A 119,017-nucleotide genomic window follows, 5' to 3' on the forward strand; every position below is an offset into this window, starting at 1 on the left:
TGTTCTATTCGTGACCAGGGCTTTATTTTGATTATGCTAAAGAGGTAGGTCCTCTTTAGCCAATAAATGGCAGAGAAAAATTATTTCAAAGCATATCAATCAAAGAGGACCTACCTCTTTACAATAATCAAAGTACTTTTGAAAATGCATCCAGTAAAAGAGAAAGACCTTGACTTGGGTTGGTTGACTGTTGACTCAGATATTTATTGCTATAAAATTGTCTTATCTTTTGTACACTCTTTCTTAAGTTTCTAATAAGTTTTGTCCTGTTTATACTAGCCAGCTAAAACCAGGCAAATCCTTCTTTTCTTTTTTTTCTGTATTTTACTAAATTACATATTTAATAAAAATTATCATATTTCCGGAATTTAGCTACATTGAGACTTGAGAGTGATCCGTCACAAAAATTCTCAATTAGTTGTTGAAACAGTGCAGCTGGCACTTGACACAAGCTATCCAAATTATTTATTTAGCAGGACTGGAGGGAGAGAAATTTTCAGAAATCATTAATGTATCTTTGACTATCCAACTTATTCAAACAAGACTTTGAAGATGTAAGGAAGAAGACCATTTACTGTTTTTTTCCAAATCAAAATTCTACCCCAATTACTATACGTTGTTTGAATGAAACACGGACTAGATTTTATATTTTATAATTAATATTGAAGCTTCCGTGATGGATGGGGACTCTAATTAATGAAAAATACGCTCAAAATATTTTCTTAAACATGACCAATTCAAAGTATATCTAATGTTTTTCACATGGTATAAATTTTCTAATTAATCATTTCAAGTTTGAGGTATTCAGGACTTGTTTGTTGTTCATGGATGATGATTGAACACTACTAGTGCTAGTCATAAAGAAAGAAAATGTTGCTTAAAGGTTTTTACTGCCATCAAATATTCAATTTGTGTCTATATAACATAGATGAATCTCTTCCTTAGTATTTGAAAGAAAAAACAAAACGAACATTATTTTGCATAAAAACATTGATGCTTGTAAAGAGGTAGGTCCTCTTTAGCCAATAAGTGGCAGAGATAAATTATCCTAAAGCATATCAATCAAAGAAGGCCTAGCTCTTTACAATAATCAAAATACTTTTGAAAATGCATCCAGTAAAAGACAAAGACCTTGACTTCGGATGGTTGACTCAGATATTTATTGCCATAAATTTGTCTAAGTCATTGTTTAAAATAAATAAATAAAAGTTAGAGGTGTTGGGTATTGCAAGATCACATTTTACAAATCAAGACTTTTGAGTAGAGATGGGAGTTTGCCCCGACCCGCGGGGATCCAGACTGACCTGGCCCAAATGGGGCGAAGAATCCCCGAAATATTTGGGGATAGGGCCGGGGATGGTCCTCAGAAAAATCCTCACACTCGGGGATGGGTCGGGGGAGAGGATAGTACAATCCCCGACCCGTCCCCATGAAGCCCCGCTCGCCCCGCCTTTTTTTTGAGAATTTTATGTTTTTTTTTTTTTTTTTTTTTTTGTTCCCTTTGCGAGATTGTATATAAAATTAGAGTCTAAATCATGGTTTTAAGTGATGTAAGTAAATTTATAATATTTAATTTTATAATACTTTCTAATGTTTGTATTAAATTTATAGAAAAATAATTTAAACCAAGGAGTCTAATAATTAAATATATGTATTATTACTTCTTGAATTTCACAAAATAATAATACATGACCCAAATTTTTTTTGATTAGATTATTATAATTTACCAAACCAATATATTATGAGGTTTATGTTGCAATAGATAATTTGAGTATATTATGAGGTTTATGTTGTAGCCTGAAGGATGTTTATATTTTATTGCTTTGAAATCCATGAGCATGTTTCAATTTTTGCCAAGAAATTGTTGTTATTCACCATATTCATATCAATTCTCAACAAAATTTTCTTTCAAATATTTATTTTATGAATTTTAGTAGATGAGACTATTTTAATGGAACATTACAATGCCTAAGCAACATAAAGCATCAGAATGTAGAATCTAAATTCTTCTATTTAATACTATATAGAAAATGTGTCACTAACTTAGTAACAATTAAATTAGTTTATGGTGGTAGTTATGTATTGCTTTTTAAATCTTAATTTAGATTTTACTAGAAATTGTTGATTTTATATTTTCTTACTTTAAATTTAGCTTTTTTAATGAATTAACTACTAAAATTAAGCAGTCAAATATAGTACCTACTAACGTACTAGTTTCTCACAATTAAAATAATTTAATATCATTGTCGTGAGAACATGCGGAAAGTTTTGATTTGCACAGGGAAAAATCCCCGTTCAGGGAAAAAATCCCCGGGGCCGGGGGGGATTCCCCGCGAAGCCCCGTTCATCAAGTCGGGCCGGGGCGGGGATGGGAGTGATTCCATCCCCACAGGCCGGAGACAGTCATGAGAAAAATCCCTACCCACAGGGACGGGCTGGGGACGGTCATGGGAGTGGGTAACGGGGATGGGGACGAGGAATGGGGTCCCCGACCTTGACCCGGCCCATGCCCATCCCTACTTTTGAGACAGAGTATTGGGCATCAAAGTCTCACTTGGTTTAATTCATAATTATGGTCATTGAGGAAATCTAACACGCTACTTTGAAAAGTGTCCTGGAGTATCATCTTCTTTTGAAACATTTCATGGAATTTTTTTAAATATACTGCAAAGACTTTTGCAAAGTCTTGATGACTGTTCTACATTTAATGGAATTTTTTTTATATATATCTGAGTTGTGAATTAGCTTTGGATCAAGTAGAAGTTGAATAAACAATGGCTTTATCAACCTTGGAGAGAGCAATCTCACTTGTCTGTATGATCTTGATTGTTGTGTTTCAACTTTCTCGCCATGTTGCTTCTAACTCTACCGAAGAAGCACAAGCTCTTCTGAAATGGAAAGCCAGCCTTCAAAACCAGAACTGTTCTCCCCTATCTTCATGGACTCTTTCTCCTGTAAAAGCCACCAATAATTCTACTCAACCTGAAAACAGAAAAAGCCCTTGTAGTTGGTCTAGAATTTCTTGCAACCTTGCTGGAAGAATCAATAGATTTAACATGTCAATTTCAGGTTTAAAAGGTACGCTCAATGAATTGTCGTTCTCATCATTTCCCGATCTTGAATATGTTGATTTTGGCATAAATGAACTCTTTGGTGTTATCCCGACACAAATAGGTAATCTCTCAAAACTGAAGTATCTTGACTTGTCAATGAATCAGTTTTATGGGAAAATTCCTGTTGAAATTACCCTCCTAGGAGAGCTAGAAACCCTCCACTTGGGTGATAATCAATTAAATGGCTCAATTCCACAAGAATTAGGCCAACTGAGTTCCCTTAATGAGCTTACCTTATCTGGTAACCATTTGGATGGTTCAATTCCTACTTGTTTGAGTAATTTGAGCTATTTGGGTATTTTGTATCTTTTCAATAACTCACTTTCTGGTTCAATTCCTCCAGAGATGGGAAACCTCTCCAATCTCATTGAACTTGATGTAGATACCAATAGCTTAACTGGTCGAACCCCTCAAGTTTTGGAAACTTGAAAACCTAACTATATTGTACATGTTCAAAAACCAACTTTTTGGTTCCATTCCTCTACATTATATCTCTTTCAGAATTAAGCCTTTACTCCAACAATCTTTCTTGTTCAATTCCAGCATTACTAGGTGGTTTGAAAAACATCATCCTTCTTCAGTTGTATAATAATCAACTTTCTGATCAATTCCCGATGACATAGGAAATTTGAAGTCTCTTATGTATTTAGAATTAAGCGAAAATCAGCTTAGTGGTCGTATTCCTCCTTCTTTTGGTAATTTAACCGATTTAAAAACTCTTTATCTTCGTAACAACACTCTTTCCGGTTCAATTCCTCAAGAAATTGGAAATCTCAAGAACTTGTCTATATTGCCACTTGATAACAACCACTTCACTAGTTTTTTTACCCCAAAATATTTGCCATAGTGGTTTACTTGAGAACTTCACAGTGAATGGCAACCATCTTTGAGGTCCAATCCCCAAAGGCTTGAGAAACTGCACAAGCCTAAAGAGACTCTGCTTGGAAAAAAATGAATTTGTTGGTGATATATCAAAAGATTTTGGCATCTATCCACACCTCGAGTACTTAGATCTCAGCCAAAATAATTTTCATGGTGAAATCTCGTCTAACTGGGCAAAGTGTCCAAAATTAGGCACCCTAAAGATTGCAGCCAATAAAATTAGTGGCAGCATTCTAGTTGAGCTTGGAAACTTAACAAAACTCAGTAGACTTGATCTTTCTTCAAATCTTCTAGCTGGAGAGATTCCAAAAGAACTTGAAAATTTGAGTCTACTAGAGGAGCTGATTTTGAATGGGAACAAACTTTCTGGTGGTATACCTCTGGAAATTGGATCCCTCTCAGACATCACTCGTCTTGACTTGTCCGCTAACAAGTTGACCAAATCAATACCTGAAAATTTAGGGAACTTGTTGAAAATCTATTCCTTAAATTTGAGCAACAACCAGTTTGCCCAAGAAATTCCACCTCATTTGGGAAAGCTAAGTCAACTTTCAGAGCTAGATTTGAGTTATAATTTACTCAGAGGAAAGATACCTTCTCAAATATGTGATTTGGAGGTTTTGCAAAAGCTAAATCTCTCCCACAATAACCTTTCTGGGTTCATTCCAGGAGGATTTCAAAATATGTTTGCCCTGTCTAGCATTGACATTTCCTACAATGAGTTGGAGGGACCAATTCCAAATTCCACAGCGTTTCGAAATGCTTCCATTGAAGCATTACAAGGGAACAAAGATTTGTGTGGTGATGTTGTCGGATTGCAACCTTGTAATTCTTCTAAAGCTTTCGAATCAGGCAAACATGGAGTGAGCAAAGGTTTGTTGATCTTCCTGGTAATATTGTTCCCTATTTTAGCAGTGCTTGTTTTTTCAGTTGTGATAATCTGAATTCTCAACAGTTCCTAGAGAAGGAAAGGGGACTCGCAAGAACTAGAAAGCCATGATAATGATGGAGACATCTTTTCAATTTCAATTTTTGAAGGAAAAAAGATGTATGAAGAAATTGTGAAAGGAACAACTGATTTTCATTCTGATTATTGCATTGGGATGGGTGGTCAAGGAAATGTTTAAAAAGCTGAACTATTAGGGTATACTATAGCAGTTAAGAAAATCCACTCTCTGTCTACTGATTATATAGCAAATCAAAAAGAGTTCTTAAGCGAAATATAAGTATTAACAGTGATAAGGCATCGAAATATCGTGAAATTTTTTGGCTTTTGTTCACATTCTTGACACTCATTCTTAGTCTACATGTATCTCGAAAGGGCTAGCTTAGCCTCAATCCTGAACAATGAAAAAGCAGCAATGGAACTAGATTGGAGTAAGAGAGTGAATCTCATAAAAGGAGTAGCTCATGCCTTGTCTTACCTGCACCACGATTGTTTCCCACCAATCGTTCATCGAGACATATCAAGCAAGAATATACTGCTAGATTTGGAATATGAAGCTCATGTGTCAAACTTTGGAACAGCTAAGCTTCTTAACCTAGACTCGTCCAATTGGACCGAACTTGCTGGCACATACGGATATGTTGCCCCAGGTATCCTTATATATAATCTCTTCACCATTACTTCTCTTAGTTAAATAGATCAAAACAAACAATTTCTTGTGATACATATATTTCATTTTTTGTAGAGCTTGCTTACACAATGAAGGTAACAGAGAAATGCGATGTCTATAGCTTTGGAGTGTTGGCAATGGAAGTAATCCAAGGGAAACATCCAAGAGACTTTCTCTCTCAAATTTCAGGTTCATCTGCCAACATGAACATGGAGCTTGGTGATATGTTGGATCCAAGGCTTCCGTTTCCCTCCCTGGAAGTTCAGAACAAACTGATTTCCATAAAGGAGGTGACCCTTTTATGCTTAGATATAAATCTAGGGACTAGACCCACCATGCATATTGTGGCTCAATTCCTGTAAAACTAAATCAATTCCTTTCTCAAGTCATCACACTACATTACTTTCTAGAAGATGAAGCCGATTACATATAGTTGTTGTTTTTTTTTTTTTTTTTTTTTTTTTTTTTTTTTTTTTTTTTGGTGTTTTTTTTTCTAAATTTCATGATGTAGCAAGTACTATCATTTGGAGATTAATATCATTGAGACTTGAGAGTGATATGTAAAAATTGCAAAAATTCTCCATTACTTAGCCATTAGGAAGGACCACAAAGTTCTTGATTTACATAATTGATTGACCACTAGAAATTACTTTGAGACTAAAAAAATTATTGTTCAACCCATTTGAAGAGATTTCTTTATTAATTTTATGAAAATTTTAAAAAAATTTATATACTTTATTATCAAAAAATTTATACTGAAAATGGTGTAAAAATTGATGGAAGAGAAAAGGAATGCAAAACAATAATACTATGCATACTAACGAATTTTACTAACTAGCGTACTAACCTAAATCATAGTACGGGTACCATACTCATAGTACGGGTACCATATGTAATTTTAACAAAAGTTAGTACGCTAATTAGTAAAATTAATTAGTACGCACAGCATTACCCAATGCAAAAATGTTGCATTTTTCTGGGTTTGGAAGTGACTCAAGCCTGAGTCACGTTCGCCCAGGGCCAGGCCCACCGACTGAAGCCCTTGGAACACTTGGGTTGGCCCAAACCGGTTTTTTTTTTATTTTTTTTTATTTTTGTGTGTGTGTGTTATTCAAACCGAATTTTAATATAATAATTAAAAATAAATTCAGCATTATAATTTCATTTAAAATTTTAAATGTATTTAATAATTATAATAGTACTAATTTATTTATTTTTTAAATAAATTTTCTTTTCTTTTCTTTAAATGATATTGAAAATGAATTTTACTACAATTGAAAATATTTAAGACAATATCAAATGTAACAAAAAATAATTATGTATTAATTCTCGTCACAAAATTTATATATATCTAAACGAAACCAAATGTTAAAAATGATTTTAAATGTGATGAATTCGAACTTAAAATTTTTACCTTCAATTACAAAATAGCCCTCACTCATATATTTTTTCTCTGTATTTCTTTTTGTTTGGCTACTAGGAAAATAGAAAGAAAATTTATTGATTTTTTCTTTCTTTTATGTTTCTTATTTTTCCTTTTTTCATTAAGTCATAGTAATGACTGATTCGCTTTTCTGTTGTATATTGCATGACTTACAATTAAATTTATGTTGATTTCTACTTATGATCATAAAAGAATGACCTATTATTGTTTTAATTATTTGGTTTCCCGATGCATTTAAACAAAATGAAGGAGTTTTTTCTTGTCTATTTTCCCAGTAACCAAACACTATATATGTTGCTCGGTAATGCAAAAAATGGTACTCCCTTTTTCTTGATGTTAATCTTTGAATGAGATACAAGATCATGATGTGTTATATAAATAAAACTTGGCTAAAGTAATTACTTTTTGTGTCCCAAATGTTACATCAAAATAGGTTAAGTAACAGTTTCCAATTATAATGAGATAGCTTCTTTATTGCTAAATAGAATCGTTTCATAGATACTCTATTGTGCTTTGTTAAATTTATGAACAAGCTCATATTATAAACAAAGAAGTTTCTATTTTGTGGAAAAGACCACTAAGGTCCGGTGGATAATGAAGGCCCATTGGGATTTGGATTCTGACTTTTAGACAGAATGGCAAGTAAAATTTTGAATAGGTGGGAGTCCATTCAAAACAAGAATAACTCTCAGATGATGAACGCCAATTTGTTTTGGGTTACCTTTTATTTCTCTTTAAAGTTGCAACATTTACATTGTTGCTGCACCAATGCATCAACCAATCATCCTGCACTCATTCAATAACATTCAAAATCCGGTAGATAAACCCTAAAGAAGAAGCTGCCATTCATATTCTATTTTATGATATAAATATATTCCAACCAGGTTGTAAGAAGAAACAAATTAATTCATCATCAAATGTCCCAAAAATTAAAATTCACATTTTAATCATCTATTCAAGCGTTTACATCCAAAACCCTAAACCAATCTTTAAAACAATTTTAATACAAAAATAAATAAAGCCGCAAAAACAAATCTACCTCATTTCAATGTGCTAACATTAAGCCACCAATAATAATCCAAACAATATTGATAATTGCCATGCCATCACCACCACCACCAGAATTCATATAAGGTACTGAAGCCGGAGCTGGAGCAGGAGGAACTTGTAAAGTCGTATGAGCTACAAGACTAGTCGTGAGCAAATCGCGAGATTTCACAACGAAGAAGTGCTTGAAATCGCAGCTCCCAGTTGCACTGCTGATGAAGTATCGTGTACCAGTTTGAGTCATCTCCATCTGGGTTAGACCATCCTCATAATTGCTAATTGGGTTTGTAGTATTGCAATTTATGTATCCACGGAAATTCACCTCTGTAAGGGTATAGCTCGGCTCGTAATTAAACACTGCTCCAACAAGTCATATGATAGCACATTCAAACCACTATGATCATGCAAATTCTTTGAATTTATTAATAAAACAAAGACACTTAGGGCTCTACTAAACTTCGTGGGGGATAATATTTTCTTTCAAAACTCTTTAACTGCACAATACCTGTTGGTGGTATCACAGCCTTAATAAAAATCCACACTAACTTCACAAAACAAGCCTTCTTTTTTCTTTCATTATCTATATAGCTAGAAGTATTCGTATGAAGAAAAATTGTGTCTCAATATTTGTGGGATTAATCGAAGATTCGAAGAAAGCTATCAAGAAGAAGGAGCTCATTTTTAAAGGTGCAAAAATTGTGAAAAAATTGCACTCAAAAGATGCATGGTAAAGTCTAAAAAAAGGAGTTTGAAGGATCTACCAAGCCATCTCCATTAATGTGCAATCACTGTAGAGGGACTTTGATCTTTTAGAAATCAAAGAGAGTGAAAGCATTCAACAATGTTCTATAGAGTATAAGAAAATCTCAACCAAATTACAATATTCGGTGACGAGATTCAAGAAGAAAGTTTAGTTGAAAAAATTCAAGTTTTACTCCAAAATGTGGACACATAGCTACCACAAATTAATGAAGAATCCAAGATCTGCAACTACATACTTTTCATCAACTAATGTTGGAGTCTCTAAAGGCACATAAGCAAAGAGTCAAGAGACACGTAACTTACCTTTAGCTCAAGCAATACTATTAAATACGAATTGATGCATAACAAGTCAAATGTTATGGATGTAATCTTTATCGTTAAAAGTATTATGTATGGATTTAAGATAGCTAACTAAGATGAAATGTTAATCTCTTCAATATTCCTAGCTATCAGTGACATAGAAGACAACACGAAAGGAAAAAGAGAGAGAAGCTAACCTATTCTGTCATTAACGTATATAGTGTTGTTCTTGTCCCATTCAAGAAAGTTGGTTTCCAGAGACCATGGGAGGTAATGAGTTGTTTGTCCGACAACATCTGTTATATATTGAGCAATAATCCATAGTATTAGGACTGTGATCTTCTTTCCCATTACAGAAGGCCTCACTGTCTTCATTCCCACCATCACCGAAACCAAAGAAAAATGCATTAGATGATGTCCAAGTCAATTACTAAGCAATATTTGCTTTCAATTTAGCCATGCACAGTTATGCTTTTCTGTTGTAACCCTTAAAGGTAGAAAGCTAGTTTATAGCAAAGACATTTCGAAACTTTGATATGTCAAAGGAGAAAAGCTCGTTAATAAAACCATTATAAAGAGCCTGTGTTATGTAACAGTTACATTACATAATCAAAACAATTCCAAATTTAAGAAATCAAACAATTTGGCAACAAAAGGGTGCAATTGAACAACAAAACCCGGGAAAAGAAAAGATATTATCCATGAGTACTATATATTAATAATCCACAAGATTCGGTAAAGATATAAAACCTTATAAACACTTCCCAGCAATCACGTTCCTCCCCTTCCTAAATCAAAAAACAAACAAAGCAGCAAGATTATTAGATCGTTCATAAATAATAAACAAAACTCAAATAGAAAGAGAAATAATAATAGGAATAGCCAACCAAAGATTCAACACTAACCCTAGTTTTAGAAAGAGGATTTGGGATCACAAGGAATAGCCAACCAAAGATTCAACACTAATCATAATCTTAACACAGATCATATAGAGAAAACAAATTACGTACCAATGATTCAAAGATAAAATTGGCGTGCTCTTTGATATCGAAAGATCTTATCGCCCACGAATTGATGTTATATGAGAAAAAGATCTTATATATAACTCTCCAAACGTAAACCCTAGTAAAGATTATTAAAATATTTTAATCTCCATGTTAGGGTTTTGACTGCAAAAAATCAAAAGGGGAAATTGCAGCTTTGTGAAAACGCAAAAGGGGGAAAAAAATTTCGACTTAGATTGTGAGTTATTCATTTTTTATTTCAGTGACGTCGAGTTATTTGAGTTGATAGTCACTTTTAACACCTCTAAATTGGATTGAAAATTGTAAAAACAGTTCAAGTAAAGAATTCTAGTTCATGCAGATGCAAGAAAGGGTAGTAAAAACCGAAAAAGAAACTGAGTAAATGTAATATTTTCAGTCTATCTCATATGATAAGGGTAATTCCACTTACGACCCTCAAAGTTTAGGAAATTAATTAAACAAGACCCCTGAAGTATGAAAAACCATCAATCATTAACTTCTCCTCAGATTTGAAAAAAAAAATTATCACTTACCTACCCTTGACCATGAAATTTAACGGTCAAACTTTAACTAACTAGGGGAGGAAATATATAATTTCTAATCCCTGTGAGGCTTTTCAGGGTTTTCTTAAACTCAAGGGAGGTAGGGTAATAACCGAGGAATTGAAAATCTCGTTGGAAACCTCACGTTTCTACATTATTCCAAATTACCCTTGGGCCCTGTTGCGCCGACGCTAATGCTGTTTACTTGGACCTAACCACTTACTGGGGAAAAAAAAAAAAAAAAAACACTTTTCTCAAGGTTTGTGGAATGATCATAAATTCGTAATACCCTTTTGGACATTTTTGCAAATGTTGTTTACCCAAAACTAACTGATAACGGGAGGGAAAAACGATTTTCCAAACATTGAAGAAATGACCATAGTATCCTTTTTAACCTATGTGATTTAGAATTATATAATTTTTAAAATTCATCTCAATTTCATAAAATTTCTTGTATATAAAACTGCCTTTCTAATTTCTTGAAAACTATATAGAATAAAAAATCAACGGTAACAAAGGTTATGAAAAATTATACAACTCTAACTTGACATAATTTTTCTTTTTTATTATTGCTTAACACTATTAGAAACTTTGTTTACACCGATGCGGTAACCGCGTCAACACACAGAAAAGCTGTGTTGAGCCAGCTCTTTCCCTAGCGCAAGGAAAAATATGCCAACAATAGGTTCGTCTATCGTCGTTGGGGATAATATCCCCTTATGCCAATCCACTCATCGGTGTACCGTGTACATTTCCTTAACACCGACATTCAAAACTCAGCCGTTTATAAACACGAGAAAATAAAAGGACAGAAGAGGCAAGTAAAAAACAAATACAAAAACTAAAAGCTTTCATACAACAATAATTTTCAGAAATCAACTTAGGTTAGATAAGAGAACATGAAGAGTTTAATTAACCATGATAGAGGGAAAGAAATTAACCTACATTTTAATATCCTATAATAAAGGAGCTGCAGCTGGAACGACAGAGAACGATCCCAAGTAGATGGATCATGACAAAATCAGTAGACGTTGTAATAGCAGAGAGATAGCTGAACAGAAGGAAGCCATTTCCATCGTTAAGATAACTGAGCTCACTCATCCTCTCCACAGGCTCCTCCATCTCGGTAGAGAACATATCGAAAAGATGAACAGCTACTGCTTTCTCTAAACTCAACTCAAAGAAGTGAAGCGACGTCATACTGTTGAGAAGGATACTCCCTTGGACAGTTGCCGACGTGAAATATTCCATGCAAAACTGTGGATTCGGAAAACTCACAATAGATATTCCTATATGGTTTCTCAATAAATTCACAATAGAAAGAAGAGCCTTTATGGGAAGCCGGTCGCTGATGTTACTGGATACAACTTTTTCGATTAGACAATTTTTCTTCGCTGTCATTAGCATTTGATTTATGCTTCTTGTACTGGAGCGCCGAGTTAACAATGTAAATTAATTTCATAGGTTCGTCTTGCGCAGTAGCTGTTGAACATATGATGTTCAAGTTAAAATATTACATAATACTCTATAATATATTTTATGAAAATTGTCATTCTCTTACGATTGTGTTATTTATGTATTAAATATTTAAATTGTTATCAAACTGAATATGCATAACATTAAACTGAATATCAATGTAAATCAACTAGGTTTGATTCAGATTTTGTTGAACTTATACCAAATTAAATACTGTCGAGTTGACGGGAAAAAAAACAAGTATATTTTAGAAACTCAAAATCAAACCAAACCGATTTGAATTGGTTAATTGGTTTAAATCGATTATTAAGTAAATTTACATCAAAAGTAGTACATATTTTGTTGAATGAAAATCTTCATTTTTGAACAGTAGCATATATACATATATATATATATATATATATATATATAAAATTAAGGCAGTAGAGTCTTAAGTTTATAATTGTTTGCTTGATTAACCCTTCACCCACCGTTGAGTCACCGTCGCTAAAATGTTAAATATCTAATGAACACTAGATGAGAAAGGAACCTTAATTTTAAAAGTTGGAATATAGAGAGTTTTTTATTTGTACACAGGAGGACTTGGTCGATGGATGATGTTAAAATAATAGAAAGTCATTGAACTACGACTTTGGAAATTTCGTGTTAGCAACAATGCAATATGTTAATACATTTGTCTGGATCAGTTAATTGACACCCCTAGTTTACTGAAAGAACATGCTCACCCACAAGTTTCAAAACTAACATTTGTACCCCTATATACCAGATTTCGTTGGTAAAAATGGCATTTGACTAAGAAATTGTGTTAAAAAATCTAAAATGCACTCAATTATAAAATCAATGCAAAACCAAACCTCGGTCTTCGAAACCCAAATAGGAGGACTTGAAACTTCAAAGAACATAAATCAAGAAAAGCCTGGGATTGATGCGTTCATGGTGTGGTGGGTCAATCGTGGCAACGTCGTGAGCCAATCTTCGCCCATCCTAGCTTGCGGTGTTGGACACTCATGTGGACTGCAAGAGACCACGTCGCAGCAACGATCGACACTCCAGGCTTTATCATCACCGGTTCCCTATGCCGTATGACGTTTCCAGTACACCGGACAAGACTTCGATCATCGTCAGTGATTATACAAAGTGATCATGCCATCCTCTTTCTTAATAGTGTGTAAAAAGTTTTTTTAGATTAGATTGATTTTTTAATTATTTTAGATTTATTTTATTACGTTTTTAGATTTGTTTGATTTATTAACCATCCAAGAAAATTATTCCATTAAAAGAACAATAAAACAACTATTATTAAAGATCTACAATACCATTATTTCTTCTTATTCATTTGAAGGAATGGAAGTGGTATAATATGTTGAAAACATTGTAATAATGACATTCCATATTATTTATGTAATCATACAACAACAACAAAATGTAAATTAGCTTCTTTTACTATCATAAAAGGTGTATTAAATATTAAAATATTAAATCATACAAGCTTTCTATAGATCGGTAATTTTTTCACAAAGTAATCAATTCGAATGATTGTGTTGTAGATTAGGGCATTGGTTTTGATCAAATTAATCAAAATTTATAAATATTTATAATATTAATCGTTAATATGTTTTTTTTTTTTAATTCGAAATTTGTAAATTTAAATTATAAAATGAATTAATATTCAATAAACACCTTTCACCATGGAAAGAAAGGTAAGTATGAAACTGTAAGATTTTGAATATATTAGGGTAAAGGGTACTTCAGCTAAACCTTTAGAACGAAAGTGTTATTCCCTGGAATCAGCTGGGTTATTGCTTGGACATTTTCCAAACAATGACAAATACAGAGTCGGTAGAACAACCTGATAAATATTGCGTTTTCTTTATTCTCAAGAGGTGTAAAGTTTTCCCTTTCCCATCACTTTCGTAGGTAAAGTATATTCAAAAAAAGTTATTAAACATTTCCACTAGGCTTCATTTAATAATTATTATTTTTGTTAGTCTTTTAATAAGATTTTTATAGTTTGAATAATATGTATTATATTTCCTAGTTGTTCCATTAAATAATTCATCAACGTCATCGTCACTTAACTTGTTTTCTTAGATCATTCAGTTCATGCAAAAACATATTTTCGATTTTCATCAGAAACAAGACCATCCTAGAGTTTGAGGTTGTTCATCGGAGAAGATATATAATTATATATTACAAACCTCTGCACTATGTAGCTAACATCAAACCCACGGAGAAGATCCAGCAAAAGATTGGTCAAGAGAAATATAATTCAGATTTGGGACGTGACATGATATTTGTATGATATCTTCGTGGTAATCTTAGAATTTTTCTCTCTAATTGATCCAGCAAAGGCAGGTTTTGTTTGAGGATGAATCTGACACCGGTATTAATGGTGACTTGCATATATCTGAACTAAAAAAACTCTACTGATTGTATGAAATGGGTTGCAATTGAGTCGAACCGAGCCAAGAGCTTGAGCTTGGTTCTGTTGGAATAGCGAACCTTGATCTGGAGCTCGACCATGACCGAGCTTCAATTGTCAAGCTCGATAAATATATGATAAGTCGAGCTCGACTCAATTACAACGAATCAAAATCGAGCTCGACTCAATTATAATTATTAATTATATATATATATATACACCGAGCTCAAGTAAGCTTACGAAGCTGCTTAAATCGAGTATTATACTATTATTAGGCTCGCTAGCGACTTGTCTCATTTGTAGGCCTGGTATGAATCTGAAGAAATAAAAAATATTTACTTTGAATTTGAATAAATATTTATTTTATAGTTGTTGATTAAATGTTCTATTCGCTGGTGGTTGTTGACGTTTACTGGTATTATTTTTTTCTCATATTGTAATTTTTTAATATTATAATGTCAAATGACATTTATACCCTTAAGCTCCTTTGGATTTATTATTTTTCTAGCATCCAAGAGAAAAAAGTTTTATCACTTTTATCCCTTTTATTTAAATTTTTTTTTTTAATTTTAAGTTGTTATATTTTTTATTCATGAATTTAAATTGTCTTCTTATTTCTCAAGATTTGTATAAGAAAGTTACTGTTTGATTCAATTTATTATTATTTTACCTCAAATAATAAATAATTATAGGGTAATACTATACTTATAAACCTTTTTTATTAACTTTTTTTTATAAACACGACATGACAGCTCGTAATTGGTCAAATCGCAATAAGTTTTACTTGTCCAATAATGAATCTCATCTGATTAATTGCGAGATGACCAATTATGAGTTGTCACTATAAGCTGTCATGTCGCGTTATGAGAGAAAGTTAGTAAGAATGGTCTACTAACCTATCTTTATTGATAATTATAAATGAATAATACTACACATATATCATTCACATATAATATTTTTCATACAACATTATGTGGCAATATGTGATTGGGTGAAAGTTTAATTTTAATTTTAAATTAACTAATCATATCATGCCACATAATGTTGTGTGAAAAATGTTGTATGAAAATAATGTATGTGTAGTATTACTCATTATAAATAGAATTAGTGAGAGTAAGGCACCAACAAGGCATCTCCTTCTGCAGTAGAATTCTACAACCTCTCATCCATAAACTTAGAAAGTTGATTGACAACTGTTTTAGTCTGGAATAGGGAGGAAATATGAATCGTCATTTCTTTTTTTCTTTTTTTTTAATGATCGGTATCTTAACTAATTCTTGGATTAGAAACTATCAACTATCAACTAGATAAAAGCTCTAATAATCACCTTTATTAACAACTGAGAGACTATATATTCTTATCTCCTCCTTTTTTTTTTTTTTTTTTTAAAAGGAAAATTGGAACTAATGATGTGTTGTCATTTACATGATATTTAAGAAAATAAAAATATATAAATGATGCTGTAATGTTATTTTTAGAGAATTTTCAAAATGATGTGTCAAACACTTGCATATACAAGTTTAACCTCAGGATGTGAGCATGCTGCTTCCACTTCCAGCCGTTGGATATATCAAATGTTGACATCTTTTAAATTATAAACTATTGAAAAGAAGAGAAGAAAAAGTCAATAGCCTAAACAAACCCCTGATGTTTTGGAAATCACTTTTAACCCTATACTATTTGTTGTAATTAAAAAACAGATATTAAAATGAGTAATACTATACATACAAATAAATCTTATAAAGATTTTTATACAAAATGATGTGACAAAAAATGAATAAATAAGTGAATATGATAAATTTGATTTTTTGTGTTTACTCTTCCATTCATTTTCTACCACATTACTTTATATAGAAATTTTTGTAAGATTTCTTTGTACGTGTAATATTATTCTTAAAATATATTATTAATTAAGGTACAAACATTTTAGATATTTTTGGAAATAATACTACATTTACAAACTTTTTACATAAACTTTCTCATACAAACTGATGTGACAAAAAATGATTAGGTGATTTTAAATCAAATAATACAAAACAAACATGTAAGGTTGTCACATTAATTTGTACTAAAGGTTTAGGGTTTAAGGTTTAGGGTTTAGGGTTTGTATAAAAAGTTTGTAATTTTTCATGAAAAGGCAGAAGCTACAAATCTTTTAATCAATGGACAATAAAGTAGCAAATCCTTCAATTAAGGTAAAATAACAAAGTATTGAAAGTCATAATTGACTTTATATAAGGATAAAATAGTAATAACACATATTTAAATTATTTTTTAAAATAAATTAAAATTACTAAAAAAATTGAAAAATAAAAAACAAAAAATAAAAGGCATGAAAAAGCTTTCTTTTTTTTAAGTCTTTTTATTTTTATTTTCTTGAAAAAAATTAGTCAGAGATGAAGAAGATAAACATGGGAGGAGGAGGCAGAGATGAGAAGAAGATGGGGTAGTTTTCCTTATATATATATATATGGGTAAAGTTACATAATTGTCCTTTGACTTTTTTTGAATTTACTATCCTATCATTTTCCAGTTAAAATTAACGAACAGATATTAACGAAAAATGAAACTTTTCAGTAGGCATGGCAATGTTCCCCAAGATTTCGGGGACCCGTCCCGCCCCACCCCATATGGGGCGGGGAAGCCTCGGTTTTTTCGGGGATAGGGGCGGGGGTGGGGGGTGTTTTAATCCCCGTCTCGTGGATTGGCGGGGTGGGTGATACCTTTCCCCCGGCCCTCGTATATATATAATTAAAAAAATGTATATATATTTACTTTTTACTAATATCCCTATATTTCATCTAATTACACAATTATCCTACCGATATAACATATATTATCCTAATTTCCTTCACCCTAAACAATTGAACAAGAAAACCCTGACCCAATTTAGTATAATTAATTATGTTTAAACGATTAATTTAAGTATTTGTCATGTGGACGAGAATTAACTATTGTGTTTAGTAATCCTCAAATTAATTTATGTTTATATAAATTAACGGGGCGGGGACGGGCTCCAACATTCCCTTTGGGCGGGAAAGGGGAATTCCTTTCACCCCGTAACGGGGATGAGGCGGGGTAGGGAATGATTTTGAGGGTGGGGATGGGTACGGTGAATGAGATCCCCACCCCCCGCCCGCCCCGCCCCATTGCCATGCCTACTTTTCAGATAGTAAATGTCTTTTGGAAAACTTCTAGAGAGTCTTCTCCATACAACAGTTACATATATATAACCAATCAACGTTAAATTCATTAAAATACTTCATTTTTTTTTTTTTTGGGAAACCTTCCTCGAAAGAATTTAAAAATAAGCCCATGCTATAATAACATTACTCCTTTTATTTTTTTGTTTTCTTATGAAAGGTCAACAACAACAGAAATAGATTTTCTTTTTCTTTTAATCTTTTGTAAAAGTAAAACCTCCATAGTGTGAAACAGGGCACATGAAGCAAAGAAAGTTAACGTACACTTTAAGTACTAAAACATCTTTAGTTTCGCTTTCATGTTTGAGTATTCTAATCTGAGAAAGAGAGAGAGAATGCTTCTCCGTGTAAAAGCACAGGGGAGGGTTACTCTTTGCAGTACTATGCAGCTCAATAGAATGAACTAAATTTGGCTGATTTTTTTTTTTTTTTTTTTTGGTTTGCCCACCTTCAATCCTAGATTTGACAGTTAAATGTGAAACTGTTGTCCATGTGGCCGTCAAAAATAGGAGTTTCGGGGCTCTTAACATCGATAAGGAAGAGATCCTGAGCTGCAAGGAAGATGGAAACAATGCGTTGCATACTGCAATTTCTGAAAATCAACTTAAGGTATAATTAAACCATCCATGTCTTTCATTATATGCACTTTTTGGCAAATTTAGTTTAGTTTCTAACTTGTCCTTCCCTCCTCAATAATGAAGGTGGTAAATCTGTTGATTAAAATATAGGAAAGTGAATAGAAAGAACGGTAGAGGTTTGACAGCTCTGGACATCTTCTACGATCGCCAACATTCGCTGAATCCAGAGGCTGGGAAAATTCTACATGGTGCTAATGCTAAAAGAGCTTCTCAATTTAACCCTCGGTTTGAAAACTTCAAAACACCAGTTAAAGTAAGAACTAAATTTAGTTAATAAAAAGAAGAAGAAAAAAAGTCAAGGGCATCTAAGTCTTTTCATCATTTCCTTTTAAGTTAATGGTAACTCGGGGTTAGATTGCCCGTAATTGAAGAATTTGTAACTTCTGTCTTCTCGTTGAAAGTTTTAAAAAACTTTATACCTTAATTATAATACAATAAAACTATTTGTACAAATAGAATTTGTATAAACTGACGTGACACACCATGTGACATGTTGAATCACATAACACTAACGTGGCATTAAGTATTGTGGCCAATAAGCTTTACTCATACTACATTTACAAAGGATTATACAAAAGTCTTTCATATAAAATGATTATTAAAATATGAATGGATGAATTAATATAAAAATCAACCTAATAAATGCATATTAAATGATAATGAATGATTTTTTTATTAATTTATCTAATCATATAATATAACATGTCACTTTATATGCAAGACTTTACATTGAATCTTTGTAAGACTAGTGTTTTAAAGCTTCAAATATAACTGGTAAACGCTTCACATAATTTCCATGAGATTGAGTTGAGATCCCGTGTGATGGTAAAAAATTAAACAATTTTATTAAGAAAATTCAAAGGTTAAAAACAATGCTGATTCTAATAGCATGCACGACATAAACAATATAAATTCACCCAATATTATTACCCTTGACTTCATCTTCGAAGCTACCCAAGCGTAGTTTCTTCCCCCGGCCACACCGCGTAAGCTTATTTACTTCTAACAGATAAAATTCGTATGGATAATATAATGCAATAGATACAGTTACAAACATTAAAGAAATATAGATCCACCATACAGCTTAATTATATGGGTACGGAAAGGTTTCAATAACTGCAAAATTAAATGAAAATACGATCAAATATGTCGATGCGATGGTGAATTTGGGGAAAGGAAGCGCAGTTGTAAGAATCAAAATTGAGCACACAGACGCGTAGAAAGCCGCAAAATTAAATAGCAAAAAGAATAAATGCATCAAAGACCCCTGAATCATATGCCCTGCACGTTGTTCTGATGGCTCTTCACCACCGAGGATGGAAGAGGTGTATGTGTCTCTATTAATAACAGTGTTGTTTGCTGGCAGATTCCCATCATCCTGCCAATATCCTCCAGGGGGGCTGAGTGCAGCTTGATAGGTGGTTGTGGTAATCAATATAGCCACCACAAGTAGTACGTTTCGGACTTCAAGAGGTTATTTATGCTATGGTCAACAAGCCCCAAGCTTTTCAGAAAGCTTTTCGCAAATGATAATTTTTCAGAAAAGTATCTGACTCGTGAATTTTCAACACCCAATAGTTTTGCAAGTGTAGAGATTAACAAATGAATGGCGGCTAATTCAGAAGCTCTTTTAGCTTTAGCACCACGTAGAATTTCCCCAACCTCTGGATTCAGCGAATCTTGGCGATCGTAGAAGATGTCCAGAGCTGTCAAACCTTCGCCGTTCATTTTATTTACTTCCATATATTTGATCAACAGCTTCACCGCCTTTGTTATTGATGAGATAAGGACAAGTTAGACACTTGATCGATAAATCAATCCACCCCTTCTAGAAGCCAGGTTCATATAAATAAAGGATATTGCCAAAAAGAGCGTGCAGTTAAGATAGAACGATAAATATCTATCGTATGCTTACCTCAATTTGGTTTTCAGAAATTGCAGTATGTAACGCATTGTTTCCTTGTTCGTCCTCCCACAATAGGATCTTTTCTTTGTTGAAGTTTCTAAGACATCCCAACAATACTTTCAAAGCTCTACAACTCCCCTTTTTGATGGCCACATGGACGACAGTTTCCCGTTTAACTGTCAAATCTTGGATAGATGATGGGCAAACATACAAAAAATCAGCCAAATTGGAATAATCGTTTATTTGAGTCGGCGCTAGTGCAAAGGAGTAACCAACCCTTTGCTTTCACGGACAAGCTCACTGTCAAATTTTATGAGCCATGTTACCAGTTCTGGTACGTCCCTGCAAATCCACACCGGGGTTTCCCACTTCCAGCATGTGCTTCCCCTCCAAAGACAAATAAGGGGGCTACGCCCAAGGTGGTCTCGCTTCTTAGCAAATGAAGCTTCAGGTTTAGTATTTCCTTAGCGAAATGGATCGTTCCTTCTCTTGCAGCTGTTAGTAAGGGAGTGGTAATAAATGGTATCCATCAATACGCTCCAAAACAATCTCATCGACATCACATCTGCAGCTGATTTCTGCAACCTTGCAACATCTCCTCCATACTATAGGTGGCTGTTGACACTTCGTTTACAATTTTGCTTCCGATTTGGAAGTAACAAAAGCGCCATTAATAATATATAATAGATACTGCTCTGTTTTATCATCAAAGATTTGACTTTTCCCGGTTAAAAAATGTGAAAATTTGTTTCAACCATTATTGATGGAAATTACAACAAATCTGACGTGAGAGCTGAGAAGAATCAATGGCTTCTAAAATATAGGTATCGATTATTAATTAGAGAACCCATAACTTTTAAATCAACTGTCTTAGATTTCAACAAATTACCGGGGAAGTGTTCAACTCTTCTTGTCATAACTCTATTTCAAAAAAAAAAAAAAAAAAAAAAAAAAATTGCAATTTCTAGTAGAGAAAAAAAAAACACCTATTAGAGATAATACATTAGACCATGAGGGTTAAAACTGGAAAAAAAATTGTTTATATATACATAATATAAGTGGTCAATATTCATGTGAAGTTCTTAATATAGTTGATAGTTTAATAAACGTAACAAGAGTTATTGGATAGTCTTTTTATTAGAGTTGGAATGATATTATATTATTATTGCACATAAGAATTGAATGAAAACAACTATATTCGTTGAAGTTCATGATCAGTTAGGAAGATTGTCAATAAGAAAAAGGTTGAACGATCAAGATATATGGAAGATCATCAAAGTCAATTTGTTCTGTACCGATGAAAAGTCGATGGATTAGGGCAAATTCTTGTCCAATTCGAATATGGATTTTCAAATTTTAAGTGGAACAAGAAGTCTCAGTTGTATTATATTTTTTCTGCAAATCTTTTGTTTGGCTACCGGGAAATAGAAAGAAAGCAGGAGGCTCGGTCTGGTGACTTTCATGACCTGGTTTTGTTTATGGTGCTGTTGTTGGCTTCTACGAAAATAGAAAGAAAATGTGGGATTCGTTTTTTTTATTAGTAAGACACTTCACTAGTAACATCTAATAGATTAAGGAATAGAATCTAAGCTTATACTTTATAAACTCAAGGGCTGATATATAAAAAAGGAAGAAAATTTATGCTAAAGCAATATTATATTTCTATATCAAAATAGCTTAGAGTATGTAACATCTTGTAAATATTATCTTGCTTAGTTTAATTTATGGATAAACTCATCTTTCCTATATTACATTAGTATCACAAATCATTTAGGATCTAAAATTGGGATCTCACTTTCTATTGTAGTTTCCCTCTATTTAAAATATAGACTAACCTATGTAAATACCTTTATGGTATGATTTAATGTTAAATCAACCGAATCTTGACCCGGTAAAAATTCGGTTCAAATTGACGGATCACGATCGACCGGTGGCCGGACTGATGTCATTAAAAATTTAATTTATAAAAAAAACCATCTTTTCGTCTTCTTCTTCTCTCTCCTTAATTAATTTGTCCTCACTCAATTTCGAATCTCCTGCAAATCTCTGCATCTCTATCTCATTATAAATAAATAAAACACTTTCTTCTTCTCTTTCTCCTTTCCCCACCACTCTTCTTCTTCTCTCTCATTAATTATTTTATCTTCTCTCTTCTTCTTCTCCACCATTCTCCAGAAGTTTCATTCCTCTCTCTCCCTCTCTCTTTTTTTCTTCATGAATATTTGTTCACACTTCCCAGACGTCCTTCTCCTCTTCCCAACCACGATCCTAGCCTTTAGTTCCCATGCCATCACCGAATGCACCCTGAAAACCGTTGTCTTATTGACAAAGATCATGGTGAAAATGATGTAAGGTAAGAGAGATGAAGAATGAAGAGATGTGAGGCAAGAGAAAATGAAGATTTCTTACACGGGAGAGAGCATTCACGGCCGGCCGCGGACGGGGAGAAGATTGCGATTGAAGATGAACAAAGAAGAACCGAAGATGAAATGAGAGAAGAATCGAAGACAAACTTGAAAGAAAAACAGAAGGTTAACGACAGCAAAAATTTCAGACGAAAAAAATCGCAAATCAATGGAAATGAGGGAGAAAGGGTTTAATTTAAGGTTATTTTAGTTGGACCGGTTTAGGTGGTCGCGTTGGAACGCCGATCTGATACTATTCAAGAGGTTTATTTCGGTTTTAAATGGTCTGACTGTTAAAAGCGGTTTTTGTTAGTATGAACGTCTTTCTCTGAAACCCGGTTCGGATCGGCTCGATCCGATTTTCAAGACATTGGTGGGATTATAATTTATAAAGCATATGAATTAGTGTCTTCAACTAAGTCAAAATTAAGTTTAGTAATAATCTTTAGGATATTTACACTGATTCCTATGGATTTTCAATTTAATTTGACTCCGATTATCTATTAGATCATTATTAAATACCTTCATTATATTTTAAAATTTCTCTTTAAAACCCCATTAATATCAAATAAAGCCCTACTTAATTAGGTTTAATGAAGGTTTTATTGCATCTCTTTTTCCCAATTTCAAACTTAAATAGGGTTTTTTTATTTAAACCATTTCCCCCTAATTTCAAACTTAATAAGAGTTTTGTTTTCCACAATTTTCTCTAATTTTTAATTAGGTTTTTGTTATTCCTTTTTTTTTTCCAATTTCCAATTTAGTTTTTCTTCTTTAGAGTCAAATTTATCACATTGTGTGATCACTTTATCATATGGGAGTAATATATTTTCATCAAACAAATAATGTTTGAAATAAACAAAAAAAAGTTTCTACAATTTAGAAGATTAAAGTTAGGGTTTATGATTATAAATAATGGTTAAGAATTAAAACAATATATAAAATAGAGTATGAGTGTATTTAAAATATCGTGGGTGAATTTAATTTCATTAAGATAAAAATTATTAAAATATATATAAAATTTTTAATGGGAGCTAAAGAAATGAGTACTAAGCCACTGAAATATATATATATTTTCTGAATTTCATTCTTTGCAAATTCTAGAAAGAATGAAGTCCCAAAAAGGCAAATAAAATTTGATTAGTTGGAGGTGGATTTAAAGAGAGTGGTGTTATAAATAGATCCCTTGTTAAAAATTTAAATTCGATTGGAATGTAAATAAAAAATAACTTAAATTTTAAATAAATTAAAAGTAAAACATCTGTATTGGTAAATTGTAGCTGTAATTAATTAAAATATCCGCCTTCATAAATTATGCAAGTTCGATTTATTTAAACTAAGATTTGATTAGCTGGAAATAAATTTTATATATATACACACAAAATATATTTGTATTGTTAAAAAAGAAATATGAGAAAATTCTATCACCTCCCTTGAGAACTCATAGTCCCTCCCCTCCTCCGAATTCCGATCACCTCTCAAACTGATCTTATTTGAAGCAAAATCTCATATGATACCCAAAACAAACCCACCAAAATCTGTATGCTTAATCAAATAATATAAATGAATTGAGGATGCTTTAATATAGTATGATGTTTAAACTACTTTTTTTTCAAATTAATGGTCACCCGTGTTTTTCCACTCTTGTAAATTTAATAACAAAGACCATTTTAGAGTTGATAGATGTCAAAGCCATCTTTTTTCTTTTTTTTAGGTTTTAATATTAAAACACCAATCAACAGCAATGGACATGAGGTACATGATCATTTCACCAGCACCACTGCACCACAAACACTCACGAGGGTCAAGGACCCTCATTGGCCTCTTGCACTGGATTTCTCATATTTACTAGCCACTTGAGGCCGTCTCTGCAAAGATTAGCATGTTCATTGATTATAAAGGGTGTTTGTGTATCAGTCAATGGAATCACCTTCCTTAGACATGAATTTCTTTAAGAAGACAATAGATAAGGTTTTTACTCTCTCCTCATAAGAGTCTCAAGATTCGGGTCTCTCATTATCTTGGAGGTGCCAAGTGCCCTATCAACAGCTTCAAAATTGTCTCTTACAAAGGGTGAAAGAAGCATGGCGGGATAGTCAAAAAAAAGAAAAAGAAACTTCAGTTGGAAGAAGATGGTTGTTTCTTTACAGTCAATTTCCAGATCGAATGGATTTTGAGGAGCGGAGATGAAGTCGACTACTAAACAATACCAGGTTTACCTCAAATCTGCAATTTTTTATACAGGATTTGTCCATAGCGCATATAAACAGACTTGTCATGTACCAAACGTAAGATAAAAATTAAATATATGGAAGAATAAAATCAAGTCCTAAAGCTCATTTAAGATAAAACATTTCTCATTCATAAACTAACATCAGGTCTATTTACATAAAATTAACTGAAATTAGCCTTATATGCTCCAAATTCCCTTGAAAATCTTATGCTTTGAAGTCTTCTTGCACATCTCAACATAATCATAAATTAATACATTATTAATCACAAACCTAGGAAATAGACCCAACTAACAAAACTCACAAATAAATTAATTATTCAAAGAAAGACAACGCCACCAAACAAAAAAAAATCCATCATAAACAGAAGCGAATCTCAAGAAAAGTTATAAAAATGAAGAAATTAATTGTTTTCTATAATTTTCATGGAGTCAGGGTCATTACTATAAAATTATACGGTCTATTATGTGAGTAAACATTACACATGTAGCGCAACATTGAAGGATAAAGAAACAGCTCCTCCAGATAAAAATTATTAGAGTACAGTATCCTCTCCATGTCAAAATTTTCATAAAACTTCGAAAAAAAAAAAAAAAAAGTAAATGTCACATTAAAGTGAATAAACAACATATAAAACTGGAAAGGATAGAAAATAAAATTCAAAGAACTGAATTCCATAAATACACAGTAAATTACATTGATCAGAATCCATCCATAGCCAACGGGTTAATGGGAATTCAAACACTTTATCATTACGAGAAACAACAATCTTTTTTTGCCATTAGCTTGATGAACATTTTAATTCTAAGGTTTCAAAGATGCATCCGCCACAACAATTTCTTTGGTGTTGTGCTTCCGAACCCAGATGAGAAAGTTCTGGCCTTGTGATCAGCTGCTGCTTGGCCGAAACTGAGTGGATTTCGCTGCTTTGCTTGTAGGCACTACAACAAAAATGCTCTACAGTAACATGCAAAAAATGTCATCGTAGGTTAATCGTAGCATTTATAAGGATGCTAGATAGCACATATTACTAAAAAGTAGACATTGGTAACATTTTTGCATGTTATTAATAATTTCAGTAACTGTCATAATGCTGTTGTTAAGTATATGTAGCACTTATTTGTAATTACGATGATTTTTGTAACATTACAATAAATACTATAAATAAGTTTTCGGTAACATTCTTAACATGTTACAGTTTAGTTTTCTGTAACATTCTAAAATGCTATAAATAAGTTTCCATAACATTCTTAACGTTAAGTATAGTTTTCTGTAACATTCTCAAAATACTATAATGTTTTCTGTAACTTTCTTAACATGTTATAGTTTAGTTTTCTGTAACATTCTCAAAATGCCTAAATAAGTTTTTGTAAAATTTTAACCTGTTCAGTTTAGTTTTTTGTAACATTGTTAAAATGCAAAAAAGAGTTTTTAAAACATGTTAAAAAGTGCTACTAAAGTATCATTCATTGCATTTAGTAAATGTTACAAAATTATTTTCCATAACATTTAAAAGTGTTATCAATGGTCTGTTATAGCATATATAAACTGTTATAGTTATTATTAAATAATATAATATAAAACAATGATACACTAGTTTCCAATGAACATTTCATTGATGGTGAACCTTCTATACAAAAAGTTTACATATATGCCTAATAAATAGGCACCAACATACTTTACATCCATAAAATCTATATGCTTCATATATCAAATCACAATTTGTGACATATAAACCTTCTGTACAAAAAGCTTGATAATATAGTAACATTATAAAAAGGTTTATATATTATTAGGTCTATTGTAATACTTTAAAAATGTTACGTAGAATATTTCCATAACATTTAAGAAAAAAAGTTACAATTGATATAACATGTGTTACACAAAGTTAAAGTGTTATATAAAAATTGTTATCGTAACATTTTAACATCAAGTATTATCATAGATAGTCTACGGTAACACTTTAAGAAAAAGATTACTGTCAGTGTTACGTAGGCTATTTTGTTGTAGTGAGGCCTTGATGATTAGAACAGTTAGAGAAACCTGAAGCCGTGTGCGGTGATTGATGAGGCGCTTCTTGGAACGCAAGCTACTCATAGGATTGTCTTTTTTCGGGAACTATCAGAATTGGAAGGCAGATTGTATAAGTTTGAAAGCCCCCTCCATAACAACAGAATGATCTTGTCCGGTTGCAACAGAAAAGCCATCTCTTGTATTATTTCTTGATCATGCTTGAATCTACTCCGGTATCATCACAAGAGAGAATCTCATACCTGTTCTTGACAGCACTTCGTGGCACTTTGTAAGCCGCGAAGTAGTAATTGATGTTGGGTAAATCCGGATTAAACTCTTTGGTTACTGTGAGAGTAATCGCTATCTTTGTTGTTGAGTTTGAAAATTCTTCTCGCGCATCTCTGGCCTTATAGCCGCTAATTTGAATAGACGATAACCATTCTGACTTTGAGAAAAAGGGATTGTGATGTGTTGATAAAATGGAGTTGTTTCATGGTTTTAGAGAGAACAAATGAGAGTACAGTTGATAAATTTTAAGTATCGTTGTTGGGAGAGGAAGATCAATTGTAGAGACAACAAGTGAGAGTCCCTCATAAATTAAGTACTGGTTTTCTTGAAGCGTAAGTTTTACAAACTCCCTAATTGATGGGAAAGGAAACAAGTAGTTGGTTTGCATTAGGAAACAGTAGTTGGTTTGCAACCGAATTTGAAAGAACATCGTAAGTTCTACAGTCTCTAAGGAATAAATTTGCAAGTAGGCATATGTCATGTATTATTCACGTCCTCTGTTTAGTTTGTGCAGTCCTTTTTAGTTTAAATACTTTTCAATTTAGTACTATTTGTGATATGGCCCGTCTATAGTATATATAACAGTCAATGCAGCAAGTTAATTGGATAGTTGTAGATGCAAAATCTACAGTTAAGGAAATAAGGTCTTATCACGTGAGGTTGAGGCCACCAGCAGATCGAATCACCTGCGCACACAAGAAAACAAACATGAAGCTTACGGAAAGTATCGGGGTAGTGTTTGTCGTAGGCACTCCGATGCTCAAGTCAACAAAGCTGAATGGGGCTAATTTAGTGAGGGTTAGGGAAACAGAAGGTTACCAGAAGATTAGTCGGAGACTATAATTACGACCATGATGTAAAGCTCTCAAGAGTAGGAACTATGGGGTTAGAAGGTGTAATGTTTTGTGCCAGTGAGAGGATTAACCTCTTATTTAAATAGCAACTGTAGGATTTTCGAGTCCTAGTAAGACTGTGAGTCCTTGAGAGTTGAGGTTTAGTAAAAAATAAGACTTTGAATCCCTTACCTTAGTGAGAAAGAGAGTCCCAATGGGTCTAAGATACGGATCTTAGACGAATTAGGATAATAATGGATCTCTTCGATAGAATTCGGATAGTGCCGGAGTAAGTAGACAACCCTCGACTTCAAGTAGACCCTAAGTCCAGTAGGTGGTCTAGGATCAATGGGCCCGGACCCAGACAAGCTGATGATGAGGTCCAAACGAATCGGGTCCTTTTATTGATTGGGCTCAAGCAGTGAGCAACATAGCAGGTGTAATGAGCGGGCCTAATGTGCGAACTCTATTGCGAGCCCAATCGGAATTGGGCCATAGCTCCGAGCTTTGTTGAAGGTGTCTTCGTCTTTGGGCCTATTTGGGCCGATATTTTTTGGCCTTGACAATAGTCTTTTTAAGAGCTAGAAATGATATTATGTTACTTATTGCATCCTACAAAATTGAATGAAACAAACTATCATTCTTTGAAGTGCATGATCAAGATATGGAAAATCGTCAATAAGAAAAAGGTTAAAGATGATCAATAAGTGAGTTTGTTCTATACGGATGAAAAGTCTCTGTCGGATTCGAATTAGGAGCTATATATGCAAGACCATAATCACGATTCACCATGTGAAATTCCTAAACCAGCCTTGAATTGAATTACAATTTTAAGGTGGAATAGGAAGTCTCAGTTGTATACAGTGGCGTGGAGCCGTGGACAAAGTATACTCAGTTGGGTCACTTGACCCCACTGAAATTTTGAAATTGTTAAGAAATAGGTACATATTTTATAGTAATGAAAAATATTGACCCCGTTAGAATAACACATATTTTATTGACTCCACTAAAATATTTCCATTTTTTATTGATTCCAAGATTTGAAAATATCCATATTTTTTTTTCACGTTTTCTCTCTTCCTCATTTCCTTTCCTCTTCTCTCATATTTTCTTCTTCCTTTGGTTGGATTAATAAAGAAGGACTACTCCTTTAGAGGTCACAAGGTAAGATGATACTCATTTTTTGTTATTTTGCTTAAAAATCCCTTCTTCTATTTTTCTTGATTGATGAAAGATCATGAGCTATGTTGTCCTAGTTTGTTTTTATCATTTTATGTATGTAATTGACATAATTGTATGTTAAATGAGTTGGGTTTAGTTTAAGGTAATCAATTATGCAACGTTTTCAGAATATGAAAAATTGTCGAAAATAAATATAGAATTGATAATTTGGTATATATAACTTTTAAAATTAAATTTTAGATTACTTTATTTTATGCTTATTACTTCAATATATATTTTATTATAAATTTATCAACTTATACCTTTTGACCCCGTTGACTAAAAATCTTGGCTACCTGGCTGGTTGTATATATATTTTTTTTATCTACAACTCTTTTTGTTTGGTTGTCAGGAAAATAGAAAGAAAAATGATGGTTTTTGCTTTTTTTTGTGTTTTCTGCAGGACGCTTTANCACGTCAATATTCATGTGAAGTTCTTAATATAGTTGATATGTTTAATAAACGTAACAAGAAGTTATTGGATAGTCTTTTTATTAAGAGTTGGAAATGATATTATCTTATTTATTGCATCCTACAGAATTGAATGAAAACAAACTATAATTCGTTGAAGTTCATGATCAAGTTATGGAAGATTGTCAATAAGAAAAAAGTTGAAGGCGATTAAGATATATGGAAGATCATCAATAAGTCAATTTGTTCTGTACCGATGAAAAGTCCGATGGATTAGGGCAAATTTCTTGTCAAATTCGAATTATGAGCTTTTCAAATTTTAAGGTGGAACAAGAAGTCTCAGTTGTGTATATATATATATATGTATACTGCAAATCTTTTTGTTTGGCTACCGGGAATATAGAAAGAAAGCAGGAGGCCTCATGGACATGGTTTTGTTTTCGTGGTGCTGTTGTTTGGCTTCTACGAAAATAGAAAGAAAATGTGGGATTCGTTTTTTTATTAGTAAGACAACTTCACTAGTAACATCTAATAGTATTAAGAGAATAGAATCATAAGCTTATAACTTTATAAACTCAAGGGCTGATATATAACAAAGGAAGAAAAATTTATGCTAAAGCAAATATTTATATTTCTATATCAAAATAGCTTAGAGTGTGTAACATCTTGTAAATATTATCTTGCTTAGTTTAATTTATGGATAAACTCATCTTTCCTATAATTACATTAGTATCAAAATCATTTAGGATCTAAAATTGGGATCTCAACTTTACTATTGTAGTTTCCCTCTATTTAAAATATAGACTAACCTATGTATAAGTACCTTTAATGGTATGGAATTTAATGTTCTCAAAATCAGACCGAATCTTGACCCGGTCAAAAATTCGGTTTTCAAATTGACGGATTCAACCGATCGGACCGGTCGGCCGGACTTGATGTGATTAAAAATTTTAATTTTAATAAAAAAAACCATCTTTTCGTCTTCCTCTTCTCTCTCCTCAATTAATTTGTCCTCACTCAATTTCGAATCTCCTGCAAATCTCTGCACCTCTATCTCATTACTAAATAAATAAAACATTTTCTTCTTCTCTCTAGTCTCTCCTTTTCCCCACCACTCTTCTTCTTCTCTCTCATTAAATATTTTATCTTCTCTCTTCTTCTTCTCCACCATTCTCCAGAAGTCTTCATTCCTCTCTCTCCCTCTCTCTTTTTTTCTTCATTGAATATTTGTTTCCACTTCCCAGACGTCCTTCTTCCTCTTCCCAACCACGATCCTATGCCTTTTAGTCTCCCATGCCATCACCGAATGCACCCTGAAAACCGTTGTCTTATTGACAAAGATCATGGTGAAAATGATGTAAGGTAAGAGAAGATGAAGAATGAAGATGATGTGAGGCAAGAGAAAATGAAGATTTCTTACACGGGAGAAGAGCATTCACCGGCCGGCCGCGGACAGGGGAGAAGATTGCTGATTGAAGATGAACAAAGAAGAACCGAAGATGAAATGAGAGAAGAATCGAAGACAAACTTGAAAGAAAAACAGAAGGTTAACGACAGCAAAAATTTCAGACGAAAAATCGCAAATCCAATGGAAATGAGGGAGAAATGGGTTTAATTTAAGGTTATTTTAGTTGGACCGGTTTATGGCTGGTCCGGTTGGACCGCCGATCTGATACTATTCAAGAGGTTTATTTTCGGTTTAAAATGGTCTGACTGTTAAAAGCGGTTTTTGTTAGTATATGAACCGTCTTTCTCTCTGAAACCCGGTCGGATCGGCTCCGATCCGATTTTCAAGACATTGGTGTGGATTATAATTTATAAAGCATATGAATTAGTGTCTTCAACTAAGTCAAAATTAAGTTTATGTAATACTCTTTAGGATATTTACACTGATTCCCTATGGATTTTCAATTTAATTTGACTCCGATTTCTATATTGACTCATTATTAAATACACTTCTATTATATTTTTAAAATTTCTCTTTAAAACCCCATTTAATATCAAATAAAGCCCTACTTAATTAGGTTTAATGAAGGTTTTTATTTGCATCTCTTTTTTTCCCAATTTCAAACTTAACTAGGGTTTTTATTTAAACCATTTCCCCCTAATTTCAAACTTAAATAAAGTTTTTGTTTTCCACCATTTGTCTACTTTTAGGAGGTTTTTGTTTATTCTTTTTTTTTTTCCAATTTCCAATTTAGTTTTTCTTCTTTAGAGTCAAATTATCACATTGTGTGATCACTTTATCATAATGGTAGTAATATATTTTCATCAAACAAATAAATGTTTGAAATAAACAAAAAAAAAGTTTCTACAATTTAGAAGATTTAAAGTTAGGGTTTATGATTATAAAATTAATGGTTAAGAATTAAAACAAATATATAAATAGAGTATGAGTGATTAAAAATCGTGGTGCAATTTAATTTTCATTAAGATAAAAATTATTAAAAATATTATAAAATTTTTAATGGGAGCTAAAAGAAATGAGGTCACTAAGGCCCACTGAAATATATTATATATTTCTGGAATTTCATTCTTTGCAAAATTCTAGAAAGAATGAAGTCCCAAAAAGGCAAATAAAATTGATTAGTTGGAGGTGGATTTTAAAGAGAGTGGTGTTATAAATAGATCCCTTTGTTAAAAATTTAAATTCGATTGGAATTGTAAATAAAAAAATAACTTAAATTTTAAATAAATTAAAAGTAAAACATCTGTATTTGGTAAATTGTAGCTGTAATTAAATTAACATATCCGCCTTCATAAATATGAAGTTCGATTTATTTAAACTAAGATTTGATAGCATGAAAAAATTTTTATATATATACACACAAAATATATTTGTACTTGTTAAAAAAAGATATGAGAAAATTCTATCACCTCCCCTTGAAGAACTCATAGTCCTCCCCTCCTCGAATTCCGATCACCTCTCAAACTGATCTCCATTTGAAGCAAAATCTCATTGATACCCAAAACAAACCCACCAAAATCTGTATGCTTAACTCAAATAATAATAAATGAATTGAGATGCTTTAATATATAGTTGATGTTTAAACTACTTTTATTTCAAATTAATTGGTCACCGTGTTTTTCCACTCTTGTAAATTAATAACAAAGACATTTTAAGAGTTGATAGATGTCAAAGCCATCTTTTTTCTTTTTTGTGTTTTAATATTAAAACACCATCAATACAAGCAATGGACACATGAGGTACATGATCATTTTCACCAGCACACTGCACCACAAAACCACACGAGGGTCAAGGACCCTCATTGGCCTCTTGCACGGATTCTATATTTACTAGCCACTTGAGGCCGTCTCTGAAAGATTAGCATGTTCATTGATTATAAAGGGTGTTTGTGTATCAGTCAATGAATCACCTTCCTTAAGACATGAATTTCTTTAAAAGAAGACAATAGATAAGGTATTTAACTCTCTCCTCATAAGAGTCTCAAGATTCGGGCTCTTCATCTATCTTGGAGGTGCCAAGTGCCCTATCAACAGCCTTCCAAAATTGTCTCTTACAAAGGGTGAAAGAAGCATGGCGGGATATGATCAAAAAAGAAAAAGAAACTTCAGTTGGAAGAAGATGGTTGTTTCTTTACAGCTCAATTTCCAGATCGAATGGATTTGATGGCGATGGAGTCGATAGTTATATCAACAAATACCGGTTTACCTCAAATCTGCAATTTTTATACAAGGATTTGTCCATAGCGCATATAAACAAGACTTGTCATGTACCAAAAAAGTAGATAAAAAAAATTAAATATATGGAAGAATAAATCAAGTCCTAAAGCTCATTTAAGATAAAACATTTCTCATTCCTATAAAACTAATCAGTGCTATTTACATAAAATTAACTGAATTAGCCTTCATATGCTCCAAATTCCCTTGAAAATCTTTATGCTTTGAAGTCTTCTGCACATCTCAACATAATTATAAATTATACCTATTAAATCACAAACCTAGGAAATAGACCCAACTAACAAAACTCACAAATAAAATAATTATTAAATTACAAAGAAAGACAACGCCACCAAACCAACAACAAAATCCATCATAAAACAGAAATGCGAATCTCAAGAAAAAAGTTATTAAAAATGAAGAAATTAATTGTATTCTATAATTTTCATGGAGTCAGGGTCATTACTATAAAATTATACGGTCTATATGTGAGTAAACATTACACATGTAGCGCAAACATTGAAGGATAAAGAAACAAGCTCCTCCAGATAAAATATTAGGATACAGTATCCTCCTCCATGTCAAAATTTTCATAAAACTTCAGAAAAAAAAAAAAAAAAAGAATATGATCACATTAAAGTGAATAAAAAAACATTAATAAAACTGGAAAGGATAGAAAATAAAATTACAAAGAACTGAATTCCATTAAATACACAGTAAATTACATTGATCAGAATCCATTCCATAGCAAACGGGTTAATGGAATTCAAAACCTTTATCATTACGAGAAACAACAATCTTTATGCCATTAGCTTGATGAACATTTAATTCTAAGGTTTCAAAGATTGCATCCGCCACAACAATTTTCTTGGTGTTTGTGCTTCCGAACCCAGATGAAGAAAGTTCTGGCTTGTGATCAGCTGCTGCTTGGGGCCGAAACTGAGTGGATTTCGCTGCTTTGCTTGTAGGACTACAACAAAAATGCTCTACAGTAACATGCAAAAAATGTATCGTAGGTATTCGTAGCATTTATAAGGAGTACGATTAGCACAATTACTAAAAAGAGACATGGTAACATTTTTGCATGTATTAATAATTTCAGTAACTGTCATAATGCTGTTGTTAAGATATTGTAGCACTTATTGTAATTACGAATGATTTTTGTAAACATTACATAAATACTATAAATAAGTTTTCTGTAACATCTTAACATGTTACAGTTTAGTTTTCTGTAACATTCTAAAATGCTATAAATAAGTTTCCATAACATTCTTAACCTGTTTAGTATAGTTTTCTGTAACATTCTCAAAATACTATAAATAAGTTTTCTGAACTTTCAACATGTTATAGTTTAGGTTTCTGTAACATTCTCAAAATGCATAAATAAGTTTTTGTAACATTCTTAACCTGTTACAGTTTAGTTTTTTGTAACATTGTTAAAATGCAAAAAAGAGTTTTAATAACATGTTAAAGTGCTACTAAAGTATCATTCATTGCATTAGTAAATGGTACAAAATTTTTCCATAACATTTTAAAGTGTTATCAATGTGTCTTTAGCATATATAAAACTGTTATGTTATTATTTAAATAATATAAATTAAAACAATGATACACTAGTTTTCCAATGAACATTCATGATGGTGAACTTCTATACAAAAAGTTTACATATATGCCTAATAAATAGGCACAACATACTTTACATCCATAAAATCTAATATGCTTCATATATCATATCACATTTTGTGACATATAAACCTTCATGTACAAAAAGCTTGTAATATAGTAACATTATAAAAAGGTTTTATATTATTAGGTCTATGTAATACTTTAAAAATGTTACTGTAGATTATTTTCCATAACATTTAAGAAAAAAAGTTACATTGATTTATAACATGTGTTACAAAAAGTTAAAGTGTATATATAAAAATTGTTATCGTAACATTTTAACATCAAGTATTATCAAGATAGTCTACGGTAACACATTTAAGAAAAAGTATTACTGTCAGTGTTACCGTAGGCTATTTTGTTGTAGTGAGGCCTTGATGATTAGAACAGTTAGAGAAACCTGAAGCCGTGTGCGGTGATTGATGAGAGCGCTTCTTGGAACGCAAGCTACTACATAGGATTGTCTTTTTTCGGGAACTATCAGAACTTGGAAGGCAGATTGTATAAGTTTGAAAGCCCCCTCCATAACAACAGAATGATTCTTGTCCGGTTGCAACAGAAAAGCCATTCTCTTGTATTATTTTCTGATCATGCTTGAATCTATCCGGTATCACTCAAAGAGAGAATCTCATACTGTTCTTGACAGCCACTCGTGCACTTTGTAAGCCGCGAAGTAGTAATTGATGTTGGGTAATTCCGGATTAAACTCTTTGGTTACTGTGAGAGACCTAATCGCCATATCTTTGTTGTTGAGTTTGAAAAATTCTTTGGCCGCATCTCTGGCCTTTATAGCCGCTAATTTGAATACGACGCTAACCTTCTGACTTTGAGAAAAAGGGATTGTGATTGTGTTTGATAAAATGGAATGTTTGTTTCATGGTTTAGAGAGAACAAATGAGAGTACAGTGATGAAATTTTAAGTATCGTGTGTTGGGAGAGGAAGATCAATTGTAGAGACAACAAGTGAGAGTGTCCCTCATAAATTTAAGTACTGGTTTTCTTGAAGCTGAAGTTTTACAAACTCCCTAATTGATGGGAAAGGAAACAAGTGAGTTGGTTTGCATTAGGAAACAAGTAGTTGGTTGCAACCGAATTGAAAGAACAACGTAAGTTCTACAGTCTCTAGGAATAAATTTGCAAGTAGTCATTATGTCATGTATTAATTACAGTCCTCTGTTAGTTTTGTGCAGTCCTTTTTAGTTTAAATACTTTTCAATTTAGTACTATTTGTGATTGGCCCGTCATATGTATATATAACAGTCAACAGCAAGTTAATTGGATAGTTGGGATGCAAAAATCTACAGTTAAGGAAATAAGGTCTTATCACGTGAGGTTGAGGCCACCAGCAATCCGATACACCTGCGCACACAAGAAAACAAACATGAAGCTACGGAAAGTATCGGGGTAGTGTTTGTCGTAGGCACTCCGATGCTCAAGTCAACAAAGCTGAATGGGCTAATTTAGTGAGGGTTAGGGAAACAGAAGGTTACCAGAAGATTAGTCGGAGACTATAATTACGACCATGATGTAAGATCTCAAGAGTAGGAACTATGGGGTTAGAAGGTGTAATGTTTTGTGCCAGTGAGAGGATTGACCTCTTATTTAAATAGCAACTGTAGGATTTTCGAGTCTAGTAGGACTGTGAGTCCTTGAGAGTTGGGTTTAGTAAAAAATAAGACTTGAATCCCTTACCTAGGAGAAAGAGAGTCCCAATGGGTCTAAGATCGGATCTTAGACGAATTAGGATAATAATGGATCTCTTCGTAGAATTCGGATAGTGCCGGAGTAAGTAGACAACCCTCGACTTCAAGTAGACCTAAGTCCAGTAGGTGGTCTAGGATCAATGGGCCGGACCCAGACAAGCTGATGATGAGGTCCAAACGAATCGGGTCCTTTTATTGATTGGGCTCAAGCAGTGAGCAACATAGCAGGTGTAATGAGCGGGCCTAAGTGCGAACTCTATTGCGAGCCCAATCGGAATTGGGCCATAGCTCCGAGCTTTGTTGAAGGTGTCTTCGTCTTGGGCCTATTTGGGCCGATATTTTTTGGCCTTGACAATAGTCTTTTTAAGAGCTAGAAAGATATTTGTATTATTGCATCCTACAAAATTGAATGAAACAAACTATCATTCTTTGAAGTGCATGATCAAGATATGGAAAATCGTCAATAAGAAAAAGGTTAAAGATGATCAATAGTGAGTTTGTTCTATACGGATGAAAAGTCTCTGTCGGATTCGAATTAGGAGCTATATATGCAAGACCATAATCACGATTCACCATGTGAAATTCCTAAACCAGCCTTGAATTGAATTACAATTTTAAGGTGGAATAGGAAGTCTCAGTTGTATACAGTGGCGTGGAGCCGTGGACAAAGTATACTCAGTTGGGTCACTTGACCCACTGAAATTTTGAAATTGTTAAGAAATAGGTACATATTTTATAGTAATGAAAAATATTGACCCCGTTAGAATAACACATATTTTATGACTCCACTAAAATATTCCATTTTTATTGATTCCAAGATTGAAAATATCCATATTTTTTTTTCACGTTTTCTCTCTTCCTCATTTCCTTTCCTTTCTCTCATATTTTCTTCTTCCTTTGGTTGGATTATAAAGAAGGACTACTCCTTTAGAGGTCACAAGTAGATGATACTCATTTTTTGTTATTGCTAAAAATCCCTTCTTCTATTTTCTTGATTGATGAAAGATCATGAGCTATGTTGTCCTAGTTTGTTTTTATCTTTTATGTATGTAATTGACATAATTGTATGTTAAATGAGTTGGGTTTAGTTTAGGTATCAAATGCAACGTTTTCAGAATATGAAAAATTGTCGAAAATAAATATAGAATTGATAATTTGGTATATAAACTTTTAAATAAATTTTAGATTACTTATTTTATGCTTATTACTTCAATATATATTTTATTAAATTTATCAACTTATACCTTTTGACCCCGTTGACTAAAAATCTTGGCTACCTGGCTGGTTGTATATATATTTTTTTATCTACAACTCTTTTTGTTTGGTTGTCAGGAAATAGGAAGAAATGATGGTTTTTGCTTTTTTTGTGTTTCGCAGGACGCTTTTTTTGTGTTGTTTCATTTATTTTAAATTTACAATATTCCTCGGTTTTCTTTTCTTTTTTTTTTTTTATGGTAGTGTTGTTTGGTTTCTACGAAAATAGAAAGAAAATTGTGGATTCCTTTTTTAGTAGTAAGAAAACTTCTCTATTAACATCTAATTAATAGTATTAAGAGAACAGAATCATAAGCTTATAACTTTATAAATACAAGGGTTGAGTATAATGGAGGAGGAAAAACTTTTGCTAAAGCAATTATATATTTCTACATCAAATAGTTAGTATGAATATCTTGTGTTGAACCAAGTAAAATTATTTAAAATATAGATTAACCTATGTATAACTACCTTTAATTGTGTGGACTATAATTGTGGAAGATATGAATTAGTGTCTTAAACTAAGTCAAAAAAAAAAAATTCAGTAGGACTATTTAGGATATTTATGTTGATTTCCCATGGATTTTCAATTTTGATTCCAAATTCTAATTTAACGAGGAGAAATGATTTGAGCCTCATCAAAATTAGTATCCCAATTGCTAAATAACTTATATTATATTTTTAAAATTTCTCTTTAAAACCCCTTTTAATCGAATATAGCCTACTATTAGGTTTAATTAAAGTTTTGTTTGCACCTTTCTTTTTCCCAATTTCAAACTAAAATAAATTTTTCTCAATTTTTTATTAATAGGTTTTTGGTTTATTCCCTTTATTCCCAATTTCAAAATTCAAACTTAGTTTTTCTTCTTTAGATTTAAATTTATCACATTGTGTGTCCTTTGTCCATAGATTTAGTAATATATTTTCAAACAATAAATGTTTGAAATAGAAAGAAAAAAATGTTTCAAATTTAGAAGATTTAAAGTTCGGATTTCTAACTATGAATTAATGGTTAAAAATAAAAAAGATATATAAAATAGAGTATGAGGGTATTTAGAAATTTTTGTGTAATTTTTAATAATTTTCATTAAGATTAAAATTATAAAAACAAAAAAATATATTATTTATTAAAAGTGGGGGTACTATTAATTTTTAATGGGAACAAAAAATGACTTCTCTTGAATGAGGGTCACTGAGGCCCAAGAGATTGGATTCTGAGTTCTACTGAGGCCCAATTTTTATCTGATCTTGATTTCCAAATTGTAGATAGAATGAAGTCCCAAAAAGGCAAATAAAAATTACTTGGTGGTGGATTCAAAGAGAGTGATGTTATTTATGGACCCCCAATTTAAATTCAATTGGAATTTTAAATAAAAAATAACAGAATTGTAAATGTTATATATCTTAATTTATTAGTTTTTCCTAATAATATCTGTATTTGGTAAATGTATCCATAATTAATTTAATAATTAACATCTGTTCATAAATAACGCAAATTCGATTTTATTTAAAGTAAAATAAGAAAGTGCTTCATTGATAGCTGAAAGAAATTGGTAATCTCAGGGGCTGCTCCTGAGTTAAGGCCCAAGGCCAACTTCAATTTGAACTTGGGTACCCATCTACTAAAAGGGGTCAATGAGGCTCCTAGCCCTTGATTAAATTCAATTGAATATTAACCATATATTATATCATTTTATAGTTATTTGATATTATGTTATTAAAAAAGAAATATGAGAAAATACTATCCCCTCCCCATGCCAAACCACCATCGACCCATCTCGTCCCCTTCATATCTCCGCCCTTACTCCCTCCCCTCCTACGAATTCCGATCATCTCTTCGACACATCTCATATTTGAAGCAAAATATCGATAATTTATTGGCCAAGTTGATCCACCACCACCCCCCCAAACGAAAAAAAAATATCATTAAATAAGGCCCAATCGGATCTGGATTCCAAATTCTAGTCAGAATTTTTAACTATATTCTGTAATATTGATTGATAAAAATATAATTACAGTGACTAACATTTGTAATTATCAATTACTTCTAAGCAGTTGGTTACTGGGTTTTGGATTCTTAGATGTATTATTCAAGAGGTCTTGACTTCAAATATTTATGGCTACTAATAAGGGATAACCACTGGAAATTTACCCGTTAAGTTCAATGGGGACTACTAATAATGAATAGTCACTGAAAGCTTATTTGACCACTAACTTCAGTGAAGATTATTAATAAGGGATAATCACTTAAGGTTTACATAATCGTTAATTTCAATGAAGATTATTAATAACCACTGAAGATTTACCCGATCGTTAATTTTAGGATTCCGAAGGACTGATCAGAACAACCCCAGATGCAACAAAAAAAAAAAAATTTCTGAAATCATCTAAAAAAATCGGGAGACTGCCCAGCGCCGTCTAAGAAAGAGGTCCTTTCAATGGTTGTTTTGTTTTGGCGTTGAATGGTTGTTAGAAAACTGATCCCTTTTAACGAAAATAAAAGCATGTTACATTATGAGCAAGTTGATGAGTTTTTATTGCATCAACCGGAGCTAAGAAAATTTTTAAATCATTATTACAACAGCTTCTAATCTTCAGACAATGATTCCTATTCCGAGATTTCTTATCCTACTATTCTTCTTCCTGTCCTTAAGCAGCACATATGTTGCCGCAATGAATCATGTTGTGGGACAAGTTTCTGGTTGGGATCTTGATTCTGACGTTGGTGAATGGGCTGTCTCCACTACGTTTCGCGTTGGAGATAGGGCTGCAAACGAACCGAACAGTTCGCAAACGTTCGTTGTTCGTTCGATTACTGTTTGATAATGTTCGCGAATATTTGTTCGTGAACAGTTCGATATTCGTTCGATAATATGTTCGATTGAGTTCGAACAGGGGTTGTTCGTTCGATTATGTTCGCGAACACTATACGTTCGACTAATCCATCCTTTCGCGAACAATCGTTCGATTGTTCGTTCGTTTATGTTCGAAAAACATGTTATGCATTATCATAATTAAATTTTTTTTTTTCATTTTTATATTATGTTTGATTTAGTTTGGATGAATTTTTTTTAATGGTAATCAATAATAAAATATTATGATACTTTTGTTTTTCTTATATATATAATATGTTTGGATTTTTTTTTTCCAAATGTCATCAATAATTAAATATATAAGTATATAACATTTTAATTAAAAAGTAATAAATTATTATGATAACTTGCATGACAAATTTAATAACATAATAGATTGTATAATCAAGTGATATATAATATAGTAAATTCAATAACATAATAGTTTCATATTTTTCTAAATGTAATTAATAATTAAATATTATAGGATAGCATTTCAATTAATAAATAATAAATATAGTATGGTAAATTGATAAACATAACATATTGTATAATCAAGCAATGTATAGTGTAACAAATTTAATAATATAATAGCTTAATTAAACCTAAATTATAAGATAGCATTTCAATTAATAAATAATAAATATAGTATGGTAAATTGATAAACATAACATATTGTATAATCAAGCGATGTATAATATAACAAATTTAATAATATAATAGCTTAATTAAACCTAAATTAATCACACATTTGTATAGATCATATATTACAATAAACCCTCATACCACTATGAATTTATAGGTGTTGATACAAAATATATATGTAGACAGTAATGATAATATATGTATTGATCATATATTACAATAGACTTTCATTCCACTATAAATTTATGAGTGTTGATACAAAATATATATGTAAACATTTAAAATATTTATGATAATTTATGTAATGATAATAAATATATGTTAACCTATAATTTTGGTAATTTCATAACATATTTAACCTATGATTAATATATGTATGATAATAATTTTGTATATACACAATTACACATTATATATAACAAATTAATCACATATATGTATTGATCATATATTATAATAGACCCTCATTTCACTATGAATTTATGGGTGTTGATACAAAATGTATATGTAGACAGTAATAATAATATATATTTATATATAACAAATTAATCACACATATGTATTGATCATATATTACAATAGATTTTCATTTCACTATAAATTTATGCGCGTTGATACAAAATATATATGTAAACATTTAAAATATTTATGATAATTTATGTAATGATAATAAATATATATGTAAACGAATTCTTTTTATTTGTGTCATGTTTGATATGGAACTAAATTTGTTTTGAACGATTTATTATTCTTAATTTATTTTGAAGTTTTATTATTTATGATAGTTAGTTATTTTAATTTACTGAGTTTTTATTGATTTGTTTAAAATATAAATATAGATAGAGAGTTAGTTTATTTTCAAATGTTGAATTAAATGGGTATGAATTATAAATTGTTGCATATTTGTTTTTTAGAGCATCAATTGGAAAGTTGGTGTATATTTTTTATTCGAACAGGTATTCAAACGAGTTATTCGAACATGTATTTACAAGTTATCGAACGAGTTATTCGAACAGGTATTTACAAATTATCGAACGAGTTAGTCGAATAAGTTAGTTGAACGAACACGAACGAGTTACGAACGAACACGAACGAGCTTTTTGTTAATCGAACGAACACGAACACGAACACGAACAATCGAACATGCTTATCGAACAATTTTCGAACGGGCCTGTTCGTTCATGTTCGGTTCGATTGCAGGCCTAGTTGGAGATACTCTAGGTAATTCATCTTCATCTTCTTAATTCAATTTTTTTTTTTTTTTTTTTTTTTTTTACACAACTACTGTAAAGAATGATTCACCATTAATCCTTGGTGGCAGTGTTCAAATACTCGGCGGAGTATGACGTGCAGGATGTGGGGCAACCCGCTTTCAGGACGTGCGATACAATGAAGCCAATCAAAGAATACAACGATGGTTTCACCACTATCATGCTCATTGAGCCCGACACACGATACTTAATCGGGAGAATGACTTTTTCCCACCCAAGGTTTGGTGAAACGACACTTTCCCATCCGTCAAGTTCCGTTAGGGTTTTCCGTTTTGAAAAAAGGTAATACTATCATTTCAATATCCAACCACAAAAATAAAAAATAAAAAATTGAAATCTCGATGAGTGTCACCTGAATGGTTGGCTGCCTTTTCTCCTTGCTCTCTATAAGCCATTGTGATCTAGGGTTATTAGTTTTGCGATCAACACATCTCCATCCTTGCTCATCATTGATATACCATATCAGCTTCTTTTTCATCTTTTGTTTGTCCTACTTTTAAATAAACTACATCACCACTTTGACATAGGTATTTCCACCCATTAACACCCACTCTCAACTCTCTAACCTTGTTGCAGAACCTTACAAAATTTCACTAAGGTATGTCTATCTCAACTTATGTTTATCTACACTACACATATAGATTTTCCCTTTGCATTTCCTCTCTTTTAACAAGTGTGTTTACTTCAACTGTCGTCGCTTTTCGTTTTTTGGGTTGGAAATGGTGGTGAAGATCTAAATTCATCAGAAGCTTAGTTGGGTCTTAATTCTTGTTGAATTTGGAGTTAAAGATAATGGGTAGTTTTGAATTTAGAGGAAATGCATTGTTAGGTTATGTAAGGACTAACTACTAAAAAACTTATCTACTGTTATTTGCAGTAACTGCTCAATAACCAAACTTTGCAAAGCTTTGATTGAATTTAGAAACTTTTTGGAGTTTATATTGCTTAAATTGTAGCATTAAGATGTTGTATCGTTGTTATACATTGTTGATTTCACTTCTAATGGTCTCATTTCCTATCTTTATTATATTGATATAAAATGATTGAGTAGTTTTCAATCAATTTTGTTGTCATTAAATCTGTGGTAGATTGCATCATTGAGATTTTCATTTTTGTTCAGCTTGTGTTTTCATGGTATAAAATCTGCTTGAAAAGGTCCTTTTAGATAAGCTTTCTTAATTATGTTTACATTTGCTTGATATTCCAAAATATATGTCAGACAAATAGTTGATGGGTGGGATACTTCCAAAATGAACAAGTTCTCGACAATCGTCTTTTGGATCTAGTTCGCATTTATGCATGGTGTCATCACAATTATCCACCGCCATCATATGCTCAACCAACCCAAGATTATGTGTCATAGCAACATTATACGCCTCCTAAAAACGACTATGGTTGGGCCCTGAATCAAAAAGGAAATTGGGGAGGAAATATTCAAAGATAAATGATGATTACAATAGCCTTGAGCATGTTAGATAGTATTCTTTGTTTCATTAAGGATGATTTTTTACTCTGTAATGCCATTTCTGACTCTAAAGTTGTTGACATGAAAATTCCATTTGACTTTTTTTTCCCTTATGTTGTAAAATTGAGGATCGCCATTTGTTATTGCTGTTATAATAATCTGTAAGCTTCTTGATGACATGTATTAAGGAACTGAGATTGCTTTGGAATCTTAGTTGTTGTTAGTGATGTAACAATCAGCAAAGAGTTAGTAGAGCTCTTAGTATTGCTATAAGTAAGTATAATTATGGTTTGACTCTTATTTGTAGCTCTTATTTGTACATCAGTAGTTGGTTTCTTTCAGTGGTCAGGCATTAATCTGGCATGCTGTGGTGATGAGTGGTTTTTACATTGTTTTAGAGAGTTAGACACTGGTCATTTGAAAATAGTTTGGATACTAGATTTGGTGCTGGGTTGAACATTTGGCTGACACTCAAATAAATGTTCACTACAGCAGGTGGCAATTATGATTTATTATAAGTGGTATTGTTTGTTTCAGCCTTACTTTTTTTTATTGCTAAGCGAAAAAAATATTCTAAATCAACATTTCAATTGATTAACTAAAGGAAAAAATAGATAACTTTAATAAAGACTCATTAGTTGGTTAGGACTCATATGAAAGAGTGTATTTCGGTGTTCTAAGAAGTGGGTAGTCTGCAGCCATCAAGAAATTAGATTCCAGTGAGCAACCAGACCTGGATTTACATGCTCAGGTTTGGCTTATTATTATGTATTATCTTCAGTTCTTCTATAGTGTTGCACATGTTTGGCTTATTATTCAATGGTTGTTACATCATGATGGTTTAAGAAAATTGTGACCATGTTTTTATGAGTATTAATTTTATAGTTGTCTTTGATGGTCCACGGAATATAATTGAGCCCTATATATTGGCCAATATAATTCTAATTGATTCACAAATTTGCGGTGGTGATGGGACAATCAAAATTTATCTTTCAACATTGTTTGGCCTAGTATTAAAGAATGATGGTTACTTTTATGTTTAGTGGTTATTTTGTTGTTCTCTATTCAATTAATGGCTATTTTGATGGGATCAGTCACAAATTTTGCCTTGCTTGGTGGCCACTTTGATGTTTTCTGTTCAATTGACAGAATATTAAAGAATGGTATATTTTTCTGTGTAGGGTATGATTCCAGCTATGATTTCAAGTGTAGAGCTGATATTAGAAAGATGGAGACATCATGAAGGCAAAGAGATTGGAGTCTTCCAAGAATTTGCTGTTTTGATGGAGGAAATTATTTCCACTTGCAGGACAAGTTTTGGAAGCAGTTACTTAGAAGGGAAAAATATATTTAATATGTTGACAAGATTGGGTGTAATCAACATAAAATTAAAGCTCCTGATCAGATAAGGCAAAGCTTCCTCTCTGTAATTGGTAACTTGGTTATACACTTTTGTTTCTCTATTAATTCTATAGTACCATATTTTATCTTTGCAGAACGTTTGTGGAAATATGTTTTCTTTGTATTGAATTCCCTATTTTATATATATATGCACTGCAATTTTATGAACCAGATTCTTATTTTTCCGATATTAGCAATGCTAATACTTAATTTTATTTGGGTTTAAATTGACAAAACTTAAATATAGATGTCAGTGTAGGGTTGCAACAACTACAAGGACAAAGTGGTGATTCTAAAAGTTTTAAATTTTAAAAAATCCAATGGTAACTTCATTCATTTAAAAATTATTTTTAATAAAAAAATTGGTAATTTATGTTACTATATATAATTGACGTATATCAGTTATTTATATTTAAAGAGTGGGTATATTGGTAATTAACCCAATTGATATGACAAATTAATAAAAATTATAAGTAAAATATTTAAGGGTAGTTTTGTCTTTTTAATCAAATATTAACTGAAAACCCTAACAGAACTTGACGAAGAGTGGCAAAGTGTCATTTTGAAACTTAACGGGTGGGAAAGTGTCATTTTGTTAAACCTTGGGTGGGAAAATGTCGTTCTCCCTTTTTTCTAACTTGATTTTCCTTCTAAATTTATTTTTTGGGGCAGTTTTAAGGTACACCCAAGACTATGACGTGAAAAAAGTACCCCAAACGCTATACACCACCTGTAATACATATTCAAAGAAGCCGAATCAAGATTTAACGACGACGACACTGTTGTCTCTCTTACTCAACCTGACAATCTGTACTTCATTTTCAACAATTTCTACAGAACGCTCAGGTTGTACGTCTTCATTACTAACTTTTTTGAAAAAGTCAAGTTAAAACACAATCAATTTTTAAATAACTTTATAAGAAAGATTTCTCATAAATTTTTTTGACATTTTTACCCTTATCTTCTACATTTAATCACATTAATACCATTCTTGTTCATGATAGAATTTTATTTTTTAAAAGATTGAAATATAAAATATTACCATTTTCTAAAGATTATAAAGTTAAAAGATATATAAAATGTCTAAAATATATTTTGTGTATGTAAAAAGCAGAAAAAAGATATGTAATATTAACTAAAAGTTGGTTAAAAAATGGCTTTTCCGGAAAATTGATGAATAAATTCGAAGACTATATACTCTTGCAACGTATAAGTCGGGTATAATAATATTAGCCTTATTCGAATGGACTTTTTTTATATTTTATATTGGAAAATTGATATTAGATATAAAATCAATTAGGTAAAATATCATCATAACTTTCATGACAAAGAATAGGTTGTTTGATTGATTGATTTAATTTGTTGAGTCTATGCGATTATATTTTGGGCCCATTAACAGAATCTAAAGGATATAATTAAGGGAGAACGGCATTTTTCCACCCAAGGTATGGACACTTTTCCACCATTAAAGTTTCAAAATGACACATTTTCACTGTTTATTAAGTTTTGTTATGTTTTTTATTAATATTTTATTGAAAAGATAAAAATATTTTTAAATATTTGATTTTATAATTTTTTGTTATTTTTTAATCAGACAAAAATTAAAATATTAAAAAGTCAATAATAATAATAATAATTAACCCCATCTAAAAAGTTAGGAATAATGTTATAAGATTGTTTAAAGTTAAAAGACCTTAATATTTATTTATTTATTTATAATATCATAAATATCTTATCACTATTATTCAATAATCTATTAAATTTATAATGTTTTTAATAATATATTGTTTTTTATCTTTATTAATTAACATAGAAAATTAATATTCTTAATTAATTAAATAAACAAAAGAGAAAGATATATTTACACTTGAACTAATAAATAATTGATAGTAAAGATTTTGATTTAACTAAATTTTAATTTATCATAAATTATTTGAGGATATTTTTGTTTATTTAATTAAATATTAAATAAAAACATTAACAAGGCTTGACTACAGTAGGAAAATGTCATTTTGAAACTTAACAGGTGGACAAATATAGGGGGTGTTTGTCTGAACTTATGAAAATTAGCTTATAAGCAACAAGTACTTATAAGCTAATTTTAGCTTATAAACATTTAAAATTTTAAGCAATTACGTGTTTGGTCAAAGTACTTATAAGTGACTGATAAATAGTTGACGTGTTTAGTAAAATGTGGCTTATAAGTATATTTTATTATAAAATGACTAAAAAGAGTACTACATTAAACAAGGGTATACTATAGAATTTTAAAATTAAATAAGGATAATGTGGTAATATATTTGGTCAAACTAGCTTATAAGCAGAATGCTTATAAGCTAAAAAAAAGTACCTCCTCCCTAACTTATTATTTTTTTTTTGCTTATAAACTCAATTTATAAGCTCAAAAAGATTATAAATAAACAGATCAACTTAATTTCAGAGCTTATAAGTAAATTTGACCAATTTATAAGCTTAGATAAACACTTATATTGTTTTTCAAACCTTGCGTTGGAAAATGTCATTCTCCCTATAATTATTTACTCGAATCATTACAAAAGATAAGTCAAAAGGAGATTGGATGTTATTTATGTGAAGTAATAAAGGCTGTGTTTGGCGTAATATTTTTATCCATATTCTGGATCCTATTCTCCAAATAATGTTTGGCACATTATTCAAGAAATATTACCCTATTTTTTTAATTACTTTTAAACCCCATAAAGTTATTAATTTCACTAAATACCCCCTGAAAAAAAAGTTTAAAAATTAACAAAAACACCCCCATCAACCAACTTGTCAGATTCCGGCAACCACCGTCGGTGATAGCCGGAATCTATACAACGGCCTAACTTTCGACCATAAATGGCCGGAAGTTCACCGATATGGCTTTTTCCGGCCAGATCCACCACGGATCTGGCCGGAAAAGGCCAGATCTGGCCGTCAGCGACGGCCAAACCGTCGTTGACCAAAAACGACGGCCACATATTTGGCTGTCGCTGACGGCCAAAGATGGCCGTTGTTTGGCCTTTTCCGGCCGTCGACTGCCATAACAGACCGTGTTACGGCACAGATCCGACTGGTCTGTGCCGTAACGAAATTTTCAGACCAGATTTCGGCGGTGGTGGCCGGAATCTGGCACTGCAGGTGGTGGGGGTGTTTTTGTCATTTTATATATTAGGGTCTTTAATTAAATTAGTAAACCTAAGGGCTTTTTCACAAATTTTTAAAATTTACCTCGTAATACTCCCCTATCCAATAACCCAATACTATCCCAAAATCCTATCCAAAATACTAAACCAAACGCACCCAAAGTTGTTATAAAAAGTGGAGCCCACACGGTGACCCACAAAATCTAAGTGTTCTAAATTCTCCGTCAAATGTGCTTTTTTAGTCGAAACTCATAAGCACTTATTCAGCCACTCACGGCTTGATTGAATGGGTTTATGAAAATTAGTTTATAAATAATAATTAATTTTAGTTTATAAATATTTAAAATTTTAAATAATTACATATTTGGTTAAAGTATTTATAAATAACTGATAAATAATTAATATATTTAATAAAATGTGACTTATAAATATATTTTATTATAAAATAACTAAAAAAAATATTATATTAAATAAAAGTATACTATAGAATTTTAAAATTAAATAAGAATAATGTGGTAATATACTTAGCCAAACTAGCTTATAAGCAGAGTGCTTATAAGCAAAAAAAGCAAAAAAAAAAAATATATTATATTAAATAAAAGTATACTATAGAATTTTTTTTTTTTTTTTGCTTATAAGCTCAACTTATAAGTTTAAAAAAGTTATAAACAAACACGTCAGCTTAATTTTAGAGCTTATAAGCTTAGACAAATACCATTTTACCAATTATCAAACATTACCTATTCATCTCCCTGCCGTCTCCACCTTTGAAAGACTCGTACTATCTCCACTCCCACAAAGTCCAGTCATCTCTCAACTCAGGTTAACTGTGCTGTTAACTGATTAAGCACATTTAATATACTACTATGTTTAAAGAATAATTTTTCTCTGCATCTCAAATCAATTGGTCTTGGTGTTTGTCAGTCTCATAAATTATTTCTCATTTAAAAAAAAAAAGAGTAATAATATAATTTAAAAGTTGAAATCAACTTTTAATCTCAGCTAATATTATCATTCTCATCAAGCTAATATGATTATTGTTATCATTACAAGATGATTATTGATACTAATCCAGACATCATTTGAGCTTAGAATCACAATTACATACAACCAGATACTCCATGATTGAACCATTCAAGTTACATCCTAACCCAAACCTCACATCTCTCATCTCTCGTCTATGTATAAAGCATGTCTATGTATCAGTCAATAGAATCATAGTTATACTCACATCTCTCGTCTCTACATTAAATGGTTTCAACTTCCAATATGTTACAATTTATTTTAAAAATAATTATTTTCAGTTAGACATTGAATTAAATACCAAGAAAAAAAAACAAATCAAATAAAAACAATAATTTTCTAATAGCTAGAAATGTTGTATATATATCATGAATAATAAATAAAATTATCTTATTGAGATACCTTATCAAAGATGTTGAATTTAGTAATTTATTGTAGATTTATGATTTGTTGGTTTTCATGAAATGGTTTCAATTAATTTTATAACAAGAAATTTAATCCATGGAAATTGTGAGTATTTTTTTTTTTTTTTTAATGAATTGAGATATAAGAATGGCTGATTTGGTGGCGTTCTTAGTATATTAACAAAATTATGATCATCTGCCAACTGTCTGGTCTCTAGATTCTAGAACATTGATTGTATCATCTTATAATATGTATTATATATGTTATCTTAAATTTAATATTATACATATAATTTAATGTTTTTATAATTTTGTAATGAAAATACGAAATGTATACCGAAACTTAAATCACGCAATCAGTTAAGTGGGGTTTAGTCAACTTAATCAATGTGATTATATTTAGATTGGCCCAATAATAACTTTGAATTTTTGTTTTAATTATATCTGTTTACACATCACACCATTCCATTTACAGATGGCCTATTTAAAATTCAACCATCAAAGGATAAGCATATATTTAAACAAAACAAAAACAAAAAATATATATATATATATATTAAAATAAAAGAAAGTTTGTCAAAGGTTATCAGGACCCGCCTCTTCACTTTGCCTTCAACTTTGTGGGTGATTGGAGCCCACTGTGTAACCCAGCCAATCCAAATGCAAACCCAAAACCAAACCCAATAGGGGAGAGCCACGAAGAAAAGTACACGGTTGAAATGCGTTTTATAAAATTAGAAGCAAATAAGTAAACCGATCCTAACCCTTCAATTTAACCCTTCAATTTAAACTCTTCAACGTGTCATTAGATGCTAAAATCTCATGCTATAATTCGATTTTTCCCGTATTTCTTCATTCCTGGAAAGAGTATATATAATGATGATATGAATAGGGGTTCTCATTTCATTGTTTCGCCTCTTCTTCTTGTTCTTCTTCTTCCTTTTATGTTTAACTCACTGAGTTGCAGAGAATTAATGGGTAACAAATTTGCACTGCTCGTCTTCATCCTTTCCTTGAGCTGTGCAGTTGCTCTTGCTGAAACGGATATTTATGTGGGCGGATCTAAAGGTTGGAGTCTGGAATCCGATGTTTCAGCTTGGGCAAAGTCCGTTAAGCCTCGTGTGGGAGACTCTCTAGGTAAGCACTAATCAATCATCTTCTCCTCATGAACCGCCGCCGCACAACCATAACACAGCACATGATTTAAAATTTTATGTTAAAATTCTAATATTTTATTTTTATTTCATAATTGTATTATTGGGGCAGTGTTCAGATACACGACAGAGTATGATGTGCAAGAAGTATCCCAGTTGGTATACAAAACCTGTAATACAAATTTAAAGCCGAATCAAGTATACAACGATGGCTACACCGTCATCGAGCTGACTCAGCCCGGCGACCTTTACTACATTTCTGGCAATCACTGCAAAGACCTCCGGCTCTACATCCAGGTTGACCCCTGACACGTGGCTAGCTATCCATATATATATTTGGTTAATTATTTAGGATATATATATAATTATTTGATCTGTCTTTCTGAATCTGATGGTGAGTGTTTGACTTGAGACACCAAAGTGGCGGCTTTGGTTTTCTTGAATTATGTTGGATTGTATTTTGAGTTGAGATGTTTTAACTCTTATATGTATTTGTGGTTGCAGGTTGCTTCAACATACACGAAATAATATCCATATGTTTTCAAAACCAACCTGATGAGGCAAAAGGGTTGACCATATGACAAATACATTATTAACACATAATAATCTTTTATCAATTGGTCAAATTTCACAACCACAATTAATGTTAATAGTACAGTCAAAACTAGCCGCCAAATGTTGTCAATTGAAACAAACAAATTTTGACTATCACATTGTGTGGCACCCCATTTATCTAGCCTTTACAAACACTAGATTAATGTTTTAATTTTCTTTTAAATATGTTTATATCTAAAATGCATGATCTTGGTAATTTTAAAAGTCAATGGGATAATGAGTAGATAATATTTTATTTAAGAATTTATTAAAATAGTGTAAGAAATAAAATAAAAAAAAGATTATTAATAAGTGATGTCATAGGTAATTATGGGAGTTTGGTGGATTAAATGAGGAAAGAGAATGTTGACGTAACTGAAATGATAGGTGATTGGAGGGTTCTATTTGTAATTATCTTAAATTACTTGGCTCGTTTGGAGAAGAAACAATGAATATATGAGGTTTAATATGAAAGAAATCCGAAAGAATGAGGACTACTAATTAAAATTTTGGGCTTGAGTGTCCAAACCTCATTTACGTGTGGGAGTGGCATAAGGCTCACTTAGGCCTGCAATCGAACTGAACATGAATGAACAAACCCGCTCGAAAATCATTTGATAAGCATGTTCGATTGTTCGTGTTCGAACGAACATAGAATGTGTGTTCGTGTTCATTCGATTAACAAAAAGCTCGTTCGCGTTCGTTCGTAACTCGTTTGACTAACTTGTTCGACTAACTCGTTTGATAATTTGTAAATGCCTGTTCGAATAACTCGTTCGATAACTTGTAAATACCTGTTCGAATAACTTGTTCGAATACCTGTTCGAATAAAAAATATACACCAACTTTTCAATTCATGCCCTAAAAAACAAATATGCAACAATTTATAATTCATACCCATTTAATTCAACATTTCAAAATAAAAAAACTATCTATATATATTTATATTTTAAACAAATCAATAAAAACTCAGTAAATTAAAATAACTAACCATCATAAATAATAAAACTTCAAAATAAATTAAATAGAACAATAAATCGTTCAAAACAAATTTAGTTCCATATCAAACATGACACAAACAAAAAGAATTTGTTTACATATATATTTATTATCATTACATAAATTATCATAAATATTTTAAATGTTTACATATATATTTTGTATCAACGCGCATAAATTTATAGTGAAATGAAAATCTATTGTAATATATGATCAATACATATGTGTGATTAATTTGTTATATATAAATATATATTATTATTACTGTCTACATATACATTTTGTATCAACACCCATAAATTCATAGTGAAATGAGGGTCTATTATAATATATGATCAACATATATGTGTGATTAATTTGTTATATATAATGTATAATTGTGTATATACAGAATTATTATCATACATATATTAATCATAGGTTAAATATGTTATGAAATTATCAAAATTATAGGTTATCATATATTTATTATCATTACATAAATTATCATAAATATTTTAAATGTTTACATATATATTTTGTATCAACACTCATAAATTTATAGTGGAATGAAAGTCTATTGTAATATATGATCAATACATATGTTATCATTACTGTCTACATATATATTTTGTATCAACACCTATAAATTCATAGTGGTATGAGGGTTTATTGTAATATATGATCTATACAAATGTGTGATTAATTTAGGTTTAATTAAGCTATTATATTATTAAATTTGTTATACTATACATCGCTTGATTATACAATATGTTATGTTTATCAATTTACCATACTATATTTATTATTTATTAATTGAAATGCTATCTTATAATATTTAATTATTGATTACATTTAGAAAAATATGAAGCTATTATGTTATTGGATTTACTATATTATATATCACTTGATTATACAATCTATTATGTTATTAAATTTGTCATGCTAGTTATCATAATAATTTATTACTTTTTAATTAAAATGTTATATACTTATATATTTAATTATTGATGACATTTGGAAAAAAAAAAAACCAAACATATTATATATATAAGAAAAACAAAAGTATTATAATATTTTATTATTGATTACCATTAAAAAAAAATTCATTCAAACTAAATCAAACATAATATAAAAATGAAAAAAAACAAATTTAAATTATAATAATGCATAACATGTTTTTCGAAAATAAACGAACGAACAATCAAACGATTGTTCACGAACGAATAGATTAGTCGAACGTATAGTGTTCGCAAAACATAATCGAACGAACAACCCCTGTTCGAACTCGATCGAACAAATTATCGAACGAATATCGAACTGTTCGCGAACATTATCGAACAGTAATCAAACGAACAACAAACGTTCGCGAACTGTTCTGTTCGTTTGCAGCCCTAGGCTTACTCCCTAGGACAAGATCTATGACATGCATTAAATTATGGAAAATGATAGAGTTACTGAAAAGTTTACACCGAATTTGTGCACCGAATGACGTGGTAAAATCCTGACCGTTGATTAATATTAACTGATAATAAATCAACGGTCAAGATTGTGTCACGTCATTCGGTACACATCTATCGGTAACTGTAGCATTACTCTTAAATTATTGTTGCCGATGATAATTCCTAAGCCAACAATTTATGATCAATATTGTGGACCCAACTCAGAAGTCAATAATAATTGTAATTTTAATTAATTTTTAATGGATTTTATGTTGCCGGTTTGAGGAATTTATAAAATAATACTTTGAGTACTAATGAATGGGTACTAATCTGTGTACTAACTAAAGCATAGTACGGGTATTATACGTATAATACAGGTACTATGTTTTAGTTAGTACACAGATTAGTACCCATCCGTTAGTACCCATAACATCACTCGGAATTGATATGTTATCGGGATAACCTTGCCTCAAGATGTATTCAATGACGAGTAATAAACGTATATAAAACGTAGGGAATAGAAATGTTGACTCTGGTAATAGATTAATAATTAGGTATTTCAATGATCATACAATTAACGGAGGAAGATTTGATAATTGATATTATATTATAAAGTTCCTTTTCATATTAGACCTTGTTTTCCAGGCCAAAACATATTAAATTATTAATTATTAAGTGGCTATATAAAACCCCTTGTGCTTGACATTTTTGTAATGAGTGGTATCAGAATTTGGTCTTTTTTGTAATAAATACTCGTTAGTTTTGAAAATACAACCTGGACTCTCATTTTTTCATGGTTTGTTAGATTATTTTCTTTAAATTTGAAGGAAATGATGTTTAGACTATTCACTCAGGTTCAATCAACCTAACATAAAAAATTTATCAACGATATTTTGAGGATAATATATATTTTTAAGGTAAATTGATGAAATTATTGATAAGTTTAACTATTGAGTTGATGAAATTTCTGAAATCAACGGATGCTTACTACAATAAAAGTTATAAAACCAAACACACAAAAGTTAGGTTCACCTTCTCGAAATAGGTTCACCTTCTCGTAACCAACAAATGCTTACTTTAAAAAAAAAATAAAAAAAAAAATATATATATATATATATATAATATATAATATATATATATATATATAAATGGTAGTCTGTTCTTGTTACTGCGGTGACGTGCTGCAATGAAAATATGTTGAATGGGGTCGATCCTGATTATCCATTCAACGTCAGTAGAGTTGAATAAAGAGATAATGTCATGATGGCAACATTTCTTATATAGTAAGGTTCTAAGACGCTTGGACTCATAATTTCCACCTACTGCTTTCTTCTTCAACTTCTTCTAATCAAGTTTAATTTCATTAATGGCTCCAAACTTCGCTCTGCTTGTCTTCATCCTCTGCTGCTTCTCCTCTGCAGGTGCTACAGCCATTTATGCGGGTGGATCTAAAGGTTGGAGTCCTGATTCCGATATTTCAACCATTCAGGCTCGTGTGGAAGACGCTCTAGGTATTCCTTCTAAATTCATATATTTCTCTAACTTGATTTTTGCTTTAAATTTGTTTTTAACGATTGATGTGTTGTTATTGGGGCAGTTTTCAGGTACACCCAAGACTATGACGTGGAAGAAGTACCCCAACTGCTACACTACTTGTAATACAGATTCAAAGAAGCCGAATCAAGTTTATAACGACGACGATACCATTATCTCTCTGACTCAACACGGCGATCTGTACTTCATTTCCAGCAATTTCTGCAGAATGCTCGGGTTGTACGTCTATGTTGATCCCTGACGCCTTGCCTCATGAGTGCCAATCCATATTTACTTCATTATTTTATTATTTATTTCTTTTTTGTGTATCTAAAAATTTCTGATTTTGGTTGATATGTCTTTCTGAATTTCATTTATTCATGTTGGATTGAAGATGTATACTAGCAGAAATTGCGTTTTCTGATTGCTGAAGCCCTTGTTTCAGTTTTTTTAACCAAAAGTGCTAAATTGTAAACCACTTATTATCATCGTTAACTCGCAAACTCGACTCACCAGACTCATCAACCTCCACTTTCCTCTCCCGCTTCAACGACTCGAAAAACTATATCACTTCCTGACGCCAAATCACCATCGAACGTTCTCGTCTCCCCGATATCTTCGCCGCCATCTCTGCCCTCGAAGAACTCATACTCCCTTCCCTCCTACAAATTCCGATCAACTCTGCAACTCATCTCGAATTTGCAGCAAAACCTTATAATTTATGGAATATTTATTTACTTTACCTTTTTTAAAAAGTCAAATTAAAAGTAAAACACAATCAATTTAATTAGGTTTATATTTTATGTATAATCTATTAGGTTGTTTGATACTTTGATTGATTGATTTAATTTGTTGAGTCTATGCGATTATATTTTCGGGTCATTAACAAAATCCATCGTCTACATTTTGAATTTTGAATTATTAATAATCTAAAGGATGTAATTAATTACAAAAGATAAGTCAAAGGAGATCGGATTTCAAGTTGCTATAAAAAGTGGAGCCCACAGTGTGACCCACAAATCTATGTTCTAAATCCTTTATCAAAAGTGCTTTTTTTAAGTGGAAACTCAAAAGCACTTATCTATATCTATACGTCCCCCAACTCACCTCACTCATCTCACCAGTGACCAAGCTTTACTTTCCTCTCCTGCTTCAACAACCCATTGGCTCCGGTGTGTCTCCGCCCTTGAAGAACTGGTACTATCTCTACTCCTACAAAGTCTGGTCATCTCTCAGCTCGGGTTAAGTGTGCTGTTAATTGATTAAACACATTTAATTTACAAAGTCCGGTCATATCTCAAGGGTTGCCTGGCCCAAGACCCAACTTCAATTTGATCTTGGGTAATCATCTGCCCATCTACTAAAACAGGTCAATGAGACCCCTTACCCCTTATTAAAAAAGAAATATGAGAAAATTCTATCACCTCTCCTTTAAGAACTCATACTCCCTCCCCTTCTACGAATTCCGATCACCTCTCAAACTCATCTCCGATTTGAAGCAAAATCTCATTGATACCCGTAAACAAATTCGCCTTAAAAAACAAACCCACCGATGGATGCTTAACTCAAATAATAATAAATGGATCAAGCATGCTTCTAACAGATTAAACAGATTTAATACGTAGTATGATTGTTAAACTACACTTTTCCATCTATTCAAGCTACACCCAAACGAAAAACCACCACCGAGCCTCTATAAAAGTTATCGCCATACCATCAACTCCACCAGAACTCGTATGAGCTACAAAAGCTGGAGGTCCAGGAGTAGGAACACCTAAGATGAAGACTCGTGTTAATTTCCCTCATTGTCAGCCCTCAGATCGATGATCAGAGGAACGCTAATGATAAGAGCAACATTAGCCCTAGTAATATAATCACTCTTGAGAACTTAACAAGAAGTGCGCTAGCAACGCTCTCTTTTTCACTCTCCTTTTGAAATGTGTAAAAAAAATAAAGTGGTTGGCTCCCTCATACTAGTAAAATTAAAATAGCAATTAACAAGAAGTTAACAGCTGCAGAACTGACAATATATATGTGCAATGTCAGACCAGGTATCACAGACAATAATATACTCTAGAGCCAATCAATTCAACTAAGGCAGCAACCAAATGATGCATTATAAGTTACAACAAAAAGTGGCAAAGATTACCATACTGTTCGCACTAAACCACCATCAATCCAAGCAACGAACCATGAGTCCATGATCATTTCACCAGCACCACAAACACGCACAGGGGTCAAGGAGCCTCATTGACCCCTTACATTGGATCTCTCACATTCACTTGCCACTTGAGGCCATCTCTGCAAAGATCAGCCTGTTCGCTGATTATAAAGCGTGTCTGTGTATCAGTCAATGGAATCACGGTCACACTTCCCGTCTCTACACTAAATGGTTCCGATGTATTACAATTTATGTGATGCAATGCACTCACCAGTAGAAAGCCATCAGGTGTGTTGTTAGTGATCACTGCAACATGAAGCTAATTGTTATGATTAATTCACAAATCTTTACTTCTAACTAACATAAAAACGTAACAAACCCTGATCAGGATCCTCAAAAACAATCACTAAAGCTATAATCACCCCAAGAGCAACCTCCAAAAAAATACAAAAAAAAAAAACAAACACATACTGAAGTTCCAGAGCCAAGAACATATCATAACCTACATACTCCAGAGCCAGTGAAATTTCACAAAGGCAGTAACCAAACGATGCAATATAAGTTACATGCGCAGTGCAAATTCTAAAAATGGGCTTTTAGGTCTCTCATTGTAATGTTCTAAGAACAGAGGAATTTCTCATACGAAAGCTCCTGTTCTATGATAGTCTTTGTTATATCAACAGGAGAATGTTCTCAGCTCCTATGTTCCTATTAATTGTAATTGTTCAATAATATTGATACACAAGTTTCTGTTTCCATTCTATCATAGCAGCATTAAACAGTTGTATCAGAATTACAAACCCTCCAATGTATAGTAAATCGTAAAACTAGCACAGGAAAATAATTGTCCATTAATTGATGAAACAAAAAGAAAGAAAAATAGGAAGAAAGCAAATAACCATGGCCAAGAGACTCTGACTGAAGTATTAGAACATGGATTCTTAGGATTTTTACACAACAGATTGAATGTTGGTCTCAAGAATACTCCTACCCTTGTATGATTAAAGGTCAGTCCTTCCATTTGTAACAAGCTACAGATAGCCTCTCAAGTAATACAAGTATAATCAATCCCCATTTTGTGATGAAAAGTTATTCAAATCAAAGTGGACTCATACTCTTTCTCTATACAATTCCTGTTAGTGGTATCAGAACCTTAAGAAAAAACCACTCCAACTTTACAAAACAAGCAATCTTTTTCTTTCATTATCCAGGGCCACAAGTATTCAGATGAAGATAACAATCAAAAAGAGGGAGCATCATTTTCAAAGGAGGTGCAAACTTAACAAACTACGAGAAGTCAGGAAAAAAGATGCCAAAGATGCAGCTTATTTACCAAGGGTTTCCCAAGAATCATGAATGCTACTAAATCAAGAGAGGAAATGGAAAAAAATAAAAGCATTCAACCACTTTCTTCAGAGTAGATGAAACTTTAAAACCAAAATAGAATCTTTGGTGATGAGGTTCAAGAAAAAAAAGTTTGACCCTGAGGAAGTTGGACACAGCTACGACAATTGAAGAATCCAGAATCTATTCTACACATACGTTTCATGAACTGATGGAATCCCTAAGACACCTGACCAAAGTATCAACAACCACTCTACTTGCCTTTAGATCAAGCTTTTCAGTAACATTCAAAGGAATCTCCTATTATCAATCCATAAAAAAAGAAAGAAAATAAGAACATAGGAGTTTCTTACTGAATCTGCCATTCAATCATCACAACTTCCACCTTCAAACAATAACAATGCTCTATTTCATAATTTCTAATTGTGATACAAGCTTCTAGATACAAAACACACCATTAAAATTAAAAATTGGAAGCAAGCTGAAAGTAAGCTTGACAAAATGGTAAAGATAAAGCTGTAAGGATATGGATTTTTTTGTTATTTTTGTAAAACAGGAAAAAAAAAGGGGGGGAAAGAAAGAAACTCAGTTGAACTTCTTTGAGACATGAATTTGTTAAAAAGAAGACAATAAATAAGGTGTTTTACCTCTCTTCCTCAGAAGAGTCTCAAGATTTGGGTCTCTTCATCTATCTTGGAGGTGCCAAGTGCCCTATCAATAGCCTTCAAAATTGTCTCTTACAAAGGGTGAAGGGAATATAGGAGGCAATGAGGCATGGTGGGGATATGAACAAAAAAGAAAAAGAAACTTCAGTTGGATGAAGATGGTTGATTCTTTACAGTTCCATTTCCAGATCGAATGGATTTTGAGGGAGTGGAGATGAAGTTGACTCAAAAAATACCAGGTTTACCTCAAAATCTGCAATTTTTTACACAAGGATTTTGTCCATAGCGCATATAAAAAAACCTTTTCATGCACCAAAAACATTTAAATATATGGAAGAATAAAATCAAGTCCTAAAGCTCATTTGTTTGAGGCTATCTTTCTTTCATATCACTAAATCAGAGCTCATTTACATAAAATTAACTAAATTAAGCCTTCATATGCTCCAAATTACAAATACTCCCCTTCAAAATCTTTATGCTTTGAAGCCTACTTGCACATCTCAACATAATCATAATTTAATACCATTATTAAATCACAAACCTATGGAATATACCATAATCATAATTTAATACCATTATAATTCACAAGTACGACAACAAACAAAATCTATGAAAAAAAAACACGTTTCTCAAGAAAAAGTGATTAAAAACGAAGAAATTATTTTGGGAGATGTGTAATCTTAACTGTATTTTCTATAATTTTCACAATATTAGTGTTATTACTCATAAATTTTGTGGTGTGTTATGTGAACATCTACACATATAGGTCATAGCGCAACCATTAAAGGATAAAGAAACAAGCTAACCAAGACTGAAAAAGCGATGATCTTTCAGACCCGAAAGCTTTCATAGAACCGAATCAAACCTTACAAGCTGGTTTGGTCCGATTTCGGTTTTCAAGTTTAGGGTAGTTTTCACACCCCTATTAAATATAGCGCAGCCATTGAAAGAAAAGAAATAGAGAAAGAAGCTTACCCAGATTGTCACCGAGGGAGAAAGTGAAGATCATTCCAGGACTAGAATCAGACCAGAGAAGGTGATGATCAACTCCTGCGTGAACAAGTATACCTGCAAAATGAAAAAGAATCAATGCCATGGTTGCCGCCATTGCAAATAAACCTCTCACCGCCATCGTTGTCGTTCTCAAATCGCAACCGTCTTAAAAATGTGGGTTGGTACATAATTGCTAACCGGTTAATAAACACATGTATATATTACTTTTTAATTAATTAAAAAACAACTATCACAATTACTTTTATATTTCAAATAAGAAAGCACCTAAAATTTCATATCTTAGAACAACCAAATTGGAGATTGATTTCATATCTTCACTAAAATGAGTTAACGACTTTTTCCCAACCAAGTAATAATTTAAGAAAAATGATATCTTTACATTGAACATATAAAGAGGGTTACAAAGTGACATAAGTCAGAAGAAAAAAATAAGAAAAAAATGGAAAAAGAAAAATAGAGAGAGAGAGAAATCATGAAAATCAAGGATAGAGATTATCTTTGTATGCCGCCTTTGTATGTGTCTTTGTAAAACTAGCATTGCTCATAATTTAATGATACTTTTATATCTATAGACTTTTAAAATACTATTTTACTACCTAAGTTTATATTCTTGTGATGAACTGTAAATAAACTCAATTCAAACTGTTGGAACTTTTGAAAAGTAGAGACCGATGAGTCTTTTTGTGATAAAAGGTTGGGTTTTGATCAAGAGTTGACCCATGACTCATGGCTAGCTATCCACCAATCTATTTTCTTAATTATTTAATTTGGTATTTTTGTAATTATAATTTAGGATAATTGTATTATTTTTCTTATCAATAATAATATTAATGATATTTGATATTTACTCTTAATTAATAATTAATCCTTTGATAATATAAGTAATTAAGTAACTAAATTTTATTTATTTAAACAACGAGGTTGCTTAATTGATCACACAATCATCATTGATTAGCTGAGAACAATTTGATTGCTGTCACCATGCATGCATTGGTTTCAACTCTTAGAAAGATGATTTCAAGCTACCACGTCACCATCCATTATTATTTAATCTTATATTTATTAATTAGATTAAATGAGTCCCACTAAGGCCCAATCGGATCTGGATTTCAAATTCTAATTATGTTTATTTATTAATTAGTTTCAGTTTGGAAGTTATTTGCTTTTGTTTAATTGTATTTTGTCCCCTCTCCACATGACAAATAATAATATTAATGTATAATTAGAGTAACCTTACTGTAACTGTACTATTAATTTATAAATTATAATAAGAAATTGTAGGAAATTGATGGTAAATTTCATTTTTCTAATTTTAATTTAGATTTTTACANTCTTGCACCCAAACAAAGAACAAAAACCCCAAATCTTACCAACCAAACACCCGAATTTAGATCACATATAGAAAACACCAGTAGCAAGACCTGGAATTACCTGAAGATTTAGATTGTGGGGAGCTCTACTGCGCGGCTTCTCGATGAACTGATCTGAGCTTGCCATTGCCAGTTATATATAATATTATCTACTAATATAATAATCGCACTAAAAGACAAATTTTTTTCATGAATTAAAAAAATATAATTATATTAATCAGGAGAGAGAAGATCCTTTGGGATGTTCGAGAAACCAAACTAAAGAATGTTTTCTTATAACTTTTATGTAAATTTTATTTTTAAATATTAAAAATGATTGATAAGACTCCTATCTACAAATAAAAAAAAATGAAAAGTACGCCTTAATGGATTTAACCTCTGCTTTCATGGGAAGAGAATAAAAAGTGGAGCCCACACTGTGACCCACAGAATCTTCGTTCTTAAAGTCAATTCTTGTCAAAAGTGCTTCTTTTACTCAGAAAGTCAGAAACGCCAAAGTACTTATCTCTTCAAAAGCACTTATCTATTCAAAAGCACTTATCTCTGTGTCTCTCAACTCACCTGACACATCAATGATCAATCTTTACTTTTCTCACCCATTTCAACGAATCTATCAGCCCCACTGCCGTCTCCGCCCTTGAAGAACTCGTAGTATCTCCACTCTAAAAAAGTCCGATCATCTCTCAAATCGGGTTCAGAGATTGATTAAACACATTTAATATACTACTATGTTTAACTTTTCTCTACATCTCAGATTAATTGGTCTCGGTGTTTATCACTTATCAGTTTATCACTCTTGTAAATTATTTATTAAAAAAAAGAGTAATAATATAATTTAAAAGCTGAAATCAACTTTTAATCTCAGCTAATATTATCATTCTCATCAAACTAATATGATCATTGTTATCATTACAGGAAGATTATTGATACTAATCCAGACAACGTTTGACCTTCACAGTTAGAATCCCATTTACATACAACCAAATTACTCCGTGATTACATAGAACCAAAACCTCATCAAAGCTATTCCCATGACCCTAAACCCTAGTTGAACCATCAAGACCAGCAGGACCTCCGTTTAACTTCACCGTATAAAACAAAAGCTTTTGCTGTGGGCAACAGTTGCTGGTCTTGTCACTGGCGAGCCTAGACTGGGAGAGAGACCACATCAATGGAGAGCTTAATTAAGCAGCTCTCAGGTCCACCAGAGATGAAGAATCGTGTTCCTGGTTCACCAAGCTTGATCATGGTAGGACCACTATTATATTCACTAACTGGGTTTGTAGTTAGGCAATTCATGAATGCAAGTTGGGTGACTTCCAGAACATTATACTCCGGCGTGTATTTGAACACTGTTCCAAGAAGACATGATAATTGTTATTATCATAGCCAAGCAAAGCCATAAAACTAACACAACAGAATAATTGTCCATTAATCCATGAAAGAAAAAGAAAGAAAAAAAGGCAAAGAAAGATCAAATAAACATAGCTTTAATGCCTCAGATACACAGGCCCATCATGGGGTTCCTATTAAGAATTAATTTTAAAAAAGTACTTTCCTCAACAATGTTATTCAGAGGTTTTCATAATTCATGAATGTTTCATGTATTATGCAAAGGATGTAAACTTCTCTTTGAAATTTATTTTGTCTGAATTAAAACATAGAGGCTTAGGATTTCTACAGAAAAGATTACTAGATGTTATCCTCTTGAATACTCCTAACTCTTGCATATGTAAAGCCAGTCTTTCTTGAATACTCCTAATTTCTGTATATCCATTTGTAACAAGCTACAGACAAACTCTTGAATACAGACTGATTAGGTGATGGTGCTGGTGATTCTGAATTCCATGGTGTTTAGTTCTGGTTCAAGGAGGTGAAGGTGCAGGTCTGCAAATTCTACAAACGGGCATTTAGGGTCTCATTCTAATGTTCTCTGTTCTAAGAACAGAGAAAGCTCACGTACTAAAGTTCCTGTTTTAAGAGATAATCGGGTTCTTAATTCTAGCGTTCATTTTCATAACAAATAACAAATTCCTTAATCTCTTTGCTAAAGGGGATAACAAGTTCATTCACTGATATAGTAGATTATAAGCTCTTTGACATATCAATTAGGATAAACTGCAGAGCTACTATGTTCCTGTTAGTTGTTCTCAATCAATTTTATTGATAGACAAATTTCTATTCTATCATAGCCAAGCAAAGCGATAAAACTAACACAACAAAAAAATTATCCATTAATCCAGCAAAGAAAAACGAAGGAAAAAAGGGAAAGAAAGAGCAAATAAACATAGCTCCGATGGCTCAAATACACAAGCCCATCATGAGGTTCCCAGGGCCTTAAAAAAACCCACTCCAGATTCACAAAACAAGCCTTCTTTTCCTATTTTTATCTATGCCCACATACAGCCACAAGTATTAAGACGAAGATAGATTTTTATGTCGCAACATTGTAGGAATCAGTTGAAGAAAGGTATCGAGAAAAATGAGGATTATTTCCAACCGAGCTGCAAACTTATCAAAAGAAGTCAAGAAAAAGATTGTTTACCAAGGGGAAGTAAAACAATTTTTCCTAGAATCATAAATGATACTAAATCAAAAGATGCATGGTAAATTCTAAGAAAACAGTTTGAAGGGTTCAGGAATGTGAGCCTAATCCTCTTCTCATCATGGTTTTTAGTTCTGGTTTTTAAGGAGGTGAAGGGGCAGGTGTGCATGGTTTTCAGTCATACAAGAGAATAATATATATAGAATCTGTTGCCATCATGGCTTAGAAATGAAGATAATATAAAAGGATAAAGATAGAGAAGCAAACCCAAAGAGTCATTGGGGTAAAAAGTCTTGCTGTCCGCCCATGCCTGCAGATCAGTGTTCGGAGACCAGCCAACATCATAAATTGCTGCATCAGTAGATACAAATTGAGAAGGCATCAATGCCACTATGGTCACCATTGCCACCACTTTCAAAACCGCGCAACTCAACGTCATCCTTGCAACAATTACTGAAACCAAACAAACACGCAGTTGATGATGGCCAATTCAATTACTAATCAGGAGTTGAATTCAATTAAGGCAGAGATACGCTAACAACTAACATGCCTAAAATGAAATTCAACGGTTATCTAGCTGATAGAGCCACCTCAGCTGGTGATCTGTCAAACCTCTGTTAAGAAATTAACAAAAACAAAAACAAAACAAACAACATAGTAGCAAGATTATCAGATACTCTAATATAAAAGTAGTTAAAAAGAAACACACCCAGTTTGAATTAAGAAAAATTTGGAATAAAAAAAACCAGATCTTGCACCCAAACAAAGAACAAAGACCCCAAACCTTACCAACCAAACACCCGAATTCAGATCACATAGAGAAAACAACAGTAGCAAGACCTGGAATTACCTGAAGATTTAGATTCGGGGGAGCTCTACTACGGCTTCTCGATGAACTGATTTGAGCTTGCCATTGCCAGTTATGATATTATCTGTTAATATAATAATCGCACTAAAAGACAAATCTTTTTTCATGAATTTAAAAAATAAGTAACAAATTATGAAAATTGATTAATTATATTAATCAGGAGAGAGAGGATCCTTCTGGGATGTTCGAGATACAAAACTAAAGGATGTTTTTTTATATATTAAAAATGATTGATAAGAATGTAAAAAAGAAACAGCTTTGACCACTCCTATCTACAAATAAAAAAATGAAAAGTACGCCTTAATGGATTTAACCTCTACTTTCATGGAAGAGAATATATAATTTTAAGAATATTAATTTTTTATATAAAAGTAGGACCCATAACCTATTATCTGTTAAAATTTTGTATAAAAGAACGGAGATTTTGCAAATTTTGAGGCAGGGAAAACGAAAAGGAAAGGCAAAAATTTATAAACGACTAGGCCATAGATATTGAACTTACCAAAATCTGCTGACAATAGTCGGCCACGTTGCTCTGAATATGATCGCCGAGATGTTATGCCATGATGAAAAATTAATAATTCTACTATAATGATATCATCCCGCCGCAGCATCTCCCCTGGTGCCAACAAAACAACAACCATTGAGATAGGCAGCTGCATAGATAGTTTTTTTTCTCAGTTTCAAAGAGAAAGGAATGGTAAGAAAGATGACAGTCAAGATGGGTGGCTTAGGCTTCTTTGAATTTATTTGATTGGTTGATGGGCTTTTTGGGAAATAAACACTAAGGCATAAGGGTAATTATATTCATTTTAATCAACTATTCTATTTTTGTAATTTTGGGATACATATATTCTGTCGAAAAAAAAATCCTTAAAAATATATTTGACAAAATAACCCAATTAAAATATTTAAATTGAAATTAACTATTATAAATATAATTAAAATTTGTATTAATTTAAATAATGTAATAAATATAAAAAAATATTTTTTATTTAAATAAAAAATCTCAAACAGGGCCCGTGAAGAACCACTGATCGACAATTTATGAATTTGTACGAAGAGTTTCGGCAGTCTAAGACCACAAGAACAATGTCAAACCCACACCCAAATCCACAGATCGGATGCGCGGTGAAGACGAATGCATGATTTCGACAAAAGTCAACACCCTTGGGTGGAAGTGCCGGACCAAAACAATCATTTTAAATTTCAAATATTTTAAATATTAATATGAATTAAATGTTTCAGGGTTAAAATGAAAAAAAAAAAAAAAAAATTGAAAATGGAATTTCAGCTCATACAGGGAACGAAGTTGAGTTGGGCAGGTCTTAAGCTGAGTTTTAGCCCTTATTTTGTTGTGAAAAGTGGGTTGAGTGAGATCGGTAGTTTTAAAATCTTGGATATTAAAAAAACCCTAATGTGCGTTCAAGTGTAGTCGTGTTTTTGGGTGAATAGTTTAGGTGAAGTTTGTGCGTGGGTTTTAAAAAATTTGTTGGAATTAAAATCTTGGATATTAAAAAAACCCTAATGTGCGTTCAAGTGGAGTTGTGTTTTTGGGTGAATAATAATTTAGGTGAAGTTTGTGTGTGGGTTTTAAAAAATTTGTTGGAATAAGACACTTTAGTCAACAAAAAGAAATGGCTTCGGAGGATGAACTGTTCATTCTGTCTGGGCATTAAGAGTCTTCTTTTTCGGTCCCAAATTTGATTTACTAATAAGTTAAAATAAGGCAGAGAAAGATTAAAAGAGGTACACGTAGCTTAGGAATTCTTAACACACCTGAAATTGTTGGTGTTGGCCGGCCATGATTGAGCAATAGGAGGAATTGGAAACCATCGATTCCCCCATCCCCAAGCTCTCCTTCTTGGTAATCCCATTTCTGCTTAAGAAGCAATTGTCTGTTTAGATCTGTGATCTATAACTCTTTATGAAATGGACTATAAATACCTTGCGTGGGAATCATTCAAAAATGTATTAATATAAATAGTAATACAACACAAAAGTAAGTAGGAAAATAAACCTATTTCTACGCGATAACTCTTTGCCAAAGACGAGATCTTATTACCCGAATCGCTTCTTGTATGCTGCCACCAAAAGATCGGGGTGAATACAGGCAGATGCACTTTCATCTTGGCCAGAGCGTCGGCACACTGAAGAAAATCTATTAAGATCAAGACTATGGAACAAGCGTACTGTTTTAAGTCAACGAAGGGGCATATTTTTCTTTGACACCATATTCAACATCTCTATACTCATCAACTGATAACAAAAATAAAATCAAAACCAAATATATCAGAATATAAAACATAAGACAACATAAAATAAAAAAACCTCAAATCTCTAGATCTACTTGATCGTGGCAAATAACGACGACTTAGACCTAATCACGTGTTTAAATTTTTATTTATCGACGTGTGTTTAGATTGCCCTAGAGCAGTGTTTATTTAGGTTTAATTTTGTTTGAAAGTTTATAAATTTTGGAAAGAAAAGACATAAATGCTTTCTTAAATAATAAGTTTAACCATTTGATGCTTAAAATTGGTAGTAAGTTTATGAAATCAGGGGTATCAATTCAATCACAAAAAGATACATGTGATTCGGAGAATTCGGCCCCACATAAAGAGACTGGTTACCAAACTTTTGGAAACCCGTAAATAAATCCGAAAATTCGGCCTTTAGTTAGAAAGCAAAGACTTAAGAGAAGTCAGTGCCCGACCTATCTTTCGTCAAGTAAAATATCCAAGGGCTGATGTTAAACTTGAAATGACTTGATGCTTGCTAAGAAGTGATTAATGGAAAAAAATTCTTGGAACGAACCTTAATAAAAATTCATCAAACAACATCCATAACTACACTCCTGCGGACTCGCGCCTACTCAAATCCACAAACAACTAAACGACAGAGCATTCTGAAACACCATTTATGGAATGGATAAAGAAGAAAACACAAAAACCCACCAAATTCCAGACCAAAGTTTACAAAAGAAACACCAGTTGATGCTGGAGTGTTAAAACTTAAGAGACCAAATTGCAAAACCAAAAACAAGAAAACCAACATTCAACGGTAGATAAAATCCAACATATAAGCAGCAGATAAAATCCACATATATGCAGCAGATAAATAAACTGAAATGTAAAGGGGACAAAGATTTATAGTGGTTCGGTAATCTTATAGATTACCTACATCCACTCTCCAGGGCAATAAGCAGATTTTCACTATGAGAATAAGAGAATCTTACAAAGATACGCTCACCCTTTACACAGTGCACACACCCCTCTGTAAACCCATATCTCAACACCTCTCATACACCACACACCAAATAACCAAGCATTAGTACAGATTTATACAGAAGAGGAAAACAGAAAAACAATCCAGCTAAGACCTACCACTACCGTTGATTCCATCAACTCTCTTCGAAACTCCAGCGCATCCAACATTCGTAACAAACTTTTCTCTCTCTGTTAACCAAGAGAGAAAACTCGAGAGAAATGAAAAATGAGCAAAACCTAATTTGAATTAGGTTTATTGAAGACTGGTTTTGATAGAACTGCCCCTTAGCTTTAGCAAAATGGCTTTGACTGCCCAAATTAAACTTTGACTTTCACATGGACATAAATCAATTGCCACCTCACAACATGGAGCGTCTCTCATATCGTCACCAAACTCGTTTAGAAACTTGCAAAGTCGACTCACCTGACTCATCCACCTCCACCTTCCTTTCCCGCTTCAACGACTCCAAAAACTCCATCACTTCTCACCTCCAAACCACCACCGACCCCTCTCGCCTCCCAGATATCTCCGCCCTTGAGAAACTTGTCGCCGAAAACTCCTACTCCCTCCCCTCCTACGAAGTCCGACCATCTCGGATTTGAAACAAAATCTCAAGAACTTATCGGCACAGTTGATCTCCAGAAAGAAAATTCGCCTTCAGAAACGAACCCACCAAAACCCAAACCCAGATCCCACTAAATGATGTCGTTTCAACACCAAATGAAGCAAAACCAAAGTCAAATTTCCCTGTTCATGAATCCCCGGGTTTTCGAGATAAATAAAACGAATTATTGTTCCGAGATTTTGAGGGGCGTTTGGTTCAGTAACGTTAGATTACTGGGAATGCTGGATTACTGGAAAGATAGATTACCTTAGAAGAGTACTAGAAATCTTTAGAAAAATGTGTTTGGTTAGTTGGTGGGTATGTTATATTAATATGTTTGATTATGGGGAATAAATTGGTGGGTATGTTATTTAAATTACCAGATTGTCCCGTTTTCAAATATTAATATAATATTATTTTTATTATTAATTTTTGAATAATTTCTTTTAACCCCCAATATTTTAGATTTAATTAAAACACCCTCGCTTATATAAAACTTTAATTTATTATGAAATCACCCCCACCACCTGCCGCCATTGCAGACCACCGTCAGAAGTCTCTGAAAGTCCCCATCAGCAACTGATCGAGATCTGGTCACTAACGGCCAGATCCGTGGCCATTATCGGCCAGATCTGGACGAAATCTGGCCGTTAGCGGCCGATCTATTCTGGCTTATCGGCCAGATCTGGACGAGATCTGGACGGCAATGGCCATAATAGATCTGGCCATTTCCGGCTAGATCTGGCCTGATATGGCTGTTTTCGGCCATCAATATGGCGAAAACGGCCATATCGAAGCCTCCTGGAGTCTCCCATCGAATCTCGTTCTTTTTTAAGGACTCCGATGATTTTTCGATGGCAGCCCATGGTGGTTGGCCAGCTATCGACGGTGGTGGCTGGGTGGCAGTGGTGGTCTGTAAATTATTTTAAATATAAGGGCATTATTGTCCAAAATTTTAATTAAACAAGGGTAAAATTGAAATAGGATATTAATGTAAATTTGTTTTAAAGTAGAGGTATTATTGTCCAAAATTTTTATTAATAAGGGATAAAATTGTAACAAAAAAAGATAACCCTGGTAATCTCAGAATACCTAAGAAAATTGAGGTAGTCAAATTACCTCCGATATTACCAATAGTAACCACTATTGGTATTTGAAGATTACAGGTATCTTATATTATTTGACAACCAAACATAATAATCAAGTAATATAAGATGACATTACTTCAGTAATCTCATATAACCTCCAACCAAACGCCCCCCTGAGAGTTCTGAAATTGGGGAGTTTATGTTAGCGGGTTTGGACTCGTGTGAGATGAGATTAGTGGGCTGTGTGAACGCTCTATTTGTTAATAAATTAAGGCCCAACAACATACACCCACCCATAGTTTGCCGTAAAGACAACCCAAAAGGTTTGGAAATGACAAAATGTTACTTTCCATCAGAATCAGTTAATGAATTCTATTTGAAGGAAGATAATAAGGTAATTTTGCATTCAGCCTAAAAAGAAAGTCGCTTCCTTCTCTTTTCTTCTTTCTTTTTATTTTCTTCAAATTTTTCTACTGTGTCGGCGTGTCGTCACCAAAGAAAGCAACATAATTTTCCCTCCTTTTTTCTATTATTTTTCTTTCTTCTTCTCTTCCATTTCAAATTTTTTTTTTTTTCTCTTTCACAGATCTACCCAGCCACTTCTCTTTTTTCTTCTTTTTCTCTCCCCTCCCTTCTCCTCTCTTTCTTATTTCTTTGGCCAGCTACTTCTCCCTTCTCCTCTCTTTCTTATTTCTTTGGCCAGCTACTTCTCCCTTCTCCTCTCTTTGGTTGGAGTCATTGAACTCGTCCATCAGAACTCTATCAAGAAGTTTGTTATGGGAGCAGCAGCAAACAAACACTATACAGAGTACCAATTACTAGAACATTTATATTATTTGTTTCTAGGTTTGTGTATTAGTGTCTATCTTTATTAAAATTTGGCGTTTTGATAGTGTTTTTATTTATATTTTTATAAATTCAAGAAAAGGGAGGTTTCTTGTACTAGTAAAAGAATTTCTTGTGAAATGTCAAGTTGTCAACTACTTGGGCAAAGCATATTTATCATCAAGTATGAACTATTTGGTGGAGTAGATGGTGTTTGTGGTGGAGGTGAAGCTTTTGGTGGATCAGATGGTGGTGATGGAGATAAATTTGATGGTGAAGGAGGACTTGTTGGTGGATTGGCCATTGGTGGTAGAGGGGAATTCGTTGGTGGAGTAAATACTGGTGGTGGTGGAGGTGAACTCCTTGGTGGATTAGATATTGGCTGTGGTGGGGACGATGAACTCGTTAGTGGATTGGATGCTACTGGTGGTGGTCGAGATGAACTGGTTGGTGGATTAGATACAGGTGGTGGTGGTGGTGGTGGTGGTGATGTAGGTGAAATGAATTATTGAGGAGAAGGGGGAGAAGGTGTAGATGTCAATGGGCGTGGAGATGTATTTCGAGGAGGTGATGGTGAGATAGGTGGTTGTGCAGGAGGTGATGGAGTAGAAGGTGTGGATGGGTCTAGTGGATTTGCATTAGGCTCAGAAGTTATGGAGAAGATGGCTATGATGATGGTGGTGGACTAGTGGTGGAGGGTGGTGAAGGTGGCACACCAGTAGGAGATGAATATGGAGATGCACGACAAGAAAGAAAATTTTGAAGAAAAGAAAGAGAAAGTAGAAAAGAGAGGAGAAAATTACCACACTATCCTTCTTCAAATGGAATTCACTAACAAATTCTGATTGAAAGTGGTTGTTTGTTATTTCCAAACCTTATGGGTATCAACTTGTCTTTACGACAAACAATGGATGGATGCATGTCATTCGGCCATAAATTAAAGGGTTGTAAAGTTTACGCAGGTCCTGTGACGGGTTCGATTTTGATTGAAGAAGTTGGGGATTGTGTGTTGGTTTTGGCTTCGCATCAAATTAGGATTCATTTATGTGAAAAGTTGTGATTTTTATTTGGGAGCTAGGAGTAGGCCGATCATTGAGGATTGTAATGGGGTCAAATTTGGGTCGTATTGTTTGAAATATGAAGGGATCGAGGAGGATTTGGAAGCTGCCGCGTTGAGCAATGAGAGGGGGAATAAGGGCAATGCGAATGATTTCAAGTGGTTGAGAGATGTTCAAAGTCCCAATTGGTCGGTTTTGTCGTTAAGATAAGAAGCTTGGGACTGTTGATCTAGCGATTTGGGACGTGGGATGGTGCAAGTTAGCATTTGAGAGAAAGGAAATGAGCTACAATTTACTGATATTGAAATATTACCGGAACTCTTCTTTCTTTCTTTACTTAACTTATAACTCGTCAAACTAGTATAAAATTATAAAAAGTATTTGTCTGAACTTATAAGTTTAAAAACTATTTTTATAAGTTCTAAAATTAAGCTGACATGTTTGTTTATAACTTTTTTGAGTTTATAAGCCAAAAAAAAAAAAAAAAAAAAAAAATTAAGGAGGTAACTTTTTTTTTTTTTCCATTATAAGCACTTTGCTTATAAGCTAGTTTAACCAAATATTTACCACTTTATTTTTTTTATTTTAATTTTAAAATTTCATCGTATAATTTATTATTTCGATAAAATATAGTATCATTTTTTTTAGTCATTTTAATAATAAAAATTTTATAGCTACATTTTATCAACTGTCAACTACTTATCATCACTTATAAGTATTTAACCAAACACATACTGCTTAAAATTTCAAATGCTTATAAGCTCAAATAAGCTTATAACACAACTGCTTATAACTAATTTTTCATAACTTAGACAAACCCCCCTTAGCTATTATTGTTTATAACTTTTTTGGGTTTATAAGCTGAGCTTATAAGCAATTTTTACAAACGCGTCAACTACTTATCAGTCACTTATAATTTTTAACCAAACACATATTGCGTAAAATTTAAATGCTTATAAGCTTAAGCATTAGCTGCTTATAAGCTAATTTTCATAAGTTCAGAACACACCCCTTGTAGAATGTTTATTTTTGTTTTATTAGATAAAGGAAGAGTTTAGTGTTTGTGATGTTGTAACACACGTACATTAGTCGCATTAGGTCTAATTTTGATCTATTATTATTTGCATTTCAAAGGATTTTTTGGATCATATGAACGAGAGTGAATTGGATGGAGGCATGGAGAAGTAGAAGAAGTGGGTTTGGAGCTTGTGTTGAATATGGTGCATGGGTTTTTCGGCGGGTAGAGATGAGAATTCTCTTCTTTTCTTTTTGTCCTTGTGAGCCTTGCCTAGTATATTGATTAATTTGAAGTTTACTCTTAATTCTCTGTTAACATATTAAGTAATTAACATATTTATTTAAAAAACGAGGTTGCTTAATTGATTAGCTGAAATCAATTCGATAGCTAATAATCAAATTAAATTAAATAAGCTAATGAGAAGTGACCGAGTTTGTCAATCATTTTCAAACTCATTATTGTTTAAAGTAAATGAGGCCTACTAAGCCCAATTAGATCTGGAATCTAAGTTCTATTTAGAAATTTTAATTAGATTCTTTATTGGTATATATTTTAGAAATTTACTATTTTTTATTTATCTCTTCCGATGTCATAGTATTTTCTCATTATTTTTATTGAATATTAAGTTTAAACTTTTTATATTTATGTCAAATTTATATCAAAATTTATACACCTTGCTTTAGCTTTGTATGATTTCTGCCAATCCACTTCATCATAATCTATTGATCAAATTTTTGGGCTTTTTGCAAATTAATTAGTTTAATTTAAAGGGAGAATGACAATTTCCCAGCCTAAGTAAGTTTTTCCACCAGAAAGGTTTGAAAAAAACAATTTCCCACTTGCTGCTACAAGCTGCTAGTGAAATCTATTAACTGAGATATATAGTCATTGGAAAGATGAAGATACCTTATTTTTGAATCCAAATCCATACCCAAACCCAAACCTAAAAAATTATAAAATTTTGGAAAAAAATCAGCCCTATGATTCCCATGTAAGGTCTCGGGATGGGGCTTTGCGGTACTGAGTTCTTCTTCTTCTAGCGTGCTTGCAGCGATTCTGACACTCCATGACTATGCCATCACCAACATGCAAATTGTCATCGTCAACTATTGCGAAATATCCAGTGGTTCAATTGAACTTACTTAAACTTTGAAGAAAAAAAAAAAAAACTTTATATTTTATATATTATTACAATTTTGCCAATTAAATACAAAATTGAACCCATTCAACTTTGAAAAAAAAAATTTATATTTTATAATACTTACAATTTTGACCCCTTAAATCCGTATTGACTCCATGAAATTTACTACAAATTTATTAATTTAAATGTTTTGAACTCACTCAATAAACTTTGGATACAACTATATATATATATATTAACAATAACTTATGTTATATTCATTAATATTCTAAATATACCTATTATTAAATTTTCATTACGATTTGACGCAATTATTCTTTTTATGACATCTGTCCGAAAAACACAAAAAGAAAACATTTGATTCCATAGTGGATTTTCTTGTCCCATTCTTCTTGGAAAAACATTTATCCAAAATGATAATATGTAAAACTTTTATTACTTGTTTATGAGGACCTAAGCAATGTTCTGAAAATAGGACCAAACCCGGTTTGGATCGTGCGTTCGAGCCGGACACTGCGTCAATCTGTAATTTTAAACCAATAAGCTTACCTCCGATATATGCGTCAACTACACCCACCAAACAACCAGAGAACACACCCCGGCATTCGGAACTCCCAAACAACCTATTTTGCCCTTCCTGGCCCTGATCGTCAATCGCGGTCCAATCGCGCTAATCTTTGGCGTTTCTGCTCTTTTGGGAACAAAACACTCCCATTCGAGCGTGACAGACATCCCACGACCAAACCCATCCATTTTCATGTCGCCTCATCTCAGCTTCGTCGATCGCGTCCACCTAAAGTTTACAGACGTCGATTTCTTTTGTTGATTCCTGCGCGAGTTCCCGCCAACGTCAAGCTCCTAGCACCCACAGATATCCCGGCACTACACATCAAAAGCCTCAAATTCCAGCTTTGATTGGCCGTCGATCATCCTTGCGCGCACCTACCAGAATCTTCACGTATAGGGGTGTTTTAGATAGATTTCAAAACTTAGGGAGCATTTAAGGATTGTTTTTGATGAGTTCAAACTTTTAGGGACTATAAAATTAATTTATAAATTACGGCCCATCCACCAATCCAATCTGTCAAACCGAAAATCGGACTCTTGAACGGATTATTGTCCAATCCGGTTTTTAGAACATTGAACCGAAGGCTAGTGCCTACGAGTTAAAGGGAGTGAAGAGAGACGGTAACGCAGCGAGCCCTCTCATTTGGTTGGTGTATTGTGTGAGGACGGAAGAACCACGTAGCACAAATCCAATTCTCACTTCATAATTCATTTATCAACCTCTTCTTTCCTCCTCTCTTACTTTAAATCAAACCCTAACCTCTTCAATCTCCTTCAATTAAATTAAGGATTCACGTCGCCTTCATCGTTGCTGCTTAATGTTATTGGTTTATAAACTATTTGGATTGAATCCATTGCAAATCGATTCCACAGACAACTAAACGGGCTGGAATGAAGACGAAAAAACACAACAACCCCATCAAATTCCAGACCAAAGTTTACCAAGAAACCCAGTTGATGCTGGAGCGTCTCTCAATCGTCACCAAACTCGTTTAGAAACCCGCAAATCGCTCACTCGACTCATCCACCTCCGCCTTCCTCTCCCGCTTCAACACTCCAAAAACTCCATCACTTCCACCTCCAAACCACACGGACCCCTCTCGTCTCCCAGATATATCCCGTCCATCTCCGCCCTCGAGAAACTCGTCGCCGAGAATTCCTACTCCCTCCCCTCCTACGAAGTCCGATCATCTCTCAAAACCATCTCGGATTGAAGCAAAATCTTGAGAACTTGTCGGCCCAGTTGATCCCAAAAAGAATTCGCCTTCAAAAACAAACCCACCAAAACCCAAACCCAGATCCGTCAAAATGATTTCATTCAAAACCAAATGAAACAAAACCAACGTCAAATTTCCCGGTTCGTGAATCCCCGGGTTTTCGAGATAAACAAAACCAAGTATTGTTCCGAGACTTTAAGGGTTCTGAAATTGGAGTTTACGTAGCGGTTTGGACTCGTGTGAGGTGAGATTATTGGGTTGTGTGAACGCTCTGTTTGTTAATAAATTAAAGGGTTGTAAATTTCGCCGGTCCTGTGACGGGTTCGTTTTGATTGAAGAATTTGAGGATGTGTTTTGGTTTTGGCATCGCATCAAATCAGGATTCATTTTGCGAAAAGTTGTGATTTTATTTGAGAGTTTGGAGTAGGCCGATCATTGAGGATTGTAATGGGATCAGATTTGGGCCGTATTGTTTGAAATATGAGGGGATGAGGAGGATTTGGAAGCTGCCGGGTTGAGTGAGGAGACGGGAATTGGGGCAATGTGATGATTTCAGTGGTTGAGAGCTGTTCAAAGTCCCAATTGGTCGGTTTTGCCGGAAGATGAGAGGCTTGGGACTGTTGATCTGGCGGATTTGGGATGTGTGAATGTTGCAAGTTAGCTAAGTAACTCTACAGGGTTTGGAATTTGATTTCTGTATTAGGTAATTTTGAATTTGATTGGTTGGATTCTTTTACTTGTATGCTTGTTTCAATGAGTAGAAATGAAAATGGAAATTTTGGCGGTATTAAGGTTTTTTTTTTTCGTTAATGCTTTTATATAATAACTGTTTGATGATGAAATGGAGCAGTTTTAAGTGGTGTTGAAGGATTTGTAAATCAAATTGAATTTCTGGATATTTGGCAAGTTATATGCGTGCCATACAGCTTTGTTATTTTATCGGGCAACAATAAATCTTCTTAATTGTTTTCTTTTGCTCTGTTAGCTGCCTTCTACCTGTATTGAATCCACTTATGCGAAACCCACTTATTGCCTTGTAAATGAGGATTTTTTGCTCGTAGAGTTAGCATAATTAGCTTTTTCTTTGGTGCGTTTTGCATGGTTTTGTTGACCTGCTCTTTCTTTGTTATGCCAGTGTTAACTAGATTTAGTTACTTTTGGTTGCTTGTTGTAATGTTTTGCATCATTCTGAGGGTCAATGTAGAACCGTTGTAGCCACATAGGTGATGGGCATTGTTGGAGTAAGAAATCATGGCCTTATTTTTTTTGTTTGGAACCATGGTTTGTTTCATTGGAAATGATTTCATAAGTCTTGATGAGGAACAAGAAAACAAGATTACTTTGTAGTCATGTTTAGAAACAGTTAATATTGCTTTTGTTTGTAGAATCGGTGATCATTTTAATGTATCCTTATATTTGGTTGTAACTTTCATGCTGACAAAAAATAGTACTTATCATGTTGTTGCTAATTTACAAAAGCATGTAGCTTATATGTTATGACATCAAATGTGCATGTACATTTAACTAGTCCTTCGTCCATCTATAAATCTATACTGGAAAGATAGTTAAAGGCGATTGCTTATTGAGCCAAAAGTATGTTACATGAATGAATTATTTTTCTCATTGTTGCAATGATGAATTCACAATACGAAAAGCAAGTTATAGACTACCTCTTACATACGATGCACAGGAAGAAATTACACGGATTCAACGTGGTTTGGTTGACGATTAAGAAAAGAAAAAAAAACACAGAAATAAGAACCAAGTTTTGATTCAATGCATTAAAATAGTCAATGTGAATCAAGTCCCTCTTAAACCTTCTTGTAGATCCCCAAATCCTCCCTTAATGGCATCGAAATCATCACATGTGCCGCGGTTGAGTGCTCTTGTTCACATCATGAAAACTATACTTCATTATCAGAAATATGAAAAAAAAAAAAAAAAAAAAAAATGAAGGGAAATCAAAGCCAAAATCACAGTTAGATTGAAGATGAGGTGATTGAGTTAATGGTTAGCTGTACATGCTCTGGCAGTGAAATCAGTCTACAAGGAGTTCAAGTCTAGTTAGTTTCACTACCTACAAACAGGGTACTTCCTCTTTCACCTGTCCCTCGCTTTCTTGTATTTTAGTTCTTTTCATTTAGAATTTTGAGTGGATTTAATGCTTTAAAAAGCTGTGTGTTTTAATAGAAACACCTGTGGTTTTTTTTGTAAGATTTGACTGTACAAGCATATTGATATGTGGCTAAGATTTTGGCATTTTATGTCAAATTTATCGAGAAATTACATTAAATTGGTGCTGTTGATTGATCTGCAAATTAAGAGGCTTAGAGCTTATTATTGCATCTGTGTGAGATGCATTTGTGTCCAATATAATGTCTATCCTTTTTTGTAACTGTACATTTACCATAAGCTCATGATATTGGGTTAGTCTCTGATAGAGACTTTTTCTTTGCTATGCAACTAACTGACTATCTTTTACTAAAATTGTTCCTGTCGAGTTGTTCCACAATCTGCCCCAGAAAGTGATCAAATTCATGGCTTGCTGGATTGGAAAGAGGAAGGCAGTCGTTTGACATATAATCAAGATTAGTGGCAATTGGGTGGTAGAAGTCAACAACTTATGGCTAGCATGTCTCACCACGAGCTGAGCTCACCATAATCTAGCAGAGTTATACCATAATGATCCTGAGGACCCACTGGAAAACTCAGTTTGGAATGCTCTTGGTTTGCAAGGATGAATTTTTTTGTTAGAATGTGTGTCTAGACGCATTGGTTGGCCTAATTACTTTTGCGTTACTAGTAAAAATTGTTTCCCTTCCTTTTCCTAGTTCTATCTGTTGCCTTCTCTAAAACATCAACGATAGTTTAGATATGGTCCTTTGGTCCCTTATATGTTTGCCACAATAAAATCTTGAAATCTCTCCAAACCAATGAGATGTTCAAATTTGATTGAACAAAATGACCAACCAGCTCAAATGGCAATCTTTCTGTGGCTAAGTGGTGGACAAAGCCCTATGAATGTTGAACATTCTGGGCTTGAACAGCTTGTATCATCAATGCTTTGTACTAAAATTCCCTCTCTTTTTGAACATGTGCTTTGCAAAATTCTCACAGCTTTATGGAGGGACTCATTTTAATAACAAAATGGTGGATCATCACAACTCATACCTCGTCAACCCAGCCATAAAATCATCAAAAAAGAAAGGGACAGCAATCATAATAACAGGGTCTAGATTCTGGTTCTTCTTTCCTAAATGTTTTTTTTTTTACACTTTAACTCTTCTAGCGCAACTTCTAGCCCTCTGCCGACTTTAAATCAAATTTTTGGTTCCGTCCTTGTTTGGCCATCGAGAATATTTAAAGGCCCTTTGGTTTGGTTGAAATGCTTTCGGAATCAGTTTTACAAAAACTTTTTGACTAAATTGAAGTGAGTTGATTAACAATGAGAATGGGCAATTAGGCAACACGACATGTGTTAAAGAGCACAATGCCACTGAAATGATTTTCATGAAAATGTAAAACCAAAAGCTTCTTTTGGATCCAAGCTGGTGTCACAACTCTAAGCTCATACCTATCTTACACTAAACAAATCAAACTCAATTGATTCCATTCCAAACGACAAAAACCAAACCCATCTAAAACACCCAACACAAAAATAAATAGAAAATAGAAAGATTCTGCCTTAAAAGAAAGAACTAGAATAATTAGTCCACAATCCTTTTAATCTTTACTTGATTGCATTAACATTTAAGCCAAATCATAATACTTATTGCGACGAAATAGGCCATTACCACAGGCCGACTGCACTGTCAACTGAACCCTCATGGTGGTTTTTTATACAATATAATTAACTGAATAAGGCCATGGCAATTCTAATTAACCTTTACTGGTACATTAACAGTAACAGTAAAAGGGTGGATTTGTATTCACAACCTACAACAAATAAATTCAACATTTAACCCCTTATCATTAGGCTCTTAATAAGCTAAAATTACTGATTAAAACCAACTTAAGCTCCTCCTGTAATCATTGCCATCTCGCGCTGGTGAGACTCCATCCTCTGCAACCTCATGTCATTGTTGAACTTCTTGATGAAAGCATCGCCCTTCGATTCAACTCGTCCTGACTCATCGATTTCTCCCTCCTCAGAGACGCCTTGTCACTAAAGTCTCTGACTTTCTCAGCTCACGTTTGGCCCCGACGTGATCCTCAGGTTGTCTTCGTCACTATCACACCATCGCTATCGATGGTGTTCACCATGTTCTCCGCCGCTTTTTCCTCCTTTGCGGCGTTGACGGCAGCCCGTGGTGGCGTGTCCCACGTGTCACTCTTCTTCAGGTGCCGTTTCTGTGGCTTTCCCTGGCCTTCAGTGATCAACTCCAGGTGTCTTCAAGAGTTTCCTGAGTAACTCCTCAATTTTCAGTGAAATCTTCCGGTAATGCGGCGTTTGAGGCGGTTTCTTGAGATGGGTCGGTGAGTTTGAGAGTGGACAAAGTGGTTTTTTCTCTTACCTTCATCATCAACATGATTTTGAACCATTTGAGACCAGAGATCTCGTCATGAGGCTGCTGGATGTTGTTGACACTTTTTTGAAAGTTTTGGGTCTTTTCCGGGGGGTCTTTTTGGTGGTCTTGAGGCCACTTTCTTGGTGACTTTTTTCACAGGGTGGGGTTGTTTTGCCGAGCGAAAGTTGAAGAGGCGGCAATGAGATGATGATGAAGTTGAGAAGGATGTAATATAAGAGGAGAAAGTAAACTTCTGAAGAAAGTCCTAGCTTTGAAGAAACGAAAACATAGAGAAATGAAGTTGAATGTGTATGGAATTATTGCCACTTTGAACAAAATGACGTAGAAACAACCCAACTGACAAATTATCCACTTTGCACTCCAAATCACTCTCTCTAATCTACTCGTTTTCACTTCCAAATTCCGGTAAACATCCCCCATGGCGAGCTGAAAGTTCCCAAAAGCTTTTGAAAAAAAAAAAAAAAAACAACAACACGAGCACAAGAAAGACTTGAACTTCAATGGTGTCTAGTCATTAAAAAAGACTCAAAACCTCCATTGAAGAGGAGAAAAATGCAAACTTTGAAGGTTTCAATGAGAACTGAGAAGACAAAAACAAGAACGTTTTCCATGGTTTCAAAAACCACAGCAAAAGGAAGCCCCAAAAGGGAAAGATTAGACTAGCTAGCACAGACTGTACAACACTTCAGGGGGGGTCTGAGCGAGGACCACTAAAGGGGAGGGAAGAACAAGGAGGGGTTTTTAAGTTAGAAAATGGGTTAAAGGTCGTGCAAGTCTGTGGTTAGATGAAATGTGGACCGTTTGATGAAGGGAATTGGATGAAATGGTGGAGAGATAAACTTGCAGTGATTATATATAAAGAGAGAGAGACCCACGAAGATAATGGATTTGATTTTACTGCAAAGTTTTGATTTTGGATTAGTTAAAGATCATTAATCTTCCATTAACGCCGTTTTAAAGCCGCGGCATTGTCCTCTTGAGTGTCATTAATCCCTCACTTTAAACTCACAATAATTCCTTGACTAACAATATCCTCCCTCCAAAATCTTTTCTTTTATTATTTTATTTTTTTTTAAAAAATGTTTTCTTTGAATTATCGTGATACTCACATTGTTTTTAATATCGAACATGCATAACTTTGTCTGTGAATATAATATGTACCGTTACATGATTAGTATAGTATCATTTTTTTATTATTAAATTTGAAATATGAGTGTATTCGTATGCACAATGGTGAACATTTATAATTGCACACGATAAATGGTTAGATTGACGCATATGAGTCTGTCTCGTTGAAATTTTCTCTCTATGATAATTTTTTTTTATTAGAATTGTATTGTGTTATTATTATTATTGTTACTTTATCTAGCAAACAAACAAGTATTCTAAACCCTTTTTTACTTTATTTATTTTTTATATAATAAATAATCTAACCTCTAATTTAAAAATTTATCTTATTTATTCTCTCTACTTTTAATATTGGTCCTTAAAAATTGCATCATTGTGGTAATACTTAATCAATATTATCATCGATGATTTTTAATATTAATCTAACCCGGTTAAAGCAATTGAATTATCTTTGGCAAAACCTTAGAAATTGAGAGGAAGATGGTTTAAAGATTGATTTAGTGATTTCCAAGGTTGGATTAGAGAGAACACAATAAATGAAGAGTTTGGTGAGGAGGTGGTGCTTTAATTTAATTAAACTGAGAAGGGCGGGGGGGCGTATTAACATTATTGAAGACACAATAGTGAAAGAGGCTTTTTGTCTGACCCCAGGAAACATCTACCCACCAGTCCATTACATGATGCAAATTTCTTCTGTAAAACCCACTGCTTTTCTTTTCTTTTTAACTTAGCAACTTGCGGCTTCCATCCTGTCACCATTCCAAAACAATACATGAAAGAGGAAAAGTCGGGTCGGGTCGGGTCGGGCATATTGTTTATGCCTCAAATCCATCACATATCCATAATACATCTTTGTTTTGCCTTCAATTTGAAGTTAGTTCAAGTTCGAATTTGAGTCTAGATATTATACTAGTCGAATTCGAATTTATTATCTGATCTTAGACTCTCTCGTCTCCCTGTTGCTATCCTTAAGCATAATTCATTTTAATATTTAAAAAAAAAAAAACATATTTGGACAAGATCGGATCAGGTTGATTGAATCAATATTTAGACTTGTACTCAAACCTGATTTGGGTTTTTTATATTTTATTTATTTTTATTTTATTTTTAATCTTAGATTCATTCCTTAGATCTATTATTTTGATCATAGACTCTCATATGTCTCAATATTTAGACTAGTACTCAAACCAGATTTGGGTTTTTTTTTTTTTTTTTTTTTTTTTTTTTTTTTTTTTTTTTTTTTTTTTTTAGATTCATCCTAACATCTATTATTTTTATCTTAGGCTGTCATATGTGTCAATTGCTACCTCTAAGCACAATTCATCTCATCTACAAACTCAAAAAATCAGATAAATCATAATATTATTGCAGTAAGTGATCCCAATATTTAAACCCAAAAACTCAAAGAATGGAGTAAACTTTATTAACTATCAGACCAACCATTAAGATTTATCCTATATGAGTATAAATAACTAGTTTTATCTGAATTTATGAATTAACACAAAAACAAACCTTTATCCATAATTATTACGAACAAGTAATGTTACCTGAATACTATAAAACGAATCGAAAACAAGTCTTTAGGATAACGAATTGAATTGTTTGGGGGGATGATGATATCACAAATATGTGGAAATTGGAACCATCTCATCCCACTTGATAAACCTAAGTAGCATGCCTAGATTTAGCTCCCTGTGAGACTATGACTATATGTCAAATTACATCAATTTTAATCTTGAAGAGTTTTTCTTTTATTTTTCTTCCTCTTCTTATCACTTCCATTTTTGCTTGGTCTCACTCAATCATTCACTTCTTGTTTTTGGGGCTTTATGCCTAATGCCTCCATTAAATGTCTCCTATACTAGCCTCTACAATCTATTTTTTTGATTTCGACCATCTGTAATGTACTTGGGATATTTTATCTCATGAATGTCCACTTGTAAATTTGTCGGTTGAAAGATTTTATTTATTTTTTATATTAAATACAATTTAAAAATAATTTTTGGGTAGTTAAATATATTATTTTTTAGGTATATGAGGTACCGTGCGAGAGTAAGATCAGTTGATCAGGTTCCCTAGACGGTCTCATAGATCTGCATTAGAGTCTACTTAATCCTCAAGGTCACGGAATACCCAATAAATTTAATAAACCAATGTAATTATACAAATGTAGTAGGTACTTATTTTGCTACTAAAACACAAAACTCCCTCGATATAGAGAACCTCAGTGGTTAAAGAGTTTGCCATCTAGTCACAAGGAGAGAGATAAAATAAGTTATTTTTGCAAATTTTGCTACTAATAGATATTTTTCATAAGCTTTTTTGGGACTTATTTATTTATTGTTAATATAAAAATAAAAAAACCATTCTATGTAGTATTAAAGTTATAGTAATGAACATCAAATATATAACAAACTAAGATTTATGAAAACTGTAAATGTAACACTTCATATTAAACTATGATATTTCAAATTAGTAGGGTAAAAAGAAACATTTTCAATGGCCTTATTTAAGGGTTTAGCATTTAATTAAGAAGTTGACAGGAAAACAGAACCAGAGAAAAAGACAACCTTCTACATAATTTTTTATGGAAAAATAATTCTATAGCTCTAAATGAAGTCCGCCATTAATTAATAATGTCTCATTCAAGACCCCTTTGAATTGTCAATTTTCACATCTTTCGGTTCTTTCTGTATTCAAAGAACTTAAATCCTTTTCAACATGAATTTCCTCCATTTCATCAATAAATAAATAAAATGTAGTAGTATACTTGCTTTGTCGGAGTCATTGAACTCGTCCATCGGAACTCTATCAAGAAGCTATTATGGGAGCAGCAGCAGACAAACACTATACAGAGTAACAATTACTAGAACATTTATATTATTTGTTTCTAGGTTGTGTATTAGTGTCTATCTTATTAAAATTTGGCATTTGATAGTGTTTTCATTTATATTTTTATAAATTCAAGAAAAGGGAGGTTTCTTGTACCAGTAAAAGAATTTCTTGTGAAATGTCAAGTTGTCAAATACTTGGGCAAAGCATATTTATCATCAAGTAGGAACTATTGGTGGAGTAGATGTGGTGTTGTGGTGGAGGTGAAGCTTTGGTGGATCAGATGGTGGTGATGGAGATAAATTTGATGGTGAAGGAGGACTTGTTGGTGGATTGGCCATCGGTGGTAGAGGGGAATTCGTTGGCGGAGTAAATACTGGTGGTGGTGGAGGTGAACTCCTTGGTGGATTGATATTGGCGGTGGTGGGAGACGATGAACTGGTTAGTGGATTGGATGCTACTGGTGGTGATCGATGAACTGGTTGGTGATTAGATACAGGTGGTGGGGGTGGTGGTGGTGGTGGTGATGTAGGTGAAATGAATTGTTGAGGAGAAGGGGGAGAAGGTGTAGATGTCAATGGGCGTGGAGATGTATTTCGAGGAGGTGGTGGTGAGATAGGTGGTTGTGCAGGAGGTGATGGAGTAGAAGGTTTGATGGGGGAGTGGATTTGCATTAGGCTCAGAAGGTATGGAGAAGAGGCTGATGATGAGGTGGTGGATGGGTTAGATGGTGGTGGAGGGTGGTGAAGGTGGCACACAGGGGAGTGAATTTGGAGATGCACGACAATAAAGAAAATTTTGAGAAAAGAAAGAGAAAGTAGAAAAGAGAGGAGGAAAATTATCGCACTGTCTTTCTTCAAATGCAATTCACTAACAAATTATGATGAAAATGGTGTTGGTCATTTCAAACCTTATGGGTACAACTTGTCTTTACAACAAACATGGGTGGGTGCATGTTTCGGCCATAAATTAAAGGGTTGTAAGTTTACGCGAGTCCTGTGACGGGTTCGATTTTGAATGAAGAAGTTGGGGATTGTGTGTGGGTTTGCCTTCGCATCAAATTAGGATTCATTATGTGAAAAGTTGTGATTTTTGTTTGAGAGTTAGGAGTAGGCCGATCATTGAGGATTGTAATGGGGTCAGATTTGGGCCGTATTGTTTGAAATATGAAGGGATGAGGAGGATTTGGAAGCTGCCGCGTTGAGCAATGAGAGGGGGAATAAGGGCAATGCGAATGATTTCAAGTGGCGAGAGATGTCAAAGTCCCAATTGGTCGGTTTTGTCGGAAGATAAGAAGCTTGGGACTGTTGATCTAGCGGATTTGGGACGTGGGAATGGTGCAAGTTAGCATTTGAGAGAAGGAAATGGAGCACAAATTTACTGATATTGAAATATTACCGGTAACTCCTTTCTTTATCTTAAACTTATAACTCGATCAAACTAGTTATAAAATTAAAAAAGTGTTGTCTGAGATTATAAGTTAATAAAACTATTATAAGTTCTAAAATTAAACTGACATGTTGTTTATAACTTTTTTGAGTTTATAAGCAAAAAAAAAAAAAAAAAAAAAAATAGGTGAGGAGGTACTTTTTTTTTTCCACGTTTATAGCACTTTATTATAAAATAGTTAACCAAATTATTACCACTTTATCCCTATTTAATTTTAAAATTTCATCGTATAATTATTATTTGATAAAATAATATAGTATCATTTTTTTAGTCATTTAATAATAAAATGTACTTATAAGCTACATTTTATCAAACGTGTCAACATACTATCAACAATTATAAGTACTTTAAACAAACACATAGCTGTAAAATTTCAAATGCTTATAAGCTCAAATAAGCTTATAAACACTAACTGCTTATAAGCTAATTTTTATAAACTTAGACAAAAAACCCCCTAAGTAGTGACTTATTTGTTTATAACTTTTTTGGGTTATAAGCTGAGCTTATAAGCAAATATTTTATCAAACGCGTCAACTACTATCAGTCACTTATAAGTATTTTAACCAACACATAACTGCGTAAAATTAAATGCTTATAGCTTAAGCATTAGCTGCTATAAGCTAATTTTCATAAGTTCAGGAACACCCCCTTGTAGAATGTTTGATTTTTGTTTTATTATAGATAAAGGAGAAGAGTTTAGTGTTTCGTGATGTTGTAACAAACGTACATTAGTCGCATGTAGGTCTAATTTTGATCTATATTATTTGCATTTCAAAGGATTTTGGATCATATGAACAGAGAGGTGAAGGTGGATGGAGGCATGCGAGAAGTAGAAGAAGTGGGTTTGGAGCTTGTGTTGAATATGGATGCATGGGGTTTTCGGCGGGTAGGGATGAGATAATTCTCTTCTTTTCTTTTTGTCCTGTGAGCCTGCCTAGTAATATTGATTATATTTGAAGTTTACTCTTAATTCTCTGTTAAATATTAAGTAATTAACATATTTATTTAAAAAACGAGGTTGCTTAATTGATTAGCTGAAATCAATTCGACAGCTAAATAATCAAAATTAAATTAAATAAGCTAATGAGAAGTGACCGAGTTTGTCAATCATTTTCAAACTCATTATTGTTTAAGAGTAAATGAGGCCTACTAAGGCCCAATTAGATCTGGAATCCAAATTCTATTTAAATTTAATTAGATTCTTTATTGGTATATATTTAGAAATTTATTATTTTTATTTCTCTTCCGATGTCATAGTATTTTCTCATTATTTTATTGAATATTAAGTTTAACTTTTTATATTTATGTCAAAATTTATATCAAAATTTATACACCTTGCTTTAGCTTTCTATGATTTCTGCCATCCACTTCATCATAATCTATTGATCAAATTTTGGGCTTTTGCAAATTAATTAGTTTAATTTAAAGGGAGAATGACAATTTCCCAGCCTAAGTAAGTTTTCTACCCGAAAGGTTTGAAAAAAAACAACTTCCCACTTGTGCTACAAGCTGCTAGTGAAATCTATTAACTGACATAGTATAGTCATTGGAAAGATGAAGATACCTTATATTTGAATCCAAATCCATACCCAAACCAAACTAAAAAAATTATAAAATTTTGGAAAAAAAATCAGCCTATGATTCCCATGTAAGGTCTCGGGATGGGGCTTTGCGGTGACGTGATGAGTTCTTCTTCTCTAGCGTGCTTGCAGCGATTCCGACACTCCATGACTATGCCATCACCAACATGCAAATTTTCATCGTCAAATTGCGAAATATCTCAGTGGTTCAATTGAACTTACTTAAACTTGAAGAAGAAAAAAAAAACTTTATATTTATAGTATTTACAATTTTGAGTCCAATTAAATACAAAATTGAACCCATTCAACTTTGAAAAAAAAAAAAAAAGGATATATTTTATAATACTTACAATTTTGACCCACTTAAATCCGTATTGACTGCATGAAATTTACTACAAATTTATTAATTTAATGTTTTGAACTCACTCAATAAAACTTTGGATACAACTATATATATATATTCAATAAAATCATGTTATATTCATTATATTCTAAATATACCTATATTAAATTTCATTACGATTTTGACGCCAATTATTCTTTTATGACAATCTGTACGAAAAATCAAAAAAGAAACAATATTGATTCCATAGTGGATTTTCTTGTCCATTCTTTGGAAAACAATTTATCCAAAATGATAAGTATTAAACTTTTATTACTTCGCATCATATTTTTGAGGACCTAAGCAATGTTCTGAAAACTGGACCGAAACGCGGTTGGATCCCAGTTCGACCGGCAATTGGTAGCAAATCCGGTCCGATATATATAAAAAACCGTTATTTTGATTTAAACCGGATTGGACCCTGTTGGACCACCGGAATAGTGCCGAATCGCGGCCAATCGCAGCTAAATCTTGTCGGATTCTGGCATCTTTGACAGAGAGAAAACACTCCATTCGACGTGACGACATCTCCACGACCAAACCCATCCATTTTCAGTCGCCGTCATCCAGCCTTCGTCGATCGCCGTCCACCTAAAGTTTACACGAGTCGGATTTTCTTTGTTGATTCGGCGAGTTCCAAAGCCAATGGAACTCCTAGCACCACCATCAGAGTCGCGGCACCTACAACACAAAGCCTCAAGATTCCAGCTTTGATTGGCCGTCGATCTTCGCTGCCGCCACACTAACCAGAATCTTCAGTAATAGGGGTGTTTAGATAGATTCAAAACTAAGGGAGCATTATAGGAGTGTTTTTGATGAGTTTCAAACTTTTAGGGACTAAAATTATTTTATAAATTACGGCCACATCCGACCAATCCAATCTGTCAAACCGAAAATCGGACTCTTGAACGGATATTGTCCAATCGGTTTTTAGAACATTGGACCGAAGGCTAGTGCTCTACGAGTTAGAAGGGAGTGAAGAGAGACGGTAACGCAGCGAGCCCTCTCATTTGGTTGGTGTATTGTGTGAGGACGGAAAGAACCACGTAAGCACAAATCCATATCTCATTCATATTCATTATCAACCTCTTCTTTTCCTCCTCTCTACTTTAAATCAAAACCTAACCTCTCAATCTCTTCAATTAAATTAAGGATTCACGTCGCCTTCAATCGTTGCGCTTAATGTTATTGGTTTTATAAACTATTTGGATTGAATCCATTGCAAATCGATTCCACAGACAAACTAAACGGGCTGGAATGGAAGACGAAGAAAACACACAACCCCATCAAATTCCAGACCAAAGTTTACAGAAGAAACACCAGTTGATGCTGGAGCGTCTCTCAAATCGTCACCAAACTCGTTTGAAACCCGCAAAGTCGACCACTCGACTCATCCACCTCCGCCTTCCTCTCCCGCTTCAACGACTCCAAAAACTCCATCACTTCTCACCTCCAAACCACGACGGACCCCTCTCGTCTCCAGATATATCCGCTTCCATCTCCGCCCTCGAGAAACTCGTCGCCGAGAATTCCTACTCCCTCCCCCCTACGAAGTCGATCATCTCTCAAAACCATCTCGGATTTGAAGCAAAATCTGAGAACTTGTCGGCCCAGTTGATCCCCAAAAGAAATTCGCCTTCAAAAAACAAACCACCAAAACCCAAACCCAGATCCGTCAAAATGATGTCATTTCAGAACCAAATGAAACAAAACCAACGTCAAATTTCCCGGTTCGTGAATCCCGGGTTTCGAGATAAACAAAACCAAGTATTGTTCCGAGACTTTAAGGGTTCTGAAATTGGGGAGTTTACGTTAGCGGGTTTGGACTCGTGTGAGGTGAGATTATTGGGTTGTGTGAACGCTCTGTTTGTTAATAAATTAAAGGGTTGTAAAATTTACGCGGTCCTGTGACGGGTTCGATTTTGATTGAAGAAGTTGAGGATTGTGTTTGGTTTTGGCATCGCATCAAATCAGGATTCATTTTGCGAAAAGTTGTGATTTTTATTTGAGAGTGGAGTAGGCCGATCATTGAGGATTGTAATGGGATCAGATTTGGGCCGTATTGTTTGAAATAGAGGGATTGAGGAGGATTTGGAAGCTGCCGGGTTGAGTGAGGAGACGGGGAATTGGGGCAATGTGGATGATTTCAAGTGGTTGAGAGCTGTTCAAAGTCCCAATTGGTCGGTTTTGCCGGAAGATGAGAGGCTTGGGACTGTTGATCTGGCGGATTTGGGATGTGTGAATGTTGCAAGTTAGCTAAATGAACTCTACAGGGTTTGAATTTGATTTCGTATTAGGTAATTTTGAATTTGATTGGTTGGATTCTTTACTTGTATGCTTGTTCAATGAGTAGAAATGAAAATGGAAATTTTGGCGGGTATTAAGGTTTTTTTTTTCGTTAATGCTTTTTATAATAAAACTGTTTGATGGATGAAATGGAGCAGTTTTAAGTGGTTGTGAAGGATTTGTAATCAAATTGAATTCTGGATATTTGGCAAGTTATATGCGTGCCATACAGCTTTGTTTATTTAGGGCAACAATAAATCTTCTTAATTGTTTTCTTTTGCTCTGTTAGCTGCCTCACCTGTATTGAATCCACTTATGCGAAAACACTTATTGCCTTGTAAATGATGATATTTTGCTGTAGAGTTGAGCATAATTAGCTTTTTCTTTGGTGCGTTTGCATGTTTTGACTGCTCTTTCTTTGTTATGCCAGTGTTAAGCTAGATTTAGTTACTTTTGGTTGTTGTGAATGTTTTGCATCATTCTGAGGGTCAATGTTAGAACCGATTGTAGCCACATAGGTGAAATGGGCATTGGTTGGAGTTAAGAAATCATGGCCTTTAGTTTTTGTTTGGAACCATGGTGTTAGTTTCATTGGAAATGATTTCATTAAGTCTTGATGAGGAACAAAAGAAAACAAGATTACTTTGTAGTCATGTTTAGAAACAGTTAATATTGCTTTTGTTTGTAGAATCGGTGATCATTTTAATGGATTCTTATATTGGTTGTAACTTTCATGCTGACAAAAAATAGACTTATCAGTTGTTGCTAATTTACAAAAGCATGTAGCTTATATGTTATGACATCAAATGTGCATGTACATTTACTAGTCCTTCGTCCATCTATAAATCTATACTGGAAAGATAGTTAAAGGCGATTGCTTATTGAGCCAAAAGTATGTTACATGAATGAATTAATTTTTCTCATTGTTGCAATGATGATATTCACATACGAAAAGCAAGTTATAGACTAGCCTCTTACAACAGATGCAGACAGGAAGAAATTACACGGAGTTCAACGTGGTTTGGGTTGACGATTTAAAGAAAAGAAAAAAAAAAACACAGAAATAAGAACCAAGTTTTGATTCAATGCAATTAGAAAATAGTCAATGTGAATCAGTCCCTCTAAAACTTCTTGTAGATCCCCAAATCCTCCCTTAATGGCACGAAATTCATCACATGTGCCGCGGTTGAGTGCTCTTGTTCACATCCTGAAAACTATACTTCATTATCAGAAATATGAAAAAAAAAAAAAAAAAAAAAAAAAAAAATGAAGGGAAATCAAAGCCAAAATCACAGTTAGAATTGAAGATGAGGTGATTGAGTAAATGGTTAGCTGTACATGCTCTGGCAGTAGAAATCAGTCTCAAGGAGTTCAAGTTAGTTAGTTTCACTACCTACAAACAGGGTACTTCCTCTTTCACCTGTCCCTCGCTTTCTTGTATTTTAGTTCTTTCATTTGAATGTTGAGTGGAGTTAATGCTTTAAAAAAGCTGTGTGTTTTAATGAAAAACTCTGTGGTTTTTTTGTAAGATTTGACTGTACAAGCATATTGATATGTGCTAAGATTTGGGCATTTATGTCAAATTTATCGAGAAATTACATTAAATTGGTGCTGTTGATTGATCTGCAAATTAAGGCATTAGAGCTTATTATTGCATCTGTGTGAGATGCATTTGTTGTCCAATATAATGGTCTATCCGTTTTTGTAACTGTACATTTCATAAGCTCATGAATTGGGTTAGTCGGTGTGATGCAACTTTATTCTAAAATTAGTTCTCAGTTTTATCACATTAAAGACTGATCAATTCATGGTTGTATTTTCGACTATAAATATTCAGTTTGTTTTAAATGTGTCCATGGAATATGTTACCTCTGCTATTGTAAATTTTGCATCACTCATTTAAGTCATTTTGCTGGATTGGAAAGAGGAAAGGCAGTGCGTTTGACATATAATCAAGATTAGTGGCAATATGGTGGTAGAAGTCAACAACTTATTGCTAGCATAAGATTCTCTGAAGTGGAAAGCTGAAAGAGACGTGAAGATAGAGTTCTTTTATTTGATGATCTTCATATAGACAATATATTGAGCTGAACTTTGTTTCTGACTCTTAACAATTGTGATGTGCCAGTGAGCAATTATGCATTCCAGCGAATGAAGCAGCTGGAAAGGGACAGAAATTTTGGCAGCCACTCTTGGTTCCTTTTCAACATCTTGTGCAGTCTCATTATCCTCCTCTTCTGGGCCAACCATCATTTGAATAATACACTCCCAGTTTTTCTGACTTGTCACCATTACTACCAAAACCACCGTGGTGATGTGGTCCTCCTGAGGCCCTACATGTGAACCATGGAAGAGATTTGCGGGGTATAAACATATCTTTTGGCCTGTTGGAGATCAAGCAATGGGGCATTCTCACCACGAGCTTGAGCTTCACCATAATCTAGCAGAGTTATACCATTAATGCTCCCTGAGGACCCACCGGGACAACTCGTTTGGAATGCTCTTTGAGTTTGCAAAGGAGGGAATTTTTTTGTTAGAATGTTGTGTCTAGACGCATTGGTTGGCCTAATTATCTTTGCTAGGTTACATAAGATAAAAATTGTTTTCCCTTCCTTTTCCTAGTTCTATCTGTTGCCTTCTCTAAAACATCAACGATAGTTTAGATAATGGTCCTGTGGTCACTTATATGTTGCCACAATAAATCTTGAAAATCTCTCCAAACCAATGAGATGTTCAAATTTGATTTGAACAAAATGACCAACCAGCTCAAATGGCAATCTTTCTGTGGCTAAGTGGTGGAAAACGCCTATGAATGTTGAACATTCTGGGCTTGAACAGCTTGTATCATCAATGCTTTGTACTAAAATTCCCTCTCTTTTTGAACATGTGCTTTGCAAATTCTCACAGCTTTAGGAGGGGACTCATTTTAATATACAAAATGTGGGATCATCACAACTCATAACTCGTCAACCCAGCCATAAAATCAATCAAAAAAGAAAGGGACAGCAATCATAATAACGGGTCATAGATTCTGGTTCTTTCTTTCCTAAATTTTTTTTTTTTACACTTTAACTCTTCTAAGCGCAACTTCTAGCCCTCTGCCGACTTTAAATCAAATTTTGGTTCCGTCCTTGGTGGGGCCATCGAGAAATTTAAAGGGTCCATTTGGTTTGGTTGAAATGCTTTCGGAATCAGTTTTACAAAACATTTTTATGACTAAATTGAAGTGAGTTGATTAAACAATGAGAATGGGCAATTAGGCAGACACGACATGGTGTAAAGAGCACAATGCCACTGAAATGATTGTCATGAAAATGATAAAACCAAAAGCTTCTTGGATCCAAGCTGGTGTCCACAACTCTAAAGCTCATACCCTATTTACACTAAACAAATCAAACTCAATTGATTCCATTCCAAACAGACGACAAACCAAAACCCATCTAAAACACCCAACACAAAAATAAATAGAAAATAGAAAGATTCTGCCTTAAAAGAAAGAACTAGAATAATTAGTCCACAATCCTTTTAATCTTTACTTGATTGCATTAACATTTAAGCCGAAATCATAATATCTATTGCGACGAAATAGGCCATTACCACAGGCCGACTGCACTGTCAACTGAACCCTCATGGTGGTTTTAACAATATAATTAACTAGAATAAGGCCATGGCAATTCTAATTAACCTTTACATGGTGACATTAACCGTAACAGTAGAAAGGGGTGATTTTGATTCACAACCTAACAACAATAAAAATTCAACATTTAACCCCTTATCATTAGGCTCTAATTAAGCTAAAATTACTGATTAAAAACCAACTTAAGCTCCCTGTAATCATTGCCATCTGACGCTGGTGAGACTCCATCCTCTGCAACCTCATGTCATTGTGTGAACTTCTTGATGAAAGCATCGGCCCTTCGTGTCAACTCGTCCTGACTCATCGATTTCCCTCCTCAGAGACGCCTTGTCACTGAAAGTCTCTGACTTTCTCAGCTCACGTTTGGCCCACGCGACGTGATCCTCAGGATTGTCTCGTCACTATCATCACCATCGTATCGGGATGGTGTTCACCATGTTCTCCGCCGGCTTTTTCTCCTTTCGGCGTTGACGGCAGCCCGTGGTGGCGTGTCCACGTGTCACTCTTCTCAGGTGCGGTTCTGTGGCTTCCCTGGCCTTCAGTGATCAATCTCCGGTGTCTTCAAGAGTTTCCGAGTAAAACTCCTCAGATTTTCAGTGAAATCTTCCGGTAATGCGGCGTTTGAGGCGGTTTCTTGAGATGGGTCGGTGAGTTTGAGAGTGGACAAAGTGGGAGTTTTCTTCTTTAACTTCATCATCAACATGATGTTGAACCATTTGAGACCAGAGATCATCGTCATGCTGCTGGATGTTGTTGACACTTTTTTGAAAGTTTTGGGTCTTTTCGGGGGGGTCTTTTTGGTGGTCTTGGAGGCCACTTCTTGGTGACTTTTTTCAAGGGGGGGGTTGTTTTGCCGAGCGAAAGTTGAGAGGCGGCAATGGAGATGATGATGAAGTTGAGAAGATGTAAATATACGGAGGAGAAAGTAAACTTCGAAGAAAGTCCATAGCTTTGGAAGAAACGAAAACATAGGAAAATGAAGTTGATGTGTATGGAATTATTGCACTTTGAACAAAATGACAGTAGAAACAATCCCAACTGACAAAAGTATCACTTTGCATCCAAATCACTCTCTCTAATCTACTCGTTTTCACTTCCAAATTCCGGTAAAAACCCCATGGCGAGCCTGAAAGTTTCCCAAAAGCTTTTGAAAAAAAAAAAAAAAAAAAACAACAAAAACAGAGCACAAGAAAGACTTGAACTTCAATTGTGTTATAGTCATAAAAAAAAGACTCAAAACCTCCATGAAGAGGAGAAAAATGCAAACTTTGAAGGTTTCAATGAGAACTGAGAAGACAAAAACAAGAAACGTTTTCCATGGTTTCAAAAACCACAGCAAAAGGGAAGCCCAAAAAGGGAAAGATTAGACTAGCTAGCACAGACTGTACAACACTTTCAGGGGGGGTCTGAGCGAGGACCACTAAGGGGAGGGAAGGAACAAGGAGGGGTTTTTAAGTTAGAAAATGGGTTAAAGGTGGCAAGTCGGATGAATGTGGCTTGGATGGGATGTGATGATAGGAATTGGATGGAAAATGGGGGGAGATAAACTTGCAGTGATTATATATAAAAGAGAGAGAGACCACAAGGAAGATAATGGGATTTGATTTACTGCAAAGTTTTGATTTTGGATTAGTTAAAGTCAATAATCTTCCATTAAAGCCGTTTTAAAGCCGCGGCATTGCTCTTATGAGTGTCATTAATCCCTCACTTTAAACTCACAATAATTCTGACAACAATAATTCCTCCTCCAAAATCTTTTCTTTTATTATTTTATTTTTTTAAAAAAATGTTTTCTTGAATTATCGTGATACCACATAAGTTTTTAATATCGAACATGCATAACTTTGTCTGTGAATATAATATGTAGCGTTACATGATTAGTATAGTATCATTTTTTTATTATTAAATTTGAAATATGAGTGTATTCGTATGCACAATGGTGAACATGTATAATTTGCACCGATAAATGGGTAGATTGACGCATATGAGTCTGTCTCGTTGAAATTTTCTCTCTATGATAATTTTTTTTTATTAGAATTGTATTGTGTATATTATTATTATTGTACTTTATCTAAGCAAACAAAGTATTCTAAACCCTTTTTACTTTATTATTTTTTAATATTAACATGAAATAAATCTTTAATTAAAAATTTATTTATATATATTCTCTCTACTTTTAAATAATTTAGGTGAAGTTTGTATATTTGTTGGAATAAGACACTTTAGTCAACAAAAAGAAATGGCTTCGGAGGATGAACTGTTCATTCTGTCTGGGCATTAAGAGTCTTCTTTTTCGGTCCCAAATTTGATTTACTAATAAGTTAAAATAAGGCAGAGAAAGATTAAAAGAGTTACACGTAGCTTAGGAATTCTTAACACACCTGAAATTGTTGGTGTTGGCTGGCCATGATTGAGCAATAGGAGGAATTGGAAACCATCGATTCCCCCATCCCCAAGCTCTCCTTCTTAGTAATCCCATTTTCCGCTTAAGAAGCAATTGTCTGTTTAGATCTGTGATCTATAACTCTTTAAGAAATGGACTACAAATACCTTGCGTGGGAATCATTCAAAAATGTATTAATATAAATAGTAATACAACACAAAAGTAAGTAGGAAAATAAACCTATTTCTACGTGATAACTCTTTGCCAAAGACGAGATCTTATTACCCGAATCGCTTCTTGTATACTGCCACCAAAAGATCGGTGTGAATACGGGCAGATGCACTTTCATCTTGGCCAGAGCGTCGGCACACTGAAGAAAATCTTTTAGGATCAAGACTATGGAACAAGTGATACTGTTTTAAGTCAACGAATGGGATGACTTTTAGACGCACCCTAGGTTTGGTGGAAGTATCACATTCCACCCTGCTTCAAGGTAAATTTTTCTTTGACATCATATTCAACATCTCTATACTCATCAACTGATAACAAAAATAAAATCAAAACCAAATATATCATAATATAAAATATAAGACAACTTAAAATAAAAATAAAATACCTAAAATCTCTAGATCTACTTGATCATGGCAAATAGCGACGACTTAGACCTAATCACGTGTTTAAATTTTTATTTTTTGACGTGTGTTTAGATTGCCCTAGATTAGGGTTTATTTAGGTTTAATTTTGTTTGAAAGTTTATATATTTTGGAAAGAAAAGACATAAATGCTCTCTTAACTAATAAGTTTAACCATTTGATGCTTAAAATTGGTAGTAAGTTTATGAAATCAGGGGTATCAATTCAATCACAAAAAGATTGGGCGGGTACATGTGATTCGGAGAATTCGGCCCCACATAAAGAGACTGGTTACCAAACTTTTGGAAACCCGTAAGTCGACTAACCCGACTAGTTTATAAATCCGAAAATTCGGCCTTTAGAAAGCTAAGACTTAAGAGAAGTCAGTGCCCGACCTATCTTTCGTCAAGCAAAATATCCAAGGGCTGATGTTAAACTTGAAATGACTTGATGATTGCTAAGAAGTGATTAATGGAAAAAAGTTCTTGGAACGAACCTTGATAAAAATTCATCAAACAACATCCATAACTACACTCCTGCGGACTCGCGCCTACTCAAATCCACAAACAACTAAACGACAGAGCACTCTGAAACACCATTTATGGAATGGATAACGAAGAAAACACAAAAACCCACCAAATTCCAGACCAAAGTTTACAAAAGAAACACCAGTTGATGTTGGACTTATCCTTTCAGCTGGAGCGTCTCTCATATCGTCACCGAACTCGTTTAGAAGCCCGCAAAGTCGACTCACCCGACTCATCCACCTCCACCTTCCTCTCCCGCTTCAACGACTCCAAAAACTCCATCACTTCTCACCTCCAAACCACCACCGACCCCTCTCGCCTCCCAGATATCTCCGCCCTCGAGAAACTCATCGCCGAGAACTCCTACTCCCTCCCCTCCTACGAAGTCCGACCATCTCGGATTTGAAACAAAATCTCGAGAACTTATCGGCACAGTTGATCTCCAGAAAGAAAATTCGCCTTCAGAGACGAACCCACCAAAACCCAAACCCAAACCCAGATCCCACAAAATGATGTCGTTTCAACACCAAATGAAGCAAAACCAAAGCCAAATTTCCCTGTTCGTGAATCCCCAGGTTTTCGAGATAAACAAAACGAAGTATTGTTCCGAGACTTTACTGAAATTGGGGAGTTTACGTTAGAGGGTGACTCGTGTGAGATGAGATTAGTGGGCTGTGTGAACGCTCTGTTTGTTAATAAATTAAGGCCCAACAACATGCACGCACTCATAGTTTTCCGTAAAAGACAAGTTGGCACCAAAAGTTTTGGAAATGACAAAATACTACTTTCCGTCAAAATCAGTTAATGAATTCTATTTGAAGGAGGACAATATGGTAATTTGAGTTCAGCCTAAAAAAAATCGCTTCCTTCTCTTTTCTTCTTTCTTTTTATTTTCTTCAAATTTTTCTACTGTGTCGCCACCAAAGAAAGCAACATCATTTTCCCTCCTTTTTTCTCTTATTTTTCTTTCTTCTTCTCTTCCACTTCAATTTTTTTTTTTCTCTTTCGCAGATCTACCCAGCCACTTCTCTTTTTTCTTCTTTTTCTCTCCCCTCCCTTCTCCTCTCTTTTTCTTATTTTCTTTGGCCTGTCACTTCTCCCTTCTCCTTTCTTTGGTCGGAGTCATTGAACTCGTCCATCGGAACTCTATCAAGAAGCTTATTATGGGAGCAGCAGCAGACAAACACTATACAGAGTAACAATTACTAGAACATTTATATTATTTGTTTCTAGGTTTGTGTATTAGTGTCTATCTTTATTAAAATTTGGCATTTTGATAGTGTTTTCATTTATATTTTTATAAATTCAAGAAAAGGGAGGTTTCTTGTACCAGTAAAAGAATTTCTTGTGAAATGTCAAGTTGTCAACTACTTGGGCAAAGCATATTTATCATCAAGTAGGAACTATTTGGTGGAGTAGATGGTGTTTGTGGTGGAGGTGAAGCTTTTGGTGGATCAGATGGTGGTGATGGAGATAAATTTGATGGTGAAGGAGGACTTGTTGGTGGATTGGCCATCGGTGGTAGAGGGGAATTCGTTGGCGGAGTAAATACTGGTGGTGGTGGAGGTGAACTCCTTGGTGGATTAGATATTGGCGGTGGTGGAGACGATGAACTGGTTAGTGGATTGGATGCTACTGGTGGTGATCGATGAACTGGTTGGTGGATTAGATACAGGTGGTGGTGGTGGTGGTGGTGGTGGTGGTGATGTAGGTGAAATGAATTGTTGAGGAGAAGGGGGAGAAGGTGTAGATGTCAATGGGCGTGGAGATGTATTTCGAGGAGGTGGTGGTGAGATAGGTGGTTGTGCAGGAGGTGATGGAGTAGAAGGTTTGGATGGGTCTAGTGGATTTGCATTAGGCTCAGAAGGTATGGAGAAGATGGCTATGATGATGGTGGTGGACTGGTGTTAGATGGTGGTGGAGGGTGGTGAAGGTGGCACACCAGTGGGAGATGAATTTGGAGATGCACGACAATAAAGAAAATTTTGAGGAAAAGAAAGAGAAAGTAGAAGAGAGAGGAGAAAATTATCGCACTGTCTTTCTTCAAATGCAATTCACTAACAAATTATGATGAAAAATGGTTGTTTGTCATTTTCAAACCTTATGGGTAACAACTTGTCTTTACAACAAACGATGGGTGGGTGCATGTTATTCGGCCATAAATTAAAGGGTTGTAAAGTTTACGCGAGTCCTGTGACGGGTTCGATTTTGACTGAAGAAGTTGGGGATTGTGTGTTGGTTTTGCCTTCGCATCAAATTAGGATTCATTTATGTGAAAAGTTGTGATTTTTGTTTGAGAGTTAGGAGTAGGCCGATCATTGAGGATTGTAATGGGGTCAGATTTGGGCCGTATTGTTTGAAATATGAAGGGATTGAGGAGGATTTGGAAGCTGCCGCGTTGAGCAATGAGAGGGGGAATAAGGGCAATGCGAATGATTTCAAGTGGCTGAGAGATGTTCAAAGTCCCAATTGGTCGGTTTTGTCGGAAGATAAGAAGCTTGGGACTGTTGATCTAGCGGATTTGGGACGTGGGAATGGTGCAAGTTAGCATTTGAGAGAAAGGAAATGGAGCACAAATTTACTGATATTGAAATATTACCGGTAACTCCTTTCTTTATCTTAAACTTATAACTCGATCAAACTAGTTATAAAATTAAAAAAGTATTTGTCTGAGCTTATAAGTTAATAAAACTAGTTTATAAGTTCTAAAATTAAACTGACATGTTTGTTTATAACTTTTTTGAGTTTATAAGCAAAAAAAAAAAAAAAAAAAAAAAAATTGGTGAGGAGGTACTTTTTTTTTTTTCCAGTTTATAAGCACTTTACTTATAAACTAGTTTAACCAAATATATTACCACTTTATCCCTATTTAATTTTAAAATTTCATCGTATAATTTATTATTTGATAAAATAATATAGTATCATTTTTTTAGTCATTTTAATAATAAAATGTACTTATAAGCTACATTTTATCAAACGTGTCAACTACTTATCAATCACTTATAAGTACTTTAACCAAACACATAGCTGCTTAAAATTTCAAATGCTTATAAGCTCAAATAAGCTTATAAACACTAACTGCTTATAAGCTAATTTTTATAAACTTAGACAAAAACCCCCTAAGTTGACTTATTTGTTTATAACTTTTTTGGGTTTATAAGCTGAGCTTATAAGCAATATTTTATCAAACGCGTCAACTACTTATCAGTCACTTATAAGTATTTTAACCAAACACATAACTGCGTAAAATTTAAATGCTTATAAGCTTAAGCATTAGCTGCTTATAAGCTAATTTTCATAAGTTCAGGGAAACACCCCCTTGTAGAATGTTTGATTTTTGTTTTATTATAGATAAAGGAGAAGAGTTTAGTGTTTTGTGATGTTGTAACAACGTACATTAGTCGCATATAGGTCTAATTTTGATCTATTATTATTTGCATTTCAAAGGATTTTTTGGATCATATGAACAGAGAGGTGAAGTTGGATGGAGGCATGCGAGAAGTAGAAGAAGTAGGGTTTGGAGCTTGTGTTGAATATGGATGCATGGGGTTTTCGGCGGGTAGGGATGAGATAATTCTCTTCTTTTCTTTTTGTCCTTGTGAGCCTTGCCTAGTAATATTGATTATATTTGAAGTTTACTCTTAATTCTCTGTTAACATATTAAGTAATTAACATATTTATTTAAAAAACGAGGTTGCTTAATTGATTAGCTGAAATCAATTCGAAAGCTAAATAATCAAAATTAAATTAAATAAGCTAATGAGAAGTGACCGAGTTTGTCAATCATTTTCAAACTCATTATTGTTTAAGAGTAAATGAGGCCTACTAAGGCCCAATTAGATCTGGAATCCAAATTCTATTTAGAAATTTTAATTAGATTCTTTATTGGTATATATTTTAGAAATTTACTTATTTTTTATTTATCTCTTCCGATGTCATAGTATTTTCTCATTATTTTTATTGAATATTAAGTTTAAACTTTTTATATTTATGTCAAAATTTATATCAAAATTTATACACCTTGCTTTAGCTTTCTATGATTTCTGCCATATCCACTTCATCATAATCTATTGATCAAATTTTTGGGCTTTTTGCAAATTAATTAGTTTAATTTAAAGGGAGAATGACAATTTCCCAGCCTAAGTAAGTTTTTCTACCCGAAAGGTTTGAAAAAAACAACTTCCCACTTGTTGCTACAAGCTGCTAGTGAAATCTATTAACTGACATAGTATAGTCATTGGAAAGATGAAGATACCTTATTATTTGAATCCAAATCCATACCCAAACCCAAACCTAAAAAAATTATAAAATTTTGGAAAAAAAATCAGCCTAGTGATTCCCATGTAAGGTCTCGGGATGGGGCTTTGCGGTGACGATGAGTTCTTCTTCTCTAGCGTGCTTGCAGCGATTCCGACACTCCATGACTATGCCATCACCAACATGCAAATTTTCATCGTCAACTATTGCGAAATATCTCAGTGGTTCAATTGAACTTACTTAAACTTTGAAGAAGAAAAAAAAAACTTTATATTTTATAGTATTTACAATTTTGAGTCCAATTAAATACAAAATTGAACCCATTCAACTTTGAAAAAAAAAAAAGGATTATATTTTATAATACTTACAATTTTGACCCACTTAAATCCGTATTGACTGCATGAAATTTACTACAAATTTATTAATTTAAATGTTTTGAACTCACTCAATAAAACTTTGGATACAACTATATATATATATTCAATAAACTCATGTTATATTCATTAATATTCTAAATATACCTATTATTAAATTTTCATTACGATTTTGACGCCAATTATTCTTTTTATGACAATCTGTCCGAAAAACCAAAAAAGAAAACATATTGATTCCATAGTGGATTTTCTTGTCCCATTCTTCTTGGAAAACAATTTATCCAAAATGATAATGTATTAAACTTTTATTACTTGGCAATCATATTTTTGAGGACCTAAGCAATGTTCTGAAAACTAGACCGAACCACGGTTGGACCGCAGTTTGACCGGCAACTGGCGACAAATCCGGTCCGATATATATAAAAAACCGTTATTTTGATTTAAACCGGATTGAACCGCGGTTGAACCACCGGAATAGTACCGAATCGCGGTCCAATCGTAGCTAAACCCTGTCGGATTCCGACATCTTTTGACAGAGAAAACACCCCCATTCGACGTGACGACATCTCCACGACCAAACCCATCCATTTTCAGTCGCTGTCGTCTAGCCTTCGTCAATCGCCGTCCACCTAAAGTTTACGTGACGTCGGATTTCTTTTGTTGATTTCGGCGAGTTCCAACGCCAATGGAACTCCTTAGCACCACCATCAGAGTCGTCGGCACCTACACATCAAAAGCTCCAAGATTGCAGCTTCGATTGGCCGTCGATCATTGCTGTCGCCACCACTAACCAGAATCTTCGCGCAATAGGAGTGTTTTAGATAGATTTCAAACTTTAAGGGAGCATTATAGGAGTGTTTTTGATGAGTTTCAAACCTTTAAGGACTAAAACTAATTTTATAAATTACGGTCCAACCGACTGATACAATCTGTCAAACCGAAAATTGGACCCTTGAACAGGTTATTGTCCGATCCAATTTTTAGAACATTGGACCTAAGGCTAGTGTTCTACGAGTTAGAAGGGAGTGAAGAGAGACGGTAACGCAGCGAGCCCTCTCATTTGGCTTGGTGTATTGTGTGAGGACGGCACGAACCACGTAAGCACAAATCCAATTCTCATCTTCATTTATCAACCTCTTCTTTTCCTCCTCTCTTACTTTAAATCAAAACCCTAACCTCTTCAATCTCCTTCAATTAAATTAAGGATTCACGTCGCCTTCAATCGTTGCTGCTTAATGTTATTGGTTTTATAAACTATTTGGATTGAATCCATTGCAAATCAATTCCACAGACAACTAAACGGGCTGGAATGGAAGACGAAGAAAACACACAACCCCATCAAATTCCAGACCAAAGTTTACAGAAGAAACACCAGTTGATGCTGGAGCGTCTCTCAAATCGTCACCAAACTCGTTTAGAAACCCGCAAAGTCGACTCACTCGACTCATCCACCTCCGCCTTCCTCTCCCGCTTCAACGACTCCAAAAACTCCATCACTTCTCACCTCCAAACCACGACGGACCCCTCTCGTCTCCCAGATATATCCGCTTCCATCTCCGCCCTCGAGAAACTCGTCGCCGAGAATTCCTACTCCCTCCCCTCCTACGAAGTCCGATCATCTCTCAAAACCATCTCGGATTTGAAGCAAAATCTTGAGAACTTGTCGGCCCAGTTGATCCCCAAAAAGAAATTCGCCTTCAAAAACAAACCCACCAAAACCCAAACCCAGATCCGTCAAAATGATGTCATTTCAGAACCAAATGAAACAAAACCAACGTCAAATTTCCCGGTTCGTGAATCCCCGGGTTTTCGAGATAAACAAAACCAAGTATTGTTCCGAGACTTTAAGGGTTCTGAAATTGGGGAGTTTACGTTAGCGGGTTTGGACTCGTGTGAGGTGAGATTATTGGGTTGTGTGAACGCTCTGTTTGTTAATAAATTAAAGGGTTGTAAAATTTACGCCGGTCCTGTGACGGGTTCGATTTTGATTGAAGAAGTTGAGGATTGTGTTTTGGTTTTGGCATCGCATCAAATCAGGATTCATTTTGCGAAAAGTTGTGATTTTTATTTGAGAGTTAGGAGTAGGCCGATCATTGAGGATTGTAATGGGATCAGATTTGGGCCGTATTGTTTGAAATATGAGGGGATTGAGGAGGATTTGGAAGCTGCCGGGTTGAGTGAGGAGACGGGGAATTGGGGCAATGTGGATGATTTCAAGTGGTTGAGAGCTGTTCAAAGTCCCAATTGGTCGGTTTTGCCGGAAGATGAGAGGCTTGGGACTGTTGAGCTGGCGGATTTGCGATGTGTGAATGTTGCAAGTTAGCTAAATGAACTCTACAGGGTTTGGAATTTGATTTCTGTATTAGGTAATTTTGAATTTGATTGGTTGGATTCTTGTACTTGTATGCTTGTTTCAATGAGTAGAAATGAAAATGGAAATTTTGGCGGGTATTAAGGTTTTTTTTTTCGTTAATGCTTTTTATATAATAACTGTTTGATGGATGAAATGGAGCAGTTTTAAGTGGTGTTGAAGGATTTGTAAATCAAATTGAATTTCTGGATATTTGGCAAGTTATATGCGTGCCATACAGCTTTGTTTATTTATCGGGCAACAATAAATCTTCTTAATTGTTTTCTTTTGCTCTGTTAGCTGCCTTCTACCTGTATTGAATCCACTTATGCGAAACCCACTTATTTGCCCTGTAAATGATGGATATTTTGGCTCGTAGAGTTGAGCATAATTAGCTTTTTCTTTGGTGCGGTTTGCACTGTTTTGACCTGCTTTTTCTTTGTTATGCCAGTGTTAAGCTAGATTTAGTTACTTTTGGTTGCTTGTTGTAATGTTTTGCATCATTCTGAGGGTCAATTGTTAGAACCGATTGTAGCCACATAGGTGAAATGGTCATTGGTTGGAGTTAAGAAATCATGGCCTTTAGTTTTTGTTTGGAAACATGGTGTTTAGTTTCATTGGAAATGATTTCATTAAGTCTTGATGAGGAACAAGAAAACAAGATTACTTTGTAGTCATGTTTAGAAACAGTTAATATTGCTTTTGTTTGTAGAATCGGTGATCATTTTAATGTATCCTTATATTTGGTTGTAACTTTCATGCTGACTAAAAAATAGTACTTATCATGTTGTTGCTAATTTACAAAAGCATGTAGCTTATATGTTATGACATCAAATGTGCATGTACATTTAACTAGTCCTTCGTCCATCTATAAATCTATACTGGAAAGATAGTTAAAGGCGATTGCTTATTGAGCCAAAAGTATGTTACATGAATGAATTAATTTTTCTCATTGTTGCAATTGATGATATTCACAATACGAAAAGCAAGTTATAGACTAGCCTCTTACATACAGATGCAAACAGGAAGAAATTACTCGGAGTTCAACCTGGTTTGGGTTGACGATTTAAAGAAAAGAAAAAAAAAAACACAGAAATAAGAACCAAGTTTTGATTCAATACAATTAGAAAATAGTCAATGTGAATCAAGTCCCTCTTAAAACCTTCTTGTAGATCCCCAAATCCTCCCTTAATGGCATCGAAATTCATCACATGTGCCGCAGTTGAGTGCTCTTGTTCACATCATCGAAAACTATACTTCATTATCAGAAATATGAAAAAAAGAAAAAGGGAGGGAAATCAAAGCCAAAATCGCAGTTAGAATTGAAGATGAGGTGATTGAGTTAAATGGTTAGCTGTACATGCTCTGGCAGTAGAAATCAGTCTGCAAGGAGTTCAAGTCTAGTTAGTTTCACTGCCTACACAACAGGGTACTTCCTCTTTCACCTGTCCCTCGCTTTCTTGTATTTTAGTTCTTTTCATTTAGAATGTTGGGTGGAGTTAATGGTTTAAACGCTGTGTGTTTAATGAAAAACTCTGTGGTTTTTTTGTAAGATTTGATGTACAAGATATGATATGTGCTAAGATTTGGGCATTTTATGTCAAATTTATCGAGAAATTACATTAAATTGGTGCGTTTGATTGATCTGCAAATTAAGGCATTAGAGCTTATTATTGCATCTGTGTGAGATGCATTTGTTGTCCAATAAATGGTCTATCCGTTTTTGACTGTACATTCCTAAGCTCATGAATTGGGTTAGTCGTTGTGATGCAACTTATTCTAAAATTAGTTCTAGTTTTATCACATTAAGAATGATCAATTCATGGTGTATTTCATTAATATTCAGTTTGTTCTTAAATGTGTCCATGGAATATGTACCTCTGCTATTGTAAATTTTGCATCACCTCATTTAAGTCATTTTGCTGGATTGGAAAGAGGAAAGGCAGTCGTTTGACATAATCAAATTAGTGGCAATATGGTGGTAGAATCAACAACTTTTGCTAGCATAAAGTTCTTGGAAGTGGAAAGCTGAAAGAGAGTGAAGATATAGTTCTTTTATTTGATGATCTTCATATAGACAAATATATTGAGCTGAACTTTTGTTCTGACTCTTAACTAATTGTGATGTGCCAGTAGCAATTATGCATTCCAGGAATGAAGCAGCTGGAAAGGGACAGAAATTTTGGCAGCCACCTTGGTTCCTTTTCAACATCTGTGTGCAGTCTCATATCCTCTCTTCTGGGCCAACCATCATTTGTAATACACTCCCAGTTTCTTCGACTCTTGCACCATTACTACCAAAACCACCGGGTGATTTGGTCCCCTTGAGGCTCTACATGTGAACCATGGAGAGATTTGCGGGGTCTAAAACATACTTTTGGCCTTGTGGAGATCAAGCAATGGGGCATTCTCACCACAAGCTTGCTTCACCATATGCTAGCAGTGTATACCCATTAATGTCCCTGAGGACCCACTGGGACAACTCAGTTTGGAATGCTCTTTGAGTTTGCAAAGGAGTGAATTTTTTGTTAGAATGTTGTGTCTAGACGCATTGGTGGCCTAATTATCTTTTGCTAGGTTACATAAGATAAAAATGTTTTTCCCTTCCTTTCCTAGTTCTATCTGTTGCCTTCTTAACTCAACGATAGTTTAGATAATGGTCCTGTGGTCACTTATAGTTTGCACATAAAATCTTGAAATCTCTCCAAACAAAGAGATGTTCAAATATTTGAACAAAATGACCAACCAGCTCAAATGGAATCTTTGTGGCTAAGTGGTGGACAAAGCCCTATGATGTGAACATTCTGGGCTTGAACAGCTTGTATCATCATGCTTTGTACTAAAATCCCTCTCTTTTTGAACATGTGCTTTGCAAAATTTCACAGCTTTATGGAGGGGACTCATTTTAAATACAAAAGTGGGATCATCACAACTCATAACTCGTCAACCCAGCCATAAAATCAATAAAAAGAAGGGACAGCAATCATAAACAGGGTCAAGATTCTGGTTCTTCTTTCCTAAATATTTTTTTTTTTTTTTTTTTTTTTTACACTTAACTCTTCTAAGCGCAACTCTAGCCTCTGCCGACTTTAAATCAAATTTGGTTCGTCCTTGTGGTGCCATCGAGAATATTTAAAGGGCCATTGGTTTGGTTAAATGCTTTCGGAATCAGTTTTACAAAAACATTTTTGACTAAATTGAAGTGAGTTGATTAAACAATGGAATGGGCAATTAGGCAGACACGACATGTGTTAAAGAGCACAATGCCACGAAATGATTGTCATGAAAATGATAAAACCAAAAGCTTCTTTGGTCCAAGCTGGTACACACACTCTAAAGCTCATACCCTATCTACACTAAACAAATCAAACTCAATTGATTCCATTCCAAAAGACGACAAACCAAAAACCATCTAAAACACCCAAACAAAAAATAAATAGAAAATAGAAAGATTCTGCCTTAAAAGAAAGAACTAGAAATTAGTCCCAATCCTTTTAATCTTTACTTGATGCTATACATTTAAGCCAAATCATAATCTTATTGCGACGAAATAGGCCCTTACACAGGCCGACTGCACTGTCAACTGAACCCTCATGGTGGTTTTATACAATATAATTAACTAGAATAAGGCCATGGCAATTCTAATTAACCTTACATGGTGACATTAACAGTAACCGAGAAAGGGGTGATTGTTATTCACAACCTAAAAACATAAAAATTCAATTTAACCCATCATTAGGCTTTAATTAAGCTAAAATTACTGATTAAAAACAACTTAAGTCCTCCTGATCATTGCCATCGACGCTGGTGAGACTCCATCCTCTGCAACCTCATGTCATTGTTGAACTTCTTGATGAAAGACTCGGCCTTCGATTCAACTCGTCCTGACTCATCGGTTTCTCCCTCCTCAGAGACGCTTGTCACTGAAAGTCTCTGACTTTCTCAGCCGTTTGGCCCACGCGACGTGATCCTCAGGATTGTCTCGTCATATCACACATCGCTATCGGGATGGTGTTCACCATGTTCTCCGCCGGTTTTTCCTCCTTTGCGGCGTTGACGGAGCCCGTGGTGGCGTGTCCCAGTGTCTTTCTTCAGGTGCCGGTTCTGTTGCTTCCCTGGCCTTCAGTGATCAATCTCCAGTGTCTTCAAGAGTTTCCTGAGTAAACTCCTCAGATTTTTCAGTGAAATCTTCCGGTAATGCGGCGTTGAGGGCGTTTCTTGAGATGGGTCGGTAGTTTGAGAGTGGACAAAGTGGGTTTTCTTCTTTAACTTCATCATCAACATGATGTTGAACCATTTGAGACCAGAGATCATCGTCTGAGGCTGCTGGATGTTGTTGACACTTTTTGAAAGTTTTGGGTCTTTTCCGGGGGGGTCTTTTTGGTGGTCTTTGAGGCCATTCTTGGTGACTTTTTTCACAGGGTGGGGTTGTTTTGCCGAGCGAAAGTTGAAGAGCGGGCAATGGAGATGATGATGAAGTTGAGAAGGATGTAAATTAGGAGAGAAAGTAAACTTCTGAAGAAAGTCATAGCTTTGGAAGAAACGAAAACATAGAGAAAATGAAGTGAATGTGTATGGAATTATTGCCACTTTGAAAATGACAGTAGAACAATCCCAACTGACAAAAGTATCCACTTTGCACTCCAAATCACTCTCTCTAATCTACTCGTTTTCCTTCCAAATTCCGGTAAACATCCCCCATGGCAGCCTGAAAGTTTCCAAAAGCTTTTGAAAAAAAAAAAAAAAAAAAAAACAAAAACAGGCACAAGAAAGACTTGAACTCAATGGGTCTATAGTCATTAAAAAAAGACCCAAAACCTCATTGAAGAGGAGAAAAATGCAAACTTGAGTTTCAATGAGAACAGAAGACAAAAACAAGAAACGTTTCCCTGGTTTCAAAAACCAAGCAAAAGGGAAGCCCCAAAAAGGGAGATTAGAATAGCTAGCACAGACTGTACAACACTTCAGGGGGGTCTGAGCGAGGACCACTAAAGGGGAGAGAAGGAACAAGGAGGGGTTTATGTTAGAATGGGTTAAAGGTCGTGCAAGTCGTGGATATGATGAAATGTGGACCGTTTGATGAAGGGAATTGGATGGAAAATGGTGGAGAGAAAACTTGCAGTGATTATATATAAAGAGAGGAGAGACCCACAAGGAAGATATGGGATTTGATTTTACTGCAAAGTTTTGATTTGGATTAGTAAAGATCAATTAATCTTCCATTAACGCCGTTTTAAAGCCGCGGCATGTCCTCTTATGATGTCATTAACTCTCCTTTAAACTCACAATAATTCCTTGACTAAAATAATTCCTCCTCCAAAATCTTTTCTTTTAATTTATTTTTTTAAAAAAATGTTTTTTGAATATTATATAATATGTTTTAATATGAATGCATAACTTGTTGTGATAAATTGTAGTTATTAGTATAGTATCATTTTTTATTATTAATTTGAAATTGAGGTATTGTATGCACAATGGTGAACTGTATAATTTGCACACGAAATGGTTAGATTGACGATATGAGTCTGTCTCGTTGAATTTTCTCTCTATGATTTTTTTTATTAGAAATGTATTGTGTATATTATTATGTGTTACTTTATCTAAGCAAACAAAGTTTCTAAACTTTTTTACTTATTTATTTTTTAATTAAAATGAAATAAATCTCTTAATTTAAAAATATCTTATATATATTCTCTCTACTTTTATATTGTCCATTAAAAATTGCATCATTGGGTGAATACTTAATCAATATTATCATCGATGATTTTTAATATTAATCTAACCCGTTAAAGCAATTGAAATCTTTGGCAAAACCTTAGAAATTGAGAGGAAGATGGTTTAAAGATTGATTTAGTGATTTCCAAGGTTGGATTAGAGAGAACACAAAAAATGAAGAGTTTGGTGAGGAGGTGGTGTTTAATTTAATTAAACTGAGAAGGGCGGGGGGCATTAACATTATTGAAGACACATAGTGAAAGAGCTTTTTGTCTGACCCCGGAACATCTACCCACCATCCATTACATGATGCAAATTTCTTCTGTACAACCCACTGCTTTTCTTTTCTTTTTAACTTAGCAACTTGCGGCTCCACCTGTCACCATTCCAAAACCATACAGAAAGAGGAAAAGTGGGTCGGGTCGGGTCGGGCAATATGTTTATGCCTCAAATCCATCACATATCCTAAATACATCTGTTTTGCCTTCAATTTGAAGTTAGTTCAAGTTCGAATTTGGTCTAGATATTATACTAGTCGAATTCGAATTATTATCTGATCTTAGACTCTCTCGTCTCCTGTGCTATCCTTAAGCTAATTCATTTAATATTTAAAAAAAAAAAAAATATTGGACAAGATCGGATCAGGTTGATGAATACTATTTCATTGTACTCAAACCTGATTTGGGTTTTTATATTTATTATTATTTATTTTTTAATCTTAGATTCATTCCTTAGATCTATTATTTTGATCATAGACTCTCTATGTCTCAATATTTAGACTAGTACTCAAACCAGATTTGGGTTTTTTTTTTTTTTTTTTTTTTTTTTTTTTTTTTTTTTATCTTAGATTCATCCTAACATCTTTATTTTTCTTAGGCTGTCATATGTGTCAATTGCTACCTTAAGCACAATTCATCTATCTACAAACTCAAAAAATCAGATAAATCATAATATTATTGCAGTAAGTGATCCAATATTTAAACCCAAAAACTCAAAGAATGGAGTAAACTTATTAACTCAGACCAACCATTAAGATTTATCCTATATGAGTATAAATAAACGTTTTATGAATTTATGAATAACACAAAAAACAAACCTTTATCCATAATTATTACAACAAGTAAGTACTGAATACTATAAAACGAATCGAAAACAGTCTTTAGGATAACGAATTGAATTGTTTGGGGGATGATGTATCACAAAATGTGGAAATTGGAACCATCTCATCCCACTTGATAAACCTAAGGAGCATGCCTAGATTTAGCTCCTGTGAGACTATGACTATATGTCAAATTACATCAATTTTAATCTTGAAGAGTTTTTTTTTTTATTTTTCTTCCTCTTCTTATCACTTCCATTTTTGCTGGTCTCATCACTCATTCACTTCTTGTTTTTGGGGCTTTATGCCTAATGCCTCCATAAATGTCTCTATACTAGCCTCTACAATCTATTGTTTGATTTCGACCCTCTGTAATGTACTTGGGATATTTTATCTCAAGATGTCCACTTGTAAATTTGCCGTTGAAAAAGTTTTATATATTTTATTTAAATACAATTTAAAAAATTTTTGGGTAGTTAAAATATTATTTTTTAGGTATATGAGGTAGTGCGAGAGTAAGATCGTTGATCAGGTTCCCTAGACGGTCTCATGATCTGCATTAGAGTCTACTTAATCCTCAAGGTCACGGAATACCCAATAAATTTAATAAACCAAGTAATTATACAAAATGTAGTAGGTACTTATTTTGCTACAAAACACAAAACTCCCTCGATATAGAGAACCCAGTGGTTAAAGAGTTTGCCATCTAGTCACAAGGAGAGAGATAAATAAGTTTTTTCGAAATTTTGCTACTATAGATATTTTTCATAAGGTTTTTGGGACTTATTTATTTATGTTATATAAAAATAAAAAAAACCATTCTATGTAGTATTAAAGTTAGTAATGAACATCAAATATATAACAACTAAGATTTATGAAAACTGTAAATGTAACACTTATATTAAACTATGATATTTCAATTAGTAGGGTTAAAAAGCAAACATTTGAATGGCCTTATTTAAGGGTTTAGCATTTAATTAAGAAGTTGACAGGAAAACAGAACCAGAGAAAAAGACAACCTTCTACATAATTTTTTATGGAAAAATAATTCTATAGCTCTAAATGAAGTCCGCCATTAATTAATAATGTCTCATTCAAGACCCCTTTGAATTGTCAATTTTCACATCTTTCGGTTCTTTCTGTATTCAAAGAACTTAAATCCTTTTCAACATGAATTTCCTCCATTTCATCAATAAATAAATAAAATGTAGTAGTATACTACACAACATTTATGGACGGCAATTTGTGACAACACCTGTCCGACGAATTCAACAAATTTATTAATCGTGTCATTTTATTTTTTAGATTGGGAAAAGTTCTCAACCGTGAACTCAGTTAATGGCAGAATTGATTAAACAGAATCAGATGGTAGAATCTGTTAACTCGAATGCTCATTTATGACATTATTAAAACGTGACTAATATACGAATGGTTATTTCACGCGATTAATTATCAATGACTTAACGATCAATTAAAACTTTTAAATATATTATTAAAGGGATCTTAAATTTAATTCATCTATATTATTAATAAGGGTAATCATTCAGTGGATTTACCTAATTATCAATACGCAAACTGGTCAAACCATCCACGATCACAAAAAAAAAAACAAGAAAATTGAAACGCAAAATTCACGATAATCCCTTTTAACTTTATGAAAAACCTTGTTATCAACTACATTATTTATAATAGTCTTTAATATACAAATGCCCATTTCACGCAATTAACCATCACTAGACGACCCATTCAACTAGGACTCTTGAGTATATTATTTAAGAGATTTTCAGAGAATTCATCTGACTGTCAATGCAAAAACTAGTCGGGACTCCCCCATCAAAAAACAGAAAAAAAGGAAATTGAAACGCAAAATTCACGACAATCCCTTTCAAATTTATGAAAAACCTTGTTATCAACTATATTATTTATAATAGTCTTTAATTGTTGTGTTCTTAAGTGCAATTAGCAATGACATAAATCTAAGTTTAATTTAATTGTTATGCACAGACTGGGAGAATAATTGAGCATTAAACTATTTGTAAAATCTATTAAAAAAGTTGGTTGCTACCTTATACCTAATGATTGCATAAGTTTATTGTAGATATAAACAATACAATAAAAAATTGCTAGACATGTGACACCACAAATTTAATTTATTTTTAATATAAATAATGATTATCCTCTTACATTCCATGATTATTTAAACTTTTAAGAACCTTCTTTAGTTTAAATAGAGCCTGAAAGTTTCCCAAAAGCTTTTGAAAAAAAAAAAAAAAAAAAACAACAAAAACAGAGCACAAGAAAGACTTGAACTTCAATGGTGTCTATAGTCATTAAAAAAAGACTCAAAACCTCCATTGAAGAGGAGAAAAATGCAAACTTTGAAGTTTCAATGAGAACGAAGAAAAACAAAAGAAACGTTTTCCATGGTTTCAAAAACCAAGCAAAAGGGAAGCCCAAAAAGGGAAAAAATAGACTAGCTAGCACAGACTGTACAACACTTCAGGGGGGGTCTGAGCGAGGACCACTAAAGGGGAGGGAAGGAACAAGGAGGGGTTTTTAGTTAGAAAATGGGTTAAAGGTCGTGCAAGTCTGTAGGATATGATAAATGTGGAGTTTGATGAAGGGAATTGGATGGAAAATGGTGGAGAGATAAACTTGCAGTGATTATATATAAAAAGAGAGAGAGACCCACAAGGAAGATAATGGGATTTGTTTTACTGCAAAGTTTTGATTTTGGATTAGTTAAAGATCATTAATCTATCCTTTAACGCCGTTTTAAGCGGGCATGTCCTCTTATGATGTCATTAATCCCTCCTTAAACTCACAATAATTCCTTGACTAACAATAATCCCCCTCCAAAATCTTTTCTTTTTATTATTTTATTTTTTTAAAAAAATGTTTTCTTTGAATTATTATAATAATAATTTTAATAGAATGCATAACTTGTCTGAATTAATATGTATATTACTATAGTATAGTATTTTTTATTATTAAATTTGAAATATGAGTGTATTGTATGCCAATGGTGAACATGTATAATTTGCACACGATAAATGTTAGATTGAGCATAGAGTCTGTCTCGTTGAAATTTTCTCTCTGATATTTTTTTTATTAGAATTGTATTGTGTAATTATATTATTGTTACTTTATCTAAGCAAACAAAGTATTCTAAACTTTTTTTACTTATTTATTTTTTAAATTAACATGAAATAATCTCTTAATTTAAAAATTTATCTTATATAATTCTCTCTACTTTTAATATTGTCCATTAAAAATTGCAACATGTGGTAATAATTAATCATATTATCATCGATGATTTTTTAATATTAATCTAACCCGTTAAAGCAATTGATTATCTTTGGCAAAACCTGAAATTGAGAGGAAGATGGTTTAAAGATTGATTTAGTGATTTCCAAGGTTGGATTAGAGAGAACACAATAAATGAAGAGTTTGGTGAGGAGGTGGTGCTTTAATTTAATTAAACTGAGAAGGGCGGGGGGCTATAACATTATGAGACACATAGTGAAAGAGGCTTTTTTGTCTGACCCCAGGAAACATCTACCCACCCCATTACATGATGCAAATTTCTTCTGTAAACCCACTGCTTTCTTTTCTTTAACTTAGCAATTGCGGCTCCACTGTCACCATTCCAAAACAAACATGAAAGAGGAAAAGTCGGGTCGGGTCGGGTCGGGCATATTGTTTATGCTCAAATCATCACATATCCATAATACATCTTTGTTTTGCCTCAATTGAAGTTAGTTCAAGTTCGAATTTGAGTCTAGATATTATACTAGTCGAATTCGAATTATTATATGATCTTAGACTCTCTCGTCTCCCTGGTGCTATCCTAAGCATAATTCATTTTAATATTTAAAAAAAAAAAAACATATTTGGACAAGATCGGATCAGGTTGATTGAATCAAATATTTAGACTTGTACTCAAACCTGATTTGGGTTTTATATTTTTTATTTTTATTTTATTTTTAATCTTAGATTCATTCCTTAGATCTATTATTTTGATCATAGACCTTCATATGTCTCAATATTTAGACTAGTACTCAAACCAGATTTGGGTGTTTTTTTTTTTTTTTTTTTTTTTTTTTTTTTTTTTTTTTTTATCTTAGATTCATCAACATCTATTATTTTATCTAGGCTGTCATATGTGTCAATTGCTACCTCTAAGCACAATTCATTCATCTACAAACTCAAAAAATCAGATAAATCATAATATTATTGCAGTAAGTGATCCACATATTTAAACCCAAAACTCAAAGAAGGGATAAACTTTATTAACTATCAGACCAACCATTAAGATTTATCCTATATGAGTATAATAATAAATAGTTTATCTGAATTTATGAATTAAACAAAAAAACAAACCTTTATCCATAATTATTACGAACAAGTAAGTTACCTGAATACTATTAAACGAATCGAAAACAAGTCTTTAGGAAACGAATTGAATTGTTTGGGGGGATGAGAATCACAAATATGTGGAAATTGGAACCATCTATCCCACTTGATAAACTAAGTAGCATCTAGATTTAGCTCCTGTGGATAATGACTATATGTCAAATTACATCAATTTTAATCTTGAAGAGTTTTTCTTTATTTTCTTCCTTTCTTATCACTTCCATTTTTGCTTGGTTCACTCATCATTCATTGTGTTTTGGGGCTTTATGCTAATGCCTCCATTAAATGTCTCCTATACTAGCCTCTACAATCTATTTGTTGATTTCGACCATCTGTAATGTACTGGGATATTTATCTCATGAATGTCCACTTGTAAATTTGCCGGTTGAAAAAGTTTATATATATTTTTTTATAAATACAATTTAAAATATTTTTGGGTAGTTAAATATATATTTTTAGGTATATGAGGTACCGTGCGAGAGTAAGATCAGTGATCAGGTTCCTAGACGGTCTCATAGATCTGCATTAGAGTTACTTAATCCTCAAGGTCACGGAATACCCAATAAATTAATAAACCAATGTAATTATACAAATGTAGTAGGTACTTATTTTGCTACTAAAACACAAAACTCCCTCGATATAGAGAACCTCAGTGGTTAAAGAGTTTGCATCTAGTCACAAGGAGAGAGATAAAATAAGTATTTTTGCAAATTTTGTACTAATAGATATTTTTCATAAGCTTTTGGGACTTATTTTTTATTGTTAATATAAAATAAAAAAAACCATTCTATGTAGTATTAAGTTATAGTAATGAACATCAAATATATAACAACTAAGATTTATGAAAACTGTAAATGTAACACTTCATATTAAACTATGATATTCAAATTAGTAGGGTAAAAAGAACATTTCAAGGGTCATAGATTCTGGTTCTTTCTTTCCTAAATTTTTTTTTTTTACACTTTAACTCTTCTAAGCGCAACTTCTAGCCCTCTGCCGACTTTAAATCAAATTTTTGGTTCCGTCCTTGTTGGTGGCCATCGAGAATATTTAAAGGGTCCATTTGGTTTGGTTGAAATGCTTTCGGAATCAGTTTTACAAAAACATTTTTATGACTAAATTGAAGTGAGTTGATTAAACAATGAGAATGGGCAATTAGGCAGACACGACATGGTGTTAAAGAGCACAATGCCACTGAAATGATTGTCATGAAAATGATAAAACCAAAAGCTTCTTTTGGATCCAAGCTGGTGTCACAACTCACAATCTCTAAAGCTCATACCCTATCTTACACTAAACAAATCAAACTCAATTGATTCCATTCCAAATAGACGACAAACCAAAACCCATCTAAAACACCCAACACAAAAATAAATAGAAAAATAGAAAGATTCTGCCTTAAAAGAAAGAACTAGAATAATTAGTCCACAATCCTTTTAATCTTTACTTGATTGCATTAACATTTAAGCCAAAATCATAAGATCTTATTGCGACGAAATAGGCCATTAACACAGGCCGACTGCACTGTCAACTGAACCCTCATGGTGGTTTTTATACAATATAATTAACTAGAATAAGGCCATGGCAATTCTAATTAACCTTTACATGGTGACATTAACAGTAACAGTAGAAAGGGGTGATTGTTATTCACAACCTAACAACGATAAAAATTCAACATTTAACCCCCTATCATTAGGTTCTTAATTAAGCTAAAATTACTGATTAAAAACCAACTTAAGCTCCTCCTGTAATCATCGCCATCTGACGCTGGTGAGACTCCATCCTCTGCAACCTCATGTCATTGTTGAACTTCTTGATGAAAGCATCGGCCCTTCGATTCAACTCGTCCTGACTCATCGATTTCTCCCTCCTCAGAGACGCCTTGTCACTGAAAGTCTCTGACTTTCTCAGCTCACGTTTGGCCCACGCGACGTGATCCTCAGGATTGTCACTATCATCACCATCGCTATCGGGATGGTGTTCACCATGTTCTCCGCCGGTTTTTTCCTCCTTTGCGGCGTTGACGGCAGCCCGTGGTGGCGTGTCCCACGTGTCACTCTTCTTCAGGTGCCGGTTCTGTAGCTTTCCCTGGCCTTCAGTGATCAATCTCCACGTGTCTTCAAGAGTTTCCTGAGTAAACTCCTCAGATTTTTCAGTGAAATCTTCCGGTAATGCGGCGTTTGAGGCGGTTTCTTGAGATGGGTCGGTGAGTTTGAGAGTGGACAAAGTGGAGTTTTCTTCTTTAACTTCATCATCAACATGATGTTGAACCATTTGAGACCAGAGATCATCGTCATGAGGCTGCTGGATGTTGTTGACACTTTTTTGAAAGTTTTGGGTCTTTTCCGGGGGAGTCTTTTTGGTGGTCTTGGAGGCCACTGTCTTGGTGACTTTTTTCACAGGGTGGGGGTTGTTTTGCCGAGCGAAAGTTGAAGAGGCGGCAATGGAGATGATGATGAAGTTGAGAAGGATGTAAATATAAGGAGGAGAAAGTAAACTTCTGAAGAAAGTCCATAGCTTTGGAAGAAACGAAAACATAGAGAAAATGAAGTTGAATGTGTATGGAATTATTGCCACTTTGAACAAAATGACAGTAGAAACAATCCCAACTGACAAAAGTATCAACTTTGCACTCCAAATCACTCTCTCTAATCTACTCGTTTTCACTTCCAAATTCCGGTAAACATCCCCCATGGC

General features: G+C 33.6%; 8 protein-coding genes and 5 pseudogenes across 11 annotated transcripts; 8 read left to right on the forward strand and 5 right to left on the reverse strand.

The window, feature by feature from the left end:
• The first annotated feature begins 2,774 nt into the window (after positions 1-2,774).
• LOC116137966 (MDIS1-interacting receptor like kinase 2-like) lies at positions 2,775-4,985 on the forward strand. The gene is made up of 3 exons (XM_031423660.1): positions 2,775-3,513; positions 4,092-4,868; positions 4,951-4,985. Exons 1-3 carry the CDS (start codon positions 2,775-2,777, stop codon positions 4,983-4,985), a joined length of 1,551 nt encoding a protein of 516 aa, XP_031279520.1.
• A 56-nt stretch (positions 4,986-5,041) lies between these two features.
• LOC116137967 lies at positions 5,042-6,170 on the forward strand (annotated as a pseudogene).
• Positions 6,171-7,982: 1,812 nt separating this feature from the next.
• On the reverse strand, positions 7,983-10,888 carry LOC116138127 (early nodulin-like protein 1). The gene is made up of 3 exons (XM_031423872.1): positions 10,175-10,888; positions 9,362-9,952; positions 7,983-8,459 (listed from the first exon to the last, which is right to left on the reverse strand). The coding sequence occupies exons 2-3, from the start codon at positions 9,570-9,572 to the stop codon at positions 8,101-8,103; spliced, it is 570 nt and encodes a 189-aa protein (XP_031279732.1). The 5' UTR covers positions 9,573-9,952; positions 10,175-10,888; the 3' UTR covers positions 7,983-8,100.
• Positions 10,889-51,059: 40,171 nt separating this feature from the next.
• LOC116137933 (early nodulin-55-2-like) lies at positions 51,060-52,520 on the forward strand. The gene is made up of 3 exons (XM_031423626.1): positions 51,060-51,425; positions 51,555-51,739; positions 51,947-52,520. Exons 1-3 carry the CDS (start codon positions 51,098-51,100, stop codon positions 51,968-51,970), a joined length of 537 nt encoding a protein of 178 aa, XP_031279486.1. The 5' UTR covers positions 51,060-51,097; the 3' UTR covers positions 51,971-52,520.
• Positions 52,521-58,190: 5,670 nt separating this feature from the next.
• Positions 58,191-61,290, reverse strand: LOC116137982. Of its 3 annotated transcripts, XM_031423675.1 has the most exons (3): positions 61,135-61,290; positions 58,422-58,456; positions 58,191-58,328 (listed from the first exon to the last, which is right to left on the reverse strand). In XM_031423675.1, the coding sequence occupies exons 1-3, from the start codon at positions 61,265-61,267 to the stop codon at positions 58,248-58,250; spliced, it is 249 nt and encodes an 82-aa protein (XP_031279535.1). In that variant the 5' UTR covers positions 61,268-61,290; the 3' UTR covers positions 58,191-58,247. The 3 variants fall into 3 exon arrangements, 2 of the variants coding, with proteins under 2 accessions (XP_031279535.1, XP_031279534.1); XR_004129251.1 differs by lacking the exon at positions 61,135-61,290 and adding an exon at positions 60,142-60,377 and having other exon boundaries at positions 58,191-58,456; XM_031423674.1 differs by having other exon boundaries at positions 58,191-58,456.
• A 2,279-nt stretch (positions 61,291-63,569) lies between these two features.
• Positions 63,570-65,999, reverse strand: LOC116138059 (early nodulin-like protein 3). Of its 2 annotated transcripts, none has more exons than XM_031423776.1 (3): positions 65,639-65,713; positions 65,356-65,541; positions 63,570-63,895 (listed from the first exon to the last, which is right to left on the reverse strand). In XM_031423776.1, exons 2-3 carry the CDS (start codon positions 65,525-65,527, stop codon positions 63,690-63,692), a joined length of 378 nt encoding a protein of 125 aa, XP_031279636.1. In that variant the 5' UTR covers positions 65,528-65,541; positions 65,639-65,713; the 3' UTR covers positions 63,570-63,689. The 2 variants fall into 2 exon arrangements, with proteins under 2 accessions (XP_031279636.1, XP_031279635.1); XM_031423775.1 differs by lacking the exon at positions 65,639-65,713 and adding an exon at positions 65,939-65,999 and having other exon boundaries at positions 63,572-63,895.
• A 237-nt stretch (positions 66,000-66,236) lies between these two features.
• LOC116137968 lies at positions 66,237-73,011 on the forward strand (annotated as a pseudogene).
• A 1,812-nt stretch (positions 73,012-74,823) lies between these two features.
• On the forward strand, positions 74,824-77,529 carry LOC116137969 (annotated as a pseudogene).
• A 7,922-nt stretch (positions 77,530-85,451) lies between these two features.
• Positions 85,452-85,907, reverse strand: LOC116137970 (proline-rich receptor-like protein kinase PERK9). Its single transcript, XM_031423662.1, has one exon. It carries the CDS (start codon positions 85,905-85,907, stop codon positions 85,452-85,454), a length of 456 nt encoding a protein of 151 aa, XP_031279522.1.
• Positions 85,908-89,891: 3,984 nt separating this feature from the next.
• Positions 89,892-93,646, forward strand: LOC116138058 (annotated as a pseudogene).
• Positions 93,647-98,188: 4,542 nt separating this feature from the next.
• Positions 98,189-100,657, forward strand: LOC116137971 (annotated as a pseudogene).
• A 3,138-nt stretch (positions 100,658-103,795) lies between these two features.
• On the forward strand, positions 103,796-105,625 carry LOC116138064 (tubulin-folding cofactor C-like). Its single transcript, XM_031423781.1, has one exon. The coding sequence runs from the start codon at positions 104,050-104,052 to the stop codon at positions 105,061-105,063; it is 1,014 nt and encodes a 337-aa protein (XP_031279641.1). The 5' UTR covers positions 103,796-104,049; the 3' UTR covers positions 105,064-105,625.
• Positions 105,626-117,784: 12,159 nt separating this feature from the next.
• LOC116138122 lies at positions 117,785-119,011 on the reverse strand. The gene has a single exon (XM_031423869.1). The coding sequence runs from the start codon at positions 118,856-118,858 to the stop codon at positions 118,055-118,057; it is 804 nt and encodes a 267-aa protein (XP_031279729.1). The 5' UTR covers positions 118,859-119,011; the 3' UTR covers positions 117,785-118,054.
• Between the last annotated feature and the right edge of the window lie 6 nt (positions 119,012-119,017).

The sequence above is a fragment of the Pistacia vera genome, unplaced genomic scaffold (assembly GCF_008641045.1).
Source record: "Pistacia vera cultivar Batoury unplaced genomic scaffold, PisVer_v2 Contig338, whole genome shotgun sequence".
Taxonomy (NCBI): domain Eukaryota; kingdom Viridiplantae; phylum Streptophyta; class Magnoliopsida; order Sapindales; family Anacardiaceae; genus Pistacia; species Pistacia vera.

Bases quoted from the DNA above. Each gene is read 5' to 3' on its own strand.
- LOC116137982 (XM_031423674.1), bottom strand. From the start codon at position 61,267: ATGGCGGCAACCATGGCATTGATTCTTTTTCATTTTGCAGGTATACTT. The intron at 58,457-61,134 runs GTAAGCTTCTTT...TTCATGTTGCAG, and splicing joins CTCCCTCGGTGACAATCTGG to TGATCACTAACAACACACCT.
- LOC116138064 (XM_031423781.1), top strand. From the start codon at position 104,050: ATGGAAGACGAAGAAAACACACAACCCCATCAAATTCCAGACCAAAGT.
- LOC116137970 (XM_031423662.1), bottom strand. From the start codon at position 85,907: ATGCAAATCCACTCCCCCATCAAACCTTCTACTCCATCACCTCCTGCA.
- LOC116137966 (XM_031423660.1), top strand. From the start codon at position 2,775: ATGGCTTTATCAACCTTGGAGAGAGCAATCTCACTTGTCTGTATGATC. The intron at 3,514-4,091 runs GTCGAACCCCTC...ATATATCAAAAG, and splicing joins AGATACCAATAGCTTAACTG to ATTTTGGCATCTATCCACAC. The intron at 4,869-4,950 runs GTTTGTTGATCT...AATTCTCAACAG, and splicing joins CAAACATGGAGTGAGCAAAG to TTCCTAGAGAAGGAAAGGGG.
- LOC116138122 (XM_031423869.1), bottom strand. From the start codon at position 118,858: ATGTTTTCGTTTCTTCCAAAGCTATGGACTTTCTTCAGAAGTTTACTT.
- LOC116137933 (XM_031423626.1), top strand. From the start codon at position 51,098: ATGCTAAAATCTCATGCTATAATTCGATTTTTCCCGTATTTCTTCATT. The intron at 51,426-51,554 runs GTAAGCACTAAT...TTATTGGGGCAG, and splicing joins TCGTGTGGGAGACTCTCTAG to TGTTCAGATACACGACAGAG. The intron at 51,740-51,946 runs GTTGACCCCTGA...TTGTGGTTGCAG, and splicing joins ACCTCCGGCTCTACATCCAG to GTTGCTTCAACATACACGAA.
- LOC116138059 (XM_031423776.1), bottom strand. From the start codon at position 65,527: ATGACGTTGAGTTGCGCGGTTTTGAAAGTGGTGGCAATGGTGACCATA. The intron at 63,896-65,355 runs GTTTGCTTCTCT...TTCTTGGAACAG, and splicing joins TTACCCCAATGACTCTTTGG to TGTTCAAATACACGCCGGAG.
- LOC116138127 (XM_031423872.1), bottom strand. From the start codon at position 9,572: ATGCATTTTTCTTTGGTTTCGGTGATGGTGGGAATGAAGACAGTGAGG. The intron at 8,460-9,361 runs GTTAGCTTCTCT...TTGTTGGAGCAG, and splicing joins ATACGTTAATGACAGAATAG to TGTTTAATTACGAGCCGAGC.